The 144179-nt window shown below is 46.8% G+C and overlaps 3 protein-coding genes across 5 annotated transcripts in view; all 3 read right to left on the minus strand.

Annotated features, from left to right (window-relative positions):
* Positions 1-11970: 11970 nt before the first annotated feature.
* CRYGN (crystallin gamma N) lies at positions 11971-17634 on the minus strand. The gene is made up of 4 exons (XM_040260432.1): positions 17614-17634; positions 15372-15620; positions 13562-13707; positions 11971-12103 (listed from the first exon to the last, which is right to left on the minus strand). Exons 1-4 carry the CDS (start codon positions 17632-17634, stop codon positions 11971-11973), a joined length of 549 nt encoding a protein of 182 aa, XP_040116366.1.
* A 21827-nt stretch (positions 17635-39461) lies between these two features.
* RHEB (Ras homolog, mTORC1 binding) lies at positions 39462-91730 on the minus strand. The gene is made up of 8 exons (XM_040260433.1): positions 91325-91730; positions 59432-59503; positions 53114-53181; positions 46904-46986; positions 46219-46275; positions 46063-46110; positions 45316-45397; positions 39462-39975 (listed from the first exon to the last, which is right to left on the minus strand). The coding sequence occupies exons 1-8, from the start codon at positions 91374-91376 to the stop codon at positions 39883-39885; spliced, it is 555 nt and encodes a 184-aa protein (XP_040116367.1). The 5' UTR covers positions 91377-91730; the 3' UTR covers positions 39462-39882.
* Positions 91731-120930: 29200 nt separating this feature from the next.
* PRKAG2 (protein kinase AMP-activated non-catalytic subunit gamma 2) overlaps positions 120931-144179 on the minus strand; it is a 305785-nt gene continuing 282536 nt past the window's right edge. Inside the window, exons 9-16 of one of the 3 annotated variants that reach the window (XM_040260434.1) lie at positions 138753-138798; positions 137009-137063; positions 135552-135678; positions 132751-132916; positions 132211-132248; positions 130645-130791; positions 127504-127597; positions 120931-122845 (exon numbers count right to left, since the gene is read on the minus strand). In XM_040260434.1, the coding sequence (XP_040116368.1) occupies positions 122814-122845; positions 127504-127597; positions 130645-130791; positions 132211-132248; positions 132751-132916; positions 135552-135678; positions 137009-137063; positions 138753-138798 (705 nt within the window). In that variant the 3' untranslated portion in view covers positions 120931-122813. The remainder of the gene's footprint in view (positions 122846-127503; positions 127598-130644; positions 130792-132210; positions 132249-132750; positions 132917-135551; positions 135679-137008; positions 137064-138752; positions 138799-144179) is intronic. The other 2 variants (XM_040260436.1, XM_040260435.1) reach the window with 2 other exon arrangements.

Below are 144179 nucleotides of genomic sequence, written 5' to 3' on the forward strand. Positions count from 1 at the left end.
GTCCTTTGGACAGCAAGGAGATCAAACCAGTCAATCCTAAAGGAAATCAGTCCTGAATATTCATTGGAAGGACTGATGCTGAAGCTCCAATACTTTGGCCACCTGATGAGAAGAACTGATTCACTGGAAAAGCCCCTGATGCTGGGAAAGATTGAAGGCAGGAGGAGAAGGGGATGACAGAGGATGAGATGGTTGGATGGCATGACCAACTCGATGGACATGAGTTTGCGTAAACTCCCGGAGTTGATGATGGACAGGGAAGCCTGGTGTGCTGCAGTCCGTGGGGTTGCAGAGTCAGACAGGACTGAGCGACTGAACTGAACTGAACTAATGGCACATGGATGGGCTTCCTGCTAACTCAGATAGTAAACAATCTGCCTGCAATCCAGGAGACCTGGGTTCAATCCCTGGGTCGGGAAGATCCCCTGGAGAAGGGCATGGCAACCCACTCCAGTATCCTTGCCTGGAGAATCCCATGGACAGAGGAGCCTGACAGGCGACAGCTCATGGGGTCACAAAGAGTCAGACACGACTGAGCAACTAACACTTATGGCAGAAGGACAGACATACAGATCAATGGAATAGAATTGAGAGACCAGAAATGAATTTATACAAGTAGGGTCAATTCGTTTTCAACAGGGTTGGAATTCAATTTTAATTCTTGAGAGAAATTCAATTCAATGAGAGAAAGAGGAATCCTTTTTTAAAATGGTGCTAGTACTCTTGCCTGGAAAATCCCATGAACGGAGGAGCCTGGTGGGCTGCAGTCCATGGGGTCATACAGAGTCGGACACGACTGAGTGACTTCACTTTCACTTTTCACTTTCACGGGTTGGAGAAGGAAATGGCAGCCCACTCCAGTGTTCTTGCCTGGAGAATCCCAGGGACGGGGGAGCCTGGTGGGCTGCCGTCCATGGGGTCGCACAGAGTCGGACACGACTGAGCGGCTTGGCGGCAGCAGCAGCAGGACAACTAGGGCGTGTGTGCATGCTCAGTCACTTCAGTGGTGTCCGACTCTCCGTGACCCTATGGACTGCAGCCCACCAGGCTCCTCTGATACTGGAGTGGGTTGCCATGTCCTCCTCCAGGGGATCTTCCCAACCCAGGGATCGAACCCATACCTCTTTCGTCTCCTGCCATGGCAGGTGGGTTCCTTACCACTAGCGCCACCTGGGAAGCCCAGGACAACTAGATAGCCACACACAAAACAATGAATGTGGACTTCCTATCTCACGCTATATACAAAAATTAACTCAAAATGGATCAAAGACCTAAAACATAAGAACTAAAACTATAAAATTCTTAGAAGAAAACATTGGTGTACATTTTCATGACCTTGGATTTGGGAATAACTTCTCAGACATGACACTGAAAATGTAAGCAAACAATTTTTTAACACTGGACTTCATCAAAATTTAGAACTTCTGTGCTTCAAAATATACGATCAAGAAAGTGAAAAATCAGTCCACAGAATGGGAGAAAATATTTGCAAATCATATCTCTGATAAGGATTTCATATTCAGAGTATACGTTTAAAAAAATCTTACAACTCAACAAGAAAAATACAAATAACCCAACTTAAAAATGAGGAAAGGATTTAAGCAACGTTTCTCCAAAGAAGAGTACCAACAAACACATGGAAAGTTGCTCAACATCACAGGTCATTAGAGAAATTAAAATTAAAGCCACAATGAGATGCCGCTACACACATATTAGGATGGTTAAAATGATCAAGCCTATTCCCACCAAGAATTCTTGTTGGCCAGAATATGAACTTTCATGCACAGGCACGCTTTGACCTATTGCCCTTCACTGCACTTTGAAATACTGCTTTTCACAAATTTAAAGTTTCAAGGCAACCCTGTGTCAGGCAAGTCTATCAGCCCCATTTTCCCAACAGCAGCTGCTCACTTTGTGTGTCTGTGTTACATTTTGGTAATTCTGAAAATATTTCCTTTTTTTTTTTTCATTGTTATCATACACCAAGTCCCCTACCTACAAATGAGTTCCATTCTGAAAGCATGTTTGTGAGTTCAGTCTGTTCCTAAGTTCAGCAAAGTGAGCCTAGGTACCCAACTAACACATTCAGCTATATGGTGCTGACAATAAGAGGTCTATAATACTTTTCACACAAATAACACTTAAAAAAACCACAAACACACAAAAGAAGAAAAACGTTTTTAATCTTGCTGTTCAGAACCTTGAAAAGTACAGTAGTCCAGGACAACAGCTGGCACGGGGGGCTGGCACTGCGTGAACAGGCAAGAAGAGTTACAGACTGGAGAAGAAGGGGAGGTGGGAGATGGTAGAGCTGAAGGGTCGTCAGCGATGAGAGACGGAGGGTGAGCTGCAGTGTCACTCATGCCTGACAGTCGCCGCCACAGGTTCTTGCTGGACACAAAGCTATCTACCCTCTTGAAACAATGATAAACTGATGTCTGGGTAGTTCTTCCCATCGATGGCACAGTAGTGTTGGACTGCTTTCTGCACGGCTGCGGCAACTCTCAGGTAGTTCTGCACCTCAAAACCTAACAGCGCCTCCTCAAAGAAAGAAAACCTCCCTGCCGTCTCCTGCGTTGTGAATCTCTTGCCTCTCTTCATCCTTTCCCTGGACCTCCAGTTCCATCAGGTCTTCGTTCATAAGCTCCACGTTTACATCTTCGAAAATTCACAACTTGAAGGTTCATAGGTAGGGGACACTATATTTATTACACTGATTTGTGACAAGTGGCCTTCGATGTAATTAGTAGGTAGGTCTCAGATGGTTGTTAGCACTTTTCAGCAATAAAGTATTTTTAAGCATTTTAAAATTAAGGTGTGTACTTTTTAAAAGAGACTTCCCATGTAGCTCAGTCGGTAAAGAGTCTGCCTGTGTCCGGAAGATCCCCTGGAGAAGGAAATGGCAACCCACTCCAGTATTCTTGCCTGGAGAATTCCATGGACAGAGGAGTCCGGCAGGCTACAGTCCATGGTGTCGCAAGAGTCGGACACAACTTAGGACTAATCCACCACTGCTTTTTAAAAACATAATGCTGTTGCACACAGGACACTATGGTACAAACATAACTTTTACGCATAGTGGGAGACCCCCACATTTGTGTGACTTGCATTGATATATTCACTTTATTGCTGTGCTCTGGAGCTGAACCCGTATCTCAGAGGCATGCCTGCACATCTGATAAGAATATAAAACAGTACAATCACTTTGGAAAACAGTTTGGCAATTTCCTAGAGAGTAAAACATACACCTACCACATGACTCATCCATTCTACTTTACCCAGGAGGACGAAAGCATCCGCCCATATGAAGATTTACATGTGAATTTTCATAGCAGCTTTATTTGCAGTTTTCACAAACTGGAAACACCCGAATTGTCCACTCGAGAGTTTAGCTGAGCAAATGCTGCCTCACCATCCACTCTGTTGCCCGGGGAGCAGGGGGTGGGGGGCGGTGGGCCTGCAGGGACCTTCCTATTGTTCCAAGGGGCCCATCTCTCCTTCCTTCAGGGCCCTGGTCTGATCCTTTCTACCCTCTCTGGCCCCAGCACAGGATCCCTCCCATTATGCAACAATTAAACATCTCACAATTCTTCCTGAAGTGGAATTACTAGGCTTCCATTTGCTGTTAAGCGAGGAAGGTGGGTGGTGGGGGGGGGGCAGTGAGGGTCTCTTTCCCTATGTTCCAGATTTCAGCCTCAGGGAGAAATATCTGACATACACACCTTGCTCAGTGTCTTCATTTTCCTGGTGCAGGTGGCAGCCGTCTCTGATTTCAGGCCAACTCTGCCAACTCCTTGCAAGTATTAATAGTTACCTGAAACTAAACCATCACCCACACTCTTCGCCAGCATCTTGTCTGTAACAGATTATGAAGAGATAAACCCAGGTCTCTATATTTACCGGCCAATAGGAAAGTGACCATGGCCAAGAAGGGTAGAAGCTTTCTTACAGATTTTACACACACACACACACCCATAGCACGAAACAAAAATTCCTATGTTTTGGAATTTTTATATGATTTCATTATAATCAAGTGGCAATCATGAGGCAGGTACAATTATACTTCCCTGGTGGCTCAGATGGTAAAGAATCTGCGGGCAGTGCCGGCGACCCCGCTTGGATCCCTGGATTGAGAAGATCCCCTGGAGAAGGGCATGGCAACCCACTCCAGTATTCTTGCCTGGAGAACCTCATGGATGGAGGAGCCTGGCGGGCTACAGTCCATGGGGTGGCAAAGAGTCAGACACGACTGAGAGACTAACGCTTTTTCACTTCAATAACTTTTAGCTTCCATAACAACAACTCAAGGTAAGTATTATCTTCCTGGTTTTACCGATGAGGAAACTGGGGCCTCGAGCAGTAGAGATCTGAGATTCCAGCTCTGTTCACGCCAAGTCTAAGGACGTGTCCGTGAAATGACAGGGAGTCAGTGGCTTGAAAGGAGTAAGCCCACCTCTGTGCCAATGAGCAGGAGGCTCACGGGTCAACCTTCCTGTCCAGTCCCACAGAATTTCCCCAGAGAGATCTTGGGCAGACATCTGGCAAGAGTGCCTTTCCCTGAATATTCAGAAGAGGGTCTGTGGATGCCGCTGGCCCAGTATTTCTCTGGGGATGAGATAAGCAAGCCGACAGACACCCTCGGGGCAAAGACCTCAGAGCCTCTGCATGCAGGCCCTTCTTCTCTTCTGCATCATCTGCCAAAGCAAGGCACCCTGGTTAGAGAGCATGCGTGTGTGTGTGTGTGTGTGTGCGTGTGTCTGTGTGTGACTTGGAGGGACAATGGGAGAGCCTGGTTTAGCAACATCTGTTTTCACTCATTCCAGAAGATTTCTAGCTGCCCACAAAACCATGTATTTGCTTGTTCTCCGTATGGATTCTGAAGCCAACGGTAATTTGTACCGGAGTTGCTAATCCTACAAATGGTATTTACATGAATTTCAGGTCCTTTCAGGTGAAGGCCAGGTGCAGTGGACTGCTAACTCCACACCTGCCTTTATTTTCCTGGGAGCAGAAAGGAGGGGTGAACTGGGCGGGGGGGAGGTCGGCATTCTTCCGCTGCTGCAAAAAAAACTGAGTCTGGTGGGTTTAAGCAAGAAAGGGGGATTTACTGGAAAGATAGCAAGTGAAAGAGAGATGAACACTCAGGTTAAAGAAGGTCAAGCACTCGGGAAAAGCCGGCTTCTTGGCAGCCAGGACTTGAGGAATGCATGTCTGGATGAGGCTGTGAGTGCATTTGGCTCCGGCCTCCTCCTCTCCCGGGTTGACTTGGCACCAGAAATCATTCCCAAGAAGAGACAGTCCAATCCCCACCTTGAGTTTCACTTGGTTGGGAGCAGTATCCTGTGACCATCGCCTCACTGGGCCCACAGCAGCTGTCATGAATCCAAGTCACTCACTGCCCTTGACCCATGGCTGCCCAGGGCTCACACACAAACAGCGTTGTCTTCGTGGTCACTGAGGAGAAAGGCCCAAGGGACCACCCTGTGGGTACCACCTGAGCACTGCCCCTCTCCCAACGAGGGGACAATCCAACTGACACCCCACCCACCCCCGGCAGTGTACCATGCCCTGAAGTGGTGTGACAGGGTGGCTGGTCTCTGAGTCCAAGAGCTTGACTCATGTTCACTTCCCATCAAGATACCGTCTTAATATCCTATAACCTGTGAACTAAGTGATAAATCAGACGCCAAAATCCTACACTACTTACAAAGAGAAGAATATTTTTAAGGTATGCTTATCTCAGTCGAAGAATTGATGCTTTTGAACTGTGGTGTTGGAGAAGAGTCTTGAGAGTCCCTTGGACTGCAAGGAGATCCAACCAGTCCATCCTAAAGGAAATCAGTCCTGAATATTCACTGGAAGGACTGATGCTGAAACTGAAATTCCAATCCTTTGGCCATCTGATGCAAAGAATGGACACCTTGGAAAAGACCCTGATTCTGGGAAAGATTGAGGGCAGGAGGAAAAGGGGACGACAGAGGATAAGGTTGGATGGCATCACCAACTCAATGGACAAGAGTTTGAGCAAGCTCTGGGAGTTGGTGATGGACAGGGAGGCCTGGTGTCCTGCAGTTCTTAGGGTCGAAAAGAGTCAGACATGACTGAGCGACTGAACAAGTATGGCCAGGCCCCGCTTCAGTGGCCCAGATTCTCTTAGAATTTGCTAAAAGTTCCTATGTAAACAAGCAATGCTAAATCTTCTCCCCCCATGGAAAGCTTACTTTGGCGTGATGCCACTGGCCTAACCCTGTGGGATATGATTAGCAAAAAATCCAAAGAAACTTGCTCTTTTCTTTGTGGGGGGGATCTGTTGAGAAGGCAGCCTGTGGTGTTCAGCACGGGTCCTGAGGACCCAGGGGGCAGAAATTCCTCTCTGGCCCGAGTCCCAGGCATCACTGAGCTCCTCCTGGGAAACGGGTTTATCTTTCGGACTCAGAATCACGGGACGGATTTCCCAGCTCACTGGGGCCCACTCAGGAGCTGCTCTCCGGCCGAGAGGCAGGACTCTGCTGCACAGAACACTGTGGACGCTCACCTTACCCTGGCCTCACCTTTGTCCTTCTAACTTTTCCAAAAGCCCAAAGATGCCTTCACATTCCTTTCCCATCTCATTTTTTTTTTTTAGTAAGATGGCTGCTCTCCCAGGCACTGGTAGCCTAGGGGCTGGCTGCCTGGCCAGGAGCAGAGTTCTCATCGCTGACCACTCAGCCAAGCTCCCCACGACCCAACCAAGGGCCTGTTCTCAGAGTCCAGCAAAGCCTGCTCCAAACCCCCAGGCCCGTCCAGGGCAGCCGCCGCCCGGCCCCCCACCCACCCTCGATAAGGCCAGGCCGAGGCTCCACGACAGTCCGCTCTCCTCTTCGGATGTTTTCAATCACTGATTCCGAAGAGTAGGGCTTTTAGCCGGGGTCAGCAGGGAGGCCAGGAGCCTGTTTACAAAAAGCTCATTTTACAGGTCTGGGCTTCGCAGGCCTCAGCGCACTCACTCCCTCTGGTCGTCGGGCTCCCCAGTGGCTGTGGCCGGGCAGGGACAGGGCTGGGCAGTGCGGGTTCAGCCCAGGTCCTCGCCCCGGCCGTCCCCTCCCGCACTTCCGGTTCCGTCCGCAGCCGCCGCCCGGCACTGGGGGTGTGTGGGGGGAACGCGGGGACCGAGTGAGAGACTCCCCAGGCGCCAGGAGGGGTGGGCAGGTGGAACCACGGCGTCCTCCGGAATCCCGGAGGCTCTTCTACATGCAGACTACCTCCCGACAGCCCCCAGCCCCCCAGGAACGAGAAAGACCACGTGTCTTCACTGGGGTAACACGTTAAGGACAGAAGACTCACCCCTCTGGAACTGTTTTCCAGTGCCCCGGGCATTAAACACCTTGACGTTTTTCGGGGGCAACCATCACCACCACCACCACCACCATCCAGAACCTTCTCGTCTTCCCAAACGGAAACTGAGGAACTACTTTTTTTTTTTTTAAGCTACCTATTTAAATTCTCTCATTCAACAGGTTTTGTTTGTTTGTTTGTTTTTTAATTGAAAACCTCTGTGCTTTCTTGAGGGGAACACAGATTTGCAGGGCCCTGGAGGTAGAGACGGAGAAGGCAATGGCACCCCGCTCCAGTACTCTTACCTGGAAAATCCCATGGATGGAGGAGCCTGGTGGGCTACGGTCCATGGGGTCGCTAAGAGTCGGACACGACTGAGCGACCTAGCAGCAGCAGCAGGAGGTAGAGACGGGAGGAGGTCTCAGGAAACATGTTGGAGGGGGGCGCAGAGGATCCTGGGCCTCTCCCAGATGGGGGCAGGGGCAGCAGCGGGGAGGGGAGAGGGTGGCTGGGGGCGGGGTGGTTGCGAGGCGGTAAGGGTTGGGAGGAGGTAGGGCTGGGGGGGAGGGCGGGAGGGGGGTGGGGGAGGGGAGGTTGGGAAGAGGGTGGGAGCATTGGTGGGGATTTCAGAGGGGATGTTTTCCAGGGGTCAGACAGGCCTGATACACAGCACATGAGGTTCCTGGTGGTCAGGGGCCTTGAGGGGATCAGAGGGCTGAGGACATCAGAGGGCTGAGGAAGGGGGACGGCCGGGTGAGAGCCTCGCTCTCCAAGCCACAGAGAGGAAACACAAGTATGTGAAGCGTGTGTGACTCTCTTCAGAAGGCGCTGGCCCTCGGTCCACCGGCCCCCTGGCCTGACTTCAGACAAATTACAGGCCTGCCCACAAGCACTTTGCTGGGAATCCTGTTTTTCTTCCTGAGATTGAGAAGCAGATTGGCGGGCACATAGGCAGCAGAGGGCTGGGGGAACAGGAGGTCACCCAGAAGCACAGGCCTATCAATGAGGCCTGAAATCACCAGTTAATGAGGTGCTGGGGAGCAGGAGAGTTCAGAGAAACCTCTGGAACTCCAGAAGGGCTGCTCGGCCTGGCCCCTCCCCAGGGTCCCCGGACTGGACAGAACTCCTCAGCCACGGGCGAGTCTCCCTTAATTCCCAAGGAAGGGATTATTCCCACTGTACAGCTGGAGAAACTGAGGCATGGGGCAGTGACTTGTCCAGGACACAGCCTAGCAAGGGACTGAGAGAAGATCAGGGTGGAGACCCCGGGCTGGCCCTTAATCCTTGCTCTGCCGGGGTGCCTGGGTGACCTTGAGTGTGTCCTTTACCACTAATAATCACTATTCATACGGCACCTTCTCAGAGTTACTTGTTTGGCTTTTACAGCTGTGTAAACAGCTGGAACAGGGCTTCCCAGGTGGTTCGGTGGTAAAGAATCTGCTGCCAATGCAAGGAGATGCAGGAGACTGGGGTTCCATCCCTGGGTCGGGAAGATCCCCTGGAGAAGCAAATGGCAACCCCCTCCAGTATTCTTGCCTGTGAAATCCCATGGACGGAGAAGCCTGGTGGTTGACGGGCCATGGGGTTGCAGAGTAGGACGCACACACGAGCATACAGCCAGAACAGCAGACATGCTCGAGCTCCTGTCACAGAGCCGGAGACTGCGGCCCAGAGAGGCTATTTGGTTCACGCTACCGGCTGCCGTGTGTCTCTCCCAAATTCATACGGGAACCTCAGATGTGCGTATGTGCTAATTAGCTTCTGTTGTGTCTAACTCTGCGACCCCATGCACCGTAGACTGCCAGGCTCCTCTGTGCGTGGGATTCTCCAGGAGAGAGTACTGGAGTGGGTTGCCAGGCCCTCCTCAGGGGATCTTCCCTACCCAGGGATCAAAGCAGTCTCTCTTAGGTGTCCTGCATTGGCAGGTGGTTTCTTTACCACTAGCACCACTGGGAAGCCCTAGAACCTCAGAATGTGACTGCATTTGGAGATACAGGGTCTTTAAAGAGGTGATTATGTGGAAATGAGGTTGTTAGGTTGGACTCTAATCCGATATGACTGGTGTCCTTCTAAGAAGAGATTTGGACACAGGCAACACAGAGAAAAGGCCAGGTGTGTACACCGGGAGAAGACGGCCACCTGCAAGCTGGAGGTGCCAGCACCTCGATCCTGGACTTCTGGCCTCCGGAGCTATGAGAAAACAGTTTCCATTATCCTAGCCCCGCACCTACTGACACGCTTTGCTCCCAGTTCGCACCAGGTCCTGCTTCCTCCTGAACCCTTTCCTCACGGGTCACTGGGAGTTTGAATGAGGTGACACAGGGACTACGGTTCTGCGTGTGTGACTGCTGCTGGGTGGACTACTGTTACCTTAACTCTTGTGAAATACACCCACATATGCAAATGTGTGTGCAGTCTAGTGGAGTGATGAGGAGCAAAGGTATCAACCAGGCCCAGTTTGAACCCTGACTGCTGTGTGACCTTAGGCAAGTTGCCTAACCTGTCTGTGTCTAGCTCTCCTTTGCAGTGGCGATAATAAGCTTATCACAATAATGGTGTTATTGTATGTAAGCTTCCCTGGTGGCTCAGACAGTAAAATCGTCTGCTTGCAATGATGGAGACCCAGGTTCAAACCCTGGGTCAGGAAGATCCCCTGGAGAAGGAAACAGCAACCCACTCCGGTACTCTTGCCTGGAAAATTCCATGGATGGAGGAACCTCATAGGCTACAGTCCATGGGGGTCACAAAGAGACGGACATGACTGAGCGACTTCGCTTTCGTACATAAGTAAAATGACACAGATTCCACTCTTAGAGAGCCCACACCAAGTCAGTGCATAAGATAAAAACTTCAATGGAAGCATCATCAACATCAACACTGGGGAAAGGGGTGTGAGGTCCTGCAGGCCGGGGGCCAGCTGGACTGCTGACCCCTCCTCTCCCAGGCCTCACGTGGAGCTCTGAGGGTCAGACAGTTGCAGGAAAGACCAGTTGAGCAGGCACAGGAGCCTGGCTTCAGGCAGGGCCTCCCCCACCTGGAGACAAGTGTGGCTGAGCTCAACCAGAGAGATGGCCTCCCCCAGCAAGCCAGCAGAGAACAAGAGCATGGCTTTCGGCAAACCCTCTTCTCGACTCACAGGAGGCAAGGCATTGTGGGCTCTGGGTCTTGCACTGGTTTTCGGTGAGTTTCATGGTAGTTTCTTCAAGCCCTTAGTTTAGATGGAGAGAGCTCAAGACTCCGGTGGTCAGCTGTGGGCAGGAGGTGTGTTACCTGGGTCACTCCCGGGGTCCAGCAGCTTACTTGTCGTCTCACTGAGTGGGGGGGTACGGGGGTAGGCTGGACACTGAAGTGTGGGCGGGGAGGGGTCCGGAGTTTCTTTTTTTACGGTTGATTTATTTTTGGCTGTGCTGGGCCTCCATCACTGCACACGGGCTTTCTCTGGTTGCGGTGTGTGGGCTGCTCATTGCGGTGGCTTCTCTTGCTGTGGAGCCCGGGCTTCAGTCATTTCCGCTCAGGGGCTCAGCAGCTTTATCTCCCAGGCTTTAACGCACAGGCTCAATAGCTGTGGCGCTTAGCAGAGCTTTGTTGCTCCAAGGCATGTGGGATCTTCCCGGATCAGGGACGGAACCCGTGTCTCCTGCATTGGCGGGCGGATTCTTTACCACTGAGGCAGCAGGAAAGCCATGGTGGTCTCTTATTCCTGGAAACCCCATTCCCTCCCAGGCCAGGTTCCTCCTTCCCTGTCCCCTGGGGGGGATGTGTGTGTGTGTGAACGCCCCTCCCATCAAGCCCCGCCCACAAAGGTGGGCCCACTGCCCTGGAGAGGGCCCACCGGGCAGAGAAACTCTGTGAATTCTCCTTGGGGTGAAGAGAGTTGGGGTCCTGGGTTGAGCAGCACTGTGAGAGTCCGCGGTGGAGTAGTGGGTGCTCCCCCCACCTTTCAGCCCCGAAGGCGCCTCCTGTCTCCTCCCCTCCCCTCTTCAGAGCCCACCTGATCAGGCAACAATCTCTGCTTCTTCCAAGCCCTTCAATTTCTCTCTCCTTACAGGCTGTAAGGGGTGATGTGCCCCCGCGGTCAAGCCCATTCTTTTCGAAGGTTCTCCCCTATGAGATTCTCCCTGAGATGCCGACTCAGGGGCCCTGGGTCAGGCTTTGGTGGTGGAGCGGACCAGACGGCATGGTCCCCTCCCCCACCACTTCCCTCCCCTCGGTCCCCCTCCCCCACCCCATCACCCCTCCCCCATCACGACCTCCCTCCCCTTCTCCCCTAGCTGGCCCTGGGCGGCATTTCGGGCAGAGGAAACACCTCGTCCTGTCCTAGGTCCAAGGTGGTGCCTCCCCATGTGCGTCATTGGCTTTTCACACGTGAAACGACAGGGCTGCACTCCACGACTGGCAGGGCCCCTCCGGCCCTGACGTTCTCCCAGCGGGTGCCTCACCGCGTCCCCTCCACCCTTCCTGGTCGGTCCTTCCAGGGCCTGGGGCGCCCCCACCCCGCCACCTACCCGGTCACAAAGGGCAGAGAAGTCACTCAGCGCTTGGCTTTTAGGACGTTTATTCTGCACGGTCCCGGGGTGGGCAGAGGGGACTGGCCCTCTCCTCGGGGGGTGCGGCCCCTGGTCGCGGCCAGACCTCGGTGGGCGGGCGGGCGGGCGGTTAGAAGTTGGCCACCCGGCGGAGGGATTGGACGCGTGCGCTGTGGGCCTCCCAGTCCGAGAAGCTGCGGAAGTCGCCCCTCTCCACCAGGTACATGCGACCCCGGTAGTTGGGCTCCTCATAGAGAACCCACCTGGGTGGAGGGCGGCGGGGGGGAGGGCGAGGGTCAGGGGCCAGGGCTGACCAGATCTTGGCCTCGCAGCCCCACTCCCCACCCCTGACCCACAGCCGCCACCCCGCGCCCCTCCCACCCAGACTACACATCCTGGGGCGTCATCAGACAGCTTGTCTTGGCCATGGGCTTACATATCTCTTTTTCAAATTGAAGTCACAGGAGGCAAAGGACGAAGGCTCCATGGGGAGTGAGCAGAGCCTGGGGCCAAAGGTAGCATCCACCACGGGCAGCATCCAGTGACCCCTCACCCCTCTGAGCCTTAACTCCTCTTAGGCAAAGTGGGGCCTGAAGTCCCTGTAGTCAAATCTTAGCTCCTACCTCCCTGCCTTCTTTTCTAAACAAGCCCCTGGGACCCCCAGGGGTGAGTGGAGGTTGGGCCTCAGGGCTCAGGGCACCTTCTACCCAAAGGTACGGCTCTGGCTTCACAAGACACAATTTAGCCAGCAAATGGTTGTTTTGGAATTCTCCCCCAGATCCCCAGGTGCCATCAGCTTGGGGCAAACCTGGAATTTCTGAAAGACCTTCGGGTCAGGGCCCAGGGCCCAGCAGCCAACATCAGCCATGCCAGGAAAGGTGGGGAGCGTCTTCCTTCGGTCCCTGGCATGACCACCCGTGGCACCCTGACCCTGTGCCTTAAAGGATCCCCTAGATGCTGTGACAAGAGCTGGGCTCCTGGCACCCATGTTTTAGGGCTCTTCTGGGGGCTGGAGCTGAGGTTTGGGGAGACTCCTGGCTCCAGAGCAGGGACAGTCTGACTTGGAGCCAAAGGCCTGGCTGTCATCCCAGCAGGGCTACTCACTGCAGGGTAGGGATAACTTTCTGGGCCTCAGCTTGCTCCTCTGTAAAATGGGGACACACCGTCCACCCAGCCAGGTAGATGGGGAGGAGATGGCCAGCTTGGGTGCCAGCAGGGGCTGTGAAACTTGACCTGATGGGCGTGCACAGTGGGCGCAGAGACTTCCTCAGCTGGTGGAAGGAACAGGGTGTGCAGGGAAAACCCACTCAGCCACGCGGTGCACCAGAAGTGAGCCACCGTGAGGTACATCTCGGGGAGGCCCGCTTAGGGGGGCTGGGCACTTGGTAGGAGAGAGGTCCAATACAGGGTCAGTGAGGGGTGGGCAAGTGGGCAGGGCCACCCTGCCCAGAGCAGGCTTCCCCTGGCTCAAGCAAACCATAGCCCAGCCCAATCCTAGAGAATGACTGTCTGCAAAGGGCCCCCTGCCCTTTGCACGGGGGGTGGGTGGGGGCCCTCTGGAGCCCCGCATCCCCTCACCCTGGCCTTCCTGGGCCAGGGAGGTGGCTGGGGGAGGGAGGGAAAGGGTCTCAGGGCAGGGGACAGGCTGACCCTCTGCTGGGGGTCCGACGCACCCTGGCATGTAGGGACCCGTTGGCGGAAGCCAGGTGGGTTCTACTCACGCTCCATCCCCGTACGCCTTGATGGCGTTGACACAGTTCTTGGTCCAGCCCCGACTCTGAAGGAAGGGACAGTCTTCCTCGAACTCCAGGCACTGGCCCGTGAAGTTGCAGCCCTCGAAGATTTCTAAGCGGAAGTGTTCCCCGTGCTGCGAGCCCCCACCGAGAGCGAGGAAGGGAAGAGGGTGAAGGGAGCGCCCACAGAAGCACATGTGAGTGGGAGCGGAAACTTACCCAGGGCCCCAGGGGCACCCAAGAGCTCCTGGGCTGAAGAGCTAGGGAGTGCCCCCACCCAGCCCAACACCCGCCCCTCAGCCCAGAACTTGCAGATAAGATTTGTTTGGATGAAAGGCCATCTATTTCTTTAAAAAGATTCAAGGTCTCAAATCAATCTCCTCTCCTCTTTCTTTAACTAAAGAACCCAGGATCCAGAGAGGGCCAGCCCTCCTGGAACAGCGGCCGCCCTCGGACCAGCCTGGGGCACTGGGCTTCCTCTTGCCCAGACACACCACAGCATTCCTGTGCCCATCACCCCTCCGGCAACCCCGCCCCGGGCTGCAGGCCATGGGCAGCTTTTAAAGGATAATATTTTACAAACTGTAACAGAACCTTTTATTAAAACATGAAGCCAAAAATCTAAAACAAATAAGAGATCTCATTTGCTGAAATCCCTGCTGGCTCACTGGGCCGAGGACATACCCTCTTAAGAGTCCCCTATATTTCCAAAAGCCCGAGGCGGGCCAGCTCCCCTTGGGCTCTGGCGCCGGCGGGGGCTGGGTCTACGCCAGAGCTGGCCCCAAAGACAGCTCTTTATGAGAACAGCATTCAAAAGATACCCGGGATAGTTTTCATACAAATAGCATTATGCAAGACCCAGGGCCAGCCATGGCAATTCCTTTTTTCCAAATGTCCATGACCTGATGGGAAGTCTAAGAAAGCATTCCTACAATCTGAGAGGCTGAAGCCCAGCCGGGTTTGCAGCCCGTGTGGAAAAGAGAGAGGCTGAGGGGTTTCCACTCAGGAGGCCCCTCCCCTGGGGTCCTCAGATGCTCGTCCAGGGAGGTGCTCCTGCAGACACAAGGCCTGAGATGCCCCAGAGTGGCTCGCCCGGCTCTCCAGAACCAGCCGTGTCCCGCCCTAGCATCCAGAGCCCACAGCAGGCCGGTTAGGACTTGAACTTGGGTGACTCCCAGGGAATGGGAATGCCCGTTCCTCAAACCCCACCCTAGGGACAACCAGACACACACAGTCCTTCGCCGAGGAGGAGTGACACCCCTCATCGTCCACCCTGTGAAATGGCAGCCGTCTGCTGGGTCCTGTCCCCTAGTTCCTGCTGCCTGGCCAAGGATACCTAAGCTTCTTCCATCGGCCACTCCATCGAAGGCTCCCGAAAAGCGTTACAAGGTGATCTGCCTGGTGGACACACCAGGCCCACGTGAGCCTTACTTTAGCTGAATGCTTCCCCCATCTGGTTGTAAATCCAAACTTCTGATGTTTCCAATAGCATCTTAAGTGGAAATTTCAGCAAGATTTTGGCATCGGAAATCGAAACTGATGCACGGCTGAAAATGCGGGCATGAAAACTCCCAAGGGCTCTCTGATTCGGACCCCACGTGTGACAGTGGCTAGGTCTGTGTGGGGACATCTCGCCGTCTTGAAGATCCCATGGTCTCACCTGTTCCTAAAGCTGGGAGGGTCACCCCCCTCCCAATACCTGTTCCACTTCTTAAGCAGGCTCACGGAGCCCTGGATCACTCCAGCAGGAAGCCCCCCAGCCCCACGCCAGCCAGGTGGAGGACCCCGGCCCACTCACCATCCTCACGGGCCGACAGGAGCCCATGTGGTCGTTGTGGCCGTTCCAGCGGTAGAAGTCGGGGTAGTCGCCGTGCTCCAGGATGAACTGCTGGCCCCGGAAGTCAGGGTGGTCGAAGCAGACCCAGGCCCCACTCTCCACGCGGACCGAGTTCACCCGGTTCATGAAGCCTCGATCCTGGAAGTTGTCACAGTCCCCAAAGACCTCCAGCTTCCTGCCCGTGAAGTGCTTGCCCTCGTAGAGTGTGATCTAGAAGAGCCAGGTCAGAGGGCACGGGGTTGGGTGCGCCTCTCCTTTCAGTTCTGGGAATGGACACTTGGGGCCCATCACCCCCACTGAACCCTGAGTCCCCAGGCCAGACCTGCTGCATACACTAGGTGCTCAACCCTGTCTCTTGATCAGGTGAGAGAACATATGGACTGCAGGCTGAGTCAGCCGCAGTGCCCTGCTTCCCCACCCTGGGGGCCTGTGGTTGAGCAGACAAATCTCAGAAGATCCGAGGAGACAGGCACTTCCTCTTTACCCAGGGGCCCCTGCGGAAACTGCCACTGCAGTTTTTAAACTCAGTTTTTGTTCATCGTTAAAACACAACATCCAAAGAAATGCTTCCAGAAGAAAACACTTCACTCAGGACTCGCCATTATAACCAAATACTCAGTTTTCAGAAAGTCAGGTTTCTGGGACCCGTCTGCTTCACCGGACAGACTGAATCCAGCAGAGCCACGTCAGGGCCTGGCGCGGGATTAACGGCTCAATGGTTTTTCAGTGTAGCCGTATCCCTTTGTGCCCGGCCACTCCTCCGGGTGACATGCATGTGTTAGATCTGGAGCTTTTCTAGCCCGGCGGTCAGTTCAGACACTGTGCTCCATGGTGATGTAGCACTGAAGGGTGGCCTCAAAGTGGACACTGTGGACCAGATGGTAACCAGACCTATTGTGGTCATCATCTGGTAAGGGATAAAAATATCCAGTCACTACGTTAGACACCGGAAACTAAGCCAGTCTTGTCAGTCAATTGCACTTCAATAAAAAAACAAAACCAAACATGAACCGTATCAACCTCAAACTCACTTTCTGCAGAGGAACCTAACATTCCGACCATTCAGTACCTCTTCAGAGGCTTCCTTGGTGACTCAAGATGCAGAGTCTGCCTCTGCAATGCAGGAGACCTGGGTTCGATCCCTGGGTTGGGAAGATCCCCTGAAGAAGGGAATGGCTATCCACTCCAATATTCTTGCCTGGAGAATCCCACGGACAGAGGAGCCTGGTGGGCTGCAGTCCATGGGGTCACAAAGAGCTGGACACGACTGAGCGACTAATACTTTGGGCTCCTAGAAGGGGCCTGGCAAAGTAATGCTGCCTGGGCCCAGGGACTGTGCTCATCCTGTGTGTGTGCCGACTCTGATGGTACAGCTGCCTCCCTGGGCCCCTCGGAGTTAAGTGAGGCCAGAGGCTTTGGCCAAAGGGACGTGCGTGGACTCGGAAGCTCTGGAAACCTCTCATTTCTCCTCTCTGCCTCTGCCACTGTCAGGGTGTAGCTCTGCAGCACAGAGGGTGCATGGACCGTGGTGGAGGGGAGCTCTTGGGGCTGTTTGTTACTGAGGTATAACCTAGCCCACGCAGACAGATGTAGTAATACTCTCACTCACTAACCTTGAACGCAGCCCCTGGGGTCCAAAAGACAGGGAGCTAGAGAAGAGGGGAGAGCTCCAAATTTACCCTCCTTCCTGCACCAGTCTATTTGAAGGCTCTCCTCTCCCCCAGATATTCAAGGACAACTGGTCACCCACAGAATTCGGAGGCCCCCCTCAGATCTGAACAGTTGTGCAGAGAACTAGTCCCAAGTGCCCCTGGGCGGATTGTGAGGAAGGAGCAGCCACATTAGAACAGCCTCAGGGAAAGAAACGGGGCCCAGGGCCTGCAAGGCAAGGCAGGGGTCCCCCACCGCAGTCCAGGCACCCCTCACAGCTCACCACTCTGCCTGCTCCTGGCTGGGGGTGGGGGTTGGAGCCCCAGAGCCAGTGCTTGCTGGAGGGGCTGGAGGGAGTGTTGGGAGGACTTCCTAACCCCCACATCACAGAGGTGCTCAGCCAGGGCCAGGCTACCCCCGGGTGGTCAGATGCAAAGGCCACCAAGCAGCAATTTGCCACCCTCCGCCCCCAGCCCCCCGCCCGAGCACCAAGAGACACGGGAGGGGTTTCTGGGCCCTGCCATGGGGCCCTGCGGCTGCCGCGGGCACTCACCTTCCCCGAGCGCTGCGCCATGTTGCGCCTGGGCCGCCTGGAGTGCCGGCCCGCGGGCCTCGGGGGCCCCAGATATAGCGGGCGGCGCCCTGCTGGCTCAGCGCCGCCCCGACAAAAGATTTGCTGGGCCGGCTGGTTAGTGCTGTCGGGCGTGCTAAGCCCGCGAGGGGCCGCCCGGCCGGAGCGACTCGCCCCGCCTCCGTCTGGGGGTCTCCCTGGTGTTCACGGGGGTCACCGCGCCCGGCTCGGCTGGGCTCGCCTCGGCTCGGGCCGCCGAGGCCCACTCTCTCTCTCTCTCCCCCCCGCCCCGCCCCGCGCTGCCCCCCGCTGCCGTGGGGCGGGGGTCTCCAGGCTCCCCTCCTCCTCACGGAGCCCTGAGCCTTCCCAGACGGCCGGCCACTCCCCCCTCTCACCCGGACCAGGGCTCACCCTGTTACTGAGTCGTTCTCTGGGTGAAGGATGGGACCCCAGGCCCCAGAGGGCAGAGATGACAGCCCCTGCCCACCACCTGCCCTCTTCTCTTGTCCAACCCAACTTGGTGTACCCCCACCCACAGTGAGGCCAGACAAACCCAGGGTTGGAGTTCAGCACAGAGAAAGGTTTCTTGCAAAGCAGAACCAGGCAACTCATGCTCAAAAGGCTGCAACTCCCTGGTGGGTTTCCGGTGTTTAAAGCAAGGTGAGGAGAGTCACAGGGTGTGCGCTGATCAGCTCTGGGATAAGTCTCTGATTGGTTGATGGTGAGGTAATGGGCAGTGTCACAGGGGTAACATGATCAACCCTCAGGCTCCAGTAGGTCTGGGGGCTACAGTGCTCACGGTCATCAAGTAGTTAACTTCTTTCACTTGGGGGGGATTTTAGCATCTGTAAAACAACTCAGGAAAGGTGCACACTGTTCCCTAGGTACTTCAGGGAGGAGCTAAAGACTCTGTGACTGCCATATGGCTGATGTACTGTTCAAATTCTGACCAGTTCTCCTGGCCCAACTACTATGCATTTTATCACTGCATGTTCGCATCCTTCCGATCACTAATTCTTTTTTGTTGTTGTTAACTAATTTGTTGTTGTTCAATCACTAAGTCATATCTGACTCTTTGAGACTCCATAAGCTGCAGCATGCCAGGATTCCTTGTCCTTAACTATCTCCTGGAGTTTGCCCAAACTCCTGTCCACTGAGTCAGTGATGGCATCCAACCATCTCATCCTCTGTCGCCCCCTTCTCCTCCTGCCCTCAATCTTTCCCAGCATCAGGTTAATTAAAGTTAATTTATTTATTTTTGGCTGTGCTAGGTCTTCAGCTGTATCCATAGGCCTTTTCTGGTTGGGCATGTGGGCTCTTAGTTCCCTGGCCAGGGATTGAACCTGCATCCTCTGCATTGGAAGGCAACTTCTTAGCCACTGGACCACCAGGGAAGTCCCCCAATTATGAATTCTTGAGCCAGGCTTTTGTGACTCAGCCGAGGCCTGGGAGACACAGCTTTTCTATAAACAAGAGGCAGGCGGGGGCATGGGAGGAGGAGGGGGTCTGTCTGGGAAGGCCCCTTAGGGTCCTGCTCCCTTACGCCGTGGTCTCAGTTCCCAGCCCCATCGTATCTTTTCTGCTCCAGCAGCACCCTGGTCTGCACCCCCACCCCCCAAAACACACACATCTCCGTGTCTGGCTGTGGTCCTGAAGCCTCCACTTCTTCTGTCTTGCTCCTGGAATCCTGTCCTCTCCCAGCCCCAGGCAATGCTCACCCTCAATCTGTCGAAGTGTCACCTACCCCAACTTGAAACCCCCCCGCCCTTGCCGATGGGCCGCAGGGCTCGGCACCCAGACCACCCCGGATGGCAAGGATGAGTTTACAGAAACACGCAGCCCCGCCTCGGCGTGGGGCTTTCTAGGGCATGGAAGTTCTTGGCACATGAGGAAGGCTCAGAGACGGTTTGCGGAGTGAACAGAGTCAACACTGTGGCCACAAGATGCGCAGCCCTCAAATTGCTGGGAGATGAGATGTGCACACAGGAAACAACACAGCGGTCAGCTGGGGCGAGGGGCCCACGGGAGTGCGAAGGAAAGAGACGTCATTTGGAGCAAGGGGACCTCAGGGCGCAGCGAGGAGCGGGTGTGGGAGCGGTCTGAGCTGCTCTCGGAAGGGCAGGTGTTATCACCATCACACAGATGAGACACTTGAGGTTCAGGAAAAAGAGGTCATGGATTCTGGGGGTTCAGGGGGGCCCTGCCCCTGCTCTGGGAGGCTGTCACATGTAGAACATACACTACAACCCGCATGTCACCTTGCATCCAAGAGTCAGGCCTCCTAGGGGGCCCAGGCCTGACCCTTGCCCCCCACAGGCATCCACACTGGCCAAACCACACATTCTAGCATTTGCCTTTGGACACGGGCCCTGTTGCGGAATATAATTAAAAGCAAGTTCTCCCAACCCAGAAAGCCTGTCCATATAGGTTAAAGAGAAAGCATAGTTGTATCATTAACGTTAAACCAAATAAGTGATGCCTCCCAGGCAATCTGTGGCAGTGACTGCAGGGACATCTCAGCCTTCATACAGTCAGAGAGGTTTTCTCATTACGTACATGTACATGTGCTCAAGGTAAAATTGCTAATTCTCTCGTATCTGTGTGCGCAGAGATAGGCTTTGCAGTTCAGAGTAAGGTGATGGCTGAAGTTAAGTCCTCCTCCTCCCAGGAAACTGGGAGGTGGGATGTTATTGTTTCAAAGAGATAGCTCCCAGCTGCTAGAGGAAAAACCTTCGGAGTATTAGGATGGCAAGAGGCTTATTTAGCCGTCAAACTGATGCATATACATGAGAAAAAGAGAAAGGAATTCTGGAAAAGAAGGAAAGGGAAGTCTCTTTCCTTGTATTCAACTGGGAAAATTAAACCCTTTATTATTTTTTTAAACATAGGCTTTATTTTTTCTAGCAGTTTTAGGTTCACAGCAAAATTGACTAAAAGTATAGAGAGTTCCCACATCCTCCCCAGCCCCACATAAACAGCTTCTTCCACCATCAGCATCCCACCACCCCAGATGGTACATTTCTTGTAACAGATGAACCTATATTGACACATCATTACCACCTGAAGTCCATAGTTTACAATATAATTCACTCTTGGTGTTGAGTTTTGACAAATATAGAACGGTATGTATTTGTCATCATAGCATCTTAAATATGGAATATTTTCATTGCCCTAAAAATCCTCTGGGCTCTGCCTATTCATTGCTCTTCCCCACTGTGCCCCAACTCCCAGCAAACACTCACTTCTTCTTTTGTTTTTTAATTTAATTTAATTTTTAAAATTTTTATTTAATTTTATTTAATTTTGGCTTAGCAGTGAGTGGCATGCAGGATCTTTAGTTTCCTGACCAGGGACTGAACCCGAGCCCCCTGCAGTGAAACCCTGGAGTCCTAGCCGCTGAATCACCAGGGAAGTCCCACAAATACTGTGTTTATGGGTAAAACAATGGGACAATTGGGGTTTCCCTGGTGGCTTAGCCGTAAAGTATCTACCTTCAATGCAGAAGACATGGGTTCAATCCCTGGGTCAGGAAGAGCCCCTGGAGAAGGGAATGACAACCCACTCTAGTAATCTGGCCTTGGAAATCCCATGAACAGAGGAGCCTGGCGGGCTACAGTCCATAGAGCCGCAAGAGAATCGGACACAGCTTAGCAACGAAACAACATCGGGACAATGGCTCACTGCCGGTTACAGGGTATGAAACACCCCTGGGCCCTGCCAACTGAAGGCTTACTGCCCTCTGTCATTCTGACAAGCACCTTCAAATTTCCAAATGACCCCAGGGACCATTCTTGCCCTCTTCGAAGTTCACACCTTCAGTGAAATTGCTGGGGCAAGCATGAGCACACCTTCAGCTCCACGGGATGCAGGAGAGGCCCCTAGACCCGTGGATTTGTGTTCAGCTGCTCAACATCGTCCATCAGTACGTTGACACATCTGGGTTTGCTCCTCTGTTTACTGCTTATTCATATCCTTTGTCCTTTCTCCAAGTCCTTCCCGACTGGTGTGTGCGTGTTAACCTAAACCTATTACCTACTCCTTTGTGGTTGTTACGTCTATCAGCCTGTTATCCGATCCTTTTCGCGTCTGCACGTTACCCTATTATCTATTCCCTGGTTGTGTCCATGTGTGTTTTAACCTGCCATCTAACCTATTCTCTATCCCTTGGTGGTGTGTGTGAATTATAAAGACCTTCCCCCATCTGTGGCTTAGACCACTGGCCTGGGTCCTGTTGGACAGGCATGGAGGGAGCTCCTGTAGCCAGAAGCTGTGCTCTGCTAAGGCAGCCTGTCCGTGGACCAGTGGGATCCTGAACCTTCTGGGTGGAGGGGTGAGACATCCTCTGGCTTGCTCAGTGTCGGGCCCTACTGACCAGGGTGCCCTGCTCTGCCCTAGCTCAAAGCCATTTCTGGGAGACCGGAAGACATCTCCCTCCCACAAAGAGGGGCCAGAGGTCTCCAGAGGGAGCATCAGATTGGGCCAGGGAAGGAAAGGGTAGGAGTGCAAAGGCGGACGCCTAGGTCCTAGAAGAATCCCCTTGTTCCTCCCACACCCAATCCTACCCTCAAATACTGAGTCAATGAAGTAAGTGAAAGGTGCTGAAGCCTGACCCCTAGAGGTGGTTACAACAACTATACCTCCCTTTCCCAAGGAAACCGGCCAGGCTGGAATGGGTTTCACTGGTGGCTCAGATGGTAAAGAATCTGCCTGCAATTCAGGAGATCTGGTGTTGATCCCTGGGTCGGGAAGATCCCCTGGAGAAGAGCATAGGTACCCACTCCAGTATTCTTGCCTGCAGAATCCCATGGATAGAGGAGCCTGGCAGGCCGCAATCCATAGTGTCAAAAAGAGTCTCACACGACTGAAGGGGCTTAGCACGCATGTACAGGGAGGATGGGGACGCTCTACTGAGTCAGCGAAAACAAGGCCGGGAGCTGACGGTGGCTCAGATCATCAGCTCCTTATCGCAAAATTCAGGCCTAACTTGAAAATAGAGAAAGCCATGAGGCCATTCAGGTGTGACCTAAATCAATCCCTCATGATTATACAGTAGAAGTGACAGATTCAAGGGAATAGATCTGACAGACAGAGTGCCTGAAGAACTATGGACGGAGGTTCATAACATTGTACAGGAGGCGGTGACCAAAGGCATCCCCAAGAAAAAGAAATGCAAGAAGGCAGAATGGTTGTCTGAGGAGGCCTTACAACTAGCTGAGGAAAGAAGCGAAGCGAAAAACAAGGGAGAAAGGGAAAGATATACCCAATTGAATGCAGAGTTCCAGACAACAGCAAGGAGAGATAAGAAGGCTTTCTTCAACGAACAATGAAAAGAGGTAGAGGAAAACAATAGAATGGTAAAAACCAGAGATCTCATGAAGAAAATTGGGGGTATCAAGGGAATGTTTCAAGTAAGGATGGGCATGATAAAGGACAAATGGTAAGGACCTAACAGAAACAGAAGAGGTGGCAAGAACACACAGAAGAACTATATAAAAAGATCTGAATGACCCAGATGACCGCAATGATGTGATCACTCACCTAGAGCCAGACATCCTGGAATGTGGAGTCAAATGGGCCTTAGAAAGCATTACTACGAACAATGCTAGTGGAGGTGATGGAATTCCAGCTAAGCTGTTTCAAATCCTAGAAGATGATGCTGGTAAAGTGCTGTACTCAACAGCAAATTTGGAAAACTCAGCAGTGGCCACAGGACTGGAAAAGATCAGTTTTCATTCCAATCCCAAAGAAAGGCAATGCCAAAGAATGTTCAAACAACTGTACAGTTGAGCTCATTTCGTATACTAGTACGGTTATGCTCAAAAATCCTTCAAGCTAGGCTTCAGCAGTATGTGAACTGAGAACTTCCAGACTTACAAATGGGGTTTAGAAAAGGCAGAGGAGCCAGAGATCAAATTGCCAACATTCCCTGGATCACAGAGAAAGCAAGGGAATTCCAGAAAAATATCTACTTCTGCTTCATTGACTGTACTAAAGGTTTTGAGTGAATCACAATGAACTGTGGAAAATTCTTAAAGAAATGAGAATACCAGACCACTTTACCTGCCTTGTGAGAAATCTGTATGCAGGTCAAGAAGCAACAGTTAGAATTGGGCATGGAACAATGGACTGGTTCCAAATGAGGAAAGGAGTACGTCAAGGCTGTATATTTTCACCCTGCTTATTTAACTTATATGCATAGAACATGTGAAATGCCCGCTGGATGAATCACAATCTGGAGTTAAGATTGCTGGGAGAAATATCAACAACCTCAGATATGCAGATAAAGATGATGGGGAACTATTTCCGTTCTCTAGAAGGTTTGCTCCTTGGAGGTTTTGCTAAAAATGGTCTTTAAAACAATCTAGGCCTAGTGCTTTTTATGTGGCTAGATTCTTTTGACTATGGATTCAATTCCTTTAACAGTTATAGTTCCATTGGGGCATTCTACTTTTTTCTTGGGTCATATTTGGTAATTTATACTCTTTCATTCTATGGACCATCCACTGAAATTTTCAGTTTTACTGGCATACAGAGTTCATAGGGGCTTCCCCCGTGGCTCAGTGGTAAAGAATCCGCCTGTAATGTAGGAAACACAGGAGATGCGAGTTCGGTCCCTGGGTTGGGATGATCTCCTGGAGCAGGGCATGGCAACCCCCTTCAGCATGTTGCATGGAGAATTCATGGACCGAGGAGCCTGGAGGGCTACAGTCCTTGGAGGTCACAAAGAGTCAGACACGACTTAAGCGACTTAGCAGGAGCACCAGAGTTCACAGCATCTACTGACAATTTTTAAATGTTTTATCTGCCACAATAAGCTCTTTTCTCTGCTGATGTTCACATCCGAGTCTATGACATTTGCGTCTGGCCATGGATCCTTTCCCACCTGGGTTGAATCTTGAGAGTCCCTTGGACTGCAAGGAGATCCAACCAGTCCATTCTGAAGGAGATCAACCCTGGGATTTCTTTGGAAGGAATGATGCTGAAGCTGAAACTCCAGTACTTTGGCCACCTCATGCGAAGAGTTGACTCACTGGAAAAGACTCTGATGCTGGGAGGGATTGGGGGCAGGAGGAGAAGGGGACGACAGAGGATGAGATGGCTGGATGGCATCACGGACTCGATGGACGTGAGTCTGAGTGAACTCTGGGAGTTGGTGATGGACAGGGAGGCCTGGCGTGCTGCGATTCATGGGGTCGCAAAGAGTCGGACACAACTGAGCGACTGACCTGAACTGAACTGAATGGATCCTTTCCTGCATGGACTGAATCTGAGTCCTTCTCTCTGAACCTTTTTCTCTTCTGCCCTCTCCCCCAGGAGTGCCCTCATATGAGCCCAGAAAGATGAAAGGAGGCCAGCCTCCGGGCAGTGCTGGGTGGGTGGCCCTTCCCCCCCTGCCAAGGCTGTGAGTGTTTACCCACTGTGGGAAGAGTGGGTGCTGTCCCCTTTCCTTCAGCGACAGCATCTCCTAGGCTAGGGTGGGGTTGGTGGGGGTTAAATCAGCAGTCAGATGGCCTCCTCTGCGGTTCCTGTTTCCTTGGCCTTCCTCACGGCATCCCAGAAAAGGAAGCCGGGGTGCCCATCCGGCACATCAGTCGTCCCCAAACAGAGCTTTCACGGGGCTTCTCTGATCAGGGATCTCCAGCCCAGGTGGCGCCCCCCCGCCAGACAGGAGGGATGGAGATGCATGTCTGTCCCCTGAGAGGCCAGGAGACCGGCACTTTTGGCGCTTCGAAGGGGTGGGGAGCCCCCGAGAGGTAACACGGGAGCTGTGGGTGGCCAGTCACCCACCCAGTGCGGGAAGCAGGGTGGGCGGAGAGCCGGAGAAAAAACGCAGGCCCTATGCGCCACCTCGGGGATCCGGACAAGCGGAAGGGCCGAGGGGGCGCGTGCACTTAGACGCCGGGTGCCATCTGCCCCCCATCCCCGCGCCCTTGCGGAGCTTTGAGATGTTAACACGCCCAGCCCCAGGCAGAGCGCCCCCTCCCTCTCCTGGGGACCCCCTCTGGCCCCTCTGTTCTCAGCGCATCACACCCGCCCTCACAGCCGCCCCGCTTTCAGATCGCCCGAGAAGCCTCGCGCAGAAGAGAGAAGGAACCACGGACAAGCCTGCGGGTCACGGACGAGGACTGCGGGGTAGGGCCTCCGCCCCACTCCCGGACCTCTACCCACCCTCATACCCGCTAGAGGCTGCGGCTGACCCAGAATGCGCTCGGACTCTAGGGGCAACAGAGCAAACCCGGCCCGTGGTGGGGGCTGCTCCCAGCTTGGCCCGACACACCGACACACCCGCAGCACTTAAAACAGCTGTGTCATTTGGGGTTAAATCACACGGCGCGGACAAAGGGCTGCAGGTGCTACCTGGGTGATAAAAATTGTTAGGAAATACCCCCTCGAGACTGAAAAAGAAATTTTTTTTTTTTCTGTCTGAAAGTTGGGAACTTCTCATTCTGTGGTGGAACGCCTGAATGCAACTCAAGAAACAGGCATCACTGGAAACAACCAATTAAGTTCAAATGCCTCTTCATTTTGCAGATGGGGGAAAAAAATTTAAAAAGGTGGAAGGTGGATTGTTGAGCCAGCAGCAGAGGGACAGCAAGACGGAGGGTCCCTGCCCTTCTCAGCAGTCAGCCCAGGATGGCTTCTTTATTCCAGGGGCTGCATCCTCCCCAGGGGCTTACATAAAGCAGGCAGTGTGGCCCCCCCCCCCCCCCCCCCCCCCCGGCGGCCCCCCCACTCAGCAGCATCAGGAATGGAAAGTCTAGATCTCAACCTCAGACTGAGTCTGAGCCTGCATGAAGCGCCCCCGCCCCCACCTCGAGGTGGCCCTGAGGGTCACACTCTCCCGCGTGTCCTCTGTGGTCAGGCCACTCTGGACGGTGGCTCTTCTCTGGTTCTCCGTCCGCCCTGTACCTGACCAGGGCCGCCTTCGCCTACACCCTGCTCACTGGACGCCCACTCCTGCATCCTTGCCCTAGGCCCCCGCTGGTGATTGTTCTCATCAGAAGGGTAGTGGGTGGCTGCCCCTCTGCTCGTTTCCCTGGTAACTGGTGAGTCAACGCGAGGGTTCCCCTATGACTGGCTCCCCCATGACTCCCCTTCCCCACCGGAAGTGAAGCCTGCCGCCATGTGCTGTCCGCTGTCCGTGGGCTGTCACTTCAGGAACTTGCCTCCAACGTGTAAGCTTCCCCGTCCATTGAACAGCTGTCTCTGTCGCTGGCTCCAGGCTCGTTCTTCGGCCTTGAAGCTGGGCCAACCCAAGCCCTTGTAGGCCTCCGGGTGCAGCCCAACAGTGCACACGTGTGTTCACACGCATGTGTGTGTGAAGCGTCTGTGGAGGGGGGCAAGGGAGACCCTTAGAGACCCTGTCGTCCTAATCCTGGTTCTCGCACAGGTGTGAGGGGACACTGGGCAGCCTGGCGGCGTAGACTGAATATTTGTGTCCCCCAAAGTCACAGGTTGAAATCCTAACCCCCAGGGTGGTGGTTTTAGGAGGTGGGTGTCGGCTAAAAAGAGGCACAATGCTGAGTCATGAGTTAAGTTTTATTTGGGACAAAATGAGGACTATAGCTCAGGAGACAGCACCTCAGATAGCTCTGACAGACTGTTCCAAAGAGGTCGTGGGGGAGGTCAGTCTATGTGATTTTGGTGAAGGGGGAGTTCAACGCGATCAAGCGCTTACTTTACGAAAGGTTTTCTGCTAGTCACGAGGAGCTGATGTCACCACGAAGGGAGATAGTGCTTTTCTAGATATGAGGATTGAGATGGAGGTGGGCACCGCAACCCGCTCCGGTGTTCTTGCCCGGAGAATCCAGGGACAGAGGAGCCTGGTGGGCTTCAGAGCCCGTGGGGTTGCAGAGTTGGACAGGACTGAGTGACTTAGCACACGAGGATTGGGGTCTTCAGGAGATATGTCGTCATGAGAGTGAAAGTTGCAGTTCATTGCTCAGTTGTGTCGACTCTGCAATCCTACAGACTGTAGCCCACCAGGCCCTTCTGTCCACGGGATTTTCCCAGGCAAGAATACTGGAGCGGCTTGCCATTTCCTTCGGCAGGGGATCTTCCTGACCCAGGGATCAAACCTGGGTCTCCTGCATTGCAGGCAGATTCTTTACCAGCTGAACCACTGGTGCAGTCCTGAGAGTAATGCCTTATAAAGACCCCGGAGACCGGCCTCTCCTCTTGTACCACACGAGGACTGTGTCCATGAGGCAGGAGGCAGGCCTCTCCTGACACCCAGTCTGCCGGGGCCTTGATCTTGGACGTCCGAGCCCCCAAAGGGGAGAGAGAAACCTCTGCAGTGATTGGCCCCCTGGTCTGTGGTGCTGTGTGAGCCCAGCCCAAGCGGGCCCGGAAAGCAGTTGCAGCCTCTCTGAGCATCAGTTCCCCACTGTAAACCTGAGAGTCCCGGCCACTTAGGTTCCCTGTGCTTACAACTACCAGCTCTTTCTGGTTTGGCAGGGACTGTCCTGGTTTTCAAAGTCAAGCCTTGCAGGACCCCCGAGGGCGGCCACAACGAGTGCCAGAAATGGAGCGGCTGAAAACAGCAGCGATGCCTTCTCCCCCAGTTCCAGGGTCTGAAATCTAGATGCTGGCAGGCTTGGTTCCTTTCTGGAGGCTCCAAGGAGAATCTGTTCCATGTTCTGGCTTCTGGGGGTGCTGACACCCCCTTGGCACGTGGCTGTGTCACTCCAGCCTCTGCCTCTGTCTTTACACGGCGTTCTTCCTCGGGTCTATCTATCTCTCTGAGTCCAGATTTCCTCTTTTCATAAAGACGCTGGTCATTAACCAACCCTACTCTCATTACATCTGCGGAGAGGCTCTCTTTTCAGATAAGGTCACGTGCACAGGGGCTGGGGATCAGGGCTACAACACGGCCTTTTGGAGGCCAGAACTCAACGCCCCTCAAGGGCCAGGCAAGCTGGGCCGGTTGGTCAGCCTGCACACTCTGAAGTCCTGCAGTCATACAACTCCCACCTGTGTCCCCCCCTTAGTCTGAGGTATCATTGCCTAGGTCAGTGGTTCTCAAAATGTGGTCCCTGGATCCCTACCAACAGCAGCAGCAGCCCTGGAACTTGCCAGAAATCCAGATGTCTTCAGAGAATCAGAAACTCTGGGTGGGAAGGGTGCGGGGCTTCCCTGGTGGTCCAGTGGTTGAGAATCTGCCTTGCGAGGCAGGGACAGGGGTTTGATGCCTGGTCAGGGAACTAAGATTCCCACATGCTGCGGAGAGATTAAGCCCATGCACCTCAACTATTGAAGCCTGCAGGCCCTGGAGCCCAGGCGCCACACCTGGAGTCCGTGTTCCACGATGGAAGACTCCCCATTATGCAGCGAAGATCCTGACACGGCCAAATAAATAAACAGATAAACTCTGAGGCTTCCCAGGTGGCCCTGGTGGTAAAGAATTCTGTTGCCAATGCAGGGGACATAAGAGACACAGGTTCGATCCCAGGGATGGGAAGATCCCCTGGAGGAGAAATGGCAACCCCCTCCAGGATCTTGCCTGGAGAATCCCACAGACAGAGGAGCCTGGCGAACTATAGACCAGGGGGTCACAAAAGAGTCAGACACAGCTGAGCACACTGCGGGTGAGCCCTCCGCCCCCAGCTTTGTGTGTTCTCCCGAGCCCTCCCTGCGACTCTGAAACGAGTCAAGTTTTGAGAACCAGCGGTCAGCAGAGGGGCTGCCCCCGCAGGCCTCGCAGAGGCGTCGGTGACGACCAAGAGCTCTTCCGCAGGTCATTTGACAGCTTCATGCGACGGTGCTCCAGTTACAGGCGCAGAAAAGGCTGTGCCTCTGAATGATTTCTGCTCTGGGATAATAACAATGCACACGTCAGAGCCGAGGAATGTAACCTTTCCAGCTGCGCCAGCTGTCAACACCAGGCTGGCCCTCCGCTTAAGCCTTTTAGGGTAAAGTTCAGGGCATGTCACTCTCACAGCCACACCACACGGAAAAAGCCAGATGACCATGTGGGTTTACTTGGATTCTTTGTTGGTCTGTTAATGATGGGAGCAGGGGGAGAAATGAAAATGATAAAGAACAGCAGGAAGCAGGTGGGAGTGGCTGCCAGGCAGGGCCGCTTTGCTTTTGGAAGTAATAAATCAAAGCTCTGCCCAGGCTGTTCTTGGGCAGCAGCAAGAACTGGGTGAAAGGTCTTGACTCCTGAGGCCATGATGTTTCCAGAATCCTATTCATGCCTCTAAAAGATGAGCCGGGAAATTCCTCAGCAGTTCAGTAGTTAAGACTCTGTACTTCCAATGGGTGTCCCTGGTGGCTCAGCTGGTAAAGAATCCGCCTGCCATGAGGGAGACCTAAGTTTGATCCCTGGGTTGGGAAGATCCCCTGGAGAAGGGAAAGGCAACCCACTCCAGTCTTCTGGCCCGGAGAATTCCGTGAACTGTATAGTCCATGGGGTTGAAAAGAGTTGGACACGACTGAGCGACTTTCACTTTCACTTCCAATACAGTGGGTGAGGTTTTGATCCCTGGTGGGAGGACTAAGATATCATATGACACATGGAGCAGTCAGAAAAAAATGAAATAAAAGGCATAAAAACAAAAGATATGTTTAAAGGAAAAGGTGAGCTAGGTCCAGCATGCTTGCCTGGAAAATTCCATGGGCAGAGAAGCCTGGTGGACTATAATCCATGGTGCTGCAAGAGTCAAACAGGACTCAGCAACTAAACAATAAAACGAGGAACTTAATGTTGATGGTTCCAAACTCATATCTGTATCCATTAAACCAAAAAAAAAAAAAAAAGATGACCCAGGAATTCCCTGGTGGTCCTGCAGTTAGGACGGCACTGCTGAGGGCCTGGGTTCAGTCCTTGGCTGGGGAACTAAGATCCCAGGAAGCCGAGCTGCACAGCCAAAAAACAGCAGAAAATAAAAGATGAGCCAAGTGCATTTCCCAGGTTGTAGCAGAATGTGGGAGCTGGAGGGACCTGGAGGTGTGACACGACCTCAGGGGAAGGACTGATGTCCCCATCTAGAGTCTGAGGGAACGCATTCTCTGTCCCCCGACCAGGGCTCGTCTACCGAGCAACTGCAGGGGTCCACGGGGTGTGTGCGGGCTGAGTGCTGTGGGTCCAGAAGGACCTCCCGTGCATGTGACCTGTGAACTCTGGCAGACTCACGTGTCTATCGTCTTGTGTTCTTGATACCTTGGGCTGGACTGGTGGGAAACTTCCTGGTAAACTTGCTTGTGGAGGAATTTGTGACTTTCCATCTTGCCCTTTTGGGATGTGCAGCCCAGGGGCGGCAATATGGCAGGAGTTTGGAGTCACCGACTGTTGCGAGGGTTGCCGGGTTGGGAACCTCGGAGCTCCAGCAGCAGCGGAGGCCCTGCCAAGGTGGGAGAGCTCAAGCCCGGGGGTCTGATCAGCTCGTTACCTGAAGGACAGTGGTCAGCACTGGTGCTGGGCTTTGGAAACAGCCAGCGTTTTCATACCTGTGGCCATGACAACAATCCGCGGCAGAGAGGTCTTCTTGGTACAGGAACCAAGACCAGAGGCCATAACGGAGTTGCCCAGAGACACAGACACATTAGCTGCAGAGCTGGGACCACAACTGCTGAGTCTTCGACTGACACTCCATTCATTTGGGGGGTTCCCTGTGTGACGACAGAGGATGAGATGGCTGGATGGCATCACTGACTCGATGGACGTGTCTGAGTGGACTCCGGGAGTTGGTGATGGACAGGGAGGCCTGGTGTGCTGCAATTCATGGGGTCACAAAGAGTCGGACATGACTGAGCGACTGAACTGAACTGTGTGTTGGGGTGTAGTGCAAACAACAATGAACTGAGTGACGCGCAGGGGGCGGGGGTCTCTCAGGAATCCGGCCCCTCCCCTGATGACAGAAGTTAAGTTAGCTCTCAGCGTCTCTGCAGCCCTAACTGCAAAGCAGACTTCCCAGGGTCAGGCTAGGAAGCTGCCAGGGGTAAAAAGGGTAATCAGGACGGGACACAAAACCTTGACTCATGTCACGGTTTTTGGCCGGATGTGTAACTCTCCCCTCCTGGGGAGATGAAGGAGTGAGGTGAAGATAAAAATTCTAGAATTTTCTAAGAACGTTTCTGAAGATGCCCGTTTCCTGCTGACATGGCCTTCATGTTAGCCTCTGTTCATCCACACACAAGTCTCGGTAAACAGAGTAATAAAGGCAGCCATAAACCTTCCGCCAGCAAGCTGCTCACGGGCGGCCGGAGCCCACAGGAGCTGGAAGGGTTTTCTCAGGAGTGAAGACTTCTCCAAGAATCATTAACCCTTTTTTCCTATTAGATGACCACCTAAAGGCAGTGCTTACTGTGGTCCTTTGACATCCTGTTAAGAGAGCATAGCTCTTTCCTTCTTGTTTAGATGTTCAGTCGTGTCTCTTTTGTGATCCCATGGACTGCAGCCGCCAGGCTCCTCTGTCCATGGGATCTCCCAGGCAGGGATATCAGAGTGGGTTACCGTTCCCTTTCTCCAGGGCATCTTCCCGAGCCAGGGATCCAGCCCTCCTGTGTCTCCTGCATCGGCAGGTGGATTTTTGGCCATTGCTCCACTGGGGAAGACCATGGCTCCTTCCGTGTTAGGAGTGATAAGGGATGGGCCTGACCTGAGACTGACTGAAGGCTGTCCCACTGTCCTGTGTGAGTGGTGAGGGGTTCCTCCACATTGCAGCAGACACAGGCCGAATTCCAGGGAACTAGTCTAGAAGGCAGCATGCAGAAGGGGTTAGCTACTCATCCACTCAACAAACAGCTACCTGCGGGCTCCAGGTCACCACTGGGGAGCATGCAGGAAGAACCTTTGAGAAATCAGTGAAAACCCTGGCAACACATTGTCCAAAAGTACCAGCTTTTTCTTCTAAGGGATTCCTGCCAACAGTAGTAGATATAATGGTCATCTGAGTTAAATTCACCCATTCCAGTCCATTTTAGTTCACTGATTCCAGAATGTCGATGTTCACTCTTACCATCTCTTGTTTGACCACTTCCAATTTGCCTTGATTCATGGACCTGACATTCCAGCTTCCTATGCAATATTGCTCTTTATAGCATCAGACCTTGCTTCTATCACCAGTCACACCCACAGTTGGGTATTGTTTTTGATTTGGCTCCATCCCTTCATTCTTTCTGGAGTTATTTCTCCACTGATCTCCAGTAGCATATTGGGTACCTACCGACCTGGGGAGTTCCCCTTCAGTATCCCATCATTTTGCCTTTTCATACTGTTCATGGGGTTCTCAAGGCAAGAATACTGAAGTGGTTTGCCATTCCCTTCTCCAGTGGACCACATTCTGTCAGACCTCTCCACCATGACCCACTCGTCTTGAGTGGTCCCACACGGCATGGCTAAGTTTCACTGAGTTGGACAAGGCTGTGGTCCGTGTGATTGGATTGACTGGTTTTCTGTGATTATGGTTTCAGCGTATCTGCCCTATGATGCCCTCTCACAATACCTACTGTCTTACTTGGGTTTCTCTTACCTTGAACGTGGGATATCTCTTCATGGTTGCTCCATCAAATCGCAGCCACTGCTCCTTACCTTGGAGCAGAAACAAGAGTCCAAAATGCAGTACTTGGATGCAATCTCAAAGATGACAGAATGATCTCTGTTTGTTTCCAAGGCAAACCATTCAATATCACGGTAATCCAAGTCTATGCCCCAACCAGTAACACTGAAGAAGCTGAAGTTGAACAGTTCTATGAAGACCTCCAAGACCTTTTAGATCTAACACCCAAAAAAGATGTCCTTTTCATTATAGGGGACTGGAATGAAAAGTAGGAAGTCAAGAAACACCTGGGGTAACAGGCAAATTTGGCCTTGGACTACGGAATGAAGCAGGGCAAAGGCTAATAGAGTTTTGACAAGAGAACACACTGGTCATAGCAAACACCCTCTTCCAACAACACAAGAGAAGACTCTACACACGGACATCAACAGAGGGTCAACACTGAAATCAGATTGATTATTTTCTTTGCAGCCAAAGATGGAGAAGCTCTATACAGTCAGCAAAAACAAGACTGGGAGTGGACCGTGGCTCAGATCATGAACTCCTTATTTCCAAATTCAGACTTAAATTGAAGAAAGTAGGGAAAACCACTAGACCATTCAGGTATGACCTAAATCAAATCCCTTATGATTAGACAGTGGAAGTGAGATTTAAGGGCCTAGATCTGACAGATAGAGTGCCTGATGAACTGTGGACTGAGGTTCACGACACTGTACAGGAGACAGGGATCAAGACCATCCCCATGGAAAAGAAATGCAAAAAAGCAAAATGGCTGTCTGGGGAGGCCTTACAAATAGCTGTGAAAAGAAGAGAGGCGAAAAACAAAGGAGAAAAGGAAAGGTATAAGCATCTGAATGCAGAGTTCCAGAGAATAGCAAGGAGAGATAAGAAAGCCTTCCTCAGTGATCAGTGCAAAGAAATAGAGGAAAACAACAGAATGGGAAAGACTAGAGATCTCTTCAAGAAAATTAGAGATACCAAGGGACCATTTCATGCCAAGATGGGCTCGATAAAGGACAGAAATGGCATGGACTTAACAGAAGCAGAAGATATTAGGAAGAGGTGGCAAGAATACATAGAAGAACTGTACAAAAAAGATCTTCATGACCCGGATAATCATGATGGTGTGATCACTCATCTAGAGCCAGACATCCTGGAATGTGAAGTCAAGTGGGCCTTAGAAAGCATCACTACGAACAAAGCTAGTGGAGGTGATGGAATTCCAGTTGAGCTATTTCAAATCCTGAAAGATGATGCTGTGAAAGTGCTGCACTCAATATGCCAGCAAATGTGGAAAACTCAGCAGTGGCCACAGGACTGGAAAAGGTCAGTTTTCATCCCAATACCAAAGAGAGGCAATCCAAAGAATGCTCAAACTACAGCAGAATTGCACTTATCTCACACGCTAGTAAAGTAATGCTCAAAATTTTCCAAGGCAGGCTTCAGCAATACGTGAATCGAGAACTTCTAGATGTTCAAGCAGCTTTTAGAAAAGGCAGAGGAACCAGAGATCAAATTGCCAACATCCGCTGGATCATCAAAAAAGCAGGAGAGTTCCAGAAAAGCATCTATATCTGCTTTATTGACTATGCCAAAGCCTTTGACTGTGTGGATCACAATAAACTGGGGAAAATTCTGAAAGAGATGGGGATACCAGACCACCTGACCCGCCTCTTGAGAAACCTGCATGCAGGTCAGGAAGCAACAGTTAGAACTGGACATGGAACAACAGACCGGTTCCAAATAGGAAAAGGAGTACGTCAAGGCTGTATATTGTCACCCTGCTTATTTAACTTCTATGCAGAGTACATCATGAGAAACGCTGGACTGGAAGAAACACAAGCTGGAATCAAGACTGCTGGGAGAAATATCAATAACCTCAGATATGCAGATGACATCACCCTTATGGCAGAAAGTGAAGAGGAACTAAAAAGCCTCTTGATGAAAGTGAAAGGAGAGTGAAAAAGTTGGCTTAAAGCTCAACATTCAGAAAACAGATCATGGCATCTGGTCCCATCACTTCATGGGAAATAGATGCAGAAACAGTGGAAACAGTGTCAGACTTTATTTTTCTGGGCTCCAAAATCACTGCAGATGGTGACTGCAGCCATGAAATTAAAAGACGCTTACTCCTTGGAAGGAAAGTTATGACCAACCTAGATAGCATATTCAAAAGCAGACATTACTTTGCCAACAAAGGTCCGTCTATTCAAGGCTATGGTTTTTCCAGTGGTCATGTATGGATGTGAGTTGGACTGTGAAGAAAGCTGAGCGCTGAAGAATTGATGCTTTTGAACTGTGGTGTTGGAGAAGACTCTTGAGAGTCCCTTGGACTGCAAGAAGATCCAACCAGTCCATTCTAAAGATCAGCCCTGGGTGTTCTTTGGAAGGACTGATGCTAAAGCTGAAACTCCAATACTTTGGCCACATCATGCAAAGAGCTGACTCATTGGAAAAGACTCTGATACTGGTAGGGATTGGGGGCAAGAGGAGAAGGGGACAACAGAGGATGAGATGGCTGGATGGCATCACCGACTCGATGGGCATGAGTTTGCGTGAACTCCAGGAGTTGGTGATGGACAGGGAGGCCTGGTGTGCTGCAGTTCATGGGGTCACAAAGAGTTGGACACGACTGAGCGATTGAACTGAATTGATCGGCTTTTTCATAGGTCTGGAGATGAAAGGCTCATACCAGGCCAGGGCTGTTTAGAGAAACCAGCCCATTCCCAGCACAGCAAGCTCCTCGAGGCACGGCCACTTGCCCCACTGCCAGGCGCCTCCTTAGCAGCTGCAGGGTCAGGATGGGGTTGGTGATTTCTCAGCCCAAAATGTCATCATCTGCAGTTCCCTGGAAAACCCCCTCTGCTAGGCTTGTCTTTGACTTGACTCCCTTTTCCCTGGGAGTGTTTCTCAAAAACAATCAGTGGTAATTTATTTGATGCTGTGAAAGTGAAAGTTGCTTGTGTCCAACTCTTTGAGACCCCATGGACTATACAACCCATGGAATTCTCCAGGCCAGAATACTGGAGTGGGTAGCTTTTCCCTTCTCCAGGGGATCTTCCCAACCCAGGTATCGAACCCAGATCTCCCACATTGCAGGCAGATTCTTCACCAACTGAATCACAACAAATGAAAACAAGGAAGCTCTTAATTTTTTTCACAAGACAAGTTGGAAAATGAGATGCCCGAGGCCCTGAATAGGCACATTTATTATTAAAAGATTTTAAGAAAGGGAGTAACATAAACAATGTGTAAACAAGTTGACTTGGGCTGCAGTATAAATGCTTTGGAGGGTGTGCCATTAGAGGAGGGTAGTATGCAGTGAAGAAGGAAAAAGTGGGGAAAACGTATGATTTCTGAAGGCAGTGCCTTTAGGGTTTGTTGACGATTGGCCGAGGATGGCTCCCAAAGCCTTGCTTCAGCACCTAGTGGTGTCTTTTGCTGAAACAGGGTCCAGTGGAAGACCATGTTTATAGGGAAAATCAAATAATTCAATTTGGGACATGATAAATTTGAGATCATGCCTATGAGACATCTAAAAGAAGACAAGCCTGGATCCCACAGAGGTGAGGGTGGAAGAAATGAATTCTAGTCTTCAGGAAACAGTGACAGACTTAATTTTGGGGGGCTCCAAAATCACTGCAGATGGTGACTGCAGCCATGAAATTAAAAGACACTTGTTCCTTGCAAGAAAAGTTATGACCAACCTAGACAGCATACTAAATGCAGAGACCTTTGCCAACAAAGGTCTGTCTAGTCAAAGGTATGGTTTTCCCAGTATAGATATGAGTTGGACTATAAAGAAAGCTGAGCACCGAAGAACTGATGCTTTTGAACTGTGGTGTTGGAGAAGACTCTTGAGAGTCCCTTGGACTACAAAGCTATCCAAACAGTCCACCCTCGAGGAAATCAGTCCTGAATATTCATTTGAAGGACTGATATGGATGGATGGCATCACCGACTCGATGGACCTGAGTTTGAGTAAACTTCGGGAGTTGGTGATGGACAGGGAGGCCTGGCATGCTGCAGTCCACGGGGTCGCAAAGAGTCGGACACGACTGGGCGACTGAACTGAAGGAAACAGCATCAAGAGCTGTGTGTGATGATGAGATCAAGAAGGGAAAAAGGGCCCACAGAGAGGTTAATGGAGGAGACAGCCAAGGAGACTCAGGTGGCGATGGTGAGCTGGAAGACCAGTGGGCGGAAATGAGACTTGCAAAGAGAAGTCACCGTGTGCAGTGATGCTGGAGGGGCAGGAGAGAAACTCGGAAATAACCCACCGGATTTGGCGACAAGGAGGTGATGAGCAATTCTGGCAAGAGCAGCATCATTAATGACCTGGTGGGCAGTGAATGGACAACTTAACTTTGGTCAAATTCCATCACATTAACTTGAACTCGTCATGTGATTTCATAGTTTGTATTTACTATGAACGGCAAAACAGTTTTGGACACACACCTTGTTTTGTTATTTGCACTTACAATACTGCAGTGAATCTAGACAGCATGTATGTCCCACCAAGAAAAATGTTAAAATGTAAGGCTAGGTCTTAGGAGTGATGACGTACCATATTAAAAAACATTTAAGTCAAGCCTGGCAGCTGTAAGGGCCCAGAGTGAATGTGGTTACTGCCTGCTGCTCACACTTCTAAGGCAGTTTCCTTGTCTGTACAGAGCCTGGCACCTGCCCAACAGGGTGGAAGTCACCCAGTCATGTCCGATTCTTTGTGACCCCGTGGACTGCAGCCTGCCAGGCTCGTCTGTCCTTGGCATTCTCCAGGCAAGAATCCCGGCGTGGGTAGCCGTCCCCTCCTCCAGGGGGTCCTCCCCACCCACGGGTTGAGCCCAGGTCTCCGGTACTGCAGACTCTAACTTCAGAGCCACCAGGGAAGCCGTCACAGGGTGAACGTGAAGCAAACCAGAGCAGGTACCGCCGGCCGCCTGCTGGCCACGTGCTCGTCCCCGAGTCCTGCCACCACACTCACGCTCACTGCACTGGGAACAGTGCTCAGAACCCATTTGAATGCACACTTGAGCTGCACCATGTGGAGGGCCATGTCACCTCCAAACAGGAGAGCCAGGCCTGGAGGATGATCTGTGAGTCACACTTTAGTTGCCAGGATGAATACACTGGGCTTCCCTGGAGGCACAGTGGCAAAGAACCCGCCTTGCCAATGCGGGAGACATGGCTTCCATCCCTGGGTCGCGAAGATCCCCTGGAGAAGGAAATGGCTACCCACTCCAGTATTCTTGTCTGGAGAATCCCAAGGACAGAGGAGCCTGCCAGGTTAGGCTACTGTCCACGGGGTTGCCAAGAGTTGGACATGACTAAGCGACTAACATTTTCACTTTTCTTTTTTCTCCACATTCAGTCAGAGTACTGACACATAATATTACACCTAAGAATAAACCCTGTTAATAAGTAATGATACTATATTGCTAAAACTTATCTTTATTTAAATAAAAAATATTTGGTGAAGTTCTTCTAAGGCTCGAATTTCATTCTGGAATGATGAGGCAAAACACTTTAAAGATCCAAAATAACAGCATATTCTAAAAACATAACTTTATCGTTAAAAAGTCAGTTACAAAGCAAAATCATATTTAATCAACAGAATCAGTAACATTTCCTTAAATGTTAGAAATGGCCCTGTGAAATTTTACCTGGGAGAGGGCAGCATTTAACCTATCAGCCGACTGAGCTAGAGTCGAGGTGACAGACCCCAGGCAAGTTCAGTCTCTGGGTGTCCTTCCAAGCTGCTCCGTTCAGAGCAGGAGGTATGTGGTTTGGGTCTGCAGGAGGTTCGTGAACACCGAAGACTGACCAGGCAATCTTTGCTGTCCTTCAAACTCCTGGAGGTTTGGGATGGGGACAGGTCAGTCTATCTCCTAAGTAAGATCCTGTCTGCCGTGGACATCAAGCTAAGTACGAGGGACAGTGAGTGTTTCCCTACATCTCCTTCAAGTACCTAAGGGACAAGCCAGAGGAAGCCTAGAAGGCCCTCAGGAAGCCCGTAGTCCCACCTGCGAGAAATACTCTACCCAAGAGGGGGCCTTTGGGGGATGTGGGGGACACAGTCATTACTGGAGAACAACTCCCCTCACAGATCTCCCCCAAGGCCCCTCGACTCCAGCCAATTAGAGAGCCCCCCCAAATTCGGGCACTCTACCCCACTGCCCACGGCCGCCAGGTGGACCGCGCTTGCCTCTGTCTGTGGCCACAGCCTGCAGCAGCTCCTTGCAATCCAACCCAGAGCCTCCTGGGAGGCTGTGAGAGGTGCCCCAGGAGGACAGCTTTCTTCACTAGCCACACTGAGGAGCACAAAGATTAAGGTTTGCAGCTATTTTATTTACAAGTATACATTTAACACAATGAAATAAACACTGATATATTGAAGCCTAGTTAATAGTAGTGTAACAATATGTATCATTTGAATGATTACATTATTTTAAACAACAAACTACACTGAAAAATTAATGCGATAAAATTCTTGGTCATAATATTATTAAGAAATACAATATATAAATTGAAAATATGATTGCTCAAAATTTGAAAATGGAAGTGAACTCATTTGGACAGAGTCAGAGTTGAACATAATCTGAAAGGAGGGGGTGGGGGAGAATCTCTGACCCAAATGAAATCTTTCAGGTTAACAGAAGAGAAACAAAGCAGTTTATCGTAAAGGATGACGGGCAGTTGGCTTCCTCAGGCGGGACTGGGCCCCAGCATCCCCGGTTCTGCAGGAGAGTCACATCACCGAGCAGGAAGACTTTCCTTGTGAAGCGGCCCCATCGATTTTTTCTGCCTCCAAAATTATCCTTCTAAAAACATCAACAGCAGTCTGAAAGCATAGGGAAAACCAATTGGCGTTAGTTTTAAAGTGGAGCCGTGACCAACGTGGGGATGCAGAGTCAGCCAGGACTCGGCGACTGAAACACACGACGATGAACGTGGTTTCTGCTGGCCGCACGGGAGGAGGCCCACTGCCCAGTCCTGCGCTTGGAGGTCAGGGGTGAGGGCCACTGGCTGCAGGTGCCCCGGCGCTGCAGGAACCAGGGCTTCCACCTCCCCCGGAGACCCCCGTTTTCATCTGTCACCACAGGAAGCCGGAGGAGCTGTCATCCCTGGGCTCTGGCCCACTCCCCTCTGACCTTGGGGCCCAGTCTCTACACCCGCTCACCCCCGGGGTTCTGGACTGGAGCAGGGCAGGGGCTCCTCCTGCCTCATACCGCACCCTGCCCTTCACAACCTTCCCCCTCCCACCTCCTTAAACCTCTCAGCTCTGACTCAGGCTGTCCCCCGAGCCTCCTGCCTCCTGATGGTGCCTCCAGGGCCCGGCCCTTCACGAGGAGGAGCCCTTGTCTCTCGGGGCAGACATCAGTCCCTGTCCTTTCGGGGCAGTGACTGTGATAATCCTGAAACACCCATTTTCAAAAGCCTCGCGGGGTAGCACCTACATCCTGTCATTACCAGGCACCAGCCCCCATCCTGACTTTCAGTTCCGCTCAGTATCCTGCCGGCCAGCACCCCTCGGCCCGCTTCCTCGATCCAACCACACTTGCCTGCCCTCTCTCCCAGGCTGGCGCAGGCCCTAGGCAGTCTCTGTCCTTCCGCTCCCCGCCCTGCCATCCTGCACCCACATGGTGGACGCAGCTGGGGGACACGCCCCCAGGGCCCCGAGTCCCAGGACCCATCCACACTTCCCTGGTCCAGTCACCCACTGGGATGAAGGGGTCACGCCTCCTCCTTCCACTGGTCTCTGAACCTCTGCCCTGTTCTCACCCTCGGCTGACAACTGCGTTCTACACAGAAACAGCGCCCGTAAGCGAGCTCTGCACACTTTGCCCACCAGCGGCCATGCCCTTGAGCCTGGGCTCATCCACTCTGGCTCGCGCTTCCCTAGGATGGGATGACGGAGGCAGCCCTAGGCAAGCCCCAGCCAGCCCCTGACCCAATGCTCTTGTCTAACCGAGGCCAAGGCTTCAGCAAGCACCCCTCTTTCCGCATTATCCATTCCCCTCCTTTGCCATGACTAAGCAGGCACATTGGTATTTATTTCATTCTAAGAAAAATGCACAGAAAAATGTGTGGAAAGATGCATGCCAAACTCTTACAAAGAGAGTACAGTGTGCCTGGAATCTGGCTTTCTAGATAAATCTTAGCACTCTTGATTACCTGTGTGGTCTGACTCTGCCAAAGTGCATTCTCTTTCATCAGACTGCTGGAATACAGTTGTGAAGGCCTCCACAGAAAATAAGCCAAAACTGCAAATACATCTCATAGTTCAGTAATAGTCGAAGTGCAGTATTCGCACTGACTTGATAATTTTTTTTTAACCACTGTGCATTTTGTTATCAACAAATCTGACTCAATTCCGCTGAGGACAGTCTATTTTAAAATACTGGATTTTTGGTTAGTACCAAGGTACACTTGAAAATTTATCAATAAAAAATTCAAGCAGTTTACACAGACTGGTCTCTAATCATGTGACTACTGATGAGGCATCTCTTACTAGAGTCTCTCTCTTCCTACACACAGACCAAGAGTAGTGAGCATCCTAGTATGGAGCATCTGTGTGGACCACAATCACCTACACCTCTCATGTACGGAGGTCAGAGGGACTAGGTTCCTTCCACCTGACGGGGAGCAGATTTGACGACAAGGGGAGACAAGCTCCCAGGAGCCATGACCGAGGGCTGAGAAGTGTCCATACAGCTGTGAGGACTGTGGCTTTCCAAGGGTACACATACCATCACGGTATGTACCTAACTGGGCTGCAAGAATCTTCCTACCTTAACGGATTGTTTCACGTCTGATAAGGCATTTGTTGATCTGATGAAGATGCTCAAGCAACCAAGGCAATGGTTGAGTTGGGTCATCTGACCCTCGAACTTGTCTGGGATGTTTGAGGCCACCATACTGCACCCTTATCTTCTTTTAAGAGTTTTGGTTGATATCAGATACATTTGCTAAATTTATCAGAACTTTTAAAGAATCACAGCAGTTGGAATTTTTTCATTTTAACTTTAAGCCTTGAGCACAATTCCATCTTTCCTCCAGATACCGAAAAAGCAGTCTACTGTCTTCTAAACGAAACTGAAAGGTCAAAAAGTAAATCTATCCAGAACTGTATTGAAGAACCTTAAGCTATTCTAAAGTATAACATAAACCAGACAGGACAGGCCTGTATCCTCAGACCAAAACGTAGCTCAGTAACAAACCCTAAGCCAACTAGGCCACTCTCAGTGACTACAACCCTAGGTCACTCTCAGAAGATAAATTAGCCTGAGGTTTACCAGGCAATTCCTCTTGCTTACATGAAGGCAGGGTCCATGCAGTGTATACACCTTTGAGGCTGCTGGAAAGAGTAATAAAGGAACCGCCAGACACGTCCAGAGCAACACGCAACACAGCACAGGGACCACGGGCACCCACAGGAAGAGGGAGCAGCTGCTGACGCCTGTGTAACTGTCAGTCGAAAAGGGTAACTGCTCTTGGATCCTCAGATTTTCCCCAAAGAGAACCAGAACAGAGGGAAGTCAGTAAACAGACCAAAGAAAGTGTAGGGCCATTCAACTGTACTCCTCACCCCGAAACATGTTTACACTGAGATACAGCTGTCACAAAACATGTATTCCAGGTGTACAGCGTAATGATGTAAGTGTGTATTGTGAAAGGATCACTGCACAAAGTCTGGTTCATGGTCACAATTTGTTTCTTCTTGTGATGAGAACTTTTAGCATCCACTCTTTTCTTAGCAGTTTTCAAATATACCGCATAGTCACCGTGCTGTATATCCTATCCCCAAGACTTCTTTATTATATAACCTGTAGTTTATACTTTCTGACCACCTTCAAATCTTTATAACGTAAATTTTCAAGCACATAGGAAAATGGGGTCAGCCGTATAATACCCATTGGGCTCTGCTCTGAGCTCATCAAGTGTCAGCGTCTGCACTATGTTTGCTTGCCCCACCTCTACCCGTCTCCCCATCTATTCCATCTGAAACTAGGCTGCAGGCATTAGGAAACCTGGCCCCTAAATACTCTGGTTTGCATTTTCTAGAAATAAGGATGTAGTTTCTTCCTAATCCCAATACCATCACCACTCCTAAGACAACAATTTCCAAAACATACTCCAATCTCTCCAACTGACTGGAAATGGCTTTCATACTAGCCATTTTAGACCAGGTTCAGAGAGACAGTTAAATACAGAACAGTCTCCATCTCTTCCTCGAGAACACTATCATCTCTACTACACTTTGGGTCAGGCACAAGCCTTCTCTTCTATCAGAAAGCACGGTAGAGAGGACTAGATTTGGGTTAAACTTAAAATTCAGTCCAAGTTTTTACACCATCTGAAGTATAGAGTGATCATAAAAGGTTATTCACCTCTTGGATCTTAAATGCCTCACTTCTAAAATGAGACAGATCAACCAGATGATCTGAAGGGTACATAAGACACCCAATGTTTGGTTTAATTCAATTAGAGACAACACAGGTCTCTCTCGGCTCTTACTATCTGAATTCCCACTCTGTGTGTGTGTGTGTGTGTGTGTGTGTGTGTGTGTGTGTGTGTGTGTGTGTGTGTGTGTGTGTGTGTGTGTGTGTGTGTGGGTGTGGGTGTGGGTGTGGGTGTGGGTGTGTGTGTGGGTTGCTCAGCTGTGTCCGACTCTGTGGACTATGGTCCACCAGGCTCCTCTGTCCACTGAATTCTCTAGGCAAGAATACTGGAGTAGGTTCCCATTCCCTTCTCCAGGCGATCTTTCCAACCCACGGATTGAACCTGGGGCTCCTGGATTGCAGGCGGATTCTCTACTACCTGAGCCACCAGGGTCTGCACTCGGAAACTAAACGACTGAAATGTCTTGCTATCTACAACCCAGGAGGCCGCCGCACAGATTTAAGTTCCCTCGCCTGCTGACACAGGGACAAACAGACCTGCCTGTCAGGGGACCCCTGGGTTGACCAGGCACCACTAGAAACAGAACCACTGTAGGTACAAATTATGGAGAACACGGAGCTCAGTGATCCTGTCCTTGAATCTCAGGATGAAACAAAGGGGATAGATAAGAGAGAAGAAACTAATTTTGGCCGGAGGACTCCTGAGGGCCAAGGAGGAGGTGGGATTTGAGGAGCGTCTCCAAGGGCAGGGGTCTTGGTGGGGAGAGGGGGCGGAGCTGGGGAAGGACAGCCCAATGTCCTCGACCACAAGCCCTTCCCCCCACCCCCAAACTGTAGTTTTCTCACAAAAATGCAAGCCAATTCATTTTACCTGAGGGTCAGACAAGATAACGTGTTGACAAGACTTTAAGTATGCAGCTAATCACGTTAGAGAACCGTGAGCGCACAGGGGAGGCATCTGCACGCGCCATGGTGTTGGGGGGAGTGCGAGGGGGTTGGTGGGCCTGCCAAGCGCAGGATGCGGTGGAAGAAGAAACTGGAAAAGCGTGATTCACACCCTGCGCTCATCACACGCTGGGCGCTTTGGGGCTTGTTTGACAGATGACGGGCAAGCCACTGACAGTTTTTAGGTGAGTGACATCATCTGATCGGCAGTGAATAGAAACCCTGGTGAGAATGTGGAGGCGGGAGGCAAGCTGGGCCGCTCTGGGTCTCAAGGAAGAAGAGGAAAAAGGGGACACGGGAAGCCTGCTGACAGAGGCCTGACACCCCTCCTCACAGGCCTGAGAAGGAGCATCTACCCACAGGGCTGGCGCTGGTGACGCAGCTTGCGCAATGGTTCTCACTGGTTTCTATGTTTCAGAACAACACGTACATCTCACTCAGTTTTACCCAACAGAAAAAGGGGGCAGGTACAAGAACAAAATTGTCAAAGTGACTTCAAATCGTTCTTGTTTCTCTTCTACGCCTGGACTTAGTTGTGTACCAGCCTTTAGCATGAAACAAAGTAAGACTATGTGTTTGCAGAGGAAGTACTGCCTTTACATTAATTAATTTCTATTTACCATACAAATATTCTAGGTCCCATCACAACACTGACTGAATTAAAATACCAACAGCCTTTTATCTTCCTAAAGCAACCCAGAGCTGGGTACTGGAGATGGCGGGAGGAGGAAGACTCAACAGGAGTGATGAAGATGGCAGGGACACGCTGACTCAGCAACATACGTCCATGACTGAGGGGATACAGGGCAACGTGAGTTTTAAAAACCACGTACCTGATTTTCTTTTGCAGACGATTCCAAAAATGCTGCGTTCCAAGACTCTGCTAACGCTTTCCCTTCTTCATAACTGATCACCCTAACAGAAACAGAAAATTCCAATTGAAGTACTTTGCTCTTTACCACGTAAGGTGTGTGTAACTGACTGACAAGGCAGTCAGCTCAGTCTCATCCAGAGTGCGCGCAGAGTTTCTCGGCCGCCCTGAGCTGGGGCAGAGCGGACACTGCCTGACGGGGCCGCCCGCTCCTACAAATTCCCTATGGTTCAGAGAACAGGACTCCAGCCTCCACAACAATCGACTCCTTTCTCAGCAGCTCGGCTATAAGCCCCCAAGACGGGCCATTCTGAAAAGGCCCACAGTGGCCCCCTGCTGCCCGCAGGCTGCATCTTCCCATCCGGGTCTTCATCCGATGCTGAGCTCCCCAGGAACAGGGTCCTCAGCCTGGTGATCAGAAAACTGTCTGGACTAAACCAGCACTACCACTGTCTTTTTAGTCTGCTTTGTGCAAAACGGCAAAAGCATCTGAAGATAATTTTCTACAGTGTGTGCCCTCTTTTTAAGAGGAAACATTTTCCACGATGGGTGAGATTTTTTACTGCAGTTTTGTTTCTGTTATGCAGTCATCGCCACACTTCTGAAAACAGAAATGCTACAGCTAAAAATATTCTGGCTTTAAGAACAATTAAAAACAGAACCTCAGTGACTACATCACTTTATATAGCAGTATTTAGAAGCTACATACCTTTCCATATGTAGGTCTTTCTTATTCCCAACCAACATAATAGGTATTCTGTTAACACAAGGGGAAAAAAAGCCAAAGTACACTAGTCAGTGCCCGATTTGATTGTTCAGATGATCCTAGTATATCTAAAATAAGAGATAAACTATTGCTACTTACTGTACTTTCCCCACCATATCCAATAATTTGCCATGGATAACTTTGATCACTTCAAAACTATAAAACAAAAAGCATGAAATCAGACACCCATTTAGTGGTGACATTCTAAAATGGTTGTTATTGATATTTATATTGGTAACAATAGAAAATTTCATAGACTCACCATTTTAATATAAAGTAAACTGAACACAAGGAATTCCTTTATTTTTCCCTAGCACTCTTTTTCACATGTGTATGTATTCAACACGCAGTAGCCCTTACTGAGAATATTCAAGGTGGAATAGGCGAGATACTTAAATTGGAACGTTTACAACTGGGCTGATTTAATCTGTGAATAAAACATTTGTAGAACGTTCCTTAGCAATCAGCCTATGCTCCACACTAATAAAAACAGAGAAAATAAATCAATTAAGTATTTCCCATTTTAATTAGCAGGAAAGCTCAGATCATGTTCATTCACTGTTCTGGGCAGTCTGAGGTAAGACACAGTTTTTTATTCCACTGGTGCAAGAGAATATCTAATGGGATAATTTTTTCCCTTAACAACCTGTTTGCTCCATCAGACAACCACTAAAAACCATTAAAGTCTGATTGTTACTACTGCCAATTCCAGCATAATCCCTCAGAAGGATTAATGTCACCTAAGCACTGCAAATAAACTCAAGCAAGGAGAAGTAGGCCTTACCTTTTGATTGATGTAACAGAATACACAAGAATATAACCATTAATATCTATGGAGTATGTCTGAGGAAAGATGGAATACTCATCCTGTGGAAGAAAAAATAATTACATTTGAGTCAAGTCTTGACATGGGGCCTCCCTGGTGGCTCCGTGGTAAAGAATCTGCCTGCAACGCAGGAACGCTGGGTTGGAACGCTGGGTTGGAACGCTGGGTCAGGAAGATCCCCTGGAGGAGGAAATGGCTGCCCACGCCAGCATTCTCGCCTGGGAGGGGCCTGGCAGGCTACTGTCCATGGAGTCACAAGAGAGCCAGACACGGCTAGGCAACTAAGCAACAGCAACGCCTTTATCTAGGGTAACAAGCAATCAAAGAAATCGAAGCAAACAGACAGCAGATTATTATTTTAGAGACATAGCTTTTACACACCCAAGATTTAAGGCTGGTTTGGGGGCAGTAATATGCTTTAAGCCAATACTGATAAATGGCTCAGGCTAGTCTAAGACTTTCTAGGGATGGCTAATGTCTTGCAGTTTGTGAGAGAGACGGAAGGAATGAAAAGACTGGTTCCGTGACCCTGTGTCAAGGAAAAGCAGCATCACATTTCTTATGGACATAAAGCCCAGAGTCCCTTAGGCCTCGCAGAAAATTCCTGTGTGCTCTAGTTTACCCCATCAATGTGTCTTTTCAGCTATCTCCCTCACATGAGTCACAATGGCCTGAGCCCAGTCCAGGGGTTATTAGTGGGTTGCTACCAGCACTTGAAAAAAAAGAGGATGACTGAGGAAACAAAATGCCAGACTCAAGTCAGCATACTCAGACTTTCTAGTATCGAATGTGCTATTTACTGAGCAACTTTAGGAATTAAAGGCACACCGTATGCCACTACCTATTAGGACCAGTTTTATAAGCTTTATGAAGAAGCCTGGTGCTTTGCGTACAGAATTATTTAAAGCACAAGAAAGTGTCTAACATCAATGCAGGATTCAAGAGTGCCACTGTCTGGTACAAACATTTCCTGCTTCAGCTGAAATACAGCTGTTACTATACCACCCCATCCCAAGCTCTACTGTAGGAAAATCACACCAAGCCATCCTCACATCAAGTAACTGTCTCTGTTAACTGTGCAACTCCAGTGTGGTTATGACGATGACCCTGAATCACTGCCCCATGCTAATGTGTCTTAAAAAAAAGAGAACTACCAATGCTCTGATATTAATCAGATAATAGCATTTCAACATCACAAAGCTTACTACGTATGCAAAGTAAAACCATTTATTATTAGTACAATTATGACCAAGTTTAATTCACTTTAGTGTTGATGCTGAAAATCAAATTATTAATGGAATGACAGATCTTTCTACCCAGATTAAAACAAAATTTCAAATACTTTTAGTCGAGAGTTCAGTGGCAGTAGACTCAAAGTTAAAAATTTCATCATACTCAAGAGGCACAGTGTGAAAAAACCAGCAAGAAAGTAAAACGGAGGAAAAAGACCCTCAGCTTTACCAGTGACCGAAGACGACAAAATTCCTAGGAATAAAACCTAAGAAAACAGAAGCGTAACACATGGTCCAGCCGAAGAAAATCTTAAAATAGTCCTTTTAGATAAAAAGACTTAATCAGCCGAAGAGTGTGCTGCAGACTTCAGCACGAATATGCAGACTCGTAAGGATATCTACTAATTAATCCTAAATTATACACGAATGCAACATACTCCGATGAAAAGTGTACTTCCTGAGAAAAAATAGCAGCTGAACAGCAGGTGGGTGGAAACCATAAAGCCCAAGATTAAAACAGAGCACGACTACCTCATGAATGGAGCAGACTGGGAAGTCTGCAAAGACCCAAAGAGACCCAGGAAGCAGGCATATAAAATCAGAAGCTGGCATTTCAAATCAGTACGGATGAAAGGTAACCCTCAGCTAAATGTACAGTGAACAAATGCAGAGCCACCTGGAGGTAAACAACTAACTTGGATCTCTTAACTCACACCTTAGCAAAAGTGTATTCCAGAGGAATGAAAGACTTGCAGATGAAAACTGACAGTGTGTACACAGTGGATGGGAGGGTTAAAAACAAACAAACAACAGTCTTGGTTAAAAAGGGATTAATCAACTCAACTATATGAAAATGAAGAAGTTCTTCATGGCTAGAAGTCTTTCAAACAAAAGGAAGACTGAAAACAAAACCTCAAAGCTCAGCACATATACTAAATGCTAATTTTCTTCACATATTAAAAATCAGCAAGCAAAGACCATCCTGCCAAAAGACAAGGGTGAGGTATGAAAACAGACAAGATAATTCACAGAACGGAAATAAAAATGTCCTCAGTTCAGTTCAGTTCAGTCGCTCAGTCGTGTCCAACTCTAAAATGTCCTCAAACACAGGAAAATAAGATCAAATTCCTTAATAAGAAAGATAATTAAAATGACACTGGGATACTATTTTTCACCCAGCAGACTGACTGGCAAATATAAAAAAAAATTGGCCACACATCGTGTTGGTGAGGCTCCAGGGAAACAGGCAGTCCTGTTGACTGCTGCCAACCAGGTGACCCTGTGGGTCCAGTAGCCCCCACCCAGGAAATCTATATATGTGCCAGATATAACCATCTTTCTAAAACAACACAAGATATTGACTGCGGCACTGCTGGTGGTGGCCGGACTGGAAACAACCTAATTGCTGATCAATAGTTAAATTATGACGCATCCTGGGCGTCTTCGGCAGCTCAGTGGCGAAAAACCTGCCTGCCAGTGCAGGAGATATGGGTTCAGTCCCTGGGTCGGGAAGACCCCCTGGAGAAGGAAATGGCAACCCACTCCAGTGTTCTTCACCTGGGAAATGCCACGGACAGAGGAGCCTGGTGGGCTACAGTCCATGGGGTTGCAGAGAGGCGGACAGGACTTACTGACTAAACAAATGATACATCCAAACAACGGGCTATTACACAGTCCTGGCAGGGCCGGGCGGGGCAGGGCAGGCCATCTGCACTGATACAAAATAATCTCCAAGATGGAGATACAAAAACACATTACTTTTTGTGTAGAAAATAAAAGAAAAAACTTGAAATATATTTGCATGTTCATGTATAAAAGAGCTTGGAAACATTTACTAAAAACTTACAATGGGTTACTGCTGGCAAAGGAAACTAAGACAGTTACAGTAGAAAGATTTGACTATTTACCTTTTTGCGTTATTTCTATTAACATGTACATGTACTATTATTTCTAGATGACCTTAAAAGACAACAAAAAAGGTGGGGGGAATTTGACATGAAAATTGACTGTCTCTGACTCACTTGTCATGAGTTTACTTAAATTACACCAAAACAAAATATTTCATGCAAATGAAAAACAACCAACTTGTATTTACTATGTTCATCACCATCCCTAGCTCGGCAATTAAATCAGCTGCATAAAATAAACTACTAAATAAACAGTACTTGCTATAAAATATTTAGTTCAGTTCAGTTCAGTTGCTCAGTCATGTCCGACTCTTTGTGACCCCATGAATCACAGCACGCCAGGCCTCCCTGTTCATCACCAACTCCTGGAGTTTACTCAAACTCATGTCCATCAAGTCGGTGATGCCATCCAGCCATCTCATCCTCGATCGTCCCCTTCTCCTCCTGCCCCCAATCCCTCCCAGCATCAGGGTCTTTTCCAATGAGTCAACTCTTCGCATGAGGTGGCCAAAGTATTGGAGTTTCAGCCTCAGCATCAGTCCTTCCAATGAACACCCAGGACTGATTTCCTTTAGGATGGACTGGTTGGATCTCCTTGCAGTCCAAGGGACTCTCAAGAGTCTTCTCCAACACCACAGTTCAAAAGCATCAATTCTTCGGCGCTCAGCCTTCTTCACAGTCCAACTCTCACATCCATATACGACCACTGGAAAAACCACAGCCTTGAATAGACGGACCTTTGTTGGCAAAGTAGTATCTCTGCTTTTCAATATGCTATCTAGGTTGGTCATAACTTTCCTTCCAAGGAGTAAGCGTCTTTTAATTTCATGGCTGCAATCACCATCTGCAGTGATTTTGGAGCCCAAAAAAATAAAGTCTGACACTGTTTCCACTGTTTCTGCATCTATTTCCCATGAAGTGATGGGACCAGATGCCATGATCTTAGTTTTCTGAATACTGCTATACAGCAATTGATTACATGTAATTTTACTCCTCAAATGCGTGAGTGAACAAATTTATTACAGACTGCTTTTTAACTGAAGGAAACTGCCCTTTAATCATTCTTCCTTGCTACCACAGTCTTAACCCCAGCCCCAGCCCATAGGAATCCAATTTAAAAACCGCTCTTGGAGCAGTAAATGTAAGTGCCATGTCATCCAGTTTCTACAGAACGAGGGTGGGACCGTGGCACAAGAAATACTGCCCTGGCTGTACCATTCTGAATGTTATATAAACACAGCACAGCCTTTAATGGTCTCCCAAGTGTGAATACAGCCTTTAGGAACTATTAGCTGCAATGAGAACAAATTATTCAAAGCACCTAATCTGGGTATATTCTGTGCAGAAATTCTCTAAATATTCTGAGCTGATGGTAACAAAACCCAAAGGAGCGAGACAGCAGGGCTCAGGACTTAGCCCACGCTCCTATCACACTCACACCGGACAGTCCCTGAGAGCTCTGGTCCTTTCGGGGTCATTCTTTTTATCACTCCATCATTAAAACAGTTAATGGCAAAGTGTATGTTTATGCTTTAGAGCAAAACAAAACCTCATAGAACACACTCAGAATAAGGTCCTCCGCCAGGGGCTCTTCTACGCTGGTTTCTAAGCCATGTGACCAGTCGTCTATGAGGTCAGTTGTCTAGAGGCCGGTCGCTGGTGAAGGTTTCTGTTGCCTCTCTTGTTCAGTAGCCTCCCACTCTGCAGTGGGCAGGGACCCCACTGACGGAAAGCCTAGGATGGCTCCGCTCTAAGAAAACCCCATGAGGTCACGGACGTTGAGTGAACGAGTTGCGTGTTACAGCTCTGGGACACACACATTTGCTGTATCTGAAGCGTCCAGAAAGGAAACTCCAGGATTCCCTGCACTGCCAAAATGACTCAATACAGCTATTCTCTTGCTTCACTGTGGGGTGGTGGTGGTGGGGGGTGGGGGGCAGGTTTACACTTTCCTTCTTCGTTCACTTCTAAACCCAGAAGACAGGCTACATCCTTCTAGGTCTATCCATTTTCCCAGGTTCCAGAAAAAAAGCCTCCATTTTACATGGCAAACCAGTCTACCTGACTCTCACCTGCCTGCCAGTCTGATCTTCTGTTGATTCTAAGACACAAGGTGGCATTCCAGCATCTTTACAGGTCCCAGCCTTTAGGCAACAGTCATAAATTCAGCTGAACAAAGCGGTTTTTAATCAAAGTGGGACTGGGTGACACGTAATGGGGAAGATGAGCTGTCAAAGGGTTCTCTCTGTTCCTTTGAAGTTCTCTTCATTTCTTTTATCCTTTGCATACATGCTAAGTCGCTTCAGTTATGCCCAACTCGTCGCGTCCCCATGGACTGTAGCCCGCTCGAATCCTCTGCCTGTGTGATTCTCCAGGCAAGAATACTGGAGCAGGCTGCCATCCCCTCCTCCAGGGGATCCTCCTGACCCAGGGACCCAACTTCCACCTCTTACGTCTCCTGCACTGGCAGGTGGATTCTTCCCCACTGGTGCTGGCAACCCACTCTCCACCATCACTGCCACATTAACCTGTGAGCATCTTTTGTGGGGAGGGGTTACTTACCTTTGGCAATTACTGTCTAGCAAAGAAAACTGACACTCTTTAATCTTGTAATCATATAATAAATCCATATAACCAGCTTGTTTCTGCCCTACACCTTTTCCATGCCTTTTCCCCTGGAAAAGATCTACTTTTGTTCTTAATGTAGAAGGAGACGTATTTCAAAGGGAGGAAAAGCACTGATGTGACCCTCTGATATGGAATCAATGTTTAGAAAATAGAAAACTATCCTGTAATAAATATAAACCTTTACAATGTCATCATGAATATATTCAAAACAAATTGTGAAGTAGAAAAACAAGCTGATTATTTGAAAAGACTTCCGTAAGTATCTCTGAAAAGATAAAGCAGACAGCCTACTGATGTCCAAACACACAGAGTCACAGGGGCTCTCTTGGCATCAGCCTTGTGCTTGCGCATCAGTAGCAGGCCAGGACGCCGGACACGCCATACGGGATTCTGACACTTACCTGCCCAGCTGTGTCCACAAGTTGAAGATGATACTCCTGTCCATTTACTGTGATCAATTTTGTGAAAGCTACAGTGAAAAAGGAATTAAAATATTTGTTAGCTAAAAAAAAACAAACTTTCGATCACTGAAAGCTTGAACAATGACAACCAATTAAGCAGAGTCCTTAATAATCTCATAAAATGATCCCAGGAAACAAAAATGAATGTCTGAGTTTAATAGACTCTTCCCTTCTTCCATTATTGAACTAAGCAGTGACTACTTACTAAAACCAACGTCAGGCAAACCTTGAACTATTTTCAAAGAAACTGAGAGCAGACAATGTTTCATATCTTATACAAAGCAGAACGAGTGCTCTGTGGATGGCCCTCTTGTGAAAAGTGCAACATATAAAGCCTGAGGTCTAGAATGAACCCAAAGCACACAACTTTTCATTAATTTATAGCAAGTCTGGTGTCAGAACACAAAGAGCTAATATTAACTGAAGTGCAAAGAACTTCTTCCAGTGCATAAAAATTTAAACAATTTTATCGAGAAATAGAACGGCACAGAATAGATGTTCTTTGTGAAGTCACCACTCCAAGTTGGCTTAAGGCTGGAAGCAATTTCACAACTGCTTTTCCCTATCAGGGGAGTGGGTGGGAATCACACTCAAATCACTTAGGGAAAGTCCATAATTCTAAGGAGAAAGACAGCGGACAAATAGAGATGAAAGAGGAAAGAACTATTAATAGTAATAGGATATGAACCCCTGGTAAATAACCATCTGAGCCCCTGGTAAATAAATGGTCCAGATTTCTTCTGCAGGTCCAGCATCTTGACTCAGCCTGAGTCCTCAATCTCCTGGCTTGCCCCCCACCTGACTGGAGTGGCCAACAGAATCCACCCCTTGCGCCGCTGAGAGAGGACCCACTCCTGCCACTTTGTTCCACAGACGAAAGAGAAAGCAAAAAGCGACTGATGAAAATCCTGAAAGAAAGCCGTGACAAGGAGAGATCTTACGTCAATGATGAATTCGCCCGGGAGAGAAAGGCTGGCCCCCAAGACAAGCGATAATCGAAGAGACTCGTCCTAGCACCAAGTTTTTCTGACGTGACCAGGGCGAGGCTAGAATCAGGGAAGTGAGAATCGCAGAGTAGACCACCCAAGCCAACTGCCACACTTTATCATTCCTGTGCTCTTTCTGAAAACCATCACTTCAGTGAAATCGTCACACTGGATGAAAACTGAATCAGAATATATCAAGATAGGGAGTACCCAAGATAAACTGCTTTCATCACTTCTAAGAGAAAAACGCTACTGCACTCTTCCCTCACGCTGTAACCTTGAATTTGGGGCGCACAGCGGACTGACTGTGCTCCTGATCCCTGTCAGCTGGGGGCAGTCGTGGCGTGCGGTGTGAAGACCTGGCCCCCTCCCCATCACACTCAGTCAGGTGAGACCAGAAGCGCATCTGAGACTCGATGGAAGCTCTGTCAGGGACGCTGTTGAGCAGGAAACCTGGAAAAGATCACTGAGGCAGAACATTCATCATTCAGGAACTCTTTCCTGGGGACCGGTGATCACTGCCAGCACTGTTCCAAGTGTTCAAGAGACTGCAGTTTCTGACCTCGGTGAGCCGACACCCCAGAAAAGGGAGGATAAGCAGATGGAGAGACAGACACATACAGTCAATTAGCTTCCCTATGAGAAGCATCCAGGCAGAGCTGAAACTGCAAGTGAAAAAGTAACAAAGTCAAGGAAAAGTGAGAAAGACTAAACCACTGAGACTGCAAGAACAGTGAGGGTGGCAGGGGTGGACAGAGAGGCAAGTTAATGATCACGCTAGGACATGGTGAGTAACCTGGTACGATCTGTATTTAAAGAAAAGATCCCTCTGGCTATGCCATGAGTAGTGAGATGGACGAAAATGGATGAGGGACACAGGGAGATGCCATCTAGACTATGATGATCTAAGAAGGATGGGGGCCTGGACTGGAGGGCTGAGAAACGGCAGATTCTGGATGCAGTGCACAGGGAGAGAAAGAGGGTTTTCTCACGGACTAGAAGCAGGTGTGAGAGACTGCAGATCAGGATGACTCCTGAGCTTCTGGGCTGGGCGACTCAAGGCCCGAGTCATCCCCTATCAGCAGAGGCAAGGCCTAGAGGAGCAGTGGTGGGGGTGGGGCGGTGTGGCTGGGTTTAGTTATGTTCAGCGCAAAAGCCCAGGAAATATCCAAGGGGCAACGGGGGCAGCTAAAGAAAACAGCTGAGCTGAGGGGAGAGACAGGGTCACCGGAGAGCAAAGGTCTGAGCGTCGGGGGCACTGCGAGGCCGAGTCAGAAAGACATGAGATTCAACCAACAGACAGGGGATGTACTGGCCAGTGAGGGGAGAGACAGAAAAGAAACAAGATATTAATAAGCATTTTAGCATTTCCTTGCCTAGGAAGAGGATGTAAACCCTCCTACACACAACAGTGAAATGAAACTGAAGACCTTCCATCTGCCGCGGGAACACTGCCTCTTCTTGTTACTACAGAAAAAAGGGAAGTGCAACGAGAGGCACACCTGTGGGTTCCACAGCCCGGAAAGAACCTTGACACAACCTCCCGGGGTAGACGGGAAAGGTGGCCGGCTCCTGCGAGCCTGTCCTTGGGCTCTCCTCTCTCCCTCCGTTTTCCAATCACTAGAGAAATTCCTCCAATTTTCAACCTCAAACCCTGAAACTGCTGCAAGCAAGACGAATAGAGGCTTATGAGCTAAAGTTAAATCTAATAAGCAAATAAGCAGTATATTAATAAAGGTTTCTAAAATGAGGTACTCACAAAATAAGATCTGTGTTACTAATGTGTGCTGAGAATTCCGAATTCAGTCTGCTGGACAAGTTACCCACTATGCAATGCGTGGTGATGCAGTACAACGCCTAAGGAGAATTTCCCAACTTCTGGTGAGGAGTTGTACTAATTCACCAACAGTGCTACTTCCAGATGGCAGAAACTGTGAACCACTGCTATTTTTCCTTTAAATTATAAACTACCACTGTGAGATTTCATCATATCAATTTAGTTTCAATTGAGGTGTGACAGCAGCCATGAAATTAAAAGATGCTTGCTCCTTGGAAGGAAAGCTATGACCAACCTACACAGCAGAGACATTAGTTTGCCAACAAAGGTCCGTCTAGTCAAGGCTATGGTTTTTCCAGTAGTCGTGTATGGATGTGAGAGTTGGACTATAAAGAAAGCTCAGTGCCGAAGAACTGATGCTTTTGAACTGTGGTGCTGGAGAAGACTCTTTCCTTGGACTGCAAGGAGATCCAGCCAGTCCATCCTAAAGGAAATCAGTCCTGAATATTCATTGGAAGGACTGATGCTGAAGCTGAAACTCCAGTACTTTCACCACCTGATGCAAAGAACTGACTCACTGAAAAGACCCCGATGCTGGTGAAGACTGAAGGCAGGAGAAGGCAACAACAGAGGACAAGATGGTCAGATGGCATCACTGACTCAACAGACATGAGTTTGAGCAAACTCCAGGAGACAGTGAAAGACACGGATGTCTGGCGTGCTGCAGTCCATGGGGTCCCAAAGAGTCAGACACAACTGAGCAACTGAACCACCACCACCGTTACATTTCATCATTATCAATCTAGTTTGAATTGAGTTGTGGGAGTAACACTACAGTATATAAGAAAGCACATTGGCAGAGCAGTATTTGGTCTAGAAATTTCCTCAAACTAGAAAAAATTACATGGTGTTATTGATGCTATTCTCTTAAACCCGTGTTAAAAGATGACCGAGTCCCAGAATTTTTGCTTTTGCAGTGATACTTCAGAGATGTGTTACTACTGAATGTTTGCTAGCAACAACTTGGACGAGATTATAAAGTTAGGTGTAGCGATTCCCAGATTTAGAGTAGTGTTTTTTAAAACCATAAAACCACACATTAGTTTATGATGCTACCAACATGTTTATGACAGCCATTTTCTTGCTTGTTCCTTGGTTTCTCTGAGCAATCTTCTTCCTCTACATTGTGGGGGAAAGGGTGGAAGGTTTCTCACTGTATTACTTGGTCAGAAGCCTCATATATGGAACGTGATGTCTGTATACGCCTCATAAACTTAAAAACAATTTTTTTTATTATTTGTTTTTGGCTGCGCTGGGTCTTCACTGCTGCATGGGCTTTCTCTAGCTGTGGTGAGCAGGAGCTCCTCCCGGGCTGCGGTGCTTGGGCTTCCTTTGTTGCGGAGCGTGGGCTCTGGAGCAAGGGCTCAGCAGTCGCTCTGTGGCATGTGAAATCTTCCGAGACCAGGGATCGAATCTGCGTCCCCTGTGCTGGCAGGAGAACTCTTAGCCACTGGACCACCAGGGAGGTCCCACCTCATGAACTTTAAAGGGACTCATACTCGGACAATCATTTCTGCTCTTGCCAAAAAATTTAATAAATACTGAGAATTCAATCTTTATTACTGAATACTAAGTATTAGGAAAATATTAAAACTGTGATTAAAGATGATACTGACAGCCTTCAAGGTAGGGTTATATTCTGGTTTTGAGATATTTTTAGCCTCAAGGTAAGAAAGTCCACTTTCATCAGGTCCGTTACTTACATACACAGAAAATGTATTTATATACAACGTGACTTTCCTTCCAATTCAATTTTAAATGGCACAAAGCTACACAATTAGAAGAACCACTTTTAGGGCAGAGCCTGCCATGAAAACTGTCTTCTATGGATAAAATTCCCCAATGAGCCTTAGCTCTTTAAGGACACAAACTTCGAAATTGCTACATATAGCAAATATTAAGGGCAAGGTCATGGGTTATTCTGTCCTTATTCTGATGCTGAGGCAACCAAGCTTGTGCATGTAACATTCAGATGAATCTGCTCCTCACACTGGCACACTAGTCGATGCCAGCTAAACACATCAACACAGGATGGAGTCAGGATACCTCCTTCCCGAGACTGGCAGGGGTTACCTCAAACTCAGATCTGCCCAGAGTTAGCTCAGCAACCAACAGGCTTCCTTCCCTGCCACCAGCATGCTGGGATGCAAAGGACAGTTGAGTATTTTAAGCCAGAGGCTGGCAAACTCTGTCTGAAAGGGGCCAGACAGTAACTATTTCAGGCTCTTCAGGCCAGATGGTCTCTGAGGCAGCCACTCAACAGCTCTGCAACCGTAGAGCTGAGATGGCCAGAGACAGTGGAGCACAGCGTCTTGGCAGGGCCACGTTCTGATAAAACTTGATGGATCCTGAAATTTGAATTTCACGCAACACTCACATGTCACCAGCATTCTTTTTCTTTTGACTTTTTCAAATATTAAGAAAAGGAAAAATCATTCTTTGCTCATAAGCTATACAAAAAGACAGTGAGGCCTTTCTGACATGCAGGTCATTGTCTGTCAAATCCATCATGAGCCTCTTTTTTGGCAGAAGTCTTCAAATCCAGCTGTTAAAAGTCATGAACCTGGCTGTTAAGTCGGCTTCAGTCTAACATGCCAATCAGACTTTGACGATCTCAGCTTTAAATCTGTAAGCTCCTTGGGAGATTCTAGGTAAGTCATGGTGTCAAGAACCTCAAGTCTTGGTTCTAGTGTCTGCCTAGGGTTCTAGGACAGCCTGAAATAAGACCAGTGTCCAAAACACCCGCTTCCCAAGATGGAAGCATTCCGGGTTCTCTTCCCTGTTTCCGCGATCTAGGCTTGGGCCATGGGCCTAGAATCCTTCAGGAAGATTCTGAAATCACAGACTGATACTGGACAAAGTAAAGGCTGAGGCTGGTTCTGATCTTGGGGGCTTTTTTCTGCACATGGCCTGAAACGCCAACGAGCTCTGGATACAACTTTTCAGAAAATGCTGCAAGGGCTCGCTCCAATCCTGAAACAGCTCACTCTCCACGGCCTCCTCTCAAGTCTTTAGAGCTGGAAGGGGCTGTGGGGACTAGAGCGTCTACAAAAGTAAGGTACAAAGGAACTGGAGTGTTTTCATCCTCTCAAGCCTGGAATCGCTAGAAAGGGCTACCGCTGAGAAGGGGAAAGGAGACCGCATACTCTTTCCTTACAGCAGCGTCTCTAACAGGAGGTTCCAGTGCGGAACTGCATCCTATGGGAATGAGTAACACTGTCGAGACAGTGGCATCTGGACATCATTCATTCAGTGTGAAGTAAAATTCACTCCGTGTGAAATGGGTAAAGCTGTGCAAGTTTTTCTGGGCCCCCGGCTGGAGATGTATAGGTTTAACTGAATACTCTGCAATCAAAGCCTCCAGGAATACACAGTGGCTGCTGATAAGCAAAAAGCAGGCTTCTCAGCTTATAAATTCCTGAAAACAATACTTACTATTTTCTATGGTTGGATCGTAGGAGTCAACAAATTGGCCTTCAACAAACTGAATCGTCAACGAGGATTTCCCTATAAAAGAGAGCAACAGCTCAGTATGTATTGGTATATTAAGGTAAAAACAAACACTTGAATTTTACCAAAAATAGTCTAGAGGAGATATATTTTATATATACAATAGGAATTTAAGCAATGAAGCTACTATGAATTAAACATCTGTGATACTAACAAATAGTACTAACCAATAAGCATATCACACAGTTTGTTAAAAGTAAACAAACCTTTAAATAAGGTCTAAGCTAATTTCCTCTGGTGTCCCTGAAATCTGGTTATTAATTATGAACATAAAATTAATACAGCATGATTAGTTTGAGTTCTTTAATTTATGGATATTATAAGTGTTATCAAGCATAGTTTTTAAAGAGGATAATCTGAAAATGGGCTTGCCTGGTAAATAATCTGCCTGCAATACAGGAGACCCAGGTTCGATCCCTGGGTCAGGAAGATCTCCTGGAGAAGGGAATGGCAACCCATTCCAGTATTCTTGCCTAGGGAATCCCATGGACAGAGTAGCCTAGTGGGTTACAGTCCATGGGATCACACAGAATTGGACATGACTGAGCGGAGAAGGCAATGGCACCCCACTCCAGTACTCTTGCCTGGAAAATCTCATGGACAGAGGAGCTTGGTGGGCTGAAGTCCATGGGGTCACACAGAGTCAGACACAACCGAAGCGACTTAGCAGCAGCAGCAGCAGCAGCAGAGCAACTCACACACACACACAATATCTGAAAATATGTCCTAAAAGTCTATTTTAACCCATCAAGAGCTAGCCTTCAGTTCTCTCCCCCTCTGCTGTCAATTTCTACTGGGGGGCTTGAGAACAGGGGCCCTGTGAAGAAGGAGGGCAAGGCCACATTGCCGCCGTCCTGCTGAGTCCCAGGGGACTGGCTCCAGGACTCCTCTCAGACACCAAAACTCGAAGTCCCTCATGTAAAACTGGTAGAGTATCAATGAACTTACAAAACAGAAATAGACTCACCGACACAGAGAACAAATTTATGGTTACCAAAGGGGGAAGGTGGGGCAGGGATCTATGAGGAGTTTGGGACTAGCAGAGATAAACTCTAAACAATAAGGTCCCACTGTACAGCACAGGGAATTATATCCGATATCCTGTAACAGACTAGAATGGAAGAGAATACGATAGAAGACAACGTACATCTCCAGATTACTTATAATACCCAATAATACAAAGCAAACACCATGTAAATAGTTGTCAGTGTGTAACAAATTCAAGTTCTGCTTTGTGGAACTTTCTGGAATTCGTCCCCCAACCCAATATTTTCTATCCGAGGTTGGCTGAACCCCTGGATGTAGAAACTGCGAATACGGAGGGCAGACTGATTTTATCAGCAGGAAATAGGAAGTGGTCCCTCCCTAATTTCACCCCAAACCCTTCCTTCTCTTAAACATTCTTAGAGCATTATTAAACACCCATCTTACGGGCCTGCCGTATCTCATGGAACTTCCACCTCAAAGGACGTGCAGGGAGGGCCAAGGAGAGAAGTCTGATAAGATTAGTTTCACACTTGTGGGGCCCACCTCCCTCCAGACCACAGAGAAGAGAGGTGTAGTTCAAACTTTCACACCAAAGGCAGTCCCCACACACTCCAACTAATAAACACACACACTTCAAAGTCGGGGCTGTGGGAGATGACGAGAAAAGCCCCAAGCTGGCATGCCTCTCTGGACGCAGGTGCAGTAAGCACAGTCCAGAGCATCTTTAGGATGCCTAAAAACTGAAATTGTTCTCTACAAAGCAATCTACAAGAGCTTCTGAAAATTAAGTGTTACTGTCCTGCTTAAAACCCTCACTGCCATCAGAATAAGCCCCACCTCCGAACCATAGCCCACGGTCCCAGGCTCTGCCCACCAGGGATCCCTACCTCATCTGCTGCGCCCACCCCCACCCCCAAGTGAGTGAAGTCGCTCAGCTGTGTCCGACCCTGTGGACTGTAGCCTACCAGGCTCCTCCGTCCATGGGATTTTCCAGGCAAGAGTCCTGGAGTGGGGTGCCATTGCCTTCTCCAGGGGATCTTCCCGACCCAGGGACGGAACCTGGGTCTCCTGCGGTTCAGGCAGACGCTCTCTATCTGAGCCACCAGGGAAGCTCGGTCGTATCCTTCCATCTTCATATCCACCCCCATCCCCAAGCTCCAGTCAGATCCTTCCACGTTCACCAAGTTCTGCCGCCTTCATGCCTTTGTCCCAGCCACCCACCCACCCCCATCTCTGAATGTGCACACTTTTATTGTTATTCTGGCCTGAGTTCAAACATCCCTCTCTAAGACCACCCAACTGGAGGTGCACCCACTCCCAGCCAGTCACTCTCTCATAGCGGTCTTGTTTTCTTTCTTTTTCATGCTTAAAAGTTGTCTGAAAGGATCTTCTTTCACTAATCAGTCTACCAAGACAAGCGCAGTGCCTGACACACTGTAAACACGTGTGCTCAGACCTTTGATGGGCACGCTCACACTCAGACCACAAAAGATGTCAATTTATATACATGACTAGGAAACAGGTCAACAGGTTGGTCCACAAGTAATTGCGGTTTTGCACTGCTGGAATTTTCCACTTGATATTGGAATAAATATGGTTATGTTATACATCATTTTAATGTGTGTTTCTTGCTTTATGCTTTTTTACTAATGACTTATTATATGCTGTTTATTTCATATTTATTTTAGACTAGGGAAATGATGTTAGACAAAAAGCAAATTCAAGCAGTTTCTTATTCTAGTTTAAAATGGGTCATAAAGCAATGGCGACAACTTGCACCATCAACAATGCATCTGGCCCAGGAACTGCTAACGAACGTATAGTGCAGTGGTGGTTCAAGAAGTTTCGCAAATGAGACAGATGAGAGCCTGGAAGATTAGGAGCACGGTCGCCAGCAACCGGAAGGTGACAAGGACCAATGCCGAGCAATCATTGAAACTGATCCTCTTACAAGTACATGAGAAATTTCTGAAGAACTCAGTGTTGACCATTCTACAGTCGTTTGGCATCCGAAACAAACTGGAAAGGTGAAAAAGCTCAGTAAGTGGGTGCCACACAAGCAGACCAAAATTCAAAAAATTGTCATTTTAAAGGGTTGTCTTAAGTCTACGCAACAACAAATGAGCCATTTCTCTACTGGGTTGTGATGTGTGATGAAAAGTGGATTTTATACAACAACCAGCAGTGACCAGCTCAGTGGTCGGACTGAGAAGTTCTGAAGCATGTCCCAAAGCCAAACTTGCACCAAAAAAGGTCACGGTCCCTGTCTGGTGGTCTGCTGCCCATCTGGTCCACTACAGCTTTCTGAATTCCGGCGAATCATTACCTCTGAGAAGCACGCTCAGCAAATTGATGAGAGGCACTGAAAGCTGCAAGGCCCGCAGCCAGCACTGGTCAATAGAAAGGGCCCGATTCTTCTCCATGACGATGCCCGACTGCATAACCAAACACCTCAAAAAGTTGAACAAGTTGGGCTACGAAGTTTTGCCTCATCTGCCATATTCACTTGACCTCTCGCCAACTGACTACCGCTTCTTCAAGCATCTTGAAACTTTCTGCAGGGAAAACGCTTCCACAACCAGGAGGAGGTAGAAAATGCTCTCCATGAGTTCATCGAATCCCAGAGAACAGGTTTTCACAACACAGGAATAAACAAACTTAGCTCTCATTGGTGAAAATGTGTTGATTGTAACGGTTTCCATTTTGATTACTAAAGACGTGTTTGAGCCTAGTTAGAATGATTTAAAATTCACGATCCGAAATCGCAATTATGTTTGCAGCAACCTAGTAAGAAACAGGTGTCTAGTCTGTGTCGGTGCCTGAGCGCCGGCCTGCCGGTGACACAGAGCTGCAGTGGTCGCCTGGCAATGCCGCCCTCTCCAGGCGCACTGCGGGCAGAAGGGACCATGCTGCGCTGGCACCACAGGGTGCCCACTGCCCTGCGTGTCTCTATGCTTGTTTTTCTTAAAGGGACACACACACAACCCAGCCTTAGCTCATTTGCAACTGTATATTTTAAGAGGGAAGAGTAGTCCATGGAGGACATGTTCTGACTTTGAGAAAATTTTGATGAGGGAGATGGTAAAACCTGGCCTAGGTCAGGTGAGATACTAGCCCCTTAAGGAACACTTAGCTCAAAATATAACAAAACTCTTTTATGCAATGGAAGCAGGAGGAAGGAAAAAAACCAAACCAACACCTCTTTTATAAGTTAGCAAGGCTGAAAAGTTTTGAATAATTTTTTAAAAAGGAATTAAAAATGCTTTTTATAACTTTTTCAAAGTAGAATTAGATTAAAACCAGTGAAAGAAAGAAGGTATGCTATGCTATACATGTTAAGCTTCCCCAGAGAGGGAAATCAGTAGGAAACACTGGATTAGATAGTAACAAACCATAGTGTGTTGGCACCAGATAAGTCTCAACAGCGTTACTTGCAGGGGTGAGAGGAAACAGCCTCATAAATTACTGAGTCAATTTCCGAAGTGACGACCAAACTGAAAGGTTACATCCCGTAAGGGCTTCCCTGGTGGCTCACACAGTAAAGAATCTGCCTGCGATGTAGGAGCCCCGGTTTCAGTCCCTGGGTCCGGAAGATCCCCTGGAGAAGGAAATGGCAACCCACTCCAGTATTCCTGCCTGGAGAATCCCAGGGACAGAGGGTCCATGGGTTCGCAAAGAGCTGGACACGACTGAGCAACTAACACTTCTTCACTTCTTTTACACACAGTAAACAAAACAGCATGAAATTAAGCGCAAAATCACAGGTACAGACAACCAGTAGACCACAGTGAAAAATTATGATTATTGGCACATATCCGGTGAAAGTTCCCTATTCATATCTTTATAAAGGGCATAAGTTACTTGACAGGCTAAACGGACATTTAACTGGAAAACACAAGTAATTACTCTGACAAAAGCAGACAACGTAGTTCAGCTCAGGTCACAGGCAGGCTGAGGGCAAGCTCTCCTTTTCGAGAGCAATTGGGGCACGAGAGCTGAAACCCCAGCTCCCCAGGGAGCAAGCTGGACTCCACTCAGAATGAGCAGAAGTGGGACTGAGGAAAAGCTAGGTCTCCTTAGGGTCTTTCATCCTTGGACTCTCCCCCTAAGGGGAGATCATTAAATACTTAAGAAGGAGCAGGAAGGTTCTATCTGCAAACCTGACACGGTGGTCTACTGCTCCCATTCAAAAGTAGAACTGTAAACGAACCAGGGCTGAAATCTTTACAAGTCAGCACAAAACAGTAACTAGTCTCAGTAAGCAAACCCCAGTACTCACAGTGCTCTCAGTCCCGGTTCTAGTCACTCCTGGCTTTGAGAGGTGCCCTCACCAACCTCCTCCTCCAAACCCGCCATTCAGCTCCCTGGTCAAGTTCACAGGCAGTCTGCCTGCAGCAGCTACAAGAGACTTGCTAATCTATAGCAAATTGTGTTCTTTACTTGAGCACCTTTCAAAGTCTGGCCTCATAATAAGCTCACACATTGACTTTGGCTTTTGCCCTAATCCAATTTGGATTCTGAAACACTAGTTATTTCCTGAAGATGGTTCAACAATGGTCATGCTCTCAGAAGGTGCACCAAGTTTTTAATCTGAAGAGAATCTCAAATCCAGATCAACTCTTTGGAGAGACCTTGTATGAAAACAATACAGGCGTGATCTGAGAGAAAAGGAAAAGCAGCGCGTGCCCAGATGAGAGTTTACCGATACAGAGACATAAATCCCTCATTTTATAACAGTACTATCTTTAAAAGGTTTGAAAATAACACATTTCAATACCCCACAACTATCTTCCAAATAGTCTCCCTCCAAACTAAGAACCATCTCAGTTTTAAAAATCATAAAAATTATTTTTAAAGTTTCTTCTGAACTTTTTTTTACCAGATGAAAAATAGCATTGCCATATTTATATGTATTTTGCAGTGGTGATTCAGCATACTAAGGTTTTTCACCCAGTATTTTCACAACAGAAGATAAACCTTCAAGGCTGTTAACTGAGTCTCGCACTTCATGACTGTTACAAAATGGGCACTATTTATACAAACGTTTTAGTAGCTTTCAGATTAGCTTTGAATGACTTTCCATGTTTATTCTCCAAAAAGAAAAACACTTACGTATCACTGCCTATCCCTTCCCTGACCCTAAGGAGCATCCTCTGGAATAGCAGTCACGAGATCACAGGGATAAAACGAGGAGAAGCAGGTTTCAATCTGCTAGGCTGTCAAGTCCTTGGGAAGAACGGTGCATCAGGACCCAAGTCATAGATGTGGGACACAACCCATGCCAAGAAATGCTTTCATTTTCCCCGAGTCCTTAAACTTAGCACACAGGACTTTGATGACCATGCATACGAGCTGTCCAAACTCACTGGTCCTGCTACCAATAACCATCTCCAAACCACAAAACACCCAGATAACTCCACCTCCAACATCTGCACTTCCCAGCGCCCTCACCTTCTGACTCCCATCACCTAATCCAGCCCATCTCTGGAAGCAATGTTGTCCAATTAGGAGTCATTACTTCACTAGATCATGAAATCAATATACTCAACAGAGCTATGACCAGCACTGTTTTTAAAGAAACAGGCACACCAGCTGCTGCTGCTAAGTTGCTTCAGTCGTGTCCGACTCTGTGCGACCCCATAGACGGCAGCCCACCAGGCTTCCCCATCACTGGGATTCTCCAGGCACTGGAGTGGGTTGCCATTTCCTTCTCCAATGCATTAAAGTGAAAGTGAAGTTGCTCAATTGTGTCTGACTCTAGCAACCCCATGGACTGCAGCCTACCAGGCTCCTCCGTCCATGGGATTTTCCAGGCAAAAGTACTGGAGTGGGATGCCATTGCCTTCTCCGAAGGCACACCAGAGTGAACTGCAAATAATAAAGTCACCAAGAAACTAACAGTAACATAAACGCTTATGACTGGGGTAAAATGTGTTTCTTACTACAGGTTGAAGCCAAAAAAAGTTAGAGGCACATGACTCTCTGATTCTTTTGAATCTCCTATCTCTACCACGGCTCACCTCCTTCCCTATGGTTTAAGCCCCAAGATAAATCACTATGTGCTACGATGCAATGCTCTTTTATCAGAACCCGATTTCCTTTCTCTGGGCTCACTGATAAACCCTCTGATCTCAATCTAATCTTTGGCCTTTTCCTGAGCCTGTTGAGCTCAGCTGTAGCTGTGTAGGCTGGCAACAGTCTCCAGCTGCGACCCCTCCCCCAGTCCCCTCTTTAGGAATCCTTTCTGGGGGTGTCCCTTCCCTAGGAAAGCAGTCAAGTGTGGTCTGGCAGCGTCACAAAGTAATTTATTACAAATGCAAATTCTTGAGCCCATCCAAACCTCCTGGATAAGAGTATATTTTTAAAAAATATATTTATTTTTAGCTGCATCAGGTTGTTGCAAGTGGAATCCTGGTTGTGGCCTCGGGGGCTTAGCTGCCCCGCGCCACATGCGGTCTTAGCTCCCCGACTAGAGATCAGACCTGAATCCCCTGCATTGGAAAGTGGATTCTTCACTAGTGGACCACCAGGTAGTTAAGTCCCAGATAGGAATATTAACAACCACCCCCCCAACTCATTTGCTGCACCCTCAAGTTTAATACCCACCTCCCCAGGCAACAAGTTCAAATCTGACCATTCCAAATCAACTAGCTCCTGCAGCCTGAAGGGTCTTCCCAAATCCTCCAGTTCCTCCCAGCAGCTCAGATCAGAAGCACAACGGCACCCCACTCCAGTGCTCTTGCCTGGAAAATCCTATGGACGGAGGAGCCTGGAAGGCTGCAGTCCGTGGGGTTGCTAAGAGTTGGATACGACTCAGCGACTTCACTTTCACTTTTCACTTTCATGCATTGGAGAAGGAAACGGCAACCCACTCCAGTGCTCTTGCCTGGAGAATCCCAGGGACAGGGGAGCCTGGTGGGCTGCCGTCTATGAGGTTGCACAGAGTTGGACACGACTGAAATGACTTAGCAGCAGCATACTGGGCCGGGAACTAGGATACAGCCCTGATTACCAGCTGAAACTGAGCCTTCAAAGTCACAGCCCCGAGCCCGGGTCTTCCATTCATCCCAGAATGAGCAGCTCACCCGCCCAGCCCTCTCCACGCCACTGCCTGGAGGCTAAGGTGTGCGCTCAGCACACCCTCCTTCCCACAGTGCCAGCCCCTTGGCTCCAGACCCCACCCTCTCCTGGTCACCTCCTCACTGCCCTCCTGAGACACTTCTGAACTCCCTCTTCATTTCTCCCTCTCCAATCCATCTGGTTTTCACACACCTCTGAAATACTTACTAAGTCTGTTTAAAAACCTCAGGCAGTATATGCTGTCTCACGTTCCCCTTCTGTCCTCAGGGCTGGAGAGAGCCCTGGCTGGGCGCTGCAGCTGTCGGATGCTGCCTGCTGGACCGGAGATGAGTCGCGAGACACAAAGGGACCTGTGACTTAAAGCTCCACCCGCTAGCCCAAGGGAAACGCAGCTGTGGGGACACGTGTGGCCGCTGTGTCCTCCATGACGACAATACCTGACAAAAAGTGTGCAGCCTCTGGTGTCAGGAGCTTTTAGTTAAAAGTCAGGAAAACAGAGGCTAAAGCTATGGAAGCAATGAAGAAGAGAAGCAGCGCTTTCATTTACAAAAGAAATCAAGGAACAGTGAAGCCTGCAACTCAGAACAATTCCAAGAACCCCCTGGCCTGAGGCACGCTGGGACTTCTGGATGTCTATCTCTGCAGGGACCAGAGGCTGCACGGCCACCCAGCTGCAGGTGCTCTGTTCTCCCCACTCACTCCCCAGAGCTAAGTGGTGACACTACCCCAGCTTCCATACTGTGGTGCTGGAGAAGACTCCTGAGGATCCCTTGGACTGAAAGGAGAGCAAACCAGTCAATCCTAAAGGAAACCAACCCTGAATATTCACTGGAAGGATTGACGCTGAAGGTGAAGCTCCAACACTTTGGCCATCTGATGTGAAGAGCTGAATCAATGGAAAAAGACTCTGATGTTGGGAAAGACTGAAGGTGGGAGGAGAAGGGGGCAACAGAGGATGAGATGGTTGGATGGCATCACCGACTCAATGGACATGCATTTGAGTAAACTCCAGGAGATAGTGGAGGACAGAGGAGCCTGGCGTGCTGCAGTCCACGGGGGTCGCAAAGAGCCGGACACAACTGAGCGACCAGCAATAACAACTGGCACTGAAACCTTGACTTCCAGTTTCAGGAGTCAGAGACAGAAGCGCTGGGCTAGCCACTCTGTAAAATGAGGTGCGCCCCTCAGCCTGTCCAAGCACCTTCTCCCCTCCCAGTTCTGCGTCCAAACAGTTGTATTTTCTACAATGTCAAGCTTGATAACATTTTGTTCTGCTCTGAAGCCCAAGTTTTCAAAGCCCTGACTGTGGGTTAATTCATTAATCTACTCAAATATCTATTAAGCAGCTCTTGGCGGGCTGTAAGAGTCGGACAGGACTGAGCAAAGAGCACACATGTTCTAGGCACATTTGCAGGCACTGGGATCTATCACCAAACAGACAGAAACCTTTCTCTGGCATGTAAGTTCTAACAGTGAGGAGTATATTAAAAAAAAAAAAAAAAGCCCAATAAATGCAGTAAATTTACAGAAAATATGCATCTGTTCCCTGTAAACAAAAGGATAAAATCAACAATTACCATGATTTTTTAAACTAATGAATGAATGGATCTAAGCAACAATAAGGAGCAGCTATTAACGCCACAAAAAGAGAAATAACCAGATATTATGGGTCTCCTGATGCAAACAGAGACCTTTAACCTGGAAGCAATTTTAAGAAGGTTGGGGAAGGAAAAAGAAAAAGAAACCACTTAAATCTGACCCAACTGTTAGATGTAACTGCCAACTTACAGGAAATAACAGGGACAAATGAATGCCCTGAATCCTGTGGGACGCAACAGCAAAACCCAGGATCTAAGGAACACATCAGGACTCCCATGAATCAGAGTCTCCTGGGGTGGGCCCATGTGTCAGTATTTTTCTAACTCCTCCAGGGATTCCAGAGTGTTTGAAGTTTGAAAATCAGGAGGGTTTCCCTAATGCTGAAGAACAAGGAGTTCCCCCAGGGACCATGTTCAAGTGTAGATTGTTAATCTAGTTGATCTGAGGTGGGGTGTGGGATTTTCCATTTCTACCAAGCTCCCTGGTGATACTGATCTCCAAAAGTGAAAGAGTGAAAGTGAAGTCGCCCAGTCGTGTCTGACTCTTTGTGACCCCATGGACTGCAGCCTACGAGGCTCCTCCCTCCATGAGATTCTCCAGGCAAGAATACTGGAGTGGGTTGCCATTTCCTTCTCCAGGGAATCTTCCCGACCCAGGGATCGGGCCCAGGTCTCCCGCATTGGAGGCAGACGCTTTAACCTCTGAGCCACCAGGGAAACCATCCCTCATCTCCAAACCAAGCTCTAAAGTTTAGAACTCTGGTTCTCAAACTTAGCTGCACTCCAGAATTACGTAGGGAATTCCAAAAACTATTGGCAGGACCTCACTCCCAAGCAATTCTCATTAAATTAGTAGAGGTGCAGTTGGGGTGGGGATTTTTAAAAGCTCTCCGAGTGATTTTAATGGGCCACAAGTTTGAGAACCACTGGACCAAGGTCAAGGATGGCAGAAAGAGACGGAAGAAACTCCATTCTTGAGTTGACGGCCTACTCACTCAATCAACCTCCAGTCTTCCATTTATATGAACAAATACCCTTTCCTTGGACTTCCCAGGTGGCACTAGTGGTGAAGAACCCACCTGTCAAGGCAGGGGACATAAGTGATGTAGGTTCGATCCCTGGGTCAGGAAGAAACCCTGGAGGAGGGCAGAGCAACCCACTCCAGTATTCTTACCTGGAGAATCCCATGGACAGAGGAGCCTAAACCAGGCTACAGTCTATGGGGTCACAAAGACGCAGATACAACTGAAGCAACCTAGTATGAACATGCACCCTTTTCTTATTCTTTAAGCCAGCACAAGATAAATTACTTTGCAGTCAAAATCATCCTAACTGATTACAATATTACTGCAGTTACAAGTGAAAATTTAAGTATCTTCTTTTGAAGATCACTCAGATCACTCCTCTTCTATTTGATAAACTTGAGTTTTAGAGTGATAGGAGTCTTCTCTGCTTTAAGAAACATTACTCATCACTTGACTCTACACCCACTTTAACTGACATAACCTGGAAGTAGAATTTCTCAAGGAACTTAGGTCTTTGTACAACAAACGAACATCAGGATGCCTTCTAGTAACTGTCTTGAATGATCCTGAGAAGATCCCAGAGCCAGAAATTTAAAAGAAAGCTGCCCACCAAGCAAGGAGTGGTGGGGTCCATATTTCTGTCTGTTTGGGATGGGGGCGGCAAAAGGGACAGGACAGGACACAGTCACAGATTCCCTACCAGGAACCAGTGACAGACTTTATTTCCTTGGGCTCCAAAATCATTGTAGATGGTGACTGCAGCCATGAAATTAAAAGACGCTTGCTCCTTGGAAGAAAGGCTATGATCAACCTAGACAGCATATGAAAAGCAGAGACATTACTTTGCTGATAAAGGTCTGTCTAGTCAAAGCTATGGTTTTTCCAGTAGTCATGTATGGATATGAGCGCCGGACTATAAAGAAAGCTGAGTGTCGAAGAACTGATGCTTTTGAACTGTGGTGTTGGAGAAGACTCTTGAGAGTCCCTTGGAATGCAAGGAGATCAAACCAGTCAATTCTAAAGGAAACTAGTCCTGAATATTCATTGGAAGGACTGACACTGAAGCTGAAATTCCAATGCTTTGGCCATCTGATGTGAAGAACTAACTCACTTTCCCTGATGCTGGGAAAGACTGAAGGTGGGAGGAGAAGGGGATGACTGAGGATAAGGCGGTTGGGTGGCATCACTGATGCAATGGACATGAGTTTGAGCAAGCTCTGGGAGTTGGTGAAGGACAGGAAAGCCTGGCATGCTGCAGTCCATGGAGTGGCAAAGAGCTGGACACGACTGAGTGACTGAACTGAACTGAACCAGGAACCAAACAAGCGCCTCACAAGAGGGTCTTGGACAGGGGCCAGATGAAGGCTCATGAAAGAAGCCTGAAGAAAGAAGTGGTAATGATGGATGGCAGGGGAAGCAAGAGGAGACCAACTCTAATACCAACCTGCAATCCCAAACTCCTAACCACACAAAACCCTCACTGCTAAAAAACAGCCATCAGAGCAATTGGAATAGATGAGATTAATCTCATAAAGACTCCAAAGACTGTAACAAAAATATGCCAAGAGTTTCCAGAGATTATCCAAGGCATCACTTCTACTTTTAAAACCTTATGAAAAAGGGCCTCCCCTGGTGGCTCAGGGGTGAAGAATCCTCCTGCCAGTGCAGAAGACACGGGTTTGACCTCTGATCCAGGAAGAGCCCACAGGCTGTGGAGGAACTCAGCCCAGGCGCCACAACTACTGGACCTGCTCGCCTAGAGCCTGTGCTCTGCAACGAGAGAGGCCGGCGCGCAGGGAGCCCCTGCTGCCACGCAAACCCAGCACAGCCGAAGTAAATGAAATTAGGAGACAAAATTGTGAAAAGAACAGGTTAAACACAATCAAGTGATTACGAAAAGAACTTTTTCACAAACCCCTTGTTAAAAAATACCCTAGGTAACATCTTTTGAAATACATTTCTATTTCACATAAAATATATTTCAAGGAAACAGTGGAATAACTGTGGTTATATCTTCAGGGCAAAAAGCACTCATCACTGAGTAATCATCTCTTCCCACTTCAGGACTCCTCTTACTCTAAGAAACATCATCTCTTAACCAGTCTCAGGGGCAGGGGTTGATGAGTGCACTAGTAACTGAAAAGCACAGTACATCCTGGCACCAAGCAAACAGGAGGAAGAGCACTGTGGGTTAAGGCTCAGGATTCAAATTCAGATGATGGTGTGAACCCCAGGACGCTGCTGTGCCCTAAGCTCTCACGTGTGTGATGACTACTTGAAATCACAAAGACAAAGCATAGGTGATTACAGTAATCACCTATAAATGATTACTAAATCCTAGTACAGCATTCCGAAGTCAATAAAGCTTTCCCCAAATTACGACCACCACAGTAAGACTCTATGACAATCTAAAAAAGATGTCAGCACGATAACCTGATTGCCACCTACAAGGATCCTGTATTCTTAATAGAGAGAAAAGCACCCACGTGAAAAGTACACACACCCTCTGTAGGACTGCAGAGTGTTGTTGCTGGGTTTTATTTTCCCCTTAAAAAAAGGAACCACGAAAGGTTTTCCACTTAATCCTATTTAAAAAAACAAAACAAAACCGGAGAATTTCCAGTCATAAGAGGGATATGAGAAGATGAAAGACCAGGAAGATCAGGATGAAATTCTGAAAAATGGACTAGAAATGAAAAATGCAGATTTTAATCTGCTTCATAGTTAGTATTTATTACAAACCAAGAAAAAAAAAGGGGGGAGAGGGAAAATTAATCTGTAAGGTAAACAAAAACTTCAGTGTGGTATTGGCTGGCATAAAGACAATATGCAGATGAATGGAACAAAATGAAGGCCCTGGAAATAAACCCAGATGTATAAATGATGAGCTGATTTTGGATAAAGGTACAAGGCAACTCAAGGGAGAAGAACCTTTTCCAAAGAAGTGCGCTGCCACAACTGGTATCAATATTAAAACAGAAAGAACCCGCCGCACCTCATATCAAAGTCTAGGATGAGAAAACGGATCACAGACCAACCTGTAACACCTGAACTATGAAGCCTCCAGAAGAAAGCATAGGAGAAAAATCCTTGTGACTCTGAGTCAAGATTTCAAAAGTGCACTCCATAAATAAAAAAAGGATATAGTGGACTTCATCAAAATGAAAAATGGTCAGTGATAAATCTTGTTAATGGAGTGAAAAAGACAAGCCACAGACCTGGAGAAAACAGGTGAAAATCATACTATTTGACAAAGGGCATGAGTCAGGGTATGTAATAAACCCTCACGATTTAACAGTGAGAAAACAAATAGCCCAATTAAGTGGATGAACAACAGATTTGAACACTTTAACAAAGAAAATGTTCAAATGGGAAGTAAGCTCAAGAAAAGATGCTTATCATTTTTCATTAGGAAAATGCAAATATAATCAGTGATTGAAATGTCTAATTAAAAATGCCTACCATAAAAAACACTGACAGTGCCAGTACTGGAGAGGATGTGGAGCAACTGATCTGTTTGGAGGGGATGCAAAATGGTACAGTCACTTTAAAAAGTTTTTTAAAAATAAAACATACATTTATAAGATGACCCAACGGTCCCATTCTTAAGCCATTTATCCAAGATAAATGAAAAAGGTCACACAAAAACTTGCAAGCATTACCCACTAACGGCTTTGCTCATAACTGCCCCTAAGTGGAAATAAACCAAAAGTCCTTCAACAGGTGACTGGATAAACAATTATATGAAATTCACACAAAGAAACACGACTCGGCAATGGAGAAGGATTAAACGACTGACAGACACAACAACACGGATAAACCTCAAATGGTTTCCGTTTATATCACATTCTGGAAAAGACAAAGCTACAGGGACAGCAAACACCGGGGGCAAGGGCTGACCATGAGAGGCATACGGGCCTTCTGGGGACTGAGAGAAAACTGTTCCACGTCATGTGGTTACATAACTGTGTTTGCTAACACGGCCACACACCAAAACGGATAAATTTTACTGCATGTAACTGTATTTCAAGTTTAAAAAAGAATTCTAAGCCTCCCCTTATGCACAAAATTCACCTAGAAATGAATCACAGACCCACACTTATGAGCTAAAACTATTAAATTCCTAGAAGTTAACATAAGAAAATGAGAAAATATGATCTTCAGGTAGGCCAAGACTCCTTATGTGATTTAAAAAAAGTGACTAAACCATAAACAACCAAACTGATCAACTGGGCTTTATCAAAATTACAAATGTTCTTGAAATACAAGAAAATGAAAAGGAAGCCATGGACTAGGAGAAAAAATATATATATATGAAAAAGGACTTTGTTCAGAATATGTAACTCAATAAAAAGAACCCAGTAACAAAGGCAAAATTCTTGAACAGATGTTTCACAAAAGAAGACATACAAACAACCACGAGGTATATGAGAAGATGTTCAAAGTCAGTAATCATCGGGAAATTCGAATTTCCATGGCCTAACAACAAAACCACATCAGGATGACCAAAGTTAACAGAGTTGACGACAGCGAGCGGCAATGAGGACAGGTCTCATCTGTCGCTGGCGGGCGTGTGAAACAGCAGCTGAAACTGGTAGTTGCTCAGAAAACTATAAACTCAGCACATATGTGGCCCTAACCTCATTCCAAGATAATCACCAAAGAGAAATGACTGCATGTTGACAAAGACACAACGAACGCTCATCAAAGCTTTATTCTTAGCAGTCAAAGACTGGAGACAACAGATGATTGGAGAAACACATCAAGGTGTGTCCACACAACAGACTACTACTTGGCAGGAAGAAGCAGCTTACACATGTAACCACATGAATGGCTCTCAGAAACATGATACTCATTCAGAGAAGCCAGACAAAGAGCATTCATTGCATGATTCTAGTTAAGTGAATTTCAGAACAAGAAAAACTAACTGAGAGTAATGGAAAGCAGATCACCGCTTGCCTGGGAGTGGCGTGAGGTATGAGGGAACTATGGGGGATGATGAAAATGTTTCTTATTCTGACTGCAGCAGTGGCTTTACACAGGTGAATAAATCTACCAAAGCCCAAAGCACCTAACTTTACACTTAAAATGGATACTTTATTATACATAAATTAAACCTCAACAAAATTTGGCTTTTTTATTGATGTATAGTTGATGTATATAATATTACAGAAGGTAGAGATTTATAATACAGTGATTCACTTTTAAATAATGCTCCATTTACAGCTGCTATAAAATACTGACTGCATTCTCCATTTTCTACCTACTAGTTTGTGCCTCTTAACCTCCCACCTCTGTCTTGGCCCCCCACTTCCCTCTCCCCACTGGCAACCACTAGTTTGTTCTCTGTATCTATGAGTTGGCTTCTTTTTTGTTACACTTACTACTTTGTTGTATTTTTTAAGATTCCACATGTAAGTGATACATCATAGAGTATTTGTCTTGAAGGATATTATGCTAACTGAAGTCAGATAGAGAAAGACAAAACCTGATTTTAAAAAATGTATAACAAAAGGAAGACAATACATTGACTCTTTTTCACCAAGCAGGATAGGATGGTGACTATTAGGTAAGTGACAGGAGGCAGTTCTCCTGGTCTGTTTCCTCTCTGTAAAACAGAGATAATAATGGTACCTATTTTAGAGATGGTTGTGAGGATTAAATGAAAATACATGTTGAATATCTGGTATGTAATAATAATGACAGTTATTGAGGACTTATTATCTAACCACATATTCTAGATATTCATTTAATCCTAGCCAACATTCTAGTAATTATCTCTATTAACTTGACTAGGAAAATTATATACAGTAATAGTTACTGAAGCTAAATTCTCAAACTCACATGAAAAATTATCAATAAATAAACACACACACATACACAACTGCAGAAAATTACTGTTTCAGTTATCACTCATTGCACAACAAACACCTCAAAACTTGGTGGCTGAAACCAACATCCATTTCATTTGCTCCGGATTCTACAAGCAAGGGCTTGGCTGGCTCCTCAGCGGGTGGGTGGCTGTGGGTGACTCAGACGAGCTTCTCCCTCCCCACGTGTCCTCTCCTGAGTGTCTCCCCCAAAACTACTGGAAGCTGCCAACTTTATGGCTTGAAGCCTCGCACTGACCCATGGTCATCTCTGCAGCGCCCTGCTGGCCCCAAGTGCTGCAGGGCCAAGATGTGAAGAAGTACCAGGAAGGGGCTTCTCTGACAGGGATAAGGGGACCAGGTCTGCAAACAGCAGAGAAAGACTGCAGAATCAGCCGTGGTTGCAAATGGAGATGGCAGCCTGAGTGTATGTATCATGGCTATTAAAAGGGCTAGAATAACAATGAACTGTGTGAAGGCTTGTTTAACAATGTGTTCCTCACACAATATCAATTACATGCTTATTAAAGTACACACCCATTTTAGTAGGGGAAAAAAAGTGTAGTTCTGTCAATAGTAGCATTGGTTATTGTTGCTTTTTTGAGGGGGCAGGGTGAGATGTATACATATCAGGGTCACCAAGGAAGCCTTTTGAAAAATACAAACCCTGACATCACCATTCTCACTTTAAAAAGGATGTCTAAAGAGTTCCGGTGTGTTCTATACAAGTGCTCCCTGGAGTCTAAGAGGCACACTCATCCCTACGTCTCCAGCACACACAGGGTCACGTGAGGGCATGTGATGCAGATCATCCAGATTTTAATTGTTCTCCAGAAGCTACAAGTGAGACATCATGTTAAAGAGTTTACAAAACATTTTCACATGAATTATTTCACATTCCTATGAATTAAGCAGGACTGACATCACCTTATTCTTTCTCACACTTTCTTAATAATTTTCAAAAAATGGGTGTTAGGAGAGAAAAAAATTAAGGTGCAGTTATCACAACAAAGAGAATAAGTAAGACTGGTTTGTAAAATGATTACTCATTCAAACGCTCACTGGGTGCTTACTATTGTCAAGAGAAGCTGATGCTAAAGAATCCGCCTGTCAGTGCAGAAGACAGAAGAGACGTGGGTTTGATCCCTGGGTTGGGAAGATCCCTGAAGAAGAAAATGGCACCCCACTCCAGGATCCTTGCCTGCAGGATCCCAGGGACAGAGGGGCCTGGTGGGCTACAGTCCCTGGGGTTGCAGAGTCGGACACGCCTGAGCACACAGAGCATACACGCTGCCAGACACATGCCTCTGAGGAAACAGAGAGAAATACGCTTGCATTTAATACTGTAACATGAAGATCTGAGTTGCATAAATGAATAATCTTGTTAACCTGTCAGGGCTACTGAACTAAAAAGCAGCAAAGTGCTGCTAAGATACACCAGGAACTGCTTCCCTAAAGATTTCAACAACAGGATATTCATCTATATGGAATGATTTACAAATAAAGCCAAGTTGGAAAGCAAAGGAACAGAACTGAAAAACTGCAGTCAATTAAATGTCTGGCAACAATGAAGAATGAATTTTGCTAGATCCGCTGCCAAAACTGGGGAGAAGGTTGGGGGTCGGGGGGGTGGGAAGAGCTGGAGAAAAGCAAACGAGTGACATTCCTAAATTATAACACAATCATATAACAACCACATGGAGCTTAAGACTGATTAAAACTAGTAATAACAAAAAAGTTAGGAAAATGAATCAAGACATGAAATAAGAGCCTATTTATCAATCAGCACAAATGGTTATTGATACAGATTAGTTCTTCCAAAGTTCTTTAAACATTTGCATTGACCCGTGTCTTGACACCAACTAGGTCCTCCTTATTCCTGAGCTACCTCCTGGAGGTTAAGGCATCCCATACCAGTAAATGTTTCAAGAACGGCAGCCAACGATTATTAGCGGGCAGTGATCCATCTGTCTGCTGCGGCTCCCTCGCTAGACTGAAGTTCCCCAGCAGCAGAGGTCAGGGCTTCCCCAGCCCTGGCGACTCAGAACACAGTGCCTGGCCCATGGAAGGGACACAGCTGACTCCAACATTTAATGAGCACTTGGATAACGTGGTGCGCTTAACCCACACACTGTCCTCGCCAGCTAGTCATTTCAGTAGTCTGATCTTTTGGGGGACTGAAGTGCTCTGGGGAGCTGATAAAACCCTGGGCTCTTTCCCCAGAAAATGTTCACATGTTCTCAGGCAAAACTCCTGAAGTTCAAGTTTAAGAACCACCACTCGAAGTGGGCACCAGAACTGAGAACAACTAAATGTTAGGTCTCACGAGTTCATGATGAGAACCAGTCACCTGAACTGCTCAGAAAATGAATCCAGGTCTCTCAGCCTGGATGCGCACAGATTTCTTCTGAAATGTAAACACACGACTTCACCTTTCCTTCAGCAGCCACCCCAGGGATGCTCTGCTCTAAACTCTTACACAGCTCTCCTCTGCAGTGAGGCGCTCCTGCTCCTGAGGGCACTCAGAGTCATACTCACTTCTAATTTCTCGTCAGCAGATGGATTAGAGGCTTGCTTCCCTGGTGGCTCAGATGATAAAGAATCTGCCTGCAATGTGGGAGACGTGGGTTCGATCCCTGGCTTGGGAATATCTCCTGGAGAAGCAAATGGCAACCCATTCCAGTATTCTTGCCTGGAGAATCCCCACGGACACAGGAGCCTGGTGGGCTACAGGGGGGTCGCAAAGATGGATTAGAAATCCCACAGAGCTTTCCCACTTCCATTCCTGCCATGGAGAGCCGTGTGGCACCACTGGTAAAGAACCCGACTGCCATGCTGGAGACCTAAGAGATGTGGGTTCAATCCCTGGGTCAGGAAGATCCCCTGGGGGAAGAAATGGCAACCCACTCCAGTATTCTTGCCTGGAGAATCCCATGGATTGAGAAGCCTGGCAGGCTGAAGTCCATGGGGTCACAAAGAGTCAGACACGACCGAAGCAACTTAGCACACATGTCCAGTCTGGCAAGGTCATTTTGAATCCTCCTCCATCTTGAATTCAGCTACCATGGTTGAATTTTGCCAGCTACGTTGTTTATTCACTCACTTAAATGAGGAACAAGACTAAAAAGAACCTGTATTTATAATATCTTCTCTTTAAATTCTGCAAGTGATTTAGATTTGAGAACGCACAAAATACTGGCCAGATGCATTTATACTCAAGACATACTAGTCCAAAAAAAGCATTTTCATGTCCTGAAACTATATGAACTATAAAAGCCAGTATTTTCATCTCCATGTTCACAAATTATTTACTATGCCATCATGGAGCTAACATTCAACTTTGAATCTTGCAAAAAGTAGGATCGTAACACGGCTTGTTAAAATATTTCTGTTTCAAAAGTCCTGGAGGAGTCTTTCTGCAAGCATGAAAGCACAACAAAAGGAAATATGGGGGAGGGGAGCAGGTAGGTAAGGGGGAACTCAATTCTATCATGGCCAGGACACCAACCAACCAAGGACACAGAGGAGTTAATTATACTGGTATCCTTAAATTGCCCTGCTCTCACTTGCCTACAAAGCACAGTACAAGATTTTCAGCATTTCTGTTCTAAACTAACACCAATTCAGACTTCAAATTCTGATGCCCTATGTGGAACTCTCTTTTGTCAGAAGCCCAATATATATTTAAAACTATTAAAACACTAAAATAGCATTCTGGGACCTTTGTGTTTCAAATATTAAATTATATTTCTAAATCAATCAGTAATTCATGTCAAAGGTACTCAACAGTCTGCATTTTGACAGTTATCAGTTTAAGACAGACTATGAGTACTCTAAGATTTAATTTGGTACTTCAAAATAAATTAGAACTAAGAATAAAGGTTCTCTCAACTGTGAGCACTAAAGATTTCATAATGCTTTATTTTGCACAATCACGTCCCAGAGGTCAGTTCTGATTTATTCAAGTGAACAAGTACAATCCACTCGTGGACAGTGTTAGAGTCATTAGCTCTCTTCCAGGCCCAAGCTAAGGGAAATGTTGCACCTTTCTGACTTCATAGTCACAGGCACAGATGCCATTTCATATTCTGTGATAAAGTTGCTGATATTTGGACTTGAAAACCATGTAATTAGCATATAGGTCTTGGCGGTGCTGCCACCAAGGCAATTCTTATTACTCTTTTGGGAGCTTCACTGGTACTAGGTTGAAAACCAAGCATTCACCCTAACTGCACAACCATCAGAGGCCAAGTCAACTGGTATTTAGACACCCTAACTCTCCCCAGGCTTCAGTAATTCACTGCATACCACACAGGAAAGCTGCCCTCCAGCTCCCTGCATAGCCAGCTCCTGCCTACCTTTCCAACCCTGCTTCCCCCTTCCACCTCGTGAAGCCCAGCCACCCCCACTTCCTTCCTTCTCAGCATGCCAAGCTCTTTCCCGGCTCACCAGCCTGGTCTCCTCCGATGCTGCAGGGCCTCTTCTGGAAGGCTCCTCTAAGACTGGTCACTGCACCCCCTTGAACAGGAGCGAGCAGCAGTCTAGCCAGATCCTGTGCACCATGGTTCTCCAAGTGCAGTCTGCACAGCGCTGGGAGTCCCCGGGGAACCTCTCAGGGGGCTCATAAGTCAAACTATTTCACAGTAAGTCCCCTACATACAAACTTTCAAAGATGAGAACATGCCCCTGAATGCCAGCTGTTGTACTGTACTTTTGTTACTTCTGTACTTTTCAAGGTACTCTAAGAGTAAAAATGCTGTTTTTATGTATTATTTGTGTGATGAGTATTATAAACCCAATACAGAGCAGTAGTGTATAGCCAACTGTGTTAGCTAGGCACCTAGGCCAACTTAAGAATGTTGGACTTAAGATAAGAATGGACTTAAGGGGCTTCCCTGATAGCTCAGCTGGTAAAGAATTCGCTTGCAACGCAGGAGACCCTGGTTCAATTCCTGGGTCGGGAAGATTCCCTAGAGAAGGGAACGGCTACCCCCTCCAGCATTCTGGCCTGGAGAATTCCATGTACAGAAGAGCCTGGCGGGCCACAGTCCATGGGGTTGCAAAAAGTCGGACACGACTGAGAGACTCTCACACACATGCAAGGATGTGCTCTCAGAATGGACCCTGTTCCTATGTAAACAATTCACTGTATAATCGGCCTTTTCCACTATGCTTTTGTGTGCATTAATGGTGCAAAACCAAAGGTGGTAAAACTGCTAACTTGGTGCCCCTTAGCACAAATGAAGACACTGGTCACAAACTGTAAAGGACAGTCATACATTCTTCACTACTATCATGCACGGTAAAAAAGGAGAAAACAAAAAAGGCCATTTTTACTTAACAGTGTCCTTGAGGAAGCAGTCAAAATAACTAATTGTCTTAAATCTTGACCTTTAATTCCACGTCTTTTGAATATTCTGCACACAGAATGGGATGTCTGCATATAGTGTGGGTGCTACACACTCAAGCACGGCGTCACCTGGGGAAAAAGCACTCGTGTGAGGGTGTGGGAAGAGGTCTGAAACAGGCAGCTTTGTCGTGGAATGCCATTTTCACCTGTAAGAACGACCAACAAGCTATTGCTGTTCCAGATGCGGGTCTTTGGCAGACACCTTCTTGGAAATGAAAGAAATGAGACTCTCATTTCAAGAAAAACTGGTAGCATTTTGCCAGCGATCAAACTTGAACTTTTCTCAATATTTAATTTTTCTGAGAAGATGGGTGGTGATATTACAAGATGTCATTTAAAGAAATAGTTGTATATTGAATGTGTTGAAATGTGGCAAGATCTGCAGAAGAGTGAACCAGTATTTCCAACTGACTGGATCTTAATGACCCAGATAACCATGGTGGTGTGATCACTCACCTAGAGCCAGACATCTTGGAGTGTGAAGTCAAATGGACCTTAGGAAGCATCACTATGAACAAACCTAGTGGAGGTGATGGAATTCCAGCTGAGCTAGTCCACATCCTGAAAGATGATGCTGTTGAAGTGCTACTCTCAACATGCCAGCAAATTTGGAAAACTCAGCAGTGGCCACAGGACTGGAAATGGTCAGTTTTCAATCCATCCCAAAGAATGGCAATGCCAAAGAATGTTCAAACTACTGTACAACTAACTGAGCTCATCTCACACGCTACCAAAGTAATGCTCAAAATCCTCCAAGCCAGGCGTCAATAGTATATGAACTGAGACGTTCCAGATGTTCAAGATGGATTTAGAAAAGGCAGAGGAACCAGAGATCAAACTGCCAACATCCGCTGGATCATGGAAAAGGAGAATTCCAGAAAAACATCTACTTCTGCTTTATTGACTATCCCAAAGCCTTTGATGTGTGGATCACAACTGTGGAAAATTCTTAAAGAGAGGGGAATACCAGACCACCTTACCTGCCTCCTGAGAAATCTGTGTGCAGGTCAAGAAGCAATAGTTAGAATCAGACGTGGAACAACAGACTGGTTCCAAATCAGGAAAGGAGTACGTCAAAGCTGTATATCGTCACCTTGCTTATTTACCTTATATGCAGAGTACATCATGAGAAATGCCGGGATGGATGAAGCACAAGCTGGAATCAAGATTGCTGAGAGAAATATCAATAACCTCAGATATGCAGATGACACCACCCTTATGGCAGAAAGCGAAGAGAAACTAAAGAACCTCTTGATGAAAGTAAAAGAGGGGAGTGAGAAAGCTGGCTTAAAACTCAACATTCAAAAAACTAAGATCATGGCATCTGGTCCCATCACTTTAAGGCAAATAGATGGGGAAACAATGGAAACAGAGAGAGACTTTATTTTCTTGGGCTCCAAATCACTGCAGATGCTGACTGCAGCCATGAAATTAAAAGACGCTTGCTCCTGGGAAGAAAAGCTAGGACCAACCTAGACAGCACATTAAAAAGCAGAGATGCTACTTTGCCTACAAAGGTCTGTCTAGTCAAAGCTATGGTTTTTCCAGTAGTCATGTATGGGTGTGAGAGTTAGACCATAAAGAAGGCTGAACGCCAAAGCACTGATGCTTTTGAACTGTGGTGCTGGAGAAGACTCTTGAGAGCCCTTTGGACTGCAAGGAGATCCAACCAGTCAATCCTAAAGGAAATCCATGCTGAAGATTCATTGGAATGATTGATATCGAAGCTAAAGCTCCAACACTTTGGTCACCTGATTTGAAGAGCTGACTCACTGGAAAAGACCTTGATGCTGGGAAAGACTGAAGGCAGGAGAAGGGGACAACAGAGGATGAGATGATTGGATGGCATCACTGACTTAATGGAAATGAGTTTGAGCAAGCTCTGGGAGATGGTGAAGAACAGAGAAGCCTGGTGTACTGCAGTCCATGGGGTCACAAGCCCACCAGGCTCAGTCCATGGAACTCTCCAGGCAGGTTGCCATTTCCTACTCCAGGGGATCTACTCGACTCAGGGATTGAACCCGTGTCTAGTGCATTGGCAGGAGAATTCATTACCACGGTGCCACCTGGGAAGCCTGAGTATCAGAGAACAGCCACAATCACCCAAAAAAGTATTGTATTAGTAATTTAATGTGGCAGTATTAAAATATTCCTCCGTTTCCCAAGTACCTATCTGGCAGGTTGGATTTCCCTTATATACTTTAATGGAAGGAACTCAGAAGCAGATAAGAGAATTCAAGTGTTTTTTAAACCAGGCGTTGAAGACACTTGCAAATTTATAAAACAAAGTCACACTTGCTTTTTTTTTTTTTTTGCAGAAACTGATAAGCCAGTCCTAAAATTCCTATGGCAATACGAGGGACTCAGAGAAGTTAATCTTGAAAAAGGATTAAGTTAGAGGGTTCACACTTCCCTATTTTGAAACTTACCATAAAAATACAGTAATCAAAATAGTATGATACTGGCACAAGGACCAACACACAGATCAAAGGAATAGTCCAGAAAAAAACATGTATTTATGATCACTGGGGTTTTTCTTTTTTGTAATTTACTATCTAATGTGAAATGAGTTTCTATTACCACCTTGTAACTCTTTTTTCAGAGGGAAGAGGGATGAAGGGGAGGGGCTTTCTTCTCCATTGCAAACAGTACTTCCATTTTGAGATGGATCACTTGGTTTTTGACTAGGATGTCTAGACAACCCAACTGAAGAAAGAGCAGTCTTTTAACAAAGGTAGTGGCACAATTTGCTATCTACATACAAAAGAATCAAGTTTTACTCCTATTTCCCACCACAAAATTTAGCTCTGAATAGATAACAGACTCAAATGTAAGAGATAAAAATTTAAAACATTTAGAAGAGAACATATTAGTAAATCTGTATTTTTGAACTAGGCAATGGTTTCTAAAATATGACACCAAAAGTACAAGTGACAAAATAAAAATATAAATAAAATGGACTTTGTCAAAATTGAGAACTTTTTGCTTCAAAGGAAGGCCACCTTCAAGAATGTGAAAAGAACCCACAGAATGGAAGAAATTATTTGCACCCTGTACATGACCCTTCACAAACTCATAAGGATGGCTAGTACAAGAAAGACGGATGAGCTAATTAGTGTTCAGTCACCAGAAGTGCCTGACTCTTTGCAACCCCACGGACTGCAGCATACCAGGCTTTCCCGCCCTCCACTATCTCCCAGAGTTTGCTCAAATTCATGTTCATGGGGCATAGTCAACGAAGCAGATGTTTTTCTGGAATCCCCTTGTTTTTCTCTATAATCCAACGGATGCTGGCAATGGTTCCTCTACCTTTTCCAAACCCAGCTTCAACATCTGGAAGTTCCTGGTTCACATAATGCTGAAACTGAGCTTGAAGGATTTTGAGCATTACCTTGCTACCATGTGAAATGAGCGCAATTGTAGGGTAGTTTGAACATTCTTCGGATTGCCCTTCTTTGGGATTGGAATGAAATTTGACCTTTTCCAATCCTATGGCCACTGCTGAGTTTTCCAAATTTGCTGGCACTTTAACAGCACCATCTTTCAGGAGATGAAATAACTCAGCTGGAATTCCATCACCTCCGCTAGCTTTGTTTGTAGTGATGCTTCCTAAGGCCCACTTGACTTCACATTCCAGGATGTCTGGCTCTGGGCGAGTGACCACACCATCATAGTTATCCAGGTCATCAAGGCCTTTTTTGTACAGTTCTCTGTGTATTCTTGCCACCTCTTCTTAATCTTTTCTGTCTCTGTTAGGTCCTTGATGTTTCTGTTCTTTATTTTTGCATCAAATGTTCCCTTGGTATCTGCAATTTTCTCGAAGAGATCTCGTCTTTCCCATTCTGCTGTTTTCCTCTATTTCTTTGCATTAAGAAGGCTTTCTTATCTCACCTTGCTATTCTCTGGAACTCTGCATTTAGTTAATTATTAGAGAAGTACACATCAAATTTACAATGAGGTATCATCCACACCCGTCAGAATGGACATCAAATCTACAAATAACAAATGCTGGAGAAGGTGTGGAGAAAACAAAAGCTTCTTACACTGTTGGTAGGAACGTAAGCTGGTGCAACCACTATGGAAAACAGCACGGAGGTTCCTTAAAAAACTAGAACTAGGGCTGCCACAGGATCCTGCAATCGCACTCGTGGGCATACACCCCCAAAGACAAAAACTCTAATTCAAAAGATACATGCACTCCAACGTTCACAGCAGCACTATTTACAATAGCATGGAAGCAATCTAAACGTCCACTAACAGATGAATGAAGAAGTTGTGATACACATATCCAGTGGAAAATTACTCAGCCATAAAAGAATGAAAAAATAGCATTTGCAGCAACATGGATGGACCTACAGATTATCACACTAAGTGAAGTTAAGCCGGACAAAGAAATGCAAGTACTCTAGGATATCATTACATGTGGAATCTTAAATACGACACAAATGAAGTTATTTATGAAACAGAAACAGACTCACAGACAAACTGACCATTAAAAAGGGTAAGGGTATGTGGGGAAGTGCTACAACTATGAGTCTGGGATTAGCAGGTTCAATTATACATTGAATATAAAATACTCAAGTTCCCACTGTATAGCACCCCTGGAGAAGGAAACGGCAAACCCCTCTGGTATTCTTGCCTTGAAAGTCCCATGCACAGAGGAGCCTGGCGGTCCATGGTCCATGGGGTCAAAGAGTTGGACACAACAGAGCGCGCACGCGCGCGCACACACACACACACTATATAGCACGAGGACCTATATTCAACAGCCTGTAATAAAACACAGTGGAAAAGAATATGGATATATAGGTATGTATAACTCAACGTTTGCTGTACACCAGAAACACACTGTAAGTCAACTATGAAAAGTGAAAGAAGTGAAGTCGCTCAGTCGTGTCCGACTGTGTGACCCCACAAACTGTAGCCCTTCAGGCTCCTCTGTCCATGCGAGTCTCCAGGCAAGAACACTGGAGTGGGTTGGCGTTCCCTTCTCCAGGGGATCTTCCCCACACAGGGACTGAATACAGGTCTCCTGCATTGCAGGCCACCAGGGAAGCCCTGTGAGTCAACTATACTTCAAGAAAAATTTTTTAAAAATTAAGATAATATATAAAAATTAAAGAAAAAGATAGATGATTAGAAGCGTTGGTGAGGATGTGGAGAAACTGAAACAGATTTCAATTGTTAGCTGGAATGTAAACTGGTTGAAAAACAGTTTGATAGTTCTTTAAAACTTTAAACGTACAATTACCATATGACCCAGCAATTACAATTATACTCCTAGAACTATTCCCAAAAGAAGGGAAAACATGTCTACACAAAAATTTCACATACAAAAAATATGTAACAGGAATGCTCCTAACAGCATTATCTATATTAGCCTAAATGTAGAAACAGCCCACACGCCCATCAGTTAATGAACGTACAAACAGAATGTGGTATATTCAAACAATGGATTATTATTTGGCAACCACAAGGAATGAATTACTGATAACCTGCTTCAACACGGATGAACCTGGGAAATACTTATGTTAAATGAAAAATGCTAGGCATGCAAGGCCATGTATAGGTGATTCCATTTATACGAAATGTCCAGAATAGGTAAATCTATAGAAAACAGAAAGATTAGCGATGCCAGGGGGTGAGGTGAGGAGAGGATGGGAGGGGACTGCTGCCGAGTACAGCGTTTCTTCTGGGGGGATGAAGGGAGGCACAGATTGCTGTAACTCACAGGGACATCACAGTAACATTAGATATAACAAAAAAAAGCAGATTTACAGATATACAGAACTAACGTTGAGAAGTAGGGAGAGGCAATACAGCAGCAGGAGATTAAGAGGTACAAACTATTATGTGCAAAATAAGCTCAATCCATTGTACAACAGGAGGAATATATAGGCAATATTTTATAGCAACTATAAACAGAGAATAGCCTTTAAAATTGTGAACCACTCTACTGTACACCTGTAACTTATATAAATATGATACATCAACTATACTTAAAAAAAAAACAAACCTAGGGAGTTCCCTGGTAGTACAGAGGTAAGAATCAACCTGGCCAACGCAGGGGACACAGGTTCAATCCTTAGCCAGGGAAGACTCCACATGCCATGGAGCAACTAAATCCGCAAGTCACAACTACTCAAGCCCAAGCACCTAGAGTCTGTGGTCCACAACAAGAGAAGCCCCTGCTCACTGCAACTAGAGAAAACACGCATCAAATGACAAGACCCTGCGCAGCCAAAAAAAGACAAAGTCTACGAATATTGTATTAAGCGCTGGAAAGTCAAAATTACAAATGCAAGCTCTGAATATTTCTTGTACAGAACGAACAGCACTGAAAGTAAAATTAATTTCAAGCTTCAGCACAAGGTGGTCACCACAGGACTATCCCCACCCACAAGTACACAACTTTGCAATGTTATGAAGCACGTGAACATACAATTTCACATACTAATACATTTTATACATGGCAAACAATCTCTAACTTTACAAGTCCTCAATGCCATGTGTTAGAAAAGGATACGGTAATTTAAAAATATACAGTAAATAAGCATACAATTGGATGGTATTCTATTGGGAACAAAGTTAATGATCTCTTTCCCTATGAAGTAGCCAAATCAAAAGATGCATGTTCTTTACTACCTAAAACATTTTGACAAGGAGGGTAATACTTTGAGATACTTTTACTGAAATGCCTTTTACCACACCACAGAGTTTTTTCATGTTCTCTCTTAAGATCTTTCATATTCCTTTGATCCCATCCTGTTTGTTAACCTCCGAGAGTAATACATGACAATCTTTTGATTGTTGTGGTCTAATGGTAAACTCGATTATCAAACCTCTCTGTATAACATTCCAGTGAAAAATATGCCAGATTTTATTTGAAGATAGTTGTTAACCTGACACTATAAATTTAGCCAGATTAAGTTTAATTACCTCCTATCACAGGACTACTCATTCAGTTACCTCCTATCACGGGACTACTCATTTGTATTAGAACAATGGACGTCAGGGAGCTGGCACATTTGGCTACCACCAAAACAGTTCATACAAAGCACTCCCTGCAAGCCAGCCTGCGCTACAGGTGACGTGTCCTTAAAAGCTTAACACTGTCAATAACAGGAAAGGTGCTTCAGGACCAAAAAAAAAAAGTTGTATAAATTATCTGAGAATTCCGTTTTTCTCACTGTTAAGTTTTTCCAGTGTTTTTAAAATAAATACAAAATTTGAACACCAAATAGTAAAACAGTCATTGCACTTCGTAGTTTCATCTGAAGGCAAACCGTCATGTCCAACTCTTTGCGACCCCATGGACTGTAGCCCACCAGGCCTCTCTGTCCATGGGATTCTCCAGGCAAGAATCCTGGAGTGGGTTGCCATTTCCTTCTCCAGGGGATCTTCCCGACCCAGGGATGGAACCTGGGTCTCCCGCATTGCAGGCAGACACTTTAACCTCTGAGCCACCAGGGAAGCCCAAACTTTTAAAATAAACTCACAATGACAAGTATTTTACGAGTTAAACTGGCACACGATATTTAGTCAAGAGAATATTCTAAGAAAGATGCGGTTTCAGGCTTAGACTTTTCCCACCAGTCAATATGACACTACAGTTTAGCATCACAGTAACACAACCTAGGAACTCAGGTACTCAGATTTCTCTCCCCTAGCATCATTGGCAAGCAGACAGGTCAGTGAACTCGAAGTCTGAGTTATTCTCTGAAGAGTGACTAGGATGTGGAATCAGGGAACGATCTCCGTTTCTGATGCTGGCAAAACAAAAAAGCCCACAAACTACAAAAAGTCCTGGTTCCTAACAAAGATAAACAACTGTAAAATCAAATGCAAAGACTGGTAGTCATTGAACCTGTGCAAAACACATTTTAATCATCACCACGTATGAAAATAAACACGGAGACAATGGAGCAGGGTTTAGCAACAGGAAGGCACAGAAAACAGAGACTGGACCTGCTCTGGGTGCCCCTGGAGGCTGATCCAGCGCAGTATTTTGTGAGCAGTGGCTTAAAATAAACGTGAAGTGAAGGCAAACGGGTGACGTGTCACCTCTGGGTCTTCAAGAGGATGGGATTAGAAGGCAGGTAAGACAAAATTGGTTTCAACTGGACCTGAAGAACTTCTTTAACAAAGTGATAAAATGGTAGACTAGATTACTGGCGACTGGAATCACCATCTCAAGAATTTCAAGGGGTAAATAAGCCAGGATGTTTGGGACATTCTCTTCAGTTGAAAGCAGGCAGCCCAGGTAATTCATGTCACCTGTAACTTGATTATTCAGACACTGGTACCTTTAACTAGTGGGAGATAGAGGAGATAGAACTCATTCAAGAGACAGGATATGTCCGAGTCCCACTCTTCACAATGCAGAGGAGGAAAAGAGAGAGAACAGAGAAGCAAAGGCTCTGAGATACAGACTGTCAATAAAGGTGGGGTGCAATGGTTCCATATGGGCATTCGGGGCTGTTAAGAGACTTGAAAAGCCTCCATCTGACGCCCGGTGACTTGACGGCTGCAGTTGTTAAGACTGTCACCTCTCCTCCCCCCACGATCACCGCCTCTCACAGGAGTTACCCCCAGGGCTCCTGGCGCCCCTTATCTGTACACAAGAGTCTCTCACCCTCTCATTTTGATACCGCCCCCCCCCCCCAGCACTTTGACAAAGAGAGGTAATAAAAGGATGAGTAAGCACGCCGCAGCTGATCTTGGTCAAAGAGCACAGACCCTGGCACCGACCGTGGAAAATGGGGGTGAAGAAGCAGAAGGGAAAGCGAAGTTGGGGAGTTCGGCCAATGAGCAGGCAGTTACCAGCTTTCCCAGGGCAGTTTGTGTCACCTCCTTCTGCAGTCATCACAGACTCCGAACCCCTGCCCTCACCACCCCCACCCCACTGTGGTCAAGTGCGCCCTTTTCCTTGGACAGCTACTTCTTAAAAACAACACAGAAAAAGTAATTTTTCCAGACTTCCGGTTGTCAAAGACAATAAAAACCTCACCCTGAAGCATGGTTAAGTTCAGTGGTTCTGTTTTCCCCCTCGTTTTCTGGCATCCCGTCCACCACCTCCCACCCCAGACCACCTCTGTTAGGGGTGGAAAATGCGACTGCCACTCTCAGTTTCAAATATATGTCAACCTTTGGCGGGGTGTGGGGAGGGGTACTTTTGAATTACTTCGACATTCTGGTTACAAGTATCTGACCTTATTTTTTCCTCCCCAAAGGAAAAAACAGGACATCAAGAGGCCAGAAATTTCCTTTTCTCTGCCCTCCTACTTCGGTCGCTGGCAGCATCTCGGGAGGCTTCCGAAGCGGGAGGTTGGGGCGGGGGTGGGGGGGTCTTTCGAGTTTCTTCCTAGGAAACTGGCCCTCAGCAGCCAACGTCCTCTGAGCTCCCGGGTTTGCTTGAAAATGTTCAAACTTCACAAGACACAAAAATTACGGCTAAGGAGCCACGTCCTTTGTTGAAGCCCCACGGGTTTTAATTTGGGGTGGAAAAGGCCACCAGCAACAATCACGGACTGCTCCCCGTGGGGGACAGGTGCGACTCTCGGGCTGTGGAGGGCCCTGCGGCGGGCGGCGCGGCGGCCAACCCGGCCCGGCCCGACCCGACCCGAGTGCCCGTTCGCCCGCGGCCTCTCACACGCGTCCCCCGCGCTGCCCCGCGGGCCCGGCCGCGCCGCCGGCCTCCGCTCCAAGATGGAGGTGGCGGCGACGGCGGGCTGCCGGTTACGAAACGCGCGGCCGCCACATGGCCGCGCCGGCCCCAAACTTGGCCGGGCCCCGGGCGAGGCTCGGGGCCCGAGGAGCGAGGAGGCCGCGCGGCGCCCGCCACTCACCCACAGACCGGTAGCCCAGGATCGCGATCTTCCGGGACTTGGACTGCGGCATCTTGGCGGCCTCCTCAGCCCCGGGTCAACCACATCAACCGCGGCGGCGGCGGCTCCTGCGCTGCGATCGGCGGCGGCCGCGCCGGGGCACAGCGGCATCCAGGGGCGGGGCGGGGCGGGCGGGCGCGGCTGCTTCAGCTCCTCGCTCGCGCGCCCAACCGCCCGGAACCGCCGCGCGGCCCCGCCCCCAAACACGCCCACGTGACCGCGCGACGCCGCAGGCGGCTCGCGTCAGCACCGCCCTCCCGCGGCCGCGGCCCCTTCCCCCAAACGCACGGGGTGTGCGTCGGGAGGTGTTTTACTTTAAAGGGAAAAAGAGGGGACGCCGAGATGCCCCTGGAAAAGTCACGACTAAAACTCGCTGCGTCATGACCCGCCCACTGTCTTCCGCCGCTTTTTAATGACGCCAGCTCTCCCCGAGCGCTGATTGGACAGTTCCCATCCGCCCGCGCGCTGACGCGACGGAAACTCCTTCTCCCATTGGGGGGGCGGGCGGTGAAGAGGCGGGCCCGGAGGCGGGGGCTGCTTGGCCCGGCAGCTAAAAATAAACGCCAACTAGGAGCGCGCGGCTCGGCGCCGGTGAAGTTTGGAGGCTTAGAACTTCGGAGGGGCTGGAGGCGGGTGGGAGGGGCGGAGAGAAGCTACCTCCCCAGGGATTGGCTAGATCGCAGGGAGGGGGCGGGGAGACGCGTGGGAGGTGCGGTGATTGGTGGGCCGCTGAGCGGTCCTTGAACTCGCGCCCGCTGAGCCCTTAAAAGGCACGAGGCGCGTGGCAGGTGCTTTGCTGGGCTGTTGGTTGGCTGGTATTTTCCTCGTGTGTGTTTTTTTTTGTTTTTGTTTTAAAATTGCTGCATTGGCTTTCGTGAGTCTAGGTTGGAGGATGTAGGTGATGACGAAGCATCAGCCATGGGTGAAGGACCATGGGAAGAATGGACTGTGCGTTCATTGAAAGTGTGAACGTGTTTCATGAAAAAAGCGTTCTCCTCAGTTCTCATGCATCTCCTCAGTTCCGGTCTTAACGCTGGCGTTTGCGGATCCCACACACCTCACGGGAAAGGAACGACGCCGGGTCGACGCAGGTTTAACTGTCAACGCCTGCATGGCTAATTGAGTAAGGCAGACTTAAAACACCCGCCGTTGTTGGCTGAGAACTCTCCAGAACCGTGCTTCCAGGGGGATTTAAGACCAGAGATCCGGCGCTCTGGCGTGGGCTGACTTCTCCGCTGAAGGGACTCTGCTGTATTTCCCTCCAAAGGTGCCCTGACAACCCCGTTTTCAGTGGTGCTGGTGAAGGGTGTCTGGGGGTAGCCCCAGTCTTGGAGTGCAGGGAGGGACGCCAGCTCGGGAGGCCTGGATCATGCGACAAGAAGGTGAAAACCCAGCCCAAGAAAACAGGATGCGATCAGAGCTTTCTATCATGCTAGGTATTCTTGTCCATGGAGGTTGCTGAAGAAGCAGATACCTGCTACTCGTACTGAAGTCCCTCTGTCGTCCTCGGGCTGTCTGGCAGTGTTGACCTGCCTGGTTAAGTGGGACCACCGCTCTCTGGTCATGGCTTCGCCCAGTGAGCACCGAGGAGAAGCCCCCAGAAAACAGCGGCAAGGGCAGGATTCTTGGGTTAGGAAGATTTAAGGTGAAAGTCCCTAGGACTGTCGCGGTGTTGGGTTTAGAACACTGACGTTGGGGCCGAATCCTTCCACTGCTCCCTGCTCACTGGAGAGTACTCGTGCACATTCAGGTCCTGGAGGGGGGCGTCTTACAGTTGAAGCCCCAGGCCACCAGCTGGACATGAGAAAACCTTTCAGGTTGTCTTTTTTGTTAATTGATTTTTGCATTCCACCCTGTAATTAGTTGAAATACTTAAACAATTCAGGCCTTAAAATGGACTCGCCAGGGAAATGTATAATTTTTGTCCTGTGAATTGGATCCCTCTCCTTCAGTAATTTTTCCAGGTGGCGTAGTGGTAAAGAATCTGCCTGTTGAGGCAAGAGACACTGGGTTCTGTCCCTGGGTCAGGAAGGTCCCTGGAGTAGGAGACGTCAACCCACTCCAGTATTTTTGCCTGGGAAATTCCGTGGACAGAAGAGCCTGGCAGGCTACAGTCCATGGAGTCACAGAGCGCGATGCGATTGAGCCAGTACCCACTACAGAATTTTGAACTAATGGTACCAGACTCCCCAGTAGGTTGTGAAATCAGCTTAGTGGTTTTTTTTTTTTTTTAATAGAAAAACAGAATAGAAAATAGTTCCTTGCATAGTAGCAGTGAGTATTGTTTCATGACACTTGTTGTGTGTGTATATATGTTTATATATGCCATGTATATCTGTATTGTGTCCTGCATCCCATTGTAATATGTATTCTTTCTGTGTGTTGCCCCCAAAAGTTTGACAGCACCACCCTAGCCTGAGAAGTCCAGACTTAGGAGTCCAGACTTTTAGGAGTCCAGACCGAGAAGTGCAGTTGTAAATGACAAATTCGTTCGTGAAATATTCCAGTTGTGTTAAAGCCCATTCAAGCCAGACCCCGGAGTTCTGAAGATTCCTTTATTCCAGAATGGGGAGAATTTCCCTGGTTTAAGAAATGACTCAGATGATCTGAAATATTTGGGATTGATGTATGAATTCACATAGAAATACCTGACTGTTGCCAGACCATGTAGGATAAGAGACCAGATGGGAAACGCAGGCAGGGCCTTATTGGGGCTCATGATGCAGCAGGAAGGAGAGAGAGAAAGCAACAAGTGCTCTTGCTTAGTGGGGAGGGGTGGCTTGGTGGTCTGCCCATCCCACTGGTGATGTTGGGTGCAGGGACCACCCTTTTCTCCTCCTGACACTCAGAAGCAACCATTGGGTTTTGGCCTTCTTGTCTCTTACTGTTGATAATTCTCCCCTACAGTGCACGTGTGCAGCTGTCTTTCAGTTCAGTTCAGCCGCTCAGTAGTGTCTGACTCTTTGAGACCCCATGGACTGCAGCACGCCAGGCCCACCTGTCCATCACCAACTCCCGGAATTTATTCAAACTCGTGTCCATTGAGTTGGTGACACCATCCAACCATCTCATTCTCTTGTCGTCCCCTTCCACCTCCAATCTTTCCCAGCAACAGGGTCTTTTCAAATGAGTCGGTTCTTCGAATTAGGTGGCCAAAGTATTGGAGCTTCAGATTCAGCATCAGTCCTTCCAATGAATATTCAGGACTGATTTCCTTTAGGATGGACTGGTTGGATCTCCTTGCTGTCCAAGGGACTCTCAAGAGTCTTCTCCAGCACCACAGTTCAAAAGCATCAATTCTTTGGTGCTCAGCTTTCTTCACAGTCTAACTCTCACATCCATACATGACTGCTGGAAAAATCATAGCCTTGACTTGTCGGACCTTTGTTGGGAAAGTAATGTCTCTGCTTTTTAATATGCAACTATCTCTAGTCCCTTGTAGTTTCTCTGTGTTCTGTTGCCCAAGGAGTGGGAGAGGACATCTGTCCAGGTGGGAGCACTGCAGGAGAGGGTCCAAGCCTGTCTCAGAATGTGTCCCCCACAAAGATATGTCAAAGTCCTAACCCTCTCAAAATGTAATCTTATTTGGAAATAGAGCTGTTGATGATATAATTAGTTAAGATGAGGTCAAACTGGAGTGGGCTTCCATGATGCTCAGTGGTAAAGTATCCACCTGCAGGGCAGGAGCCGCAGGAGACTCGGGTTTGATCCCTGGGTGGGGAAGATCCCCTGGAGCAGGAAATGGCAACCCACTCCACTATTCTTACCTGGAGAATCCCATGGACAGAGGAACCCTGGTGGGCTACAGTCCATTGGATGGCAAAGAGTCAGACACCACTGAAGCAACTTAGCAGCAGCAGACTGGAGGAGGGGTGCCCTAATCCAACATGACTGGTTTCCTCAGGAGAGAAGATGAGAGACACACACAGACACACCCACCCACTGATGTGACGATGGAGGCAGAGGCTGGAGCGATGCCCCTCCCTGGAGACTTCAGAGGGAGGGAGCCCTGCTTCCCTCTGAAGTTGGGGGGCGTTTATACTTCTGGACATCAGAACTGTGAGAAAAGAAGCCTCAGTGTACAGTACTTTGTTAACAGCAGCCCTGAAAAAAGAACCCATCACCAGTCTTCAAGTTGTCGGTAGACTTTCATTTAAAGTTTGATTCTAGTTTCTGCCAGGCTGTGGATGAAACTGACCTTCTTCCCAACACCCCAAGCCAGCGTGCACCTCCTGGGAGTGTTTCCTTAGGGGGGTGCTAGCTGCCCTGCAGAGCAAGTCCTGAGGGTCCCTGTGTGGTCATCGGGCACGATGACTGAAGAGGAACACCATGCTCCTAAGAGCTGGCACAGCAGTACCTGGGGAAGCTCCAGGAGAACAGCAGGCCAGGTCCTTGCAATAAAACATGATGGCTTGGCCAGCAAGGCTTTGATTATGACTATGTAGGCTCTTCACGTGTGTCTTAGATGTGGAATTTAGTCACAGTGCTTATAAGCCACTGGAAGTTATAATTGTGGTTTGAGGGGCCAGTCACCATTGGTTCCTCCTTCTGTGTGGAGTGTTCTCGGTGTTGGGCTTTATCCAGTGTGTTGGGACCTGGAGCGTTTCTAGCATTATTGTGCAGGGAAGAAAAACGAATTTCTCATAGATTTTTTTTAAAACGTTTTTTATTTATAAATAATTGAGCGTGGAGGAACCGATGCTTTCAAATTTTGCTGGAGAAGACTTGAGAGACCCTTGGACTGCAAGGAGATCCACCAGTCAATCCTAAAGAAACTCAACCCTGAATATTCATTGGAAGGACTGATGCTGGGCAAGATTGAGGGCAGGAGGAGAAGTGGGTGACAGAGATGAGATGTTTAGATAGCATCATTGACTTAGTGGACATGAATCTGAGCAAACTCCAGGAGATAGTGAAGGACAGGGGAGTCTGGTGTGCTGCAGTCCATGGGGACATGACTTAGTCACTGGACAAAAACCAAAAAACCTATGTAGTATATGGATTGACCGTGCCATACTCATGGCCACGTGTTGTGACTGGGATGAGAGGTCCAGTGGGGTTTCCGCAATGGGGAGGGGCCGTCAGTGTGGCCCTCACTGTTCAGTGTATAGAACATTGTAATGGATTCCTTTTCACATGTCTGGTTCTGAGGAATTACAGAACGTATTACCTCAGTTCTGCTAAACTGAATCTCACAGAATGGTCATAGGTCTTAAAAGTTTTCTAATTCTCTTACACTGTTGGTGGGAATGCAAACTTGTACAGCCACTATGGAGAACAGTGTGGAGATTCCTTAAAAAACTGGAAATAGAACTGCCTTATGACCCAGCAATCCCACTGCTGGGCATACACACCAAGAAAACCAGAATTGAAAGAGACACGTGTACCCCAGTGTTCATCGCAGCACTGTTTATAATAGCCAGGACATGGAAGCAACCTAGATGTCCATCGGCAGACGAATGGTTAAGAAAGCTGTGGTACATATACACAATGGAATATTATTCAGCCATTAAAAAGAATACATTTGAATCAGTTCTCATGAGATGGATGAAACTGGAGCCTATTATACAGAGTGAAGTAAGCCAGAAAGAAAAACACCAATACACTATGCTGCTGCTGCTGCTGCTAAGTCACTTCAGTCGTGTCTGACTCTGTGTGACCCCATAGACGGCAGCCCACCAGGCTCCCCCGTCCCTGGGATTCTCCTGGCAAGAATACTGGAGTGGGTTGCCGTTTCCTTCTCCAGTGAATGAAAATGAAAAGTGAAAGTGAAGTCGCTCAGTCGTGTCTGACTCCTAGCTATCTCATGGACTGCAGCCTACCAGGCTCCTCTGTCCATGGGATTTTCCAGGCAAGAACACTGCAATGGGCTGCTATTGCCTTCTCCGCCAATACAGTATACTAACACATATATGGAATTTAGAAAGATGGTAACGATAACCCTATATGTGAGATGGCAAAAGAGACACAGATGTATAGAAGAGTCTTTTGGACTCTGTGGGAGAAGGTGAGGGTGGAATGATCTGAGAGAATAGCATTGCAACATGTATATTATCATATATGAAACAGATCACCAGTCCAGGTTCGATGCATGAGACAGGGTGCTCAGGGCTGGTGCACTGGGATGACCCAGAGGGACGGGATGGGGAGGTAGGAGGGAGGGGATTCAAGATGGAGAATACATGTAAACTCATGGCTGATTCATGTCAATTTATGGCAAAAACCACTACAATATTGTAAAGTAATTAGCCTCCAACTAAAATAAATACATAAATAAAAGTTTTCCATTCAAAAAGCCCATGAATTGTTGATGAGAATAAAAATGCAATGTAAGTATACACTTAAGAAAAATTACAGGCTGCACTTCTTCCTTGTGTGGGCTCTCTGCCAACTATGTTAAAGGTAAACATATCTTACAAAAAAATGACCAAACGTTTTTCCAAAAAGGTAAAAATTGACAAGGGGCTTCCCTGGTGACTCAGTGGTAAAGAATCCGCCTGCCAATGCAGGAGACCTGGGTTCGATCCCTGGGTTGGGAACTTCCCTTGGAGAAGGAAATGGAAACCCTCTTCAGTATTCCTGCCTGGGAAATCCCATGGACAGAGTAGCCTGGTGGGCTATAGTCCATGAGGTCGCAAACTGTTAGACATGACTTAGCAACTAAATACAAAAATTGACAAGAGCATTAAAAATACGAATTCATATCCACTATCGTTAATGATGGCTTAGCGTAATTACACCTTGATATTAGCTAATAAAGTAGTAAATATCCCTTAATAAATAGTGAGATGTTAAAAAACAGCATCCAAAACACTAAGGCAGATTTTACAAATATTTCTGCAACTTTTCTCCCCCTTTGGAAAAATTCAGGCATGTATAAAAGTAGAGAGATTAGTGCGATGAACCCCAGACCACCCATCCCCTGCTTCATTCCATATTTACCCAGTCGTGGACACTCCCATTTCCTGCCAACTATTTTCCACCCACATGTGGATTATTTTGAAGTAAATCCTACATGTCATACCATTTCAAATTCATTTGTTTCAGTATTTTCTCTGAAAGATGACTTTGTGTGTATGTGTGAGATCTTAGTTCCTCCACCAGGGACTGAATCCAGACCCACAGTGGAAGTACAGAGTTCAAACCACTGGACCACCGAGGAAGTCCCTAAAAGATGACTCAAGAAAAAAAAAAAATGCCGTTTTTGCTCTGAAAAACAAAACCCATTAAGGAATCCATAGTCCCACCAGCCAACCAGACTATTCCAATGTCTCTTAATGCCATTATCATTTTCTTTTACAGTTTGTTTAAATCAGAATCTAAATAAAGTTCATATGATGCAATTGGTTACTATATCTTGTCTTTTTTTAAAACAACAACAACAACAACTATCTTTTAGTTTGGGAAGGTAATGTGAGGATTCCCAAATACCCTGGGCTTGGTCTCCTCCCTCTCCCCCATTATCAATAGCCCACATTAGTGTGGTACTGTTCGTTACAATGATCAATACAGGTTAGTTAATTCTTACTGACTTAATTTCATACATTATTCAGATTTCCCAGTTGTACCCTAATGCACTTTTCCCAGGACACCCCATCATGCCTCCTTAGGCTCCCCTTGGACGTGACCACTTCTCAGACTCTTCTTGTTTTTGATAACCTTGAAAGTACAAGGTATGCTGTCAGGCATGATTTTGTAGCTTGTTCCTCAATTGGGATTTGTCTGATGTTTGTCTCAGACGTGAATGGGGTGTGCGGGTTTTGGGAGGAAGACCACAGAGGCAAAATGCCATTTTCATCTCATCGAGGGTGGATCGTCCCCACGTGACCTGCCACTGTGGATGCTGTCCTGGGTCGCCTGTCTGAGGTGGCAACTGTTGGCCTCCACATAGGTGAGGTCCTCTTGCTCCCTCTCCATGCTGTACTCTTTGGAAGGGGGTCACTGTGTGCAGCCCTCAGGGACTAGCGAGTCAAGTTAAGCTTTTCCCTAGTTGCCTCCTGCCTGAAGAATTTCTTTTAGCATTTCTTGTAGTCTCCTGGCAACAAATCCAGCATTTATTTATCTGAAAATTGTCTTTATTTCTTTTAACTTTTAAAAAATGGATTCTTTTCCTATTTTTAATTAAATAATTTTTTGACTGCCGTGGTCTTCACTGCTTTTCAAGAGCTTTCTCTGCGGCGAGTGGGGGCCACGTTTCTCATTGCCATGGTTCTTGTTGCAGAGCACTGACTCTAGGCGGGAGGTGCCGGTAGTTGCTGCACCCAGGCTCAGTAGTTGGCACTCACAGGTTTAGTTGCTCCACAGCATGTGCTGTCTCTCCAGACCAGGGATCAAACCCATGTCCCCTGGATTGGCAGGCGGATTCTTACCCACTGCACCACCAGGGAAGTCTCTCTTTAACTTTTTATTTGGAAATAATTATTGATTAACAGCTTACTTAACTTATATGCAGAGTACATCATGCAAAATGCTCGGCTGGATGAAGCACAAGCTGGAATCAGGATTACCGGGAGAAATATCAATAACCTCAGATATGCAGATAAAACCAGCCTTATGGCAGAAAGCAAAGAACTAAAGAGCTTCTTGATGAAAGTGAAAGAGGAGAGTGAAAAAGTTGGCTTAAAACTCAATGTTCAGGAAACGTTCATGGCATCTGGTCCCATCACTTCATGGCAAATATATGGGGAAACAATGGAAACAGTGAGATGCTTTATTTTGGGGGGTTCCAAATCACTGCAAATGGTGACTGCAGCCATGAAATAAAAAGACACTTGCTCCTTGGAAGAAAAGCTATGACCAACCTAGACAGCATATTAAAAAGTAGAAACATTACTTTGCTGATAAAGGTCCATCTAGTCAAAGCTATGGTTTTTCCAGTAGTCATGTATGGATGGGAGAAGGCAATGGCAACCCACTCCAGTACTCTTGCCTGGAGAATCCCATGGACAGAGGAGCCTGGTGGGCTGCAGTCCATGGGGTTGCTAGGAGTCAGACACAACTGAGTGACTTCACTTTCACTTTTCACTTTCATGCATTGGAGAAGGAAATGGCGACCCACTCCAGTGTTCTTGCCTAGAGGATCCCAGGTATGGGGGAGCCTGGTGGGCTGCCGTCTATGGGGTCGCACAGAGTTGGACACGACTGAAGCGACTTAGTAGCAGCAGCAGCAGCAGCATGTATGGATGTGAGAGTTGGACCATAAAGAAGGCTGAGTGCCGAAGAATTGATGCTTTTGAACTGTGGTGGTGTTGAAGACTCTTGAGAATCCTTTGGACTGCAAGGAGATCCAACCAGTCCATCCTAAAGGAAATCAGTCCTAAATATTCATTGGAAGGACTGATGCTGAAGCTGAAACTCCAATATTTTGGTCACCTGATTAAAAAAACTGACTCATTGGAAAAGACCCTGATGCTGGGAAAGATTGAAGGCAGGAGGAGAAGGGGACGACAGAGGAGGAGATGGTTGGATGGCATCACCAACACGATGTTCATGAGTTTGAGTAGCTGCGGGAATTGATGATGGACAGGGAGGCCTGGCGTGCTGCAGCCCATGGGTTTCCAAAGAGTTGGACACAACTGAGCAACTGAAGTGAACTGAAAAAACTAGTACAGAGATGTCCTATGTACTGCTCTCCTGATGGTAAATCCTACATAAATGTAGCATGATATCAAAACCAGGAAATTAAAATTGTACGATCCACAGAACTCAGAGTGCACCAATTTTACATGCACACGCGCGTGTGTGTGTGTATGTGTGTGTGGTTCTGTTCAATTTTATTACATTTGTGGATTTGTGTAACTGAAACCACAATCAAAATACAGAGCTATCCCATCATTACAAGGATCTCCCACATGTTATTTTGTCCCTCCACATTTTTGAAAATTTTGTGTTTTTTCGGTTGATAGACAATTTTAGGTAGACAGTGGTGTGTGCATATGTGTCTCTGTGTGTGTTTTACTATTTAAAGATGTTCCAGTTTCTGCTAGCCTCCATTTTTTTCTGTTGAGAAATCAGCTATCATCTTGTTAATTCATTTATGTCCTATGTTCCTCGCTACCCATCTCCTTTTGAGATTTTGTCTTTATTTTTGGTGTTTAGAGTTTTACTGCAATATGTTTATGTGTAATTTTCTCTGCTTTAATGCTGTTTAAGGTTTACTCAGCTTCTTAGATTTGTGAGTTACTGTTTCTGATTCAATTTGGAAAACTTCCCAGCCAACGTTTCAAGTATTTTTTTGCCCTATACGCTCTCTTCTCTTATTCTGGGACTCCAGTTTCACACGTATTAAGCAATTTGATAGTTTTCTACCAGTCACTAAGCCTCTGTTTGTTCTTTTCTCTATTTTTTTTTCTGATTTCTAATTTAATAATTTAAAATATTGGGGGTAACCTATTCTTCAGTTCTAGGATTTCCATTTGATCCTTTTATAATGTCCACCTCTGTCCTGAAGTTCTCCTATCTCTCCCCAACATATACCTGTTTTCTGTAGGTTCTTTAACATACTTATCACAGTTATTTTTAAATCTTTGCTAATTAATATCTGAATCATTCATCAGTTCAGTTCAGTTCAGTCGCTCAGTCGTATCCAACTCTTTGCCACCCCATGGACTGCAGCACGCCAGACCTCTCTGTCCACCATCATCTCCTGGAGTTTACCCAAACTCATGTCCATTGAGTCGGTGATGCCTTCCAACCATCTAATCCTCTGTCGTTCCCTTCTCCTCCCGCCTTCAGTCTTCCCCAGCATCAGGATCTTTTCCAATGAGTCAGCTCTTCGCATCAGATGGCCAAAGTATTGGAGTTTCAGCTTCAACACCAGTCCTTCCAATGAACACTCAGGACTGATCTCCTTTAGGATGGACTGGTTGGATCTCCTTGCAGTCCAAGGGACTCTCAAGAGTCTTCTCCAACACACAATTCAAAAGCACTCAGCTTTCTTTATGGTCCAACTCTCACATCCATACACGACTACTGGAAAAACCACAGCCTTGACTAGACGGACCTTTGCTGGCAAAGTAATGTCTCTGCTTTTTAATATGCTGTCTAGGTTGGTCATAACTTTCCTTCTAAGGAGTAAGCGTCTTATAATTTCATGGCTGCAGTCACCATCTGCAGTGATTTTGGAGCCCCCAAAATAAAGTCTGACACTCTTTCCACTGTTTCCCTATCTGTTTGCCATAGGTCTGCTTTTTTAAAAAAAATTATGCATTTTTGGCTGTGCTGGGTCTTTATTGCTTTGCATGGGCTTTCTCTAGTCGCGGTGAGCAGGGGCTACTCTTCATTGTGCTGTGCGGGCTTCTTATTGCAGTGGCTTCTCTTGTTGTGGAGGACAGGCCTTAGGTATACTGGCCTTAGTAGCTGCAGCCCTGGGCTCAGTAGTTGCAGCTCCAGGGCTCTAGACCGCAGGCTCAGTAGTTGTGGTGCGTGGGCTTAGTTGGTCTGAGGCATGTGGAATCGTCCCGGACCAGGGATCGAGCCCATGTCCCCTGCATGGCAAGGCAGGTTCTTATCCACTGTGCCACAGTGAAGTCCCACAGGTCTGATTTTATTGAATGACTTTTCTCTTGATTATAGGTCATTTTTTGGTTTCTTTTCACATCTACTAATTTATATTTTATAGTGGCCATTATGGATGAAATGAATCTTGATATACGGTAGTTTTATCCCTCTAACCTTGTTCTTATTTTTCAACGTTGTTGTGACTGATCTAAGATCTTTGTCTTTTCATGTGCATTTCAGAATCAGTTTGTCAATTTCTACAAAAAGGCCTGCTGGAATTTTGATTGGCATTATTTTGAATCCATAAGCAATTTTGGGAGGACTTACATTTTAGCAATTTTGAGTCTTCTGGCCCATCAGCAAAGTGTGTCACTCCCCTTGTTTGAGTCTTCATTCATTTCTCAGCAGTATTTAGTACTTTTCAATGTATGGGCTATATATATCTTTTATCAGATTTATTCTAAGTATTTCGTATTTTGATGCTGTTATAAATGGGATTTGGAGTAGGAAATGGCAATCCACTCCAGTATTCTTGTCTGGAGAAGCCCGTGGACAGAGGATCCTAGCAGGCTACTGTAGTCCATGGGGTTGCAAAGAGTCAGACACAGCTGAGCATGCACGCGTGTAGTGCTTAAGATACTACATGTTAGACTGTGGCCTAAGCATTTTATGGGCATTAACTCATTGAGCTTTTAAAACCTTCATATGCCAAAGCCTTTGACTGTGTGGATCACAATAAACTGGGGAAAATTCTGAGAGAGATGGGAATACCAGACCACCTGACCTGCCTCTTGAGAAATCTGTATGCAGGTCAGGAAGCAACAGTTAGAACTGGACATGGAACAACAGACTGGTTTCAAGTAGGAAAAGGAGTACGTCAAGGCTGTATATTGTCACCCTGCTTATTTAACTTCTATGCAGAGTCCATCATGAGAAACGCTGGGAAGAAACACAAGCTGGAATCAAGATTGCCGGGAGAAATATCAATAACCACAGATATGCAGATGACACCACCCTTATGGCAGAAAGTGAAGAGGAACTAAAAAGCCTCTTGATGAAAGTGAAAGAGGAGAGTGAAAAAGTTGGCCTAAAGCTCAACATTCAGAAAACGAAGATCATGGCATCTGGTCCCATCACTTCATGGGAAATAGATGGGGAAACAGTGGAAACAGTGTCAGACTTTATTTTGGGGGGCTCCAAAATCACTGCAGATGGTGATTGCAGCCGTGAAATTATAAGACGCTTACTCCTTGGAAGAAAAGTTATGACCAACCTAGATAGCATAGTCAAAAGCAGAGACATTACTTTGCCGACTAAGGTCCATCTAGTCAAGGCTATGGTTTTTCCTGTGGTCATGTGTGGATGTGAGAGTTGGACTGTGAAGAAGGCTGAGCGCTGAAGAATTGATGCTTTTGAACTGTGGTGTTGGAGAAGACTCTTGAGAGTCCCTTGGACTGCAAGGAGATCCAACCAGTCCATTCTGAAGGAGATCAGCCCTGGGATTTCTTTGGAAGGACTGATGCTAAAGCTGAAGCTCCAGTACTTTGGCCACCTCATGCGAAGAGTTGACTCATTGGAAAAGACTCTGATGCTGGGAGGGATTGGGGGCAGGAGGAGAAGGGGACGACCGAGGATGAGATGGCTGGATGGTATCACCAACTCAATGGACGTGAGTCTGAGTGAACTCCGGGAGATGGTGATGGACAGGGAGGCCTGGCGTGCTGCGATTCATGGGGTCGCAAAGAGTCGGACACGACTGAGCGACTGAACTGGACTGAACTGGACTGAACTGAACATCCCTATTGGGGGCTTCCCAGGTAGCACTAGTGGTGAAGAACCCGCCTGCCAATGTAGGAGAAGCAAGAGATGTGGGTTTGATCCCTGGATCTGGAAGATCCCCTGGAGGAGCACATGGAACCCAGTCCAGTATTCTTGCCTGGAAAATTCCATGGACAGAGCAGCTTGGAAGGCTACAGTCCATGGGGTCCCGAAGAGGCAGACGTGACTAAGTGACTGGGCACACGTAAATGGGATTTAAATTTTTCTATTTTTGATTGCCTGTTGCTTGTATACAGAAATGCAATTGATTTTTGACTACTGATCTCTTATCCGAAAACATTGCTAAACTCACTAGTTTTAGTAGATCTTTTTGTAGAAGTCCATTAGCTTTTCTGTGTTGATGATCATACAGTTTTTACTGGTTGCTTTTCATTTTGGATGCTTTATATAATTTTCTTGTCTTATTGCACTATGATCCTGAATAGAAGTGGTGACAGCAGATACATTTGTCTCGTCCTTGACCTTGGGGAGTAAGCAGTACACATTTCACCGTTAAGTGTGGTGTTTATTTGCTTGAGGACAAGATACGGTTGGTTCCGACTCTCCTCCCTTAGCAAGAGATGTTTGTATCCGAAATCATCTTTAAAAAAAAAAAAATTGGTATGCCAGTTTTATTCCAGAAATGGCCTATCAACAAGGCAAGGACTTCTGTTTTGAGTAAATACCCCAGGGTTTGAGCGCCTGCTCTGCCTTATAAAATCTGGCAAGGCACGCAAGCTCCGTGTGCCTCTAGAGCCCACTGACGGGCTGGGTGAGGCTCCCCGACTAACGCTTGGGGAGGCTTCGCCTGTCTTCTTGTCCCTTTACTTTGCATTCCTTCTTTTCTCTTTTGGGACTGGATTGAATACTTGGTTCTGTCTTCAGTGTGTATTCTCTCATGCAGTATATGAGATGGCATTGAATATAAACTTTCCTTGTAGTCTTGTTTTGAAATTATTCTATGATATCTGCTTTTTTCTGAATTCTTTCATAATATCAGTTCATATCATGTTACTTGTTCTTTAACGTGGTTTTTGTTAAAGATTTCATCTCCAAGGAAAGCCAACTTTCCTTTGATTTTGATGGAGAGGAGATTAGCTACATAAGTCTTTTGAAATTAAAGCGAGTCAACCAAAACAAACATGAAAGGAGTATCAAATGCTTCCATGAGCTGAAAAGGTTCCCATCCCAGAACTTCTAAAGTGGGGAGGGCACTTTTCCTTGACCTTGAAGACGGTGGCTGGGAAGAACAGAAAACCAGCTACAGTAGTTAAGAGGAGAGAGGAACAGCCAGCTGGAGACAAACCAGTGAAAAGCCTTAGAGGCAGCACTTGGCTGGAGGAAGAAAGAGATCTGACGAGCGTGCTAGACAGAGGTCTTCCCTGAACTGGGCAGCGCCAGGCTTGGTTCAGAAGTTTCCTTTGTTAGTGGGATGGTCAATATGACCAAGGTCAGTGTCAGCGAGGAAGCTTACAAAATGGATTGGATGCTAAAAAATAAATAATGTAAAAAGGTGATGTGCCCAGATAAACGACAAGAAAGAAGCTTGAATGGTGTGTAAGAAAATTTGGCTGTGAATTTCCTTCCATGAGAATTACAATTTTTAAGATTAATGCAAGCATAAAATTAGCCAGCTGTCAAGAGTTCAAGCAAATGTGTCATTTAGTATACCATATACTAAACAATAAAAACATTCCAACAGGAGAATTTTGGGAATAAGCGTTGTGCCCCGGTTGAACAACAGTGTATCTTATAGAACTTCACCTAACTGCACCTAAATTCTGAACTGAAATAGCCCATCCTGATTTGGAGTATAGCTTTGTCTCAGCATTTGCTGAAATGTAGGAACTCATTAGTAACTTAAGCTAATATTAGATCAAAGTCATTACATTAGAACATCAAGTCTGAACAGATAGTTTTATTTTCAACTCTCCTGAGCAGGCCAGCCAGGATGCTCGCTGGTTTAATTCCACAGCTGCTTTCTGGGGAGATCTTGGAAGGCTTTTCACGGCCGCAGGGCCCTGCTAGAGGGTTTCTTCCCTCACAGGGTGGCATGGTCTGTGACGGGACGGTTTTGGTCTTGCAGTGGCTGGGTCAGGACAAGCACGTGAGCCAAGGGTGGCCTGCTCAGAGCCCGGCTGGAAGGGTGAGCTGTACTGTGTGATTGGCTCAGCGGTCCCAGCTGCTCAGGGCTTGCATGTAAGATGTGTCAAGTTGGAAGCAGGGTAGAAGCCGAAAGACACAGGGAAACAGGAGCCATAAGCCGCTGAAGATCATGCAGCAGAGACGGGTGCCACAGGCAGAAAGGGTGCAACCTGGGAGGCAGCAGAACCTGAGTGTGAGAACAAACACACCAAAGCATTGCAGGCTGGAGTAGAGATAGGTTTACTGTAGGGCCAGGCAAGGAGATGGGCGGCTCACGCTCTAAAAAGCCCGAAGCTCCCCGAAAGCTTTCAGCAAAGCATTTTTTTATTTTAAAGCCAAGTGAGGACGCCAGTCAGAATGGCTGCGATCCAAAAGTCTACAAGCAATAAATGCTGGAGAGGGTGTGGAGAAAAGGGAATCCTCTTACACTGTTGGTGGGAATGCAAACTAGTACAGCCACTTTGGAGAACAGTGTGGAGATTCCTTAAAAAACTGGAAATAGAACTGCCTTATGACCCAGCAATCCCACTGCTGGGCATACACACTGAGGAAACCAGAATTGAAAGAGACACGTGTACCCCAATGTTCATTGCAGCACTGTTTATAATAGCCAGGACATGGAAGCAACCTAGATGTCCATCAGCAGATGAATGGATAAGAAAGCTGTGGTACATATACACAATGGAATATTACTCAGCCATTAAAAAGAAAACATTTGAATCAGTTCTAATGAGGTGGATGAAACTGGAGCCTATTATACAGAGTGAAGCAAGCCAGGAAGAAAAACACCAATATAGTATAGTAACACATATATATGGAATTTAGAAAAATGGTAATGATAACCCTGTATGCGAGACAGCAAAAGAGACACAGATGTATAGAACAGATTTTTGGACTCTGTGGGAGAGGGTGAGGGTGGGATGATTTGGGAGAATGGCACTGAAACATGTATAATATCATATATGAAACGAATCGCCAGTCCAGGTTCGATGCAGGATACAGGATGCTTGGGGCTGGTGCACTGAGACGACCCAGAGGGATGGTACGGGGAGGGAGGAGGGAGGGGGGTTCAGGATGGGGAACACGTGTATACCTGTGGCGGATGCATGTTGATGTATGGCAAAACCAATATGATATTGTAAAGTAATTAACCTCCAATTAAAATAAATAAATTTATATTAAAAAAAAAAAGCCAAGTGAGGAACTTCCCTGGTGGTCCAGCGGTTAGGACTAAAACTCCTAATGTAGGGAGCTCAGGTTCGATCCCTGGTCAGGGAACTAGATCCCACATGCCACAAGGAAGAGTTCGCAGGCTGCATTTCTGCAGGCTGCAGCTACAGAAGGTCTTGCACGCTGCAACTAAGGCCTGGTACAGCCAACTAAATAATTTTAAAAAATAAATAAAAGCCTAGTGAGGAAGGAGGGTCTTAGAGTCTGGGATCAGCTTGTGCACAAACCTCTGACTGGCTGATGGGGAGGTCACACAGGGTGGTGGCACAAGGGTTAACAGAATCAGTCCTTGGGCTCCAGAGACCTGGGAGCTGGGTGCTTCTGGTCCTCAAGTAGTTAACATCTTCATTTGGTGGGGTTTTCACACCTGTGGGACAACCTAGATGTGTATCACGTGTTAGGCCAGTCCTTCAGAGAGGTGTTCCAGCAGAGGGGATGGGGGTGGCCTGTCCCAGGAAGGCCCCTCAGGGTCCCACACAGTCAGAGGGGAGCGGCGCTGTCTCCCAGAGCCGGCTGTGCGGGGTGGAGGCCTCCTTCCATCTCTCCTGTCTCTGGAACCTGTCACCAAGGTGATCAGCCTGCCTGGAGCTTTTCTGAGGAGCCCAGGACACAAGGCAAGTCCTTTGCTTCCTGACTGACTGGTTCTCAGGAGCAGCTCTCGTGTCCTTGAGTGAACTTGGAGCAGAGTTACCTGTTGTCAGTATTTAATCATAATACTTACAGAGGGAGAGGCAGAGGGGCCGGCTCTTGAAAAATATGTCTTTTCAGTCCTTGAAAAATGTCAGGGAATGCGGTCTTGAAAAATATCAGGGGGCTGGGGTACATAAATTCTGGAAAAGTGGAGGGTTTATCTTAGAAATTATGGTTAACCTGTGACTTTTCAAGTTTCAGATTGTATAAGTAGAATTTGATTCAGCAAATTATGACAATTGTCATTTTGTAATTTTAGCTTGCAGTTTTTTTTTTACTTGTGATTTCCCTTCCCCATTAAGTAATTTTTGTAAATTGGGTAAATAGTGGAGGCAGTCAGGATTACTCACTATCACTGGATAAATCCGTACAACCAAAGGCCGCCAGAAAAAGGGAAGAACTCCTTGAGTGATTAATGGAAACAGCACAAGCCCCTGGGGTTTCCTATATTCTTCCTTCTTAGACACATTTATGTTAAGGTTGAAGCCTGGAGTCAGAAGGGAGGTGTTTCAGCCCCAGTTGAGATATTCAGGAATAAAGTAGAAAGGGGTGGAGAGAATGACAACTTTCATTTATTTCCTTCTGTCCCTGGGTTGTTGTCAATATAGATCCATTTTGAGGGAGAGTTTCATGAGAGCAAAGCAAAGAGAGCATTGATTGGAAAGAATATATGTAAAAACCAGCTTTGAAAACCAGTTTATCAGAACAGAACTCTTTTCAACTGCTCTCGATACTCATCTCTCAGCTGTCTCATTAACTGGAAAGAAAAGAACTGTAAATAGCCAAAGCAGTATGATAGGTAAGCTGATTCTATTCAATATAGCTGAAAAAAATTTCTTAAGCTACCCAAATTTTCAACATATATTGGATAAAATTCAACGGCAAAACTTGATATTTCTTTAATAGTGTGCATTGCTCAAAATGGCACTTAAAACCCATTTTACCAAATTATAATAAAATATATGTATTATAAATGTATTATATATCTTTTAAAATGTTTAAATTTTCCTACCTCCAAAGAGCAAAAAGTAGAAGTTTATGCTAGCTGCTGGACTGATCAGTTCAGTTCAGTTGCTCAGTTGTGTCTGACTCTTTGCGACCCCATGGACCCTGCAGCACGCCAGGCTTCCCTGTCCATTACCAACTCCTGGAGCTTGCTCAAACTCATGTCCATCGAGTCGGCAATATCATCCAACTATCTCATCCTCTGTCGTTCCCTTCTCCTCCTGCCTTCAATCTTTCCCAGCATCAGGGTCTTTTCCAGTGAGTCAGTTCTTTGCATCAGGTGGCCAAAGTATTAGAGTTTCAGCTTCAGCATCAGTCCTTCCAATGTATATTCAGGACTGATCTCCTTTAGGATGGACTGGTTGGATGTCCTTGCAGTCCAAGGGACTCTCAAGAGTCTTCTCCAACATCACAGTTCAAAAGCATCAATTCTTTGGTGCTCAGCTTTCTTTATGGTCCAACTCTCACATCCATAGATGACTCCTGGAAAAACCATAGCTTTGACTAGGTGGACCTTTGATAAGATGGACTGGTAAGTCTTAGCATTATGTGGTCATACTTTTCTCTTTCACAGAAAACACAGGAACATTTTTATCCTTTCTCACAAAAGAAACATTTCTTTTTAAATGTGATTCTTTATTAAAAATAATTTTATTTATTGATGTTTGGGCTGCACTGGGTCTTTGTTGCTGTAGGGGCTTTTCCCTAGTGGCGAGCAGGGGCGACTCTAATTGCGGTATGTGTTTGCAGTGCTTCTCTTGTTTTGGAGCACGGGCCCTAGAGCGTGCAGGCTTCAGTAGCTGTGGCACGCGGACTCAGTAGTTGCGGCTCCCTGGCTCTAGAGCACAGGCTTGATAGCTGTGGCTCACAGGCTTAGTTGCTCCACAGCATGTGGGTTCTTCCCCGATCAGGGATCAAACCCATGTCTCCTGCATTGGAAGGTGGATTCTTCACCACTGAGCCACCAGGGAAGCCCCATTAATATGATTCTAATTATTTTCAAATAAAAGTCTAAAATAAGACTAAAAATTCCGGAATGTGAATTTTTTGTACTTATGCCAGACTGGAGCATCCGTGTAATATTTCTGAGGCTTTTCGACCCTATTATTTCTGAGTGGTGTTTGCTTTCTGACTTGTATGCTGAATTGCATCATGTCAGGAAACACACAATGTCTGATTGTCTTGTAATAGAAAGTACAAGTCCCATCTATGAAATGTGTTTGCTAAAAAATTAAACCTGAGTCTGAAGAAGCCCCAAGTCAGGTTAGAGGAACATACTAAGTGACGCCCAGTGAAGCATCAGCAATCCAGAGCGTGCAGAGATCTCTGGGATAAGCCTCCTGATTCCTTCAACAACCAAGTGACCTGGAAAAGGGAGGTGGGTAGAGAAACTCTTACAGATTGAAACCAGCTTCCCGGTTAGTTCAGGTGGGTAAAGAATCCTCCTGCAATGCAGGAGACACAGGTTCGATTCCTGGGGCAGGAGGATCCCCTGGAGGGGAGGGCATGGCAACCCACTCCATTATTCTTGCCTGGAGAATCCCATGGACAGAGGATCCTGGCAGGCCACAGTCCATAGTGTCTCAAAGAGCTGGACACGACTGAAGCGACTTAACACGCACACACAGATTAAAAAAGCAGAGAGAGAAATTAGTCAACTCCAACATATGGATCTTGTTTACATCTTGATTTGAACACACTAAATGTATGTTGCTTTGGGAATGTTTGAGAACAGAGGGTATTATGTGATAGTAAGGGATTTTGTTAATTATGTTCAGTTGAGATAATCGTATGATAATTAGATGTCTTAAAAAGTCCCTACCTATTTGAGATAGTGCTGAAATATGCAAAAATTCCAAATAGTAGAGGGAGAAAATGGGGTAAGAAATGGAGTGGAATGAAAGAAAAAAAAAAAGGGAAAAAATACACATAAAATAAGGCCATGCTAATAGAAAACATAAAATAAAGCCAAATACAAATATATCAGTAATTACAACAAATGGATATAAAATGTTCTGAAGACAAAAATTGACAGAATGGATTTTGAAAAAATCTATCCATGTGATGATTGCAAGAGAAACATCTAGAACATACACAAAATTGAAAGCAAATGTTGCAAAGGATATACCAAACATTGACCAAACGAAACCTTGTGAAGCTGTATTGATTAAAAAAAAAATTAGGTTTTAAAGCAAAGCCATTACTGTGAATGGAGAGTCTCTAAATAATTATAAAAGGTTTAAATCCCTAGAAACATATCATGATTCCAAACTTATATAAGCAATAACATTTTATTCATGCAAAATATATTAAGCAAAACTTGACGAAACCACAAGGAGAGAAAGAAATCATATAGGATATTTAAATACCTTTCAGTAGTTGGTAGGTAAAATAGTTTTTAAAAATCAGAAGAGGAAAGTTTTTTTTTGAGAGGAAAGATTTGAGGAGCAGAATTAACAAACTTGTATAATGCCCATCTATCAGACATTGCTCTCAACAAATGAAATACACTCAAGCCACTTATGAAGCCATGTCTTGTGTCATGAAACAAGTCAACAGATGTTCAAGAATTTCTCTCATTGGCCATATGCTTTGCTCACAGTGCAGTTAAGTTGGAAGTCAGCAACAAAAACAGGGAGAACTCCACACATTTGGGAAATAGAGAACAGACTTCTGTATAAGTCATGGGTCAAAAAGAAATGAAAAAGGAAATTAGAAAATATTTAAACTGAATGATAATAAAAGTGCTACAAAAAACGCTAAAATCAAGGGTTATGGGAGGCCATAAAAGAGAAAATTTTAACCTTAAATGCTTACATTAGAACAGCAAAAAAGGCTGAATATTAATGAGTTTAGGATAAGAACTTAGAATAAGGATACAATAAACTCAAGGAAATCAGAAGGAAGGAAAAATAAAGAGCTGGAATTAAAAATATACAAAGCAAAAATTAAATATTACCAACAAAGGAAGATGTTGGTTTGGGGAAGAACTAATACAACGGACAAGCATCTGGACAGACAGTGGGCCTAGAAAAGTCACTGGTCCAGTTTGAGTAGGAGGATGGCCAGCCGAGGAGAGCTGTCTCTAAGGACAAGGAAACAGATGGGTTATGGCATGTTTCTGAACTCTGTGGGAAGAGGAGTCCTTCTTGCTGAGAGTTTGGGAGCTGAATTAATGACAGGGGATGGAAATCTAAGCAAATGAAGAAGTGATCGGTGAGGCCAGCCAAGGCAGTGCGTGTGGCCATCCAGGGCTGGGGTCTTTCAGGAGGAGAGGGGCGTCGGGTTGGTGGTGTCTGGGTGGGATCTAGGCTGGACCAGGAGGGCAGGGAGTCAGGAGGGTCAGACTGTGGGGGCTGCGAGGCTGTGGGCTAGCCCCCCCTGGGGGGCTCACAGGGCTCTAGCACGGGGCTGGGGGAGGAGTAGGGTTGCTTCCCGGGTCAGTGACCCCCCCACCTGAAAATGATCATGGACCATCAGGAGGGTTGGAGGTGGCTGATGAGCTTGGGGGCGGGGCAGGGTGGCCATTTCCCATCATTTCACTTCCCTGCAAGGTGTGCTCCCCACGTTCTTACACCTTCATTTCTGTTTCACAAACAGGGGTGGGAGCATTCTTCTCCAAGACAATTTGCAAATAATAGAGGAAAGTACGTTCTGTTCTCTTTTAAAAACTGTTTCTGCTTCTTAAAAACTATTTCAAAAAAGAGCATTGGGATCAACAAATTTACAGCATAATAAATAGAACTTTCAAGTGCACGCGTATAATGAACAAACCTAAATTATTCATCACGTTGTGTTAAGTTGTCTGGAATCAATAACATGGTTACTTTTGAGTGACAACTTTGAATGTACTAACAGGAAGTAGCACGCATAGCCTGCTTCTAATGAAGGCATGTCGAAGTACCGGGAAGTCGAATAAATCTGTGTCGCTGAAAAATTGCAAGGGTCTGCTTTGTCTGCCTTTTTAATTCTTAGCTATATATATCCTATCACTTACTTTAATTTTTAATATGTCTAGGTTAAGATAAAACTATTTTAAAAGGAAAGATAACTTTACCTTTGTAAAACATTTGTAAAGTTTTAAGAACAACTAGTATGGAACGCATCAGTCTGCTGTCACCTGTCCTGGCCTGTCCGCACGTCTGTCTCTGTGTCCCTCGCCTCGCCTCATGACGTCACCAGCCATGGGATAGGATTAGGGGCCACCCTGCTCCGCTCCGGGACATCTGCAAAGACCCTGCTTCCCAGTGAGGTCCTGTTTGCAGGTCCTGAGGGTGAGGACTTCTGCAGACCCTCCTGTGGGATGTAGTTTTTCCCCCCACGACAGCCGTTGAGAGCCAGGTTTCAGGGCATGGGCTTTGGAACTAGACAGGACTGTTATCCAACCTCAACATCCTCGAATCTGAAGCCACATGAACTTGGGCCCGTGAACTTTTCTGTGCTGATGCAGACCAGTTCCCGACAGTGTGTGGGGACTGTGCTCTTAGGAGAAACACGTGAGCTCCTTGCTGGCTCTCGTCCCGCTGATGTGCTTTGCGTTATTATTTGTATTGGTCATAATTGTTAATAGAACGTGGTCAAAACAGGTCAAAACCCTTGCCAAAGAGGGTGAGATGTCAGCAAGACTGAAGCTGTGGCTGAGCTGGAAGCTGGGGTGGGGGTTCCAGGGAGAGAAAGCAGCTGGAACCAGAACCCTAAGACCCTTCCTAATGCTGCTCTCCTTCACCACCCCCCACCCCCCAGGAGGGCCCAAGGGATTTGTTGCCCTCACGGGACAGGGTACTGGAGGGCACAGTGGATGAGGAGCAGGGAACACAATGGACCCTAGTGAAGGAGGATGAGGAAAGGATGCCAGCACCCACTCAGACAGGAAAACGAGACTGTCCTCGGGAGCTGGGAGTGGATGGAGAGGACCAGAAGGATGCTGGTCACATGTGTGGCCCAGGCAAGTGCTCTGTGCCCTGCACAGCTGTTGCCAAGTAAATGAATTAATAGTGCAGCTCCGTCTATCAGGACTAAATTCCTCTCCTCTTCACCGTGGTTCTGCGAAGTTCCAGGGATGACGTGGCCCTCTTTCCAGGCAGGGAAACCTGCAAACCGCTCCGCTGCCCTGTCCCTCCTTCCACTCCACACTTCCAAATGGGACTCATCTGCGGCTGTTCTTTTAACAGTACCTTTTGGTTTCTGGAAATTGAGCTGGCCAAAAAGAAAAGGGGCAAAGAAAGACGGTGTCTCGAATTCTCAAAATATCACCAAGTGGCCGCTCCCGGTTTGTCAGAGGGTCAGGAGCAAGTTCACTGGATCCTCTGCACCTTCTCTGGAGGGGAGAGGCGCTGGCTCTAAACTCACCTTCTTCTGGTCTGTTCCATCCACTCCCAGCTCCTGAGGACAGTCCCATTTTCCTCTCTGAGTGGGTGATGGTGTCCTTTCCTCATTCTCCTTCACTTGGGTCCATTGTGTTCCCTGCCCCTGACCGCTGTGCCCTCTGGTACCCCGTCCCAGGAGGGCAGCCCTCTCCTCTGACCTCACGTGCTGTCTGGGGGTCCAGGAGCACCCGCACCTGCCCCTCTGATAAGGAAGTGCCCTTTGTAATGGAAAGGGAGGAAGGCCCTTATCTTCAGGATCCTTCCTTCCACAGCTTCTTCTGGAACCCCCACAGTGGTGGTGGCGGTTTAGTCGCTAAGTCGAGTCCAACTCCTTGAGACCCCAGGGACTGTAGCCCGCCAGGCTCCTCTGTCCATGGGATTCTCCAGGTAAGAATACTGGAGTGGGTTGCCATTTCCTTCTCCATGTGAAGTTGCTCAGTCGTGTCCATCTCTTTGCGATCCCATGGACCATAACCTACTAGGCTCCTCCATCCATGGAATTTTCCAGGCAAGAGTACTGGAGTAGGTTGCCATTTCCTTCTCCAGGGGATCCTTCCCGACCCAGGGATCAAACCCAGGCCTCCTGCATTGCAGGCAGACACTACCATCTGAGCTACCAGGGAAGCCCATGTTGGCTCTCAAATGCTGCAGCTTAAGGGGAGCCTGGTGGGCTGTTGTCTATGGGATCGCACAGTCGGACACGACTGAAGCGACTTAGCAGCAGCAGCAGCAGCAGCAAGGGAGAGGAGGGGCTTCCGTGGTGGCTCAGCTAGTAAAGAATCCGCCTGCAATGCGGGAGGCCCAGGTTCGATCTCTGGGTCAGGAAGATCCCCTAGAGAAGGAAACGGCAACCCACTCCAGTATCCTGGCCTCGAGAATTTCATGGACTGTATTGTCCATGGGGTTGTGAAGAGTCAGACACAACTGAGCGACTTTCACTGTCAAGGCAGAGGAGAGGCTGCCTCTGAGTGTGTGGATGGTGCTCCATCTTCTATGGTATCTTTCTAACTTTACCAAGGAAACCCGCAGTTTAGTGGGAAGAGCTCTTGTGAGCCAGCCCACGATCCTAGTGGAGTACTGGTCTTTACCAACCATTCATCAAACGTCGGAGGAACATTCAGGAAGCACCACCCAGGTGCCAGTAACTCGCCAGGATAAGCGATCAGAGAGACAAATAGGTATTGTTACCTTCTCAGGGACCCAGGCGACCGCGATAGCATCTGCATCTGACTTTACATAGTCCTTAGCTTTTGGGAGCGCCCTTCCTCTTAGCCCTATGTACAGGTGTATTTATCCCTCTCAGTGACTCTGCAGAGGGGGAACTGGGCTAGGAGACTTGAGGGATTTTTATAGCAGCCTGTGGACCTCAGGTGGGCCCAAGCCTGCTCCCTGCTTTCTGGAAAGGAGGCAGGACGCTGCAGAAACTTAGACGCCGAGCGCTCAGCGTATTTGTATTGGTTATAATTGTTAATAGAACGTGGTCAAAACAGGTCAAAACCCTCTCCAAAGAGGGTGAGATGTCAGCAAGACTGAAGCCGTGGCTGAGCTGGAATCTGGGGTGGGGGTTCCAGGGAGAGAAAGCAGCTGGAACCAGAACCCTAAGACTCCCCCAATGGTGCTCTCCTTCACCACCCCCACCCCCCTGAGTCAAGTGAGGCAGGGAGGCAGGAGGTGGCTATTCGTGGGTGCGGAGAGTCCTGGGAGGCTTCACGGAGGAGGCAGCGTTTGGTGAGCACCTGGAGAGAGCTGACCGTCACCTGGACAGGTGTGGGTGAGGCCCCATCCCCACCGAGGAGGCCCGGCTGGATCCCGCAGGCTACGGGGGGTGGGGTAAGGGGCTGTTTTCTGATCAGTGGAATGAGGCGATCAGAGGTTTGGGTGAAGATGGCAGCATGATCACTGTGATGGATGAATGTCGGAACGGTCACCTTTTCCGGTTTATGGACCTGACTGCGCCCAGAAGCTGTCAGGAAAGCTGCCATTGTGTGATGTCTTCGAGGGATGGGACGGGAGGCGAGAGGTTTCCAGCGTGTCTGCGCACAGGGGTCGGGGTGTGGGTGGGGGCGTCCAGGCGGTAATGGAGTGAGGGGCGCTGCTCCCTGCAGGGAGGCCCTGTATCCCCCGCCCCCAGCCACCGAGCCCATGAATTGGGCAGCCTGGACACGGGCAGCAAGTTGAGAGGGTGGCCAGAGCCTCAGGTGCATGGATGTGGGAGACCGAGGCCTCGGGTTTTGGACCCGGGGCCCTGGAGCCAGGAGGCAGAGGGAACAGGCCCCAGCTGGGAGGGGGCGGCTTTGCCCCCAGATGGTGGAATGCATTTCTCTTTCACGTGCTCCCTGGACCAGTGGGTCACTGGAATGAGCAAGGCCCCTCCCCCCGGCCTGTGGCCAAGGAGTTCTGGGCCCCCAGGAGCACTGGCCCAGGTTCTCTGCTGTCCTGAGGGCTGGGGAGAAGCGGGAGGGGCAGGATTCTTGAGTGGGTAGGACCTTGGTGGGTAGAAATGACCCTGACCCCAGGCCTCTGTCTTCAGTGTGCCAGAACCAGGTATCCTTGGGGCTCTGGTCACCAAAGAAACCTGGCGATGGGGATGCAGGTGTTCCAGGGAGGGAGCCACAGAATTAAGAGTCAGTCCTGGTGTCTCAGTGAGTTTTCAGGTTCTGACCTGTGAGGTGTGGGGGTCAGCCCCCTCTGGCACAGAGATGTCTAGAGAGAACTGGGCGTCTGATTTTCTCCCTGCAGGTCGGAACCTCAGTTTGCTTTGAGAGCCGAGTGATTGTTCTATGCAGTGTGTTTAGTCCAAGAAGTGAGATGGTGTGACTCACACACACCGAGATGGAAGTTCAGGTGAAGTTGCTTCAAGTGTACTCCACACATGAACTTATTCTGTCAGCTTTACAGGTGAAAAAAAAATTTTTTTAATTTCACATGTAAAAAAATTTTTTACACGAAAAACAATTTTGGAGCCTGTTCTACATTTCTTTATGAAAATAAGATAACTGAGCACAACTGACTTTCCAAGCATTTCCCTCTGGGTAACACTTTCCCCTTTAGAGCGCTTGATATTATGCAAGCAACATTCACTTTTTTGGTGAAAATCCTTCACAAGGAAATTGTGATGAGGGTCATGTGGACCCATGGAATTCACCTGTGTATTGTTTTGGTTGTCTCCTCTCCCAGAAAGGCTACCTGCTGGGTTTTTCTTCCAAAGACAGGTGGATTCAGTTAGGAAGTAACAAATATAATCAAAATACCAAGAAAATACTGATTTTTTTAGGGCAGAGTTTCTAGCTTCAATACCACAGACATCTTGGGCTAGATACTGTTTGTCATGGGGGCCGTCATGTGCAGTGAGGTGTGTTTTGTGACACGCAGCCACTCTCTCTACTCCCAGTGGTGACAGCCAAAACATCTGCCCTCTGCCAGATGTCTTCTAGGATGGAAATCTCTCTGGATTGAGAACCAGTGGTCTAAGTGGACTGTCTGTTCATGCAAAGATGTCTCTCTAAGACAGTCATGAGAAATGTTAGCAGCTCAACACGTCTATAAGTTTTTCTTAGAGATTAGAAGACAAAGTAGAACATATGCCCTCTGTTTCTGGAACAGACGTGGCGTTTCAGACATGCTCTTGCTTTCACACTAGTCACTTTTGTTCATACCAGTCTCTGGAGGTGCTGTCAGCCTCTTGGTACAAGGGTTTCCAAGGTGAGCTCCGTCTCTCAAATTGTTAAGACGTTTCCCCTCAGAATCCTTACTTCAGCTGACCTTCAAGTGCCACTTTTCCTCGTTTCTAGAAGGGCACCCGGAACATGTTTACTGTAATCCAGTCTTGGTCATTTGCTGGGAACAAATAACAGTTAGACAGAAACCGAAGGATAATGGAACTTGGTTACTTGTAGCCTGACCACTAGACGGGGCTGCTTCCTCAGGCTCCACAACGCTGATGTGCTTGGCCCCGACTATACAACTCAAAACCCTCAAACAAAACAAGTGCGCTCGGGGGTGGGTCAGAGAGCTGCAGGACGTGAGCGTGCCTCGTGGGAAGAGGCATGGTTCTTTTAAGAACCCAAACTGTCTTCTGAAGCAGAGGACGCAGAGCATGCCTCCCTCACGCTGTGTGCTGTCTGCGCACGAGCCTGTGCTGCACGAGCAAGGCTGGACCGAGGGTGCATACTTTGAGTTTCAAAACTGTGTTCTAGCAGCTTTGTGACTATTTCCCTTTCTCCAAGTGTTTTCCTTTTTTAATTGAAGTATGAAAAGAAAGTGAAAGGGAAGTCGCTCAGTTGTGTCCGATTCTTTGCAACCCCATGGACTGTAGCCTACCAGGCTCCTCTGTCCATGGGATTTTCCAGGCAAGAGCACTGGAGCGGGTTGCCATTGCCTTCTCCAGGGGATCTTCCTGACCCAGGCATCGAACCTGGGTCTCCTGCATTTCGGGCAGACGCTTTACCATCTGGGCCACTGGGGAAGCCCCAGTTGAAGTATAGTTAATAATGTTAGTTTTAGGCATACAGCAAAGAAATTCAGTTATATATATATATATATGTATATACACACATATACATCTACATTTTGTTTAGTTTTTTTTGCACTGTAGGTTGTTACAAGATACTGGATATAGCTTCCTGTGCTATATAGTAGGTCCTTGTTGTTTATCTATTTTGTATATAGTAGTATATCTGTTAATCCCAAACTCCTAATTCCACCCCCACCCCTTACCTTTTGGTAACCGTGCACTTATTTTCTGTCTGTGAGTCTGTTTCTGTTTTGTAAATGAGTTCATTCGTATCTTTTTTTAAAGATCCCACATATGAGAGGTATCATGATATTATTTGTCCATCTGTCTGATTTATGATAATCTCTAGGTTCATCCATGCTGCTGCAAATGGCATAATTTCATTTTTTTTGACTGAGTGATGTTCTGTGGTACCACATCTTCTTTACCCATTCATCTGTTGACGGATGTTTACGCTGCTTCCTGTGTCCTGGCTATTGAAATAGTGCTGCTATGAACACTGGGACACATGCGTCTTTTCTAATTAGTTTCTGGCTATATGCCCAGGATGGGATTGCAAGATCATATGGCAACCTTATTTTTCATTAATGCTCCTCCATACTGTTCTCCATAGTGCCTGCACCACTTGCCTCCCCACTGACAGTGTGAGTTCGTTTTTCTCTATACCCTCTCAGGCATTTTTTGTCCTTTTGGGTGATAGCTATTCTGACTTGGGTGAGGCAATACCTCATCGTAGTTTTGATTTGCATTTCTCTAATAATTAGTGATGATTAGCATCTTTTCATGCCATCTGTACGTCCTCTTTGGAGAAATGTCTGCTTGTCTGCCCATTTTTTGATTGTTATTGAATTATATGAGCTGTTTGTATATTTTGGAAAGTAGGCCTTTGTTGATCACATTGTCTGCAAATATTTTCTCCCAGTCCATAGGCTTTTCATTTATGGTTTCCTTTGCTATGCAAAAGCTTGTATGTTCGACTAGGTCCCCTTTATTTTTGCTTTTACTTGTGTCTTGAGAGACTGACCTAAAAAAAAATGGTACTATTTATGTCAGAGAATGCTTTGCCCATGTTCTAGTTTTATGGTGTCATGTCTCGTATTTAAGTCATTTTGAGTTTATTTTTGCGTATCGTGTGGTGTGTTTGAACTTCATTGATTTACATGCAGCTGTCCAGCTTTCCCAGTACCACGTGTTAAAGAGACTGTCTTTTCTCCATCATGTATTCTTGCCTCCTTTGTTGAAGACTGACTGTGTGTGGATTTATTGCTGGACTCTCTAGTCTCGTTTTTTTTTTTTTTTTTCCAATACCAGACTATTCTGATTACTGTAGCTTTGTAGTAGAGAGTCTGAAGTCTAGGAGGGTTATGCCTCTAGCTTTGGTTTTCCCTTGGTATTGCTTTGGCAATTCTGGGTCTTTCATGTTTCCATAAATTTTAGTATTATTTTAGTTCTAGTAAAATTGTTCTAGTAAAAAAATGTCAGGAGTAACTTGACGGGGTTGCATTAAATCTATAGACTGCTTTGGGTAACATGGCCATTTTAACAATGTCAATTCTTCTAGTCTAAGAACATGGGATATATTTCCATTTTTTGAATCATCTTCAATTTCCTTTATCAGTGTTTTATAGTTCTTCGTGTATAAGCCTCCCACCTCCTTGGTCAGGTTTATTACCAGGTATTTTTTTTTTAACTTTCTCTGATATTTCATTGTTCTCCAAGATTTACCATTAGCCTAAATCACAAACACTACTGTTTCTATGGGGAAAACATGCAAAATCTTTCATATTTGGCCTATTAGATGAAAAAACTGACCCCTAGCATAATAAAATATGCATGGAAATTTTAAATGAAATGTTTAATAATGGAGAGATAAAGTTTATGAATCAAATCATTAAGGTTTTATTTCCTGTTGATGTAAAAAAAGGATAGGAGAATGCATGTTCTCCTTTATTTGGGGAGAAAGATCTAAGTGGGAAATTGCACATGGGATTTTAATTAATGTGTGCTGAAATACAAAGTATTTTAAAGAACTTCTTTTAACAAGATGGCAGATAGTAAGATTTATTTTAAGTTTTCAATCTGAAAAAAAAAAAAAACCCCAAAACAAAAAACCAAACTATACTCATGTGTGTGTATACACACACACACACACACACACACACAGTGTCAACATTTTCAGAGCACTTACACTAGGAAACATTGTGTTTCTCCTCAACCATATGACAATATTGTATATGCCACAGTAAAATTTACAAAACAGTCGCATCAGCAGTCATACAGACATCATGATTTTCATGTCAAAACACAAGAAAAAAAATAGACATCTTCCGGGCACTTTGTTTGCAGCCCTGCAGAGCAGGTTCCCGCACAGGCTGTTAGAAACGTCAGCTTTTAAAACCCAACAGTGGCTCTCTGAGAAGTCTTATCCTTTCCAGATCCGAAGTGAAATGACGAGAAATCTGCCCTTTTAAAGTAGCAACCAATGGTTTATTCATGGGTATGGTGAAGTTTACCCACCAAAAAGATGTGTAAAAAAACTGCATGAAAGTAAAAAATAAATAAAGCTGCTGTAAGTCAGCCTTGTTTTACACTCTGGTTCAGAACGGAACACTTAAACGTAAGACCATCATTAAAATTTTATAAAGTAAATTATTTATATTCAGATTACAGCTAGTCAACAAACTGAATGAAAACAAACTGATTTGGTAAAGGTTCAGAGACGCTCACACTCAGCAGTGCCGCTTCGCCAGGACGCGCTCCGGCCGCCGCGGGCAGCGGTGATGACGGGCCGCTGTTCCCACATAAGGCACTAGTTCTCAATAGGCCACACACTTGCCTTATGTCATGCTGCCTGTTAAGATACCAGTGACTTCTTTAACATGAAAAAGAATAAAAACGCAGGACACAGTGCACTTTAATGACATACAGCATTTGAAATCTTTCAGACGACGGTCTGAGAACAGTCTTTTAATGCAAGCTTGAAATCTTCAAACACATACAAGCTTTCTCTTTTTATGCTTCATGTCAACATCACTGGGAAAAAAAAAAAAACCATCGCTAAACCCTGATACCACACGTTCTCAGCCATTTTTGCTGTGTTCATCACGGTCCGTGTTCATGAGGCAAAGCGTGACCCAGCATCTTTGTTCAAGTTCTCCTGCGAGGGGTCCTCCGCTCATGGGGGTCACTCGGCTTCTGTTTGCTTCTGTTTGGCACCTGCCAGGAGACGGGAAACAGACGTTTCAAAGCTAACGTAAAAGTATGTTGCCGCTTCACCAGTCCTGGGTGAGCACAGAGGGGGTTCTCCACCCCGTGGCTCCTACCCTCACCTGCAGAGCCTCACGAGTCGAGGGAAATGAGCAGGTGGATCCAGGTTCCACCGCCCTCCGCCCCTGACATCGCTGCGGCATGCCTTTATTCCATACTGCATATTGGAACTCTAACTGTGCAAGGTTTAATTTGAAAAGAAGAGGGTTTTGCTGCTAAAAATTTTTTAAAGAAATGTATATTTAAGTTTTAGTGAAGGTGCAAAGTACTTCCGTTATATATACTTACAAAAAATGTGGAAAAAAAAAAAGCGTTGTAATATGTTCACAGTGCCTGCACCTAACACCTACTCTCATCTGGCCAGGATATTTCTAAATGGGTTGGGAGCGGGGAGCTACTTTTTTTTTAATTATTATTACAACAGCTTCTCTGTTTTCTCATCAGACACTAGAAGACAGTTCACTTTGAAAGAGATTAACAATCTATAAAAATAAGGGGTTAAAAGATTGTAGCTACTGCCATTGAGCTGTTGACTCACTGGTTTCGTGTGTAGATACTTAAGTTCACTTGAAACATCCGAGATAAGCCAGGTAATGAACTATAGCTGAAACTTTTTTGAACAAGAGAAAATGTCAATTATCAAATCAGTATCCTTAATGGGGAATTGTGTCCATTATCCAGTGAAAAGAATAACTACTGGTAAAAGCAGAGACATTATTTTGCAGACAAAGGTCTGTCTAGTCAAAGCTATGGTTTTTCCAGTAGTCATGTATGGATGTGAGAGTTGGACCATAAAGAAAGCAGAGCGCTGAAGAACTGATGCTTTTGAATTGTGGTGTTGGAGAAGACTCTTGAGTCCCTTGGACTGCAAGGAGATCCAACCAGTCCATCCTAAAGGAAATCAGTCCTGAATGTTCACTGGAAGGACTGATGCTGAAGCTGAAATTGAATAATTCGGCCACCTGATGTGAAGAACTGTCTCATTGGAAAAGACCCTGATGCTGGGAAAGATGGAAGGCAGGAGGAGAAGGGGCTGACAGAGGATGAGATGGTTGGATGGCATCACCAACTTGATGGAGTTGGTGATGGACAGAGAGGCCTGGCGTGCTGTGGTCCATGGGGTGGCAAAGAGTTGGACACGACTGAGCGACTGAACTGAACTGCCCTTTTATTCACATAATAGTGGATGATTTCAAAAGCATCTCTTACTCATTATCTCACAAACATCTACCCTGCTCATCCTGGATGTGGGGCCTCGCCGTGCGGTTTCAATCAGGGTACAGATCTCGGCAGGGACAGGAGGCCTGTGTCAGCTGCATGTTCTGTAGAAGGGGCGGAGGCTGCAGAGGGGAGCCGCAAGCTGGCCTACACTCTCACAGCTCCGGGGGAGAGCGGGCGGAGAGCAGGCTTGGTTGCCCAGATGGGACCTCTGGTCTGACACTCCCACCACACTGTCTGGTCTGAAGGAGGTGCTCCCTTCATTCCAAGAGAGATCTGCCCCCAAGGCTCATGGATAATCCAGATACTGGGAGCACAGGGCACGTCCTTAAATAAAGAGTGTTACATCCACTGTACTAGAAAGAACTCTTAATTTGACTATCCCTGTCTTCATAATGCTGCTGCTACTGCTAAGTCACTTCAGTCGTGTCCAACTCTGTGCGACCCCATAGACGGCAGCCCACCAGGCTCCCCCGTCCCTGGGATTCTCTAAGCAAGAACACTGGAGTGGGTTGCCATTTCCTTCTCCAATGCATGAAAGTGAAAAGTGAAAGTGAAGTCACTCAGTCGTGTCCGACTCTTAGTAACCCCATGAACTGCAGCCCACCAGGCTCCTCCGCCCATGGGATTTTCTAGGCAAGAGTACTGGAGTGGGGTGCCATTGCCTTCTCCGTCATAATGCTATTTCTGTGTTAACATACATTTCAAATCCAGCTGTGGCCCAGGTTTCCTCCTTGCATTCTCATTAATGCTGACTTGCATCAGTGACTTAGAATTTCTGAAAAAATCCAATCTGGATGGAAATTTAAACTAGCCCAGATGAACATTCTCATTCTTTTGGTTTGTGATGCCAAAGCACAGAGAGGATAAAGAACTGCTTATTGTGAATTTGTGATGCACAAAGAATCTTGGCCTCGGGGACAGAGGGGAGCTGACGTTTGGCCCGACTGCCTGGCAAGCTGTGTGCCTTGGCCCAGGGCCAGCCAGCTAGAAAAGGGGTGTCCTTTTCTCAAGGTGCCAAGTGACGTGGCCGTGGGGATGAGCCTGAGTGGAGGAGAGTCCTTTCCCTAATGTGCATGGAGGGGCTGTAGAGCTGATCCGTGAACATATGGAGCCGGGGCACTGCATAGGGCTTGGCCTCTGTACCCATGATTCCACCTTGCATCCTTGGTTCTGCTTCTGTGGATTCAACCCGCCATGGGCCACGTGGGACTACAGTCTTTACCACTGAAAAGATTCCACGTAGAAGTGGACCCGTGTTGTTTAAGGGTCAGCTGTACACCAGTGGAGCCACTCCACACTGGTCCTGCTTCCTCACTTTATGGTTTGTCTATGAGGTTCGTCCACTGTCAGATACAACTGTGCGTTCATCATCCATCCATTCTATCAACGGACAGAATGCAGTCTGTCCATTCTTGTGCTCAAAGATGTCTGGGTTATTCCCAGTTTTAGGTTACTGTGAGTAATGCTATGGACGATCTCACATTCTTTTAGTCCTTTTCTCATTTCATGACTATAGAGATTATCATGAGCCATAAAAAAAATGAAATCCTGCCATTTTTGACAACGTGGACGGATTGTTCACTTACTTCAGCATGGAGTAAGACAGGAAAAGATAAATACCATATGATTTCATTCATATGTGGAATCTTAAAAAAAAAAAAAAAAACCCTGAGCCAAAACTAATGAAATAACAACAAAAACACATGGAGAAGAGAGGACTGGTTTCCAGAAGGAGGGGGATGGGGGCTGACATGGGTGAGGGGTCAGTTGCATGGTGCTGGCTGGACTTGTAGGCTGATTGCTCATGGTGTATGCAGAGGTTGACCTCTAATGCTGTACTGAAACTTGTCTTTAAAACGAAGTTTTCTAATGTCTGAGATTTGAAAATGACTGCAGCAAGCCCCATCTCGAGGGGTTTTGACTCAGCATACGTAGGCTGGGCCCCTGGACTTCTCTGACACCGGCCGGGGGCTGCTACAGCTCTGAGAGCCCCTCCTCCCCCGGCCATGTCCCCACCCTCCAGGGCTACACCCCCGCCCCCGCCCTCCTGGCTTAGTGGGGTCTGCTTCCCACTGGTGGTGGGGGTTCCTTTAGGGTGAGTATCTTCAGCTCACAGGCCAATTGTAAAAACTAGTCATAGCTAGTCTGATTAATTTCTGAACTAAAGGAAAATCAATACCCCAGCAAACGCAAATTTTAATGTTTAACTTGGAAGAGTTCAGAGGGCACATCATTTACTCTCAGGCCTTGGCCTTGATCTGTGAGGCCTGAGGCTGGGCTGTCTGTAAATGCTTAGTACAGTAGATGGGCAGGGGGGCGGGTAGAGGCGGGGGGTGGTTGTTTTAGGACCCATCTAGTAAACATGTGGCATGGCAGAAACACCAGCTTCTCTCTTCTAAAGCCCCCTCCCCAGTCTTGCAGGCTCCCTGATTGTGACCTGAGGGTTTGTTTAGAGTGAATCTGGGAGAAAATGATTTTAGTCACCAAATGTCATGTGGCAGTTAGTGTAAATAACTATTGCTGCTGCTAAGTCGCTTCAGTCGTGTCCGACTCTGTGTGACCCCATAGACAGCAGCCCACCAGGCCCCCCATCCCTGGGATTCTCTAGGCAAGAATACTGGAGTGGGTTGCCATTTCCTTCTCCAGTTCATGAAAGTGAAAAGTGAAAGTGAAGTCACTCAGTCGTGTCCGACTCTTATCAACCCCATGGACTGCAGCCTACCAGGCTCCTCCATCCATGGGATTTTCCAGGCAAGGGTACTGGAGTGGGGTGCCATTGCCTTCTCCAAAATAACTATTAATACACTATTAATGGAACAGTTTGTGCAGCTCATTTGTTTTATATACTCACTACTAGTAAGTTCTTTTGGAAGGGTGAAAGTGAAAGTGTTAGTCACTCATTCGTGTTCAATTCTTTGTGACCCCGTGGACTGTAGCCCGCCAGGCTCCTCTGTCCATGGGATTCTCCAGGCAAGAACACTGGAGTGGGTTGCCATTTTCTTCTCCAGGGCTTCTTCCCGACCCAGGGATGGTTTTAATAGATAGATCCCAAAGAATTTCCTTCCTGATTTCCAGTTAGCAGCCCTAAAAACGAAGTGAAACTGAGGAGCTCTTTTTAAAGGAAAAGGGTATGATGAACATGGCAATGAGTCCTTGATTACTGAAGCACTCTGGGTGTTGACAGGACGCTCTTAGGTCAGAATACTTGCTGTAAACTCTTCTCTCTCAAGTAGGACAGTGAAACTTCAAAACCACAACAAAACTGAAAATGCCTGATGAAGTACTGTAGAGAAGGCTGTGGCTGGCAGGTGCTAGGGAAGGGCTTACTGCTCACCCCCACCCCCTGCCATGTACTTACGGCGAAGGTCAGACACTAGCATTTATACCTGCGGGGGTGAGTATCAGGGCCTGCAGAATATCGGACAGGGAAATAATTCCCACGATACTATCGGCTTCATTGACGACCACCAGCCGATGGACCTGCAAACGAGAGAAGGGGAGGCCCCACATGTGAAAGCTGAAATAAGTCAAGTTTTAAAATGAACCTTAGAAAGAAAATCTTTCATGTACTATACAGTGAATAACAACAACTAGTGGCTCAGATGGTAAAGAATCTGCCTGCAATGCAGGAGACCTGGGTTTGATCCCTGGGTCTGGGAAGATCCCCTGGAGGAGGACATGGCAACCCACTTCAGTCTTCTTGCCTGGCGAATCCCCATGGACAGAGGAGCCTGGCGGGCTACAGTCCAAAGCACTGCAAAGAGTTGGACACGACTGAAGCAACTTAGCCCCATGCACACAAGAAACACTGGCTGGCTATGTCTGGCTTGGTTTTCTATTTTCAAAATATTAATATATGAAAGATACAACTCAAAACAGGAAGTGTAATAGTAGCTATTTCATGTAGCTATAATCTCTTGAACAGTTTTAGATTTTTTTACCGTTGTACTTTGGTTTCTAATAACTATCAGATAACCGTTTTACATGGGAGAGAAGTCCAAATAAACAGCAAAACTAAAAGGTCACTATGCTTAGATTATTTTTTCTCTTTTCTCTATGAAGTTCATATATTAAGAATAACAGAGGATAATCAACTACAATACAGGGAAATAAATTACATTTATGTCCTGTTTTCTACTTGAAAGCCTTTTATAAGTGGACAATGTTTGAGGTGTTACTGTAACAAGGTGTCCTTAGGAAAGAGAGAGACAGCATAGAGCTTCTCTGATGTATGAGCTTTAGGATTCAGGCCTGAGGCAACCACAGGCCGGTGGTCAGCTTGGAGATGCTCTTCCCCATACTGACCACGGAAACCCTGGCTGGTGCACAATCGGGGGTGGGGCGCACAGGAAAGAGATGGGAGGGAGGAGGGGAATCCTTTTCAAAGTCTGTCTTGAATGATACTGTGTTGGTGACGCTTCTGACATCATAGCTTGCTTTTAGGTTAAAAAGGAAATTACTCTGTCATCTTAATCATGCTAATTATACATTTCTTTTAAAAGCTCCTCTAGAACAACTTAGGTTCTTCAATCATCCTGTGATATAACACAGTTATCTATTAACTGTGATCATAAATTGATGCTTGACAGCTAGGGTCAGAGAATGCTTTATATTCTATACTAGACACAGCTGATTGTTAATATTTAATAATGATAAATGACTCTCTTTTGAACTACTAAAGGTCAAGGGGAAACCATTTCACTTAGAATTAGTGGCACCAAAAGTATTTTATTTGTTGATGAGTCTAAACATACAGATGTTCCTTTTCTAAACGCTAGTGTGATATTTGTCATATAAATAAGCCAAATCATGGCTGATACATACATCGCTGATGTATACCCTTCTCCTAACAAAAATGTTTTGAAGCTAAAAACTGGTCTTTGTCCCCAGTTTTCAGCTTCAACATATTTTGGTGGAAAATAATTAATGAGGAAAAAAGTCAAGATGGGCAATTTGAGAAAACTTTAATTACGTCTTTATTTTCCTCAATGACCTATTTCATAGTACAGTGAAATTTGTGTTGCTCACCTGATGAACTTCCAGGACAAGCCAATCACTTTCTTCTTCCATGTGACAGTAACACACGCTCAAACAGGGGCGTGGGAACAGGCAGGAGTGCTGGCACTCCCCACGTCCTCACGTCCCCTGAAACAGCCGTGTCAATACTGGGGTGCGAGTCTTTCTAGACTCTTTGCTTTGCATGTGCGCGTTATGTTCACACAAAGGATTACACTTTATATTGGCTTCTCCTGGCAATATATTGTTTTTCCATATCAATAGCATCCTCCTTTAACATGACCCTTAATCATTATAAAGGAGTCCATCAGATGGATGTGGTCCATTGTCCTTATAATTATAGAGGGATTTCTTATGATCTTCAAAAGGCACATAAAAAGAACAATAGAAAGCTTAGATGTATTCCTAAACCACTTAAAGCCCTTTGGAAAACTAGTAATGGGTATTAAGTTCAAGTAGAAAAGGAAAGCCTTCATGTTAAGGCTAGGGAAACAGGGTAAAAGCCTGGTGGTTGCAGCTGGGCATCAGCCCCGAAGACAGCGCAGTGGAGGTCTTCACACATGTGACATGGGCAGGGCCGGTGGACCTGGGCTCCACTGGCTCCTGGGCAGGGGCTCCAGACTCCACACCACTTCACAGGTAAGATTCAGAAAGCAGGCTAAGGTCACCCGCCGTGAGCCTAAAAATACTCAGGCACTTTTCTTTTTGGCCTGAGTCCTTGCATTTAAATAAAAATCAGAGCAGACCTATGAATGGCTTTTGCCCGGTTAGGGGTTAGAAGGAACACAGTCGCACCGATGCTTCAGTCCTACCTAAAGACTGATCAAGAGGGTAATTTCCTATCCCTAACAAGAAAGGAAAGAAATTATCTGAGGATGGGTTTAATGCATTCGATGCACTATGGGGGTGATCCTGCACATCTTTTATTTAGAGTGTTACGCAACGTATATTAAAAAAAACTTACAGGCAGTAAAATAAAAGGGGACATGAGGCTGAGGGTCAGGAGATGGACTGACCATTCATGGTTTAAATCAGGAAAAGACACACTGATGGGAAGACAATTACTCTAACTTAGTAAAAGATCAGAACACAGTTTTACCGACTTACTTTGTTAAAACCATATAATTACATCTATAGCTTTAAATTCGCTAACACCCTAAGGAAACTTAAAACTCTTGGGACTTCTGTTTTCTTAAGTTTTAAAACCACGAAAGTAGCCTACCCATTTATTTGATTCGGCTATAACATCAGGCCTTATAAATTTAATTCAGTGGCCATTCACAGAGGACCTACTAGGTGGCAAGACATCACAGATGACCTACTAAGTGCCAAGACACACGATACGCTCTACAGCAGGAGACTGGACTGGAAGGCTGCCTCAGGGGCTGCTCCTGTGACTGGGATTCCTGGGGCCCTGCTTCCTAGTTAGTGCCGGGGGAGGGAGGGAAGGAGGGAGGGGGAGGGACATGTGTGTGTGTGTGCACGCGCACGTGTGTGTGTAGCCGCCTCACCTCTGCTCTCACGATCCTGTCCACGATGGTCTCCAGGATCTCCAGCTTGCTGCACTTCACTACACCCTCGAAATACTGCGACCGGTGCTGCAGGGCCTGGGTCACTGTGATGTCTAGGTTGTTGTACGTCTTTTCAGCAGCAAGGTTCTGTAATCAAGGAGCAGTGAATTACATCCTTTGTTTCCATTCACGTTAATGACCACAGTACGTTCAGAGCAACCTGATTTAAAAACATTAATGTTTATCTTAATTTAGTACCATGGTACTGGCTTAACACATGCCGTGAGTACTGCTGTTATTTCATCATCTTATCAACAGTAAAGCTTGCAAGGTATACCTTTATTATGAAGCAATTGTGTTAAATTCTGACTGTGTGACCTATGGAAGATTCCCCCATTCTTACCCAATAGGGTTCTTTTTTTTAATTGAAATATAGTTGATTTACAAGGTAGTGTTACTCTTTGGTATACAGCAAACTGAATTAGTCATATGTATGTATTTTTTCATATGGGTTATTACCAGATCTTAAATATAGCTCCCTCTGCTCTACAGTAGGATATTCTTCATCTATTTTATATAGAAGTTTGTATCTGCTAATCCCAAACTCTAATTTATCCCTCTCCCTCTTACTCTACAGGATTGTTCCCTGATGTATAAAGTCTTTTGAGAGGTGGACTAACATCTGCCAAGGGTAAGAAGTCCCCAGGGCTGGGGAAGAAGGTTTCTGCTAGGAAGGCTTGGGGATGGGGAGCCATCAGGACCAAGTACTCGTGGAAGAAGTCCTATAGATGTGAATGGGTCTCAAGGCTCTGATGAAGCTTATAGGGGTCCCACCCAACCAGATTCCAGTAAGCCTGTTTTATGGTGTCTATTATGTTAAACGGAATAGGATGAAACATAAGGGATTGAGACAGCTACAAAAGAATACTTAAATGCTGCAGTCAATATTGTGGAAAAAAAAAAAAGATGTGCATCTTTAGGGCTATCAGAGTTTCAGTTCCCTTTCTTAGAATTAATGTAAAACTCTAAGGAAATGCATTTAAATGAGTAGGGTGGGGAGAGAAGCACCAAGTGGAAGGGTGCAGCACCAAAATCAATCTAGTACATTTAAACCAGGGAGTAAAGGAGATCTTTATATAACACTATGTAATAGCTTTCCTGTCCTCTTTAGAACAGCTGTTGCCAGTCAGCAAGTAGTGGGCTATGTGTGCCCAGGGAGCCACGTGTGTACCAGGCCCACGCCTGTCGGCAGAATGAATTGCTATCTCCCACACAGAAACGCGACCCCTTAATACACACACACGCCATAGTAACGGATAAGCCACGGCTGATCTGAAGAAACAAAGAATTGTAAGAGGCTGCTGGTATGTTATTCACTGCTAAATCTATGAACAAAATACCAATAAAAGTACAGTTATTATGGGGGAGTCTGTGAATTCTCTGATAGGATCCTCATCCTCAAATAAGCCAAGAATTATTAAGTTAGGAAAAACCACAAAAACAGAGTAATGAATATGCGTCACAGGCATTCTAGATGACAGGTTTAACAAAATTAAAAATACTTACAATTACATCAAATTTGGAATAAATATCTACAACTTTTCCTAAAAATAAAAATATATGTTAGAAAAAGTCTTAAAACAAGAAACAGCATTTAATACCAATCTTAACTAGATAATCACTGGGAATTAAATACTGCTAAACAAAATAAACTTGTCTGTTTAAAAACAGGTATGAAATGATATCTTCATGGAAAATATGATTCTTATTACCCTGAGTGCTCCCTGGTCTAAGTTTTCCTTTCCCCACGTATCTGATACACCAGGTCATTTAACAATAATTTTACTCAAAGCGGGGCTTCCCTAGTGGCTCAGACAGTAAAGAATCTGCCTGCAATGCAGGAGACCCAGGTTCGATCTGTGGGTCAGGAAGATCCCATGAAGGAGGAGATGGCAACCCACTCCAGTATTCTTGCCTGGAGAATTCTATGGACAGAGGAGCCTGGCGGGCTACAGTCCATGGGGTCACAAAGAGTCAGACACACCTGAGCGGCTGACACACACACTCTACCCTCAGGAGATAACAGGTATGGCTTGGCACACAGACCTGACTCGTCCACCACTGGCAAGGCTGACACTCGTCTTTCCACGAAAACGTTCAAGGCTTTAATGATGGGAGTGTCCGGGTGTATGAAGGCGATGTTATGGTAGGTCCCGATTCCCAGTGCGTCCAGGTTCTGCTTCATGAAGGCAGGCTTTGGCATATCAGACATCTAGACAGGAGGGTAATACAGATGCTCTAGAGCCGAGACACTCCTTGTTAATGTTCACATGTCCACACTTGATGAAAACTATGTGCAACAAATTAGTCTTTCCTAGAAATCTACCCGGAAATCTGAATTAATATGAAAATGTTACATATAACGACTGTGTCTTTTGTTCAAACCAGCCTGTATGTCTAAGCTTCTATTTAAGTACTTAGTAAAACGCTGCAGAGCACTAACATTTTCTCCTTCTCTTCATTCACTGGGAAAGTGGACAGAAGGGAACAACAGCTCTGTTTGGACATTAAGGCCCATCAGCCACCAAGAATCTTTTAGAATTAATCCTGTTAAATTCGTGGTTCTGCTGTCATCTTTAAGTAACAGTTACTAAGAAGCCACACACTTCCAAACCCCAACTGTTGGATGGTGGCTAGCTGAGCGGCTAAGCCAGTTCTCACCCCATCCCACCTCTAACATCCCGAATTCTCCTTTGGAGGACTCCAATTTTTGTCTACAAGGAACAAGAACAAGCCAACCAAACAGAATTAGAAGAACATTTAAAAGTTAACTTTTCTTTTCACGGGCTGTTTTAGAGGAGGAGGGAGAAGTCAGAAGAGAGAAGCCTAGGGTCACGTTTGACTAAAACAAAACAAGGTTCTACGGTTTCAAAAATCCACCTTTTATAAAGGGCACAGTTGATTCCATCCTCCTGGTGTACCTTATAATTATCAGGAAAAGATGAACAATTAGAAGAAACAAAATGTTCAAGTCAAAGAGTTCATCAATATTCAAATCATGAGAATCCTAGAAATTTAGAGAAAAAAAAAAGAAAGGCCTATTAGGTCACCTAGCCCATCTCGATGCAGGATCACTAACCCCTGATCCACACTGTCCACTTGGGCTAACGGGCAAATGTCTCCAGGGGCAATGCTACTGCTTCTGAGAGAGTGCTTTCAATTCAGTAAAAATCAGGCTTTAGAATTCTTCATTTTTTATCTGGAAATTCCTAGCTGGACATTCTAACAGCATGATTGTAATGATCACATTGGCCCAAATAGAAAGCAGGACTGGCAGAGGCAACCTCCTCTCCTTTGTATATGAGAAAAATGGCCCAAGGCCTGTCTCCAGCTGTGGGTGGCTCTTCCTAGACAGCGCGGCCATGGAAGCAGGCTGGAGCTCCGCCACAAGGGGTCCGGGTCTGTGAGCCAGGCGCCCTGAGGGCTAGGACCCGAGCCGCCTCCTGAGGGGGCTGGGGGCAGCGAGGGCTACCGTGGCAAAGCCACACCACCTCGCTGAACTGTATCGCTTACGAATCAGATGAGTAAAAACACCTACCTGAGAAGGGTGGTGGGGAGGATCAGGCTTACGTGAAGTGCCTGACACAGTGTCAGTGCTTAACGGTGTTTGGCGCTCATGATTCGTATTCTTTTTAAATGATGATTTTAAGGGGTACATGGAAGAAGGGCCTGGCCCAGCCTCTGCGGGGGGTCCTGCCGGAGCTCGAAGCCAAGAGGATTGCATCCAGCCCACGGCAGACGGGGAGTCTGACCATCAAAATCCGTGACTCTGTAGTTCTTCCCTGGACTGTCTCTACCAAACTTCATGCCTTTTTTTTTTTTTTTAAATTAACTCTTCTCCTTCCTACTTTTTCTATGCATTTAAGTAAGAGGGGTGCACTAACACAAACTTACTAGAACACAGGGCTGGTCTGATGGACAAGGCGTTTCTCCCAGTCTTAACTAAACTCTCTGTGCTGCTGTCTGGCAAGGGGTTTGTGGGGAGCAGGTCCCAGGAGCAGCAGCTGAGCTCTTGCATGTCACACCAGACACTACACTACTTCCTTATCTGAAGCTGGAGGGAAGACAGCAAAGCTAACCTCATGCAGATTTTACCTTCTTTTAAAGAATGATTCTTAATATGATCTCTTCTGAACCAGGAATGAAGCCGCCTACTGGTTCCAGCTGACCAATTACTTATAACCTCAATTTCAGTGCATGTAATTAGAGGGGGAAAAAAAGATTAAAGCCCTTCTGTAAACACTCTGGTCCTCTGAGTCTCTTTTTAACACTGTGAAGCAAAGACGTTCTATGTTTTTGCTGATTATGAAGCCATCTTATTTCAAACACAGTTGAAAAAAATCTACAGAAAATATAGCCCTCATTTGGACCAACATGGTATTCTCTTGGTCAAAATTTTATTTGCTTTGGGTTTTTTGCTGCACTTATAATAATACGATAATCTGGGGGACAGGACTTTTTGAATATATTTCCAAAACCATGATACCAATAAAGTTTCATAAGGCAATCTGGCTCGCTATCTTGTATAGCAGTTCCTTAATTAGACTGACCTGCAAATTGCTTTATGTCCCCTCATTTCAGGCAATAAAAATATTCTTATTTAAATAGAGAACTCCAAGTGTTTTTACTATTTTGATACTTGTGCTAAAAGGGGACTGCTTTTTAATTGGAATCAACTTTGAGAATGTGCAATTCAAATAGCAGTGAGATGAGAAACGGAAGTTTAGAAATGGAGACCTCAAAGCTAACAAATTTCTTCTATGAGGGTAACAGGGAGCCAATTTACTTGAAGTAAATTAGTTAAAGCAGATGCAACTACGTCTTTAGAAACACTAAAAACTACTTACAAAAAGCTGGAGGAACTTGAGGATTCTTTTGTGGGTAAGTATATAAAGTGCATTCCCACTGATGGGGTCAATAACTGGCAATCTGTGGATTTTATTTTTGATCAACGAGTGCACAGCATCGAAGAGGCTGCGGGAAAAGCCATTACAGTTGTTAGGAGGCTTTAAAGAAGAAGTAGAAAACTGTGGACCACCCCTGCTTTCAACGCATCTTCAATGCCTTTCAGTAACAATTATTAAGAGGTTGATAGACATTAAAGTGTTCTGGAAAACTTTTAGACTGCAGACTTCAGCAAAAATTTTGATCTTCCACAATCAGTGTTAATATAAAACCTCAAACCCAAATGTAAACCACAAACCTCTAGGAGAGGAGGTTTTTTTTTTAACAGCAGGGTTGATGCTTTCGAGAAATGACAGAAGCTAACCCCCAGGGAGGCTAATGGACAACTCTGGCAACAGAGGGCGCTGTGGTGGGCTTGGCGAGGCTGCCCTGACTTCACTCACGGGCCGCTTCCTGCTGCGGCCTCTGCTGTGACTGCAGACAAGGAGGGGTGCTGGGTGGGGCTGCTCTTTTAGGTCTTGGAAATAAAAATCAATATTCCACCTTTTCTCACTGTGTGTGTGTGTGTGTGTGTGTGCGCGCTCAGTCGTGTCCTACTCTCTTCAACCCCATGGACCGTAGCCTGCCAGGCTCCTCTGTCCATGGGGATTCTCCAGGCAAGAATACTGGAGGGGGTTGCCATTCCCTTCTCCAGGGGATCTTCCCAACCTAGGGATCAAACCTGGGTGGCCTGCATCGGCAGGCAGGTTCTTTACCATCTGAGCCGCCAGGGAAGCCCACCCTTTTCTCACTGGAGCACTAGTTTTAAGAATGCTTTTATATGAATGTAGAGATGTCTCTGAGCCATTTCTAGGAAGCCTGGTTGGTTCCACACGTGTGGCCAACTTCCTGGATCTGTGGTTTGATGTTTGTCTTTAATTTTGGGAAGCTCCTGGATCTGGAACAGTGGGACGTCCAGCAGGACGACCGAGGGCAGCCCTGCCTCCGACCACCTCTGGACCAGTGCCTGAGGAGGCTGACTGCTCAGCTTCAGTGCCCGTCAGAACCCCTGGGGGAGCTACGTAACGCACATTCCTGGGCACAACACCCTCCAAAGGCTGGTCTGTGAGGCTCAGCGGACAGCTCAGGGATCGGCAGCCCTAAGAACTAACCGGCTCCCGACTTGGCTTCTGTTGCAGATGATCTGGATTCTTGAGCTGCTTAGTACGACCACCTTCTAGTCCATCACCAACCCTGTGGACCGACAGTGGTGGTGATTTCCATTGTCTTTTAAGTTTACCAAATTTAATACTGAAGGCTGGCCCACATCTAGACAAAAATAACCTGTCACCCGTGGTCACAAAACGGATGAATCTGAATGAATGAGTGTTTTCAAAGGAGAAAAACTTGACATGTTTACCTTGCATCTGGAGATATATTCACTAAAGGCTTAAATGTTTCTTGTAAATAAAGCTCTGTATTTATAGAGAGAAAATATGTAATTAGTAACATAGTTGCTATTTGTAATTTTAACTTAATAGTTAAAATAGCCTTCCATTTACAGATAATGATTAGAAGGATTAAAAACCCAAATTGAATTAACTTACTGAAAACTATTGTGTTAATGATAGTTATGGTTATTTTAAACAAGTTCCACAGTTTTTCAGATGGTGCCTTTGTGGAAAAGTATTTAAAAACCATGTTACCATAGATATTGTAAAAACCAGAAAAGTCAAGAAATCTAGCAAAAGAGCAGAGGCCACTGGAATACTACCAAATCATGGTCACTCTCAGGAAATGAAGCGTAGTATGATATCCTCTAAAACTGATTTTTATAAGTTGAAAGATAAAAGCTGTAACAAACTTTGTTCTTTACATGTTACTAGGTTTTATTTTCCAGACCAAAGCTCAGGTCTACTGTATCTGGGGGTCTTTCTAGTATGTAGAAATCATCTTTGTAAAGATAAACTGTATTTCATTTGCTTTACTGAGGTTTCTATAGAGAAGGTATTCAAGAAAATCTTGACATTATTATTACTACCAAATGCCATGTAATATGCAGAGTGTAAATATACTTAAACCTTGGTCTAACATAACTTAAACAGTAGAATTTATTAAGAAGTATCTGTCTTGGTATTAAAATATATATTCACTGCATAATAGGCTAATATGTGGATTCCATGTTGACCTACTTGGGTTTGGCGTGATAAAGCCACCATAAATCAAATATATCAGTCAATGAAACTTTCGTACAGGATTAAAAGAGGCCCAGCCCTTTAGAGAATTCTAACGGATGTTCAGATTTTGCAGCCAGTCTAAAGGTTGCTTTTCAAGCCAAGCAGATAATGGGAAGTACAAAGCTAAATTTCAGATTTAAATTAAAAAACTACCTTCAGCAGGTCGCTCTGTTTCTATCCACACGCCTCCCTGAATACCTACAAAGGATCCCTCCTTAATGATGCCCACCCCTGGCTCCTTGCTATGCTATTCCTGCTGACTGCTCCTTTGCCCTTGCCGTACCAAACCCAGCAAGACAGGTCTCATTAAAGACAACGATTTCACAGCCCTGAAATTACAATTTTAAAAATGACTCCGTTTCAGAACAGGGTATTGTGATTATACACAAACAGGGTGAGATCCAATGTTGCAAAAGAACGAAATCTTAAAAGTTATTTTCTTCTGATTTAATTCAAATCATCAAATCATCTAGTTTAAGGTTCATTTGTTCCATGTTTCTACATAATTTGCAAAGAAATAATGGTCGAATTTAAGTAGGAACAGATCCTTGTTTTAGTTAATTTCAGGCATTCCTTTTGTGCATTTCCTATCCAAAGACAAAGATTTGGGAGGTAATACTCAGTGGTGAATGGTGGCCCCACTGAAGGGCGGAGACTCGGGCACTGCTCCTTATTAATCTACACCCCAGGCCCATATAAAGACTTGCTGCAGGTTCCCCGTACACGTGTACCGAAGAGAATGGTAACAATTATAGTCATAAGGCATACAAGCGGTGTCAAAATTAAGGTAGCAAAGAATGTTTCAATTAACATAGTAGATTATAAAGTGGAAAGAAGAGGACCTGTGAAATTAAAACATTTTACGTATGAGTAGAACATTTTTTCCCTGTTATTAAAAAGATTTTTTTAACACTCAATATTGCTTACCCCTCCATGTTTCAATCTTATGTTCCTCTAATTCATAAATCTGTACCTAGAAATAAGGAAAATTTTTATTTGCAAATGTTAACATATACAAGACAAGGAAAAAAAGAAACTACTATTTCATAACTACTGCTGAGTCCCATAATTCAACAGATGGAGGTAGTTCAGAAATGTAGAAATATAACTGAGAGACATAAAGTGTGCTCTACATTTCTTTGAAGACAAATGTTGTATAAATTTAAAACATAAGCTAACATGATATTATTATTTTATTAGAAAATTTGTGATACACTTTAAAATTAAAAACTTTACAGTACAGTTAGTATACAACTTATACTAACTACAAATTTAAAACTTATATATAAACACACACTCCTTCGTAGGAAATGTAAGAGTTTTAGCCTCTCTAGTTTAAAAAGGGCAGTTGGTTAGACTGTGCTAATTAAGTTGCTGGATCAGGTTATGCCTGGACCAGGTGGGCACCTTCGCAAAGGGAGAGAGGGTTCGATAGCAGCCAGTCACCTGGAGTCGTCAGCACGTGCATCACCGCATCTTGGCTGCTGCTTCTGGTCAAAGAACTTAAGGTCTCTGAATCTGAGTCCCTCCCTAAACAACGGGGTGGAAGGCCGTCCACACTAGCTTCTGTGAGGTCTACGTGAGGGAGCCTGGGGCACAGGGCCTCCCCGCCTCCTGCAGCGCTTGCTACCCCGGGGGGCTTCTGGAGCCCTGCTGCAGGAACGCCTGGCCTCTTTCTGAGCTCCCAACCCCGCCTGGCAACACTGACACAGTCCTGTGCAAAGCCGCCACTGACCAGCGGGGGAAGCAGACTCTACAAGGCTTATCGTGGGGATGCAAGGATGAGCAGGGGTCAGAGGTCAGACCCAGAGACTTTCAGGAGGCAGATTTCAGGCAGGCTCTGCCTGCCGGGTGGACTTCACGTCAACCCAAAAGACAAACCCATGTAAGGGCCCGGAGAAGAAAAGGACTTCTCCACGTTTCTGAAACACAGAAAGGAGATGGACGGGGTGGGGCCCGCCCCTGGCACCCCGGAGCTGGGGTCTAGGGGACTGACAACCCAGGGCGGGCTCCGTGTTGGGGAGAAGAGGCCAGGGCAGCACTGATGGTTTAAGCATCGGGCCCACGAGACGGCACCAGAGTCAGATGCAACAAGACCAAGCATCAGGGAGGTCAGATCTCGAAATGGTGACTGTGGGGACAGAGGGGGCCACTGGGAGAAGAATAAAAAGGTTTAGAGAAGAATGAAGGAGGGGAGATAGAGACAGATGGATAAATAAGAAGCCCCCCCCCCCCACCTCCCGATGTTGACGCTAGGTGACTGAATGATAGCATCCAGGACACAGAGGAGGATGAGGAAGGAATCAGCTTCCTAAACGAGGAAAATGAGCCTCTGGCTTTCACAGTTGAAAGCAGAATATCCTGGTCTGTCTCAGGCGGTTCTGAGGTGGAGCCTGAGCCCAGCAGAGGAGGGGCTTCCCTGCTGCCTGCCTGCATAACCCCTTGGGGCTCTAACTGCGGTCCTCAGCGGGGACATGCTTGGCTAACATGGGGGTCTATTATGAACCAGGGGCACCTGGCCCCAGCATGATGGGCAGGTGTGTATAGTGTATAAGATAGAAACACGTGTAAGACACACTCGCTACCTCTAAAAACGACCTAACAAGAACCTCAGATACCCCGGCAACAGCGCTTCTTGCCCCTGGCACGGTGGACGCTTTGGGACGTCCTGTGCGCTGTGTTCCGTAGCATCCTCGGCCTCTGCCCACGCCACCCCAGTCGAACCAGCCCACCCTTTCCCCAGCCAGGAGACGTAATGTCCCCGGGGGAGGAAAGCCACTCCCAGCTGAGAGGCCATGCGCTCGGCGGAATCAGAACACAACATGAAAAGTGCCGCTTGAGTAATTCCTGGGGGGCACTGAAATGGGGACTCATCTGCTCCAGGGGGACAACAGGGAGCTCACCATGGTGCAGCGGGTGCCTGAGGAGGGTTCTGGAAGACCACAGTGTCAAACGGCAAGGACGAAGTGCCTGAAGAAGAATGCCCATGGAGGGCGTGGATTCGGATCTCCAAAGAAGAGCAGCCACAGGGGGAGAAGAGCAGGGGAGTCCCGGGGAGGAAGAGAGAGGGGGAGCTGAGTGGACAGGTGGGCAGGAGAGGAGAAGCAAGCGGGACCCCAATTGCCCGGCGTCAGCAACACCCCGGCCGGCTCTGGGGACAGCGGGGAAGAAGCCAGCGAGCCGCTTGAGAACAAAACTGGGCTTTAAAAAAAGGCTATCTGGTACCTCCACTTCTGTAAATACAGTGGTTGATAGGAAAACTAGCTGCCATGGCTCTCACTGTCAGAAACAGTTCTTTCTATAACAGACAGAAAAATGATCATTTAAAATTGCCATTTCCAGTTGGTGAAAAATCAGCCTGGAAAATCTTCCAGAGAAGCTACAAAATCATTCACAGTCACAGGCCCCATCTCACTGAAAAGAAGCATCCAGAAGAAATAAGGTTTGATAGTAAGATTGGCGGTCACCCCAGGTAGAATTAGTAGTTTAAGATGGATCAACAGACATTATCTGAAGATCCCTGGTGCTAAAGACTGAGACCTATGGGACAGGATCAAGTGGTCTAACATACAAGGAATCCAAGCCCCAGGAGGAGAGAAAGAATGAGATTTAAAAAAAAAAAAATTTTTTTTTTAAGAAACAGCAGCCCCCAAAACAGGTAGAAAAGCAACTTAGAAGATCAAGGAAACTCAACATACCCAGAACAGGATGAATACAAAGACACATTCCAGTCAACAACTGAAATCCAAAGTTAAAGAGAGAGCCTTGAGTCAGGAAGAACTGGTGCCTTACAAAGAGGAGACAAGGACAGCCATTTCCACTGACTTCTTATCAAAAGCACTGGGGGGCGAAGGACAACAAAACTATATCCTCAAAGAGCTAAAGAAAACAAACAAAATCAGTTAACCCAATCTCTATAAAACAGCAGGGCTGTCCTTTCAAACTTAAGATAAAAAAAAAAGATGAAATAATGACACTGTTGGACAAACAAAAACTGAGATAATTTGTCACTGATGTGGACCACAAAAATGCTGGTGGGTGTTCTTCAAATGCAATAAAAACAGATGGTGACTCAGATCCATAGAAAAGAATCGAAAATGGCACCTATGTGGGTAAATATAAGAAAATGATTTTTTTCCCTTTTATTCATTTTGTTTAAAATAAAAATGTGAGGGGCTGATTTAATGGAAGTATACTTTCTACATAACACCAATATAAACTCTAAATGGACTGTGGTGAGTTAAAATTGATTCTGAAACGCATATAGCAACCACAGGACAACAAAAACTGCGAAAAGGTATGCTTGAAACAGTCACAGAGCTCTACTGGCCCTGATGCAATAGACGAGATCACACTTAGTCTCCTGGTACAAATGACCAGAAATGGGAAAAAAGAAATGTGGAGCTGCTTTCAGACATGAGACAACAGGCGGGGCAGGTTGGTCGTCCCCGAGAGAAGGGAGGCAAACAGCTCTGAGACCGACCGCCATGTCCTGCCTGATGCGGGCAGCTGACCCCTAGCAGAGCCTGACGTCACACTGAGCTGAGGAGACAGAAATCAAAGTCTAGACAGAATGAGCCAGGTGGGACTTGCGGGACGCCCCACTAGACAAAGCAGGGCTGGGGATCCAGGAAAAGAGAAGGCTGCACGGAGCTCCTTGAGTTTCTGACTGAACGCTAAACAGGCATGCACGGGATGACGCTCTGTGAGCCGGGCAGACGTACCCTGAAGGACATTTGCCTTCCGACCACAGACTGGAAAGTCCTTGCCGAACAACCAGGGACATCCATGGAGATCCCTGAAGTATTAGTAGAGCTAAACCAGCCAGAGTGATGATTAACACTCTGACAAAGCTTAAAAGCAGTCCTTGAAAGAAGCACGTGAAAAGATACTCAACATGATTAGCCATCAGGGAGATACAACTCAAAATAACAACTGGGTATCAACTCACACACACTAGAATGGCTGTCATCCAAGAGAGAGACAGTCACAGGTGTCAGCGGGGGTGTGGAGAAATTGTCACACTACACACTGCTGGTGGGAAGGGGCAGTGTTGCAGCCGCTGTGCAAAACAGCTAAACACAGGTTACAGTGTGACCCAGAAATTCTGCCCCGAGGTCTATACCCTTTTTTGGGCTCCAACATCACTGAAGATCGTGACTGTAGCCATGCAATTACAAGACGCTTGCTCCTTGGAAGAAAAGTTATGACCAACCTAGACAGGATATTAAAAAGCAGAGATGTTACTTTGCCAACAAAGGTCTGTCTAGTCAAAGCTATGGTTTTTCCAGTAGTCACATATAGATGTTAGAGTTGGACCATAAAGAAAGCTGAGCACCAAAGAATTGATGCTTTTGAACTGTGGTGTTGGAGAAGACTCTTGAGAGTCCCTTGGACTGCAAGGAGATCCAACCAGTCCATTCTAAAGGAAATCAGTCCTGAAAATTCATTGGAAGGACTGATGCTGAAGCTGAAACTCCAATATTTGGCCACCTGATGGGAAGAACTGACTCACTGAAAAAGACCCTGATGTTGGGAAAGATTGAAGGCAGGAGGAGAAGGGATGACAGAGAATAAGACAGTTAGATGGCATCACCAACTTGATGGACATGAGTTTGAGCAAGCCCTGGGAGTTGGTGATGGACAAGGAAGCATGGCGTGCTGCAGTCCATAGGGTTGCAAAGAATCAGACACGACTGAGAGATTGAACTGAACTGAACTGAACTGAGGTCTATACCCAAGGGAAATGAAAACAGATATCCACATAAAAACCTGTATGTGACTGTTCATAGCAGCAGTATTCTTAATAGCTGAAATGTGGAAACCATTTAAATGTCTATCAACTGATGAATGGATATGTAAAATGTGATACAGCCATAAAATGGAATATTATTTGGCAACAAAAAGAAATGCAGTCCTGATATATGCTACAACATGGAGGAATCTTGAAAACACTAACTTATGTGAAAGAAGTCGGTCACAAAGGACCGCATATTGTGTGATTCCATTTATATGAGGTGTCCAGTATAGGCTAATCTACAAAGTAGCTTAGTGGTTGCCTAGATTTGGAGGTAATGGTGGACTGGTGGCATGTCACAGCTAAGAGGTAGGAAGTTTCTTTTTAGGGTAATGAGAATGTTCTAAAATTGACTGTAGTGATGACTGCACAGCTCGATGATATACTAAAAAACCATTGGACTGCATACTCTAAATGGGTAAAATATAAGATACACAAATTATAGTGAAGTGAAAGTGAAGTCGCTCAGTCATGTCCGACTCTTTGCGACCCCATGGACTGTAGCGTATCAGGCTCCTCCGTCCATGAGATTTTCCAGGCAAGAGTGCTGGAGTGGA

The sequence above is a fragment of the Oryx dammah genome, unplaced genomic scaffold (assembly GCF_014754425.2).
Source record: "Oryx dammah isolate SB20612 unplaced genomic scaffold, SCBI_Odam_1.1 HiC_scaffold_18, whole genome shotgun sequence".
NCBI lineage: Eukaryota > Metazoa > Chordata > Mammalia > Artiodactyla > Bovidae > Oryx > Oryx dammah.

Excerpts from the sequence above, each read along its gene's own strand:
- CRYGN (XM_040260432.1), bottom strand. The coding sequence starts at position 17,634 with ATGGCGCAGCGCTCGGGGAAG. Across the intron at positions 13,708-15,371 it reads CCTGTCGGCCCGTGAGGATG|CACGGGGAACACTTCCGCTT; the intron begins GTGAGTGGGCCG and ends GGGGGCTCGCAG. Across the intron at positions 12,104-13,561 it reads AAGGCGTACGGGGATGGAGC|GTGGGTTCTCTATGAGGAGC; the intron begins GTGAGTAGAACC and ends CCCTCCACCCAG.
- RHEB (XM_040260433.1), bottom strand. The coding sequence starts at position 91,376 with ATGCCGCAGTCCAAGTCCCGGAAGATCGCGATCCTGGGCTACCGGTCT. Across the intron at positions 45,398-46,062 it reads AAAGACCTACATATGGAAAG|GGTGATCAGTTATGAAGAAG; the intron begins GTATGTAGCTTC and ends TGTTTCTGTTAG. Across the intron at positions 39,976-45,315 it reads CGTCTGCAAAAGAAAATCAG|ACTGCTGTTGATGTTTTTAG; the intron begins GTACGTGGTTTT and ends CTATGCTTTCAG.